The sequence below is a fragment of the Culex quinquefasciatus genome, chromosome 1 (genome assembly GCF_015732765.1).
Source record: "Culex quinquefasciatus strain JHB chromosome 1, VPISU_Cqui_1.0_pri_paternal, whole genome shotgun sequence".
NCBI lineage: Eukaryota > Metazoa > Arthropoda > Insecta > Diptera > Culicidae > Culex > Culex quinquefasciatus.
Window position 1 is genome coordinate 70,769,858 of NC_051861.1, and position 144,179 is coordinate 70,914,036.

Below are 144,179 nucleotides of genomic sequence, written 5' to 3' on the forward strand. Positions count from 1 at the left end.
AACACCATTTGGCTAGGACGTCAAATAAAGAAGTTATCAATTTATTCCACTTGATTTTGCCATTCTGAACATTGTGAATTTGTAGCACTTGCATTTTGGGCTATTTTGTGTTAAGGACGCCATTTTGCGCAGCTTGGGACTGCAAGATTTAACATCAATCATTTTATTCTACTTCTCGGAAAATCAAATTGTGTATTACCGCAATCAGTAAGACTTGGACAAACGAAAAGGTTGAGTGTTATAAATAATTCTTATCCTATAAAAACGAGCACTTCTTCCCATTCTCAAAAAAGATTGTACTACAATAACAGGAGCGTTTGGTACGGTATGTCCACGCATCCTTCCTCCCCTGTAGATTCTGTGAAATGTGCTCCGTTCACAGAATCTGTTTCTGCGGTTAATGCAACGCAGTAGGCCTGGCCGCTTTAATTCATGCAATACATCTTCGGGGTTACTCAAGTGTACTGCAATAATTAATATTGACAAGAAAGAGCTTGGGGCGTAATCTAACCCCAAGTTCTTCCAGGATGCTTTCTTCGGACTGGCTGCGCTTGTGTTCTATTAGATTAGATTAGATTAGATCAAAAAAGATTGCACAGCAAAAAATCCGATGGTAAAATTGCATGCAAAAGCATGCACATCACCTTTGTGAGAAAAAGCTTGTAATATTATATGAGAAAAAGTGTACACAAAAAGCATGTACCGAAGAAAAAAAAATCAAATCTAATCACCCCAAAAATAACATCAATCCGGTGAGAGTCATATTCAGATTATCAAGTCCGCGCCCCAACCCACTCGGCTATTTCGCCACTGTGAAAACAGATGAATCTTCACCGATAAAACTGTAGGTTCCCCATACATCGTATGCAGTTAACACAGTATACGACGTACGGAAAACCAACTGTTACATTGGCATTGATCCGATTATTTTCATAGCGGTGAGATAGCCGAGTGAGATGAGGCGCGGACTTGGTAATCAGAATATAACTCTCGCCGGATTGATGTTATTTTGGGGTGAGCAGACCTGATTTTTTTTCTTCGGTGCATGCTTTTTGTGTACACGTTTTCTCATACAATATTACATGCTTTTTCTCACAAAGGTGGTGTGCATGCTTTTGCATGCGATTTTACACTGAAATTTTTTGCTGTGTGGGCTACAATAAATCTCCGGCCACGCCTACGTACAACCGGTAGTTGGTAATAACTTATCCCATCACGCACGCTCGTGTCCCACACGTTTAAAACTCGTCAATGCAACCGACAATGATTGAACGGCAGCACGTTTCAGGAATGCCAATTTTCGCATTATTTTCGCACCAGCCAGCCGATGCATGATGGTCTGAATGAACTATTCCCTCCGTCTCCTCAATTCAATCGAAAATACCACGCACGCCGTCCCGGCTGTCTGAGAATACATAAATTAAATAGTACGGAAACGTTATAAAGCTTCCCGCGGTCCACGATTGGCCGGTACAACTGCTGGTGGACACCGGTCCGTATCGAATGGACCACATATGCTTTATAGGGTTATCACATTTTCATTTGGTAAAAGCTTCTTCGTTAAGAGAAAAATCTATTTCATTTTTAAAATGATTTAGCCTAAGAAAGAGCTTTTTGAGGAAGTTAATATTCCATTCATTGTAAATTTATATGCAATTTCACAACCCGGCCACCCTAAATGTAGACGCATCGTCTATGGTGGTGGCGCTACCAGAAAGCACCGGATAAAGTAGAGGTCTTTCATCTTCGGCCTTGACTACCGCTGCAGTTAACTTCATTGTGATTCTATGCGCGTTTAATTCGTGACAAATTGTTGGAACAGTACTCTGCCAACCTCAGTGGGAATATGATGGTTTTGCAAAAGATTAATTTTGCGAAAGTTTATGATGCCGATAACTATTACATCAAATAACAATGCGAATATTGCCCCCACCCTCCATATTGTCACAGTTTGCTAATTTACTTAAAATTGGGGTTTTTAATCTAATCAAAGGGGATTTGAAAACATTCCGCTACCGCTTCAAGGATAATTTTGATCAAATTAACAGCGTTAATGAGCTGCTCTTGTCTGGTGTGACAAATTGAAATCAGCAAACAGATAGGAATCTCCATCAGAAGCCAAAAATGAATAACAAGGAAATTGATGCATCATCTGCTACAAGCTGCGATAAGGCACAATCAGATGTCGATATCAATCATCAAGCAAATTAGATGCCATCGCAGCCTTGCTTCAGTCACAGCAAATGTGTCGCTGAGGCTGGCAAGATAATGGTCACAATGAATGTTAGCAGAACTGTATAACAGCATCATAATAACATTCGCTCACAAATTTATTAAAACAGTGATAAATACACAAACGTTGTTGGAAGATGCTTCGCACCAGATAAGTTTTCCATTATCATTCGCAATTCATCTCCGACAGCTTGTACTGGTCCACACTGTCGTGCTTCTCATACAGTAAATGATGTGGCTGTTTCAGGGTTTTTTGTTGTTGGTTTTACTGCATTAACATTTTTTGTTAAACAATAGTGTTATTGTTAATTTATGTCCTGAAAGATCTGCAAACTTCCTAGAATATTTTCGTATCTCCGTCTATTAAATTTCCTTTCAGCAAAAATAGCAAACAGGTATAAAAGACATATAAAAACTAGAACTGAAAGTGTACGAACATATTCTGGTGGGATTGCCTCTACTCAAATTTGATGTCTAATGTGGTAGGATTCAAGGGGCATAAGCTTAACTCTTCTTTTACTATGTTTAATAGATTTGAGGCCATTACAAACACACTTTTTCTACTAAACAAATTTAAATTTGGTGACATTTTCACGTAAACGTTAAAACCCGTTTTTGATGTTCCCAGAAAAACGCGTTTAAATGGACCTTGGATAAACAAAAAATGAAGCAAAACAATGTAAATGGGTTAATGTCGAAGGGTCAACAAAGAATCCATACTGCTCGTGCCTAAACAAAGCTTTAAGATTGTAATGATAAGAAGCGCCATTTGACGTAAATATTTTTTGCACATGCACATGTCAAATCGCATTACTGAAAACATTGGTACTTTGACTTTCAACATGCATTTTAAATGCCTTGCCCTGCTACAAACTGCCAAATCAAATTACAATCAAAATTTTAATTTTGACATAAATGTTGGTCCCGGCCTAACCTACAGATTAGGCAGTAAGGTCAGTCCAGGAGTAGAAGTCCTCTTCATGGAAAGTATAAACCATGCTTTGGAAGAGTTGATGGTCGGCAGTTAGACTAACAATCCAAAGGTAGTCAGTTCGAATCCCGGGGTGGATGAAAGCTTAGATGTAAAAAACAGCCTTCGGACACTTAGTTTCACTTAGAGTACGCCAAGGCACTGTACTAGTTTACAAAATAAATTTTAATCCAATCGATGCCACCGCAGTTTATGCAAACCCACGCTCTCTAGGATACATATCGGCAATTTGAGTTGACCCACCAGGCGCAATATCCCCCCTAATTATGGTTCTTAGTTTTACTTGAATAAAAGGGGAATTCAACCTATGATCAAAGTTGACTCCCAAAGAAATTTATTTTTCAAAAGTTTGACAAATTCTTTTAAAAACAGTAAAACCGCCAACCGTGAAGTTTCCTGTATTTATTAACAATTCCTTCCAATTCATTTTTTGGACTAAAATATTAGATTTTTGCAGCAGGTTTTAAAATGATGAATTTTCAGCACGAGTTGTACATTATAAGACCGATTCTTAGCGAAGCTACACCAAAATATCACATTTTTGAATTTTCAATGTGATTTTTAATATGATAAAAATCATTTTCATTATGATGCAATAATTGCAATGTGCTTTAAATGCGTTTTCTTACCTTAAAAGCCAAGAATATTGACCAAATGTGGTCTGCAAGCCATTGAACGGGAGAGGAGTTTTTTCATAAATCTGCTCCTTTCGTTGTCCCGTCACGAAAAGAAATGGCTGGCAAAAACTCAAATTTCAACCAATTCTTTCAGTTCAAGGAGCAAAAGATTCGTTTTTTAATTTGTGATAATGTGTAGAAGAGCAAAAGTTTTTAAAAATCAAACTGGCAAAACTGTAGCGATTTTTGTAGTGTGCCTTTTAAAAGTCCAGTTTTACGATGCTGTCCCGTCACGCTACATTTTTATTTCAAGGGAAGCACAGGTACTATATGGTTCATTCTGCATGATATTTCTTTGTAGGAAAATCAATTATCTTTCCAAATATGTAATAACATTGGCGGGTTTCTTCTTTTATTTTGGCACTACAGCCAAAACGCTGAAAAACATGGATTTTTTTTAAAAAGGAGCCGAAGAGTCGGTCATAAGGCTCTGTCGAGTTCGCATTTGCATGGAGATAGTGATCTAAGCGGGTTGCAGACTGGATTTTGTCATGTCATCAGTTGTGTGCTATCTTGTGACAACGACCATTTAGTACTTTTCGAGAAAATCGATTTTAAAGTTTGTTGGTAAATAATTTCAAAACTATGAATGATAGAGCCAAACTTTTTGAAGAAATCGGTTTGTATACTATCGCTTTCAACTAATTTGGTTACACCAGTTAAAAGATACAGTAAATAATGTAAACAAAAATCTGAAAAGCACGTGTCACAAGTTTGCTTCGAAAGTAAAATTGTACTACGTGTCACAAGTGTGCACAGAGTTCCCATACAAACTAAAATAAGCTCAAATCAATGGTTTAATCGACTTAATCAATATATTTTTATAAACAAAAGGTTGCATTGCCTTTAGAAAGTATGTGTGTACAAATTTTCCACATTTTCCAACAACATGTATGACGTGTCACAAGTGTGCACAATCATTTTGATGATAAATTGGTCTATGTCACAAGTGTGTATTGCGATATCCGGGAAACGGAAGCGAGTTTCCAAAATCGGGTTAAAGCATCTTGTAGTGTTTGTTAAGTATAGCAAAACTTCATCATTAACTCATTTTCGACCAAAATGGCCTATGTCACAAGATAGCACACATCTGACGATGTGAAGATGTAATGATCGTGAACCCATCATTCCACCAGGACAGGATAAGCAAAACCATCAAAGCCAGCCATTGCCGACCGCTCCCATCTCCATCATTCACCGGGGAAGAAAAAATTGATCAGGATCACGGGAAATGTTAACGCTGAACTTAGTTAGAAAATGGCATTCTATTGCCAAATTCGATTAAATTTATTGTTTGACTGGGCTGCGTAAGCATCCCGTGGATTAGATTGTTGTGAAAGGCTAATGCCGAGTTGGAAAAATACGACGAGTGCTGAAAAAATCGAGTTTAGCAACGAACACTTTTGCAAAGTATTACGATTGTTGATAAAAGCAAATTTCCAGAACTGTTATTTTTGGCAGTGATATCTATTTTGTCTTTACATGGTGGCAGGAAAATAAATTTTCGGAATTTGCTAAAAATGGTCGGCGATGTTTGTTATTACTTATGTGTATAGCACATTTTCAAAAGAAAAAAAAATGTCAGGATTGGCAAAAATGTTCGTATCTCGTGAGCATGACAAAGCTGAATTGTATAATCATGCCGTGCTATACTTTTGTACAGATAGGAGACCAGGTTTGCGAAGTCCAGTAACTATGCAGCAGTGCAAGCTTTCTTGCAAGTCTCGAATTAATTCTCAAATATCTTATTGGGATTTTAACTAATGATTGTGATAATTCTTTGCTCGGATTTTGCACTTGAATTGTCCATCTTATTTCTTTCAATTTAACTATCACTAAACGACTTTCCAATCCATCTCGATCATAAAACCGTTGAAATCCAGAACTTTCGTTAAATACCACTCACCAACAGGTGTATCACCGTGAAACAGGATGAACCCCGCGCGCGCTCAACTCGTAACCGTTTTGTTGAGCACGACCAGAACAAAACGACTGCCGCCCAAGATTTTAGATCTGGGATTCCGAGTTTTCCCTCTGTGTTTCACACTTGCTCATCTATCACATATCACACACGACACCGGAAGACACGGCAGCGCAGTACCTCTTAGAACGGAGCAAAGGGAGATGTTTTGTAATTCGCGCACCTCAGAACAGGTATCTTCATCCTCCGACTAACGACAAATGACTGAAATCTGTGATAGCAAAGCTCCAAACAGGTAAGTACTCTTTTTGCAAAGCTTTTGCTTCTCACGCGCGCGCATCTCCGCGCACACACTACTGTTTTGTGTTTCTGCGGCCTGTCTTTATCAATCGTGTAGAACCATTGGACGAAAAAAAAGACAAATGTGTATGAAAATATAATTATTCATCACTGCATGTCACATATTTTATTATGTCACTTACGTACGTTTGTATACTCTCCAGAGTGTGTGTACTTTATTCACGACGATCACCCACCGGTCATTATATCCATTACCCCTAGCATAGGTGTGGCCAGGGTGGGGTGAAACTGACACGGGGATGGAAGCTTCCGAGAGCTTTTCCCGCGCGATCACCACTGTGACAAGTTCTGAATCGTCGTCGTTGCAGCAGTGCGCACTTTTCGTGACTCGAATTTTCGCCAGAATTGCTCTGGAAACAATAGAACACCCAGCATCATCTCGTTGTGTGTATGGATTCATTGTCGACAGTACAGATCAACCCGCAGGCGAACGTAATTGCAAATATTATATGTGATCTTCTTTTATTGTGTGATACACGTTGTTTAAAATGTCGCCACGTGCTTCCGAGAGACAGAACGCGCGCGCAAACACAAAAAAAACGATGGGAAGTTGACAGATTTTTCCCCCGTTTTCCGGAACTCGTACTTCATTCACAGCTTCACTTTCAAATCGGTGATCGAGAAAATTTTATAGACTCAACGCATGCACCCAACCTGGATTAGCAAAATTCACAAAATTCACGAATCACAAAAAAAAACACTTTTTTGCTGTCTTATTTTGATTGCTGTTTAAAAATACTCTAAAGTGATTTAGAATTTTTAAATCCGAGATGGCGGCCAAAAAATCAAAAAAATCTTTTTACTTCGTATCTATGTGCATCGGAAATAGTTTAAATTTATTCAAAACATTATTTTGTGTACATTAATTTTTTGATATACCGTAGTCTGGGGCGAATCGGGACTACAGTCTGAATAGGGACAGCAGTTTTTAGAGCACTTAAAGCTTTTAAATTTGAAAATGGATGTACACATTTTGTTGGTCTGAGTCTGTTCTAACCGAAACCAACCAGAAAAATCAAAATATTGTGCTCCACCATGGTTAAAACTGCTGTCCCAATTCTCCCCATGTGTCCCTATTGACCCCAGTTTACGGTACCTACTTATCAACTACAAAACCCTTACGCATTTGATGTTAAAATAATCGTCCAACTATTTTTAAAACCAATTGTTTAAAAAGGTGCTTTTAGGGAGACTTGATCCCTGCATCCCTGTCACTGAAATGACCTATAAGTTTAAATTATTGGGTTAATTTTTTACGTACATGGTTTCCTTTAGCATAATTGAAGATTACTTACTGCAGTTTGAATCATTTGTTTTGTAAACCAAAATTACCAGCTTTTGCAAACATGCTCAATTTAGGTCCAAATTAGAATATTCCTAGTTTTAACGTATATTTTTTACACTATACTTACCGTAAACTGGGGTCAATCGGGACACATGGGGCGAATTGGGACAGCAGTTTTAACCATGTTGGAGCACAACATTTTGATTTTTCTGGTTGGTTTCGGTTAGAACAGACTCAGGCCAACAAAATGTGTACATCCATTTCTAAATTTTAATGCTTTAAGTGCTCTAAAAACTGCTGTCCCTATTCAGACTGTAGTCCCAAATTACCCCATATTACTGTACTGTTATGTACCCCACACCCCACATTACTGTACTGTTATGTAAAGTTGCTGTAACTTACAGAAAATCAATAGTCTGGACGAATAAGAAACATCTTGCCTAAGATTTCTATAAAGTGTTAAATGAGGATTAATTCACCCCTAATATTTTGAAAATGCCGGCTTCGAATATTTTTTTAACGCTTGGCATGATTCAACAATTGGACGAATTGGATTGGCCATGAATACGACGAAAACAAAGTACATGAAAGGGAGGGGCTCAAAGGACGTTGACCCCTCAAGACTCACCCCTCTAGCTGTGGATGGCGATGTGCTGGAGGAGGTGAGCGAATTCGTGTACTTGGGATCGCTGGTAACGGCCGACAACGACACCAGCTTAGAGATCCGGACTCGTATCCACTCCGCGAATCGCGCCTACTTTGGATTACGGAAAACCTTGACATCTGATCGAGTGCAACGCGCCACGAAGCTGACCCTGTACAAGACACTGATTAGCCCTTTCGAGCCTGATGGGTCATATATGACCCAAATATCAAAATTTCCAAAACTAGCCTATAATTTTCGTATGGTCATAAGAATCATTTTCCCATCATTGACTAAAAAAATATTTTTTTGAAAATTCAGGCCTGAAAGGGTTAGACCGGTTGCCCTCTATGGCCACGAGACCTGGACGCTGCGGCAAGAGGACGAACGAGCCCTTGGAGTTTTCGAACGGAAGGTGCTGCGAACGATCTACGGTGGAGTACGTACAGCTCAGAACGAGTGGCGAAGGCGCATGAACCACGAACTGTACGCGCTGCTGGAAGAACCGACCATCGTCACCCTGGCGAGAATCGGGAGGCTCAGGTGGGCCGGCCATGTCGCGAGGATGGACGAAGACCATCCTGTCAGGATGCTCTTTGACCGCGCGCGACCGGATGGCGGCACTGGCCGAAGAGCAGGAGCGCAGCGTGCACGATGGGGTAATCAGATCGAGACCTACCTAAGAAAGATCTGCAACCTAGGAGACTGGCGAGCTGCAGCCCAGAACCGAGCAACATGGAACAACCTTCTTTATACAGCACGGGCACCGCGTATGGTGTTCTAAGCTGTTTGGTATGGTATGGTATGTATGCATGATTCAACAAACTCATCTGATCAAATACCCATATCAGCCAACCAAAGTTGATTTTCAAGCTTTCAACTCATGCAAAAAATTCATAGTTTTGTAATAAATTGAAAGAGCTATGTGCGATCCAAAAAGGGGATCAGATCTCCCAACTCTCCCCTACATTTATACTACCAGATCGTATTCTTTATTCTCTCGGATGACGCTGCCCTACTGATGGTGTGAAAAATATTGTTTTACGTCAGTTGCTTGGTGACCGAGCCACGTAGCCCAGTGGTAACACTTCCACCTCGTAAGCGGTAGATCGGGGTTCAAATCCCGGCTCGGACCAACACAACTGGCGATCTTTTCCCTTCTGGATTCGATTGATTAGTAATGGGAAGGTAGTGTATCGTCACAAACTGGACCTTATCACGACACCTTAGGAAGACAACATACGGAATGTTTACATTAACCTTAACATGTTAACATTAAGTTGATTAACAAACTATCACTGAATCCGTTTGTAAATGCCGGCCCCGATACTCTTCACGGGTGTTCCCCTCAGGAACAGGGAATGATTCACTTCAGTTGCTTGGTAAAACTAATCAACTTTAAACCCGTTGTGCGTTTGGTGCAAAATTTACTGATTCTCTATTAAAAACGTTACTTAATCCACCTTTAGGTGGTTGATGCCTTCCTCGCATTCATAAAGTGAATACACTACACAGCCTCAAAAAAGTGTATAAATAACACTTATTTTTATCAATATCTGAGATCCGGCCTCGAAAAGGTGTATTAAGAACAATAAAGCACTTATGTATTAAAAACAATAAAGTACTCATAACTTTTGGTGGGGTTGTCAGATCTTCAATCCTTTGAACGCGTTGGAAAGGTCTTTCATATACCTTTCCAACAGTATATAGCATGACGGGTTTTCTTACGAAAACCACCATTTTTACAATCTTACAAAGTTTAGCTAAAATAGTTTTTTTAGCATAACTTTTGAAGTACTTTTCTAAACTTCATAATATTAACTAGGATCTTGTTGGACCCCAAGACGAATCGAATGAGACCAAAACGGTCCAAATCGGTCCAGCCGTCCGGAGATAATCGTGTACATATTTTTGGTGCACGGACTCACATCCAGACACACGCACAGACATTTGTTCAGAATTTGATTCTGAGTCGATAGGTACACGTGAAGGTGGGTCTACGAGGTCCAATCAAGAAGTTCATTTTTCGAGTGATTTTATAGCCTTTACTCATTGAGGTGAGGAAGGCAAAAACGTTTTCTAAATAAAGAGCCTTTGGAGAGACTTGAACCCTACATTTCTACAGTTTTTGGAACCAATGCGAATTTAAAAAAAAATACAGATGTCCAATCTGCATAAAAACCAATAAAATTTACAACTTCAACTCATCAAACTTACGTGGAATTTTCTGAGGATTCAAATATGTCCAAATTGAGCCCAAAAAGTGCCGTTGTTGGCCTACAGCGAAAAAACTAACGGTGTTAAAATTTTGTTAAAGAAAAAAAAACCTTTTCTCATAGTCTACAATTTGGCAAAAAGTTATTGCCACATTCTGCTGTGACGATACAACGGTTTGACGTTTCTTTTTCAGTTTTTTGCTGTAACTCGGAAATATCAAAGAAATAACCACATTTTTTACAGATTGTTCCGGAGTTCCCGAACGACCCCTAGCAGAACGACGCCGTCGCAATCGCAGTGGGTATTCCCACCTTTTCACCGCCGTGTGCAGGAGCACGCTGCCGCCATCATCATTCGAAACCGAGACGCCGCGACGAACGGACGCAGAAGAAAAAAGAGAAAAGGTACCGTTAGAATAAAGTTAGTTTCTAGTTAATTCGCGCGCGTGGTTTTTATTTGAGTTCCTCTTCCGAATCCGGAAATCTCGGTCCAAGTTCGGGAAGTTTACAGTCCGCTTTTTCACCGCAACATTTGGTCCTTCAGTGCCGAATAGTGATGGACATGCAAGCACTGAAAAGCCGTAGAAACGCCTTTATGGCGCAAGTGAGTGGGGAGCTGTCAGTCGCGGAGAGCCTCAAAACGCGGAAACCGTCCCAAAGTGAGGTTAAGGACCGCCTGACCCACCTCAACAAGCTTGCCGAGAGTTTTCGCGAGACGCAAACTGGAATCGAGGAGCTGCAAGAGGACGCAGCGGCCATTGCCTCTGTGTACAACGTCCGGGAAGAGTTCTTCCACAAATACTACAAGGCGAAGGACGCCTACGAGGAATTCCTGGATGTGGATTCCGACGGCGAGTCAACGGCCAGTCAGCGGACCGTGGCCGAAACGTCCGACTGGAAGCAAGCGATGCACCTGCTCATGGAAACGCAGCGACAGCTGCTGCTGAATCAATCGGCGCAACGAGCAGGACAGGCATCGAATTGTTCACTAAACGGCGGTCTGGTGCAGAGTGGGTTACCCCAACTGAACGTTCAACTACCAGCCATCAGTGTGCCCAAATTCACCGGAGATCGCAAGAAGTGGACGACGTTCAAGGACCTTTACGTGTCAACCATTCACAACCGCGATGACCTGACGGACACTCTAAAGATGCAGTATCTCTACTCGTATCTGGACGTCGAGCCCAAGCGTCAAGTTGCAAGGTTCTCTATCTCGGAGGCAAACTACAAGCTGGCGTGGGAGGCTTTGACCGATTACTATGACAAGAAACGATTCACTGTCTTCTCGCTGGTACGTGAATTCATGGATCAACCCTCAATCGCAAGTGCTACCCCTGAATCGTTGAACAAGCTTGTGACGAGCTCGGACGAGATCGTGCAGCAGCTGGATACCCTCGGGGAGGAATTCCAGACCCGCGATCCGTGGTTGATTCACCTGGTGCTCGAGAAGCTGGACAAGGATACTCGAGCTGGCTGGTCGCAGAAGGTCATCGAAAAGGAGAACCCGAAGTTCGACGAGTTGCTGTCTTTCCTGAAGAAGCGATGTGAGGTGCTGGAAACCTGTTCAGCATTCTCGAAGAAAGTGGTGCTCGACGGAAAGAAGGAAGCGACGAAACAAGTGATCAGTGACAAGAAGCTGAAAGCGTTGCACACAACTGCAACCAATCAGAAGTGCGCGAAATGTTCGAAAGAGCATAACATGTATCAGTGCGAAGAGTTCAGGAGGCTGAGCGTGCAAGAACGGCGTGAACTAGTGCAGAAGGCTCGCTTGTGCTTTAACTGTTTGCGACCTGCGCACTGCGCCAAATCGTGCACCTCGAAGTCGTCGTGTCACACCCCTGAGTGTAAACAACGACATCACACGCTGCTGTGCACAAGTGCGGCCAATTCTGAACGAGCAAGTGAGGAAAGTGGAAGCAGTGCTTCAGTGAAAGTGGTTCCTGAGAAGAAAGAAGAAGTGATCGCTTCGCTGATGGCGGAGCTACCGGAGAAGAAGCGGCAGGTTCTACCCCTGTTGCCGACAGCAGTAGTGAAAGTGTGAAAAGTGAGTGGCGGATACGTCCGCGCGAGAGTGCTGATCGATTCCGGATCGCAAGCATCTCTTGTGACGGAGGAGTGTGTCCGGAAGCTGGAGCTGCCGAGAAGGAACGGGAAACTGGCGGTGAGCGGCCTTGGACAGCAGGAAGTCGGAACAACCCGCGGCGTGGTCACGCTGCAAATTGCTTCCCGGTTCGACGAGGTCGTGGTTATCGCCACGGACGCCTACATTCTTGGAAAGCTGACTTCGACCATTCCGTCGCAGCGCTTCGACGTGGCCAACATGAAACTGTTGCAGAACATTCCGGAGCTGGCCGACCCGGACTACAACCGACCGGGTCCGATCGACATCATTCTTGGATCAGATGTCTTTCTTGCGCTCTTGGAGGGAGGGCAGGTCAAAGACGAAAGCGGCCAAACGGTGGCCCAACGCACGGTCCTAGGGTGGATCGTGGCGGGACGATACGACGACCAAGCCGTCGTACACAGCAACCACACCATCGTCAATCTGCACGCAGAGATGGACCTGAACCGCACCTTGCGGCAATTCTGGGAGCAGGAGGAGAACTTCAAGCCACCACCGCTTACTCCTTCTGAACAGCAGGTCACTGAACACTTCAGTTCGACCCTGCAACGCGACGGAAATGGACGCTTCATTGTCAGATTGCCTTTTGACGATTCGAAGCCAGCGCTCGGCGACTCGCTTGCCGCGGCCACAAAACGCCTGAAGTCGATGGAACGTCGATTCCAGCAACACCCGGAGTTCAAGCAGGACTACACAGCGTTCCTGCGCGAGTATTTGGAGCTCGGCCACATGGAGGAGGTACCAGCCGATCAAGTCGAGAAGGATAGCAGCAAGTGCTATTATCTACCGCACCACGCGGTGATCAAGGCGGACAGCAGCACGACCAAGTTGCGCGTTGTCTTCGACGCGTCCTGCGCCACTTCAACGGGAGTTTCGCTGAACGACCGATTGCGTGCCGGACCGAACAACAACGCGGACCTGTTCTCGGTGGCTTTGCGGTTCCGCTCACACAAGGTGGTGTTCTGTGCAGACGTTGCGAAGATGTACCGCCAGGTACTCGTGCACCCGGACGACCGAGACTACCAACGCATCGTCTTCCGGGAGGAACCAGATCAACCGATCAAGCACTACCGTCTCTGCACAGTGACGTACGGAACGAAGACCGCACCGTATCTGGCAATCGAGTCAATGCGGGCGGCGGCCAAGGCTTACGACGACGTCTACCCACAGGCGGTAGAACGAATCAAACGGGATTTCTACGTAGATGATTTCCTGTCCGGAGCCGACGACACGAACGAAGCGACGTGTCTGAAGCAGCAAGTGGTCGAGATCCTCTCGTCGGCGGGGTTTGAACTCCGCAAGTGGACCTCGAACAACCAAGAACTCCTCCAAGAGCAGCGCACCGACGAGTCCGCTCCAGTCCTGATGAAGTTCTCCGAGCAAGGAGAAGCAGTGAAGGCCCTTGGCATCCAGTGGTTCCCAACGGAGGACGTGTACGGATTCAAGGTCAACCTCCCCGACACTTCGTTCACCTTCACCAAACGCCAGATGATATCGGATTCATCTAAACTGTTCGACCCGTTTGGCTGGTTGGCACCTGTGCTGGTGAAGATCAAGATCCTGTACCAGCAACTCTGGTTGTTCGACGTCAACTGGGACGACTCACTGCCGCCGGCGGTGAAGGCGGAGTGGCAGGAAGTGCGGAGTACTCTGCACCTACTCGAGAACATGCGGATCCCACGATACCTCTCCCCCTTTCGTGGTCGAATCCAATTGCACGGATTTTCGGACGCTTCCGAGCAGGCGTACGCAGCCGTCGTTTACGCCAGGTCGGTGAACGCCAACGGCAACATCTCGGTGGTTCTAATTGCAGCCAAATCTCGAGTCGCACCAATCAAGCAAGTGTCGCTGCCAAGACTGGAACTTTGCGGTGCGTGGCTGCTTGCACTGCTGATGGAGCGCATAACGGAAGCTTTGTCGCACCTCGCAATCGAGCACTGGGCCTGGACGGATTCGACCATCGTGCTCAACTGGCTGTCCACTCACCCCCGGAAGTGGAAGACCTACGTGGCGAATCGCACAGCTGCCATCCTGGATTACCTGCCACGCAGCTGCTGGAACCACGTCCTGGGCAAGGAAAACCCTGCTGATCTCGCAACGCGCGGGCTCACACCGGCCGAGCTTCTCGGCAACCCACTGTGGCTCGGATCTGCTCCGTGGATGCAGGTGGATCAAGCACTCTGGAAGCTGCGCCCTGTTCCAGTTGTTGACGACGAAGACCTGTTGGAAACCAGAGTAGTTAAATCGCTGCACCTAGTGGCGATCCCAATCCGAGAAAACTACGATGAGGAGCTGGGGCTGCTGGCGAAGCGGTCCAGTTTCACGCTGATCATCCGGACACTGGCCTGTGTCAATCGTCTCGCAAGCAACTGCCGGACTACCAAGGCCAATCGTCAGACTGGGGAGCTGGCCCCAGCCGAGCTGAGCGCTGCGAGAGCGCAGCTCGTTCGAGCCGTTCAACACACGGCGTACGCACCCGAGTTGGAGCTGTTGCGGAAGGGTAAGTCGCTGCCAACCAAACACATCCTTTCCCCGCTCCACCCCTTCCTCGACGAACAAGGCACCATGCGCTTGGGGGGTCGACTGCAGAACTCGGACTTGCCGTACGACGTGAAGCACCCCATGATCCTGCCGCAGAACCATGTGGCAACCGAAATGCTGGTGCGTGAGTTACACCTGCGTAATCTCCACGCCGGACCGGCGCTGCTGACTGCTACCATCTATCAACAATACTGGATCGTCGGATGCCAGACGGTGGTACGCAAGGTGGTCCACGGATGCACGCGGTGCGTCCGTCTCAAGGGAAAAACTGCCAATCAGCTGATGGGCAATCTACCGCCGGCAAGGGTGCTGGCGACACGACCATTTTCACACGTCGGCGTTGACTACGCCGGACCTGTCAAACTCAAGGCCGCCTGCGTTCGTGGAGTCAAGGTAACCAAGGGGTACATCGCGGTGTTTGTGTGCCTCTCAACCAAGGCAGTACATCTGGAGGTAGCAAGCGATTTGTCCACGAACACCTTCATCAGTGTCCTTAAGCGATTCGTATCCCGGCGCGGATACCCCGTCGAAATCTGGTCGGATAACGGTACCAATTTCGTTGGCGCTGATCGAGTCCTGCAGGAGTTCGTCGAGCAGATCCAGTCCAACGGCAAGGAAGCAGCGCGATTCTTGTCCAACCTGGGCATCAAATGGACCTTCAACCCTCCCTCGGCACCGCACATGGGCGGTATTTGGGAGGCCGCGGTCAAAAGCACCAAGAAGCACCTGGTGGCCGAACTCGGAGACGAAGCCATCACGTTCGAAGACTTGTCAACAATTCTGTGCCAAGTCGAGGCTTGCCTTAACTCGCGGCCACTCTGCGCTCTCTCCAGCAACCCGGACAGTGTTGAGGCCTTGACTCCGGGGCACTTTCTGGTTGGGCAGCCGATGAACCTTGTTCCCGAGCCCAACGTGCAACACCTGCCTGTCGGACGACTGGATCACTGGCAAGCGCTCCAGAGACGCGCTGCTAATATCTGGAACAGATGGAGAGATGAGTATTTGACGAGCCTGCAACCGCGCAACAAGTGGCGCACACCCCAACCCAACATCGAGGTGGACCAGCTGGTCCTCGTGAAGAACGACAACGCTCCACCGACCCAGTGGGAGCTAGCACGAGTGAAGGAGGTCCATCCGGACGCAACAGGAGCGGTACGCACGGTGACCCTACGGCGCGGTTCAACTGTGTACCAACGCCCGATTCACAAGCTGTGCCTACTCCCGAAGAATTGAGGCAGTGGCCTCAAGGCGGGGAGGATGTTCCGGAGTTCCCGAACGACCCCTAGCAGAACGACGCCGTCGCAATCGCAGTGGGTATTCCCACCTTTTCACCGCCGTGTGCAGGAGCACGCTGCCGCCATCATCATTCGAAACCGAGACGCCGCGACGAACGGACGCAGAAGAAAAAAGAGAAAAGGTACCGTTAGAATAAAGTTAGTTTCTAGTTAATTCGCGCGCGTGGTTTTTATTTGAGTTCCTCTTCCGAATCCGGAAATCTCGGTCCAAGTTCGGGAAGTTTACAGTCCGCTTTTTCACCGCAACACAGATATTCTTTAAGTACGGTGAATTTGCCATAAGAATAACATTGGACTAAAGATTTAACGTTTTGGTTGCTGTTCCACAAGCGATTTCTCTGTTTTTTTTTTAAACTGGGGCAACTTTTGGTTTGGTTGAAAATTAGGGTGGGTCACGATAAGGGCGATTTTCAAAGTCTAACTTTTCAGGAATATTTTTTGGATTTTTTTGTCTTCTAGAAAGTTGTTGGGCTTGCAAATTCAAGCAACTTTGTCGAGGACACCAACATTTTATCTCGCAATCTACGCCCTCTACGGCCAAATTTAGAGAAAGCAACTGAGCGAACCTTCAAAAATATTTTTTTTAACGTAGCAATTCAGATTTAGCACAAACGCTGAACAAAATCTCAGAGGTATTTTTCTTTAAACTCGAGATATATGTATGGGACGAACATAACAAAATTCAAAGTTTTCACATTAAAGGTGAGTCTTACGCTTACCAGATAAAGATTAGAAAAAAATAAAGCATTCATATCGTTTTTTTTACCTCAGTATACTCTACTCAAACCACTGTTTTTATGGATTTCCAGCAAGTCTTAATTTTGAACAATTATTCAAATTTGAAGTAGAAGAAGGTAATTGGACAAAGCATTAACAATATTTTATTATTCGTAAATTTCAAATTTACTATTTTATACACAGCCCTATTAACCGTAATTTTTTTTTTAACTTAAAAGTTTGATCGTGTGAATCCAATCTATTTAATAATCTACGCTGGATCTAACGACTCAATTACTAATGCAATGCAAACAGAAGACTCCTTTTTCCCAGAAAAAATCACCGTAAACTGTCGTACGTGTGGGAGAGCGGAAAAACGGGCTTATATACGATTTCCCTAGCAAACCGCTACAACAGGAACGATCGTCACTCGTCACTTCTATGTCCATTCCTTATCGTGATTGCAACTGTTCTGAAAAGTGTCTTCAAAATTGGGAAAACACAACCGCCCGAACGCTGTCGTGACGCTGCCGAAAGCGGTTGAAAACGCTTCAAACTGGAAAAAACTCGTCAAAATCCATAGATAGAACAACATCTACGTCAATAATGAATAAAAATCCAATTCAGAAACACTGTCGGTGACTATCACGGTGGTGTTGGGCGATGACTCTTTTACCTTGAAATCCGTTCAACTTGCGATTCGGCTCTGTTTTATTTTGTGTTGCACACGCTCATCAGAGTCGACGTTTTACAACGGAACAATCACGCACGTGATTTGATTTCAATACACGCTTCCCAAACCATCATGCACCCTCGTTTGAACGGTACCTATTTCCAGCGACAGTGCCAAAGTGACGACAACTTTGCAAAGCGAGGAGTTCCGGTGGTTTTGCTTTGAGATGTAAATCAGATTCTCAGGACTTGTAATTTTTAACTATTATCTTTTTGGGTTTTTGCTTGAAAACAACTAAAACTGTGTGAAACATTAAAGATATGAAATAAATAAAATAAGAATTATTAGTAGAGATGAAGTCCATAAGGTTAGATACTAAGATCTTTTCTGAATTAAACATTATGCCTGGATGTCATGTTGTTAGATAGGTTAATTGAAAAACGTTACCGATTGGTCAAAAAGGTTGTAGCCGCTGCGATTCTATCGGTTGGAAACGGTGCAGCTTATGCGCCACTCCCGCGAGGGAGACTGCCCGCCATGTCAAATTTGCCCGGTTTGAAACTCTCGAAGAGGTGCTCGGTTGAACTTCTTCCCAGGGAAGAAGCAAGATCGAATCGGCCAGCGTACCAAAGTGACTCACAAGAACGGTACGGAATGCTCAGCCTCATCATGGGTAGTACCGACACCCGCCACGAGAAAACTTCACGAAGCATGGGAAATACGTAGAATGTTTGCATTGGGGAGGAAAGGACTGGGAACGGATCCTAAAGTGACGGAAGCAGCGCTCCGGATCGACCAGAAACACTAACACCTGAGATCATTTTAACTGCAGGGACTTTATTTAACTCCAGAATAATTACTCATAATTTAGTTGGAAGGGAATCAAGAAAGGTGCTCGTTTATTTGACTAGTCTAAGGTTAGTGTATTTCATTAATTGTTCTATTCTAGCGTCTATACATCTTCCTACTGTGTGCGTTTGCTCTCCCTACTGTCTACTCTTCGTTTTCTGTTACCCCGTGCTTTTGTACTGAAACCTCTACCAAATCTTCAGCTCGTCAGCAGGAACAGCAAGATCGCTGACGTCACCGGCAGTCAAGCGGACTGCGGCAGACAAAAGGCACTAGCAAGCTACGTAGTGGATGTGTGGGGCGCCCTAATAAAAGCCGACACACTCCGGGTGCATGGCAACACGCGCGTTCAATATGGACGCCGTCCAAACAAAATGGCGTCCGCTCTATACGGCCGCAGCCGGAACGGAAAAACGTTCGTGACGTCTTCTGTGGCCGTCACCATTCACCCGAGCAAATGGAGCAAGTAGAACGGACTCACCGGACTGCTTCTATTGCTCCTGTTAATTGTTGATGCTGCTGCTGATGTTCCTCACCGCGTGCTCGTGGACGGCGCGGACGACGCTGCCGGTTCGACCTGCGGTTGAGAGGTAGACTTCAATGACGATGCGCGGGCCAGAGATGGATTTTCCGGGCCAGCACGTGGGATGGAGGTCCGCGACACTCCTTCGGACGAGATGATGACGGCTCGTCCCTTCCGGCACAGTAGCGTGCGCCGGGATGAAAACTTGTCCCACTCTCGATGCGGGGCGGTGGTGGACGCGCTCGTACTCCTACTGGTGCTGCTTGGCTGGTAGGGTGAAAGAAGCGAAGCCAACGAACTTCGCAACGAATAGTCGGGAATAGTTTTACCTGATCTATAGAGAAATTAAAAGTGAGAGTGTGTGCAACATGGAGTTAAACTTTCTGTGAAGTTGGTGTGAAGATTACCATGGCACTTTAAAAAGTTTAACTCCATGTTGCACGCACACACTCTCACTTTTAATTTCTCGATAGCTAGGCCGCACATCTTCGCACACACACTATCCTAACCTTGTAGAGATCTTGGGGGGGGGGAGCTAGAATTTAAAGCCTAACCGGAAACACTACTACGCCACTTTCAAACCTCAGGACTGGACAGGGGAATCCGGGATAAAAGTCTGCGCACTCCACACTTCACAAGGATCTGGGACAAAGTGAACGAGTACTAGGTTCCTCAGAACGGGGAAAGTGGCCCCAGACGTACTTTTGGTACGACGTTTCCCGGATATTGCCTCGGGCTTCTTCGGATCTTTAAAGATCTGACTTCCCGTCCCACTCTAGCGATCGGCAATGGCTCTGACCGTCCCTTTACGTCTTCCCGAAGGATTCAACATATAAGCGACCTCAGCGAGATTCTCTCTCCAGGTCTTTAACCAGTAACGATAGTTACCAACGATCGTGAGGGCTAACATCACCTACATTGATTACCCCAACGGAGATCAAACTACATTTAAAGACGAACGGAAACCCCAAAATAAATAAATAAATAAATGCTAACAAGTGCAACCGTTACAAGGTATAGAACGTACCGTCATCTGGGGTGAATCGAGGCACATGGGGCGAATTTAGCCTTGTAACTGCACAATATTTGAATATTTTTCAGATAGAACAGACACATATTGTCAAGCTTTTAAATGCTCTAAAACTCGCTGCCTCTGAGCAGTTCTCCCACATTTCGGTCATTCGTTTTTTTGTATTTTTTAATCCGACTGAAACTTTTTTGGTACCTTCAGTATGTCCAAAGAAGCCATTTTGCATCATTAGTTTGTCCATATAATTTTCCATACGAATTTGGCAGCTGGCCATACAAAAATGATGTATGAAAATTCAAAAATCTGTATCTTTTGAAGGAATTTTTTGATCGATTTGGTGTCTTCGGCAAAGTTGTAGGTATGGATACGGACTACACTGGAAAAAAATGATACACGGTAAAAAAAAAATTATGATTTTTCATTTAACTTTTTGTCACTAAAACTTGTTTTGCAAAAAATAGTAGTTTATGCAACAAGTTGCAAAATGAGGATTTTTTCAGCACGAGTCGTACATTTATCCAACGAGGTTCACCGAGTTGGATGAATACGAAGAGTGCTGAAAAAATCAAGTTTTGCAACGAGTTCCATACAACATTTTTTGCAACTCCAAAAAACACACACTGAGTGAAATCATTTGAATCAAAAAAAAAATGTTGAAAAGTGATACTTTTCGAAACAAGTGCTGAAAAGATCAACTTTTCAGCACCCATTTGAGTGCTGAAAAGTAGAACTTTTCAGCATTTATTTTTTTGCTATTCGATTCTGTTATTTTTGGTACAGAAAAGTAGGCTATTTTGTCCTTCAAGAATGATAGGAAAAGTAAGTAGTTTCACGACGGAATCACAAAACATTATTTTTTTTATGTTTTGATATATTTTAGAGGACATTAAATGCCAACTTTTCAGAAATTTCCAGGTTGTGCAAAAAATCTTTGAGCGAGTTATGAATTTTTGAATCAATACTGATTTTTTCAAAAAATCGAAGATTGGTCGCAAAAATTTTTGAACTTCATTTTTCGATGTAAAATCAAATTTGCAATCAAAAAGCACTTAAGTGAAATTTTGATAAAGTGCACCGTTTTCAAGTTGAATCCATTTTTAGGTGATTTTTGAAAATAGTCGCAGTTTTTCGTTTTTTTTTAATTCGTGCACATGTTTGCCCACTTTTGAAAAATATATTTTTGAAAAGCTGAGAAAATTCTCTATATTTTGCTTTTTTGAACTTTGTTGATACGACCTACACAGAAAAAAAATATGCGAATTTAATCGACACGGAAAAAATGAATCGCATGTAATCTCAGTTGATGTAAACTTGAGATTCGACGTGAACGGTTGAATCACACATAAAATCATGTTTTTACGTATAATTTGTCGCAAATTTACATCAAATTGCATTTAAATTTAAATGTTTAATGACGTGCAAAAGTGTTACATCATAAATGATGTAACATTCGGAAATATTTTTTTGTGTGTATAGTTGCTGAGATATCGAGAAATTAAAAGTGAGCGTGTGTGCGTGCAACATGGAGTTAAACTTTTTAATGTGTCATGGTAACCTTCACAGCAACTTCATAGAAAGTTTAACTCCATGTTGCACACACTCTCACTTTTAATTTCTCGATTTCCATGCAAAGGTTAAAAAACAGGAAAATTGATGTTTTCTAAGTCTCACCCAAACAACACACCATTTTCTAATGTCGATATCTCAGCAACTAATTGTCCGATTTTCAATGTTAAAATATAAAACATTCGTGAAATTTGGAATCTTTTCGATCTTTTCGAATCGATCTTTTCGAAAAAAATATTTTCAAAATTTTTAAACCGAGACTAACATTTAAAAAGGGCGTAATATTGAATGTGACGATAACTTTTTGTTTGAGACTGAGAGGATCATAACTACATCCCAGTACCATGCGTACTGCGACACTACGACCTCTACCTGCTGGATTTTACAATGATCTGCAGTGGAATGGAGAAATTGGTGATAACGATCTACGATAGTGGATCGGGTCGAAACACACACTAGGACATGGGATGCTGGGCAAATATATTCACCACAGATCCCACTTTTGGGAGTCAGAACAGATCAGTAGGAAACTACAAAGTAAGTTGAAATTGGCCGTCGGCCAGGAAGGTCGCCACGAACGGCGCGGCACCGCCGCGAGATATTATTCTTTTATTAACTTTACTGTAATTAGTATTTAGTTACAAATATACGTAGTTTTTACAATCCGTGTTTAATTAACTACCCGTGTTTTACTGTGCTGGGTCGGCCAGCACTGGGTGAAAGGATCCCGAAGCTCTCGTGGAGGCTGGTCAAAGGATGACCGAGCCTGTGAAGATGTACTGCAGCAGGGTGCTGCGTACGTGGTAGCTGGCGGCAACGAAATCCGGTTCGATGCTGGAAGCCGCCCCGGATGTACCACTGAACCTGAGCTATCGAGGTGGTAACCGGGGGCCGGCCCCAACACTTTTTTTAAGCTATCCAGGTCATCTGCAGTGCCATTGAAAATTGAGATCAGATTAACTTCCAGACAAAAAATTTCCGGTCCACTTTAATAAAAAGAACGATTGATGAAGTGTGTATTTGAATGCTAAGAACCATTATTTTAATCCCCAAAATGCCACGCAGCAGGGGTGAAATTGGATCTGGAGGTGAGATTGGGTCATACAAATTTCACCATTTTTGTAGAATATCAGTTAAATTTGGAAAAAGTTTCCTGAAGACATCATATTTTTTGGAGCATAATATTTTGATTGTTCTGGATGGTTTCGGTTTGAACCAGGGGGATGCTAAAGGCCGCCATCTTGGTTGATTGAGATTAATGACGCGCGCAAACTGCGCACAGTGAAAACAAAAAATATTGTTTTATTAATAATTCAATTTTTGTTCGTCAGAATTACTGTAGTGAAAGTCAAATTACACAGTGGTTAAGTTAAACGTTTCATGTGATAAAAGTTTAACTTTAAATGAGGTCATCGACCAGATGTGTGCTTAACAATCCCAACTTTAGTAGTTTATTTTGCAAATAAATTCATAAAAACCACCTCAAAAACATACACTAACTTTTAAACGTACATTGCGGTCAAATTTTACATGGAAGCAATAATTACTTCATTTCCATTTTATGCCTGCAGTTTTTGTACTTTTTTTACAGTGCGTAGTTGCTTTGTTTTGGTTCCATAACGAACAGCTGTTCTTTTGCGCTGGCGCAGCCCCCTTTTGTTCTGGTGCCGAAGTTGACAGCTTGTGTTGGCTGCGGGCGAGCTGCCTGTAGTGAGATATAGATGTCGGTGTCAGACTACAGTCACCTAGAGATCCTAAATAGGGAGACTGGTCGAAGTGAATTTGACGTACCCAAACAGGCACGAGTTTGACGTATCCATACGAGCATTTGCCTTTACGCCCAGCAAAACTTATCAGTGTTGCCAAGCTCAAAACATACGTTGCCAGATCGATTTAGCTAGCTTAGACCAGTCTCCCTATTTAGGGTCTCTACTCTACAGTCACCGAACCATACCTCGAAAAAAAATCTCCGATCGGGCTCAAAACTTTTCTGGGAGTCACTTGGCCAAAATAATAACACTGACAAAGAAATTGCATGCAATAAGTGGGGGTAGCGAACAGCCCTAATTCTCCATACAAACTTTGGTGTTTATGGAGACCTCAAACTACATGTTTTCCCTCGAGTTGAACCTGTGCAAAAAAAATGTTGGTTGGTGTAATACCCGTATTTTTTGCCCACTGAGAATTTTGGCTCGAGATCGAGCCTGAATCGAGTCGAGGCTCGAGCCTAAATTCTCAGTGGGTGTTTGATTATTAGGGTGAACTACGCCGTGGTGGTCCCAAAAATGGTAATTTTCTTAAATTTTCGCTGGAACCATATTTTTTGAAAAGTCATAACTCCGAGCCGTTTCTACCGATTTGAGCTCTCTTGGACGCAAATGAAGAAGGCTTTTATAGAACTTTAATTAAATTTAAAAAATCGTATTAAAATTTAAAATAGCGATTGACCGTGCTTGAACCAAAGAGGCTACGTCTAAAAGTTTTTTTCTTAAAATGACAACTTTTTAGACCACCTTAGGTCGTTACAAACATTTTTTGAAGTTTATGTACCTCGCATCTGACCAAAGTCGAGGAGGGGGGCAACACAATAAAAAAAAGTTTAAAAATTGAATTAACGAGCCATGATTTCAACATTTGAATGAAAAAAGTGTTTTAAAATGCATTGCATATCTAAGTATTGACGATTTTTTTTTTTTTTTACAAAATAAAAAGTTTTTGTGGTGCTGTCCATTGGAATTTCATCAAAATTCAAACTATTTTCAATCCAGCCCAAACATGCTAAACATGATTATCAATGCAGAAAAATGCATTTTACGTTGTTTTCAGTTGATTTAACTTCTATTTTCATCAAAATTAAAAATTCTGATGTTTCTTGAAAAATAAAATTTTGCCCCCCTGCTTTTTCGGACAAATTTTGAAAAATATTTCCAACGCCCTCATGGCCAGACAAAAAAGGGATTAATTAGTTTGGCCAAGGAAGTCCAAGAAAAAATTTGAGCCCGATCGGTGGTCTTTTTTTTGGTTTATACTCTTTTCAAATGAAATTGCAGTGTAAATAAATTATACAGATTTTTTTTTTAAGAAAAAGTCATTCAAAAACATGTTCAAATCTACGTTACATTTCTGGGCTCATATTTTCAGCAAATTTAATTAAAGAACGTCATAGTTGCACACCTCGGCTTGGATTAGTTCGATAGCGGTTAGAACCGATTCTAACTGAGCCCGACGCGAGGTCATTTCGTCAGCAAAAATCCACGAGTGCTAGCTACTGTCGTATCACTGTTCAAATGGCCATTTCCAGCCATCTAGCTAGGATAATAAGTTGTAAAGTTATAAATATCTCTGATGTACAGGACAGTGCGAGGCACGATTGTGATTATTTGCACGAGGATTAGCCGCTCTTGAACGTCAGAAGAGTAACTTGACTAGTTTGTGTCACGTTGATGACGATCACATCGCGGTTCGTACGTCCGTTAAGGCTGGTGAATCCAGCAAGTGACAAGGTGAGTATAAGCTCATCCTAGAAATGCAAAATACTATAAATTAGGTTGACTATTTTCTGCATACCCTAATCTGTTTATTAACTCAATCATTGAGCATAAGTTTAACGAATCCCAGTAATAATTGGTTACTGGCAATTCTAGAATATATAAAAATTCGTGTCTCTTTCTATTTGATTAAATATTGCAACCAAATTCAAATTGTAGTGCATCGAAATCGATGTTCATCTTCAAAATTACCGGAACAATTACTTTTTTTACAATAAAATATATGATATAATGAATGATTTTAAAGCCAATTTAAGACCCCCCTCGTGGTGGAAAATTGTCCATACAAAAAAAAACTTTTTTGTATGGATCGTGGTCAATCGCCATACCCCCCCCACCCTTAAGTGTTCACATGCATGGTTTATTTATGGTCCCCCTAGCCATCGCACACAAATCAAACAAGTTTAGTTTGATTCGCGCCATAAACATATATGTATGTTTATATGGTAATAAAAAGTTGAATTCTAAAACTAACAGCGACAGTCCCAAATTTCAGTACAAAGAATGTTTTAAAAATAACCCTAATAATACCATTTCTGGAGCAACATTTGAAAAGGATTAAATTAAAAGCTAACCCCCCTTCCCCATCTTTAGAACAAAATAATACAACAATTCCCCACGAAAACAGCAAAATTTGATTTTACGTAACTTTTCCCATACAATCTGCAGATTTTCCGGAATCGGTTCCAGAGTGGCCAAAGTTGTCACTTTTTGGCATAAGAACCTTCCTTGAACTTATACGAATCAAACGTAACAAAGAGCACCTCAATCCTCGATCTGACGCTCCGTATTTAACTCATTCGCGTACGAACCAGGGTTGCCAGGTTGCCAGATAAATCTTTTTAATTAATCAATATATTCCTTCCCATTCACCACTCAAAACTGTGTGATTTTCGTCTGCCGGATTTTTCCAGATTTTTTACCGATACTTTGCCAGATTTTTTAAATTTTGACCTGTTAATCCTGGTTCGAACAAAACCTGGACCAACAAAACCATTTCTGGAGCAACATCAAATAGATTTTAATTAAAAGTTAATTAAAATGTGATGTGATGATTGTCTAAGCTCAAGTTCCCTAGGAATCGATAATTGGGAATAGAACCAATTTTACCTGAACCAGATCCTCACCACCATGGCAGCCGTCCATTGCCGGCCGCTCCCATCTCCACTGCGCACCAGGGACAAGGAAGGGGATTTGGAAGACGGGAAGTGTTGATGCTCCACTTGTTTAAGGGGTCAAGGGCAAGTCACCACGGAGTCTCCAAGTAAGTTTCGCTTGTCCAACTGACGGTTTTTGGGAAGGTGAATGGTCTGAGGAGTCACCCTAGGCGAGTGGTAACGACCGTTTTGCATTGTTGTTCGAATTCCTCGTGTGATCATTCTAATGGGAAAGCTTTCAATTCTTTTTCATCTCTTATTGGATGAATTCTATCAGTCGCCCAGGCTATTTTTAGCGAGGTATTTTCAGATTCAATTTCAACTGCGCATGCAATCTTGTTTTGAGAGTTCTGATGTTCAAACTTGCATTCAATTTTGATTCTTTGTCCGATTCTTGGATTCAACTATACCAGTCTAATTCCTCCTCAAGCTACCAATGGCTCCACGTTTAAGCGGTATACGCACTTCGGAAGGAACCGGTCAAGAAAAAAAATCAAATGGGTAGCAGCGGCAGCGCAAGCAAGTCAGAGAGGGTGACGAAAAGCCCCAAGAAATCGCTCCCTCTCCTTTGTTCTGCTGTTCGTAAAGCTGTTTCTTGACCCCTTTCCTTCCGATCTGCATACTAGCTTTAAGTGGAAAGCATTTTTGCTTGCCCACCCTAAGGACAGGGGAGCGAACCTCGCCGTGAGCTTTTGAAGTAATTCATTTATCTCAATTTTTTTAATGAGTCCAAGACTTTCTTGTTGGGAGCACATGAGTATCGAACCCAGAACCATTCGCTTATAAAGCGAACATCGCAACCATTCAGCCACGACCGCTCCGTTTGAGTGTAGAAGATAGATATAAAAAAACTTGTGAAGTTCTGTTTTCAATATTCCAAGATACGATTTTTGAAAATAAAAACTATAGGTTTTTTCCATAGTCCACCGCAAGTACACCGCGCAAAAATGGGAAAATGACGAAAACGGGAAAAAACGACTCGTATCTCGGAATATTAAGGAATATTAAACATCATCAAAATCAGTTCAGGCACTACAACCATAAAAATGGTGATATGGGTTGAACTGAAAAAATCGTATGAAAAGTGGAAAAGTGGGATATTGAACTCAGAAAGTCATGATTACTAGGGACCCTAAATAGCGAGACTGGTCGATGTGAATTCGACGTACCCAAACAGACGCAAGTTTGCCTTTACGCCCAGCAAAACTTGGCAGTGCTGGCAAGCACAAAACATACGTTGCCAGATCGATTTAGCAAAGTCTGGCCAGTCTCCCTATTTAGGATCTCTAATGATTACTGGTAAGGGTTAGAGATCCTAAATAGGGAGACTGGTCGAAGTGAATTTGACGTACCCAAACAGACACGAGTTTGGCGTATCCAAACGAGCATTTGCCTTTACGCCCAGCAAAACTTATCAGTGTTGCCAAGCTCAAAACATACGTTGCCAGATCGATTTAGCCAGCTTAGACCAGTCTCCCTATTTAGGGTCTCTAGTTAGGGTTAGGCATCAAAAATGTATTGCATGCACTCAAAAATAAAATTACCGGTTGAAAGGGTTAAAAGTATCCTTTTAAACGGTATTCGATGTTTACCCTTTGCAAAAGGGTACATTGTATCCTTTTAAAAGGGTGAAAACCATCCTTTTAATTCACCTCACTGGCTTTACCCTTTCAAAAGGGTATATTTCTTTGCTGCAAACGCTTCCAGCGCCGCCCTGCATTTAAAAATAAGAACTTCAAATGTCATGTTTGTTTTTGGCGTGTTTGGTTCGGCTTGAGGCATCGGTTCCACTTCCGTAAATTTTTGGTCTTATCGACTATGTTCCGGGTATTCCGGACTAGAGATCCTAAATAGAGAGACTGGTCGAAGTGAATTTGACGTACCCAAACAGGCACGAGTTTGACGTATCCATACGAGCATTTGCCTTTACGCCCAGCAAAACTTATCAGTGTTGCCAAGCTCAAAACATACGTTGCCAGATCGATTTAGCTAGCTTAGACCAGTCTCCCTATTTAGGGTCTCTATTCCGGACTACTTCCTTCCCTGACTGAAAAGTCCGTCGGACGTCCGTCGTTTGTCGTCCGTGCAAACGTACGACGTCGCACGACAATGTCGTGCGACTTTCGCACGAATGTCATACGTTTTTGCACCAAAATGTCGTATTTGTCGTGCGATCGATGATCGAAATTGTACGACATTGTCGTACGACATTCGACCGACGTCGCATGGTTTTGTTATTTAGAATGTCGTGCTATTGTCGTGTGCTGTCATTTCGGATTTTTAGGTTATGTTGCAGTTAAAGAAACGGTCGTTTTGTTTTTATTGTTTTTTTTATATTCAAACTGTCAAAATTTCAAAAAAAAAAAAATTACTTGTTTACATAATTTAACTTGCGGATCGCCGATTCTTCTCCAACTTGGCTTCCTTCGGGATTTGCCTTGACCGCAGCTTCCGGCTTGAATGTTGGTATTCTTCTGAGGCGGCCGTGGCATCATCTTTGCCGTGTTGGACTTTTGCTCCTCGACGAGCTGATCAAAACCCGGATGTGACACCTTTGCGACGATCTTGGACCTCCGACGGATTGATGTTTACCGGAGTACGAGACAACGTGGGTTTGTGGAGTACGAGTACGAGAAAACGTGGCTGCTTCCGTGGGTTCTACGGAAGCCACGCGGGACTACACGGGGACGCATGGTTTCCGGCAGGATCAGATCAGAATATGTTTGTTACCTGAAAAATATAACATCAATCAACAATTGGCAAGAATTTATGAATTGAATTCAGATTTCAATAATAATAATAATAATAAAATTTCAAGACAATAAAATTTCAAATATGTAATATTCAAATATTTTGTAACTATAAAAGAAAAACTAAATTTATTTATTCTCGCTTACTTTTACAAAATGTCCTATGCACATAGGAAACCCATGGCGCATTGTTTTTTTTAAGGAATCTAGAATAATCAAAATTTAAGCATTTTAAAAGAATTTTAAATGAAGATATCTAAAAAAAATAAATTTAAAAACGTATAAAACTCAAATTACTGCAAATAATAAAAAATCCGAAAATATTATTATTATTATTTAAAAATTGTACCGAATTTGAGAATTTAAAAAAAAATGGTCAAACGTCAATAATCAAATTCATAAACTCTAAAATTCTAGAATTCTAAAATTCTAAAATTCTAAAATTCTAAAATTCTAAAATTCTAAAATTCTAAAATTCTAAAATTCTAAAATTCTAAAATTCTAAAATTCTAAAATTCTAAAATTCTAAAATTCTAAAATTCTAAAATTCTAAAATTCTAAAATTCTAAAATTCTAAAATTCTAAAATTCTAAAATTCTAAAATTCTAAAATTCTAAATTTAAAATTCTAAAATTCTAAAATTTAAAATTCTAAAATTCTAAAATTCTAAAATTCTAAAATTCTAAAATTCTAAAATTCTAAAATTCTAAAATTCTAAAATTCTAAAATTCTAAAATTCTAAAATTCTAAAATTCTAAAATTTAAAATTTAAAATTCTAAAATTCTAAAATTCTAAAATTCTAAAATTTAAAATTCTAAAATTCTAAAATTCTAAAATTCTAAAATTCTAAAATTCTAAAATTCTAAAATTTAAAATTCTAAAATTCTAAAATTCTAAAATTCTAAAATTTAAAATTCTAAAATTTAAAATTCTAAAATTCTAAAATTCTAAAATTTAAAATTCTAAAATTTAAAATTTAAAATTTAAAATTCTAAAATTCTAAAATTCTAAAATTCTAAAATTCTAAAATTCTAAAATTCTAAAATTCTAAAATTCTAAAATTCTAAAATTTAAAATTTAAAATTCTAAAATTCTAAAATTCTAAAATTCTAAAATCTAAAATTCTAAAATTCTAAAATTCTAAAATTCTAAAATTCTAAAATTCTAAAATTCTAAAATTCTAAAATTCTAAAATTCTAAAATTTAAAATTTAAAATTTAAAATTCTAAAATTTAAAATTCTAAAATTCTAAAATTCTAAAATTCTAAAATTCTAAAATTTAAAATTTAAAATTCTAAAATTTAAAATTCTAAAATTCTAAAATTTAAAATTTAAAATTCTAAAATTCTAAAATTCTAAAATTTAAAATTTAAAATTCTAAAATTTAAAATTCTAAAATTTAAAATTTAAAATTCTAAAATTTAAAATTCTAAAATTCTAAAATTCTAAAATTTAAAATTCTAAAATTCTAAAATTCTAAAATTTAAAATTCTAAAATTTAAATTCTAAAATTCTAAAATTTAAAATTCTAAAATTCTAAAATTTAAAATTCTAAATTTAAAATTCTAAAATTTAAAATTCTAAAATTCTAAAATTCTAAAATTCTAAAATTTAAAATTCTAAAATTCTAAAATTCTAAAATTCTAAAATTCTAAAATTCTAAAATTCTAAAATCTAAAATTCTAAAATTTAAAATTCTAAAATTTAAAATTCTAAAATTCTAAAATTCTAAAATTTAAAATTCTAAAATTCTAAAATTCTAAAATTCTAAAATTCTAAAATTCTAAAATTCTAAAATTCTAAAATTCTAAAATTCTAAAATTTAAAATTTAAAATTCTAAAATTCTAAAATTCTAAAATTCTAAAATTCTAAAATTTAAAATTCTAAAATTCTAAAATTCTAAAATTCTAAAATTCTAAAATTCTAAAATTCTAAAATTCTAAAATTCTAAAATTCTAAAATTTAAAATTCTAAAATTTAAAATTCTAAAATTCTAAAATTTAAAATTTAAAATTCTAAAATTCTAAAATTCTAAAATTTAAAATTCTAAAATTCTAAAATTCTAAAATTCTAAAATTTAAAATTCTAAAATTCTAAAATTCTAAAATTTAAAATTCTAAAATTCTAAAATTTAAAATTCTAAAATTTAAAATTCTAAAATTCTAAAATTCTAAAATTCTAAAATTTAAAATTCTAAAATTTAAAATTCTAAAATTCTAAAATTTAAATTCTAAAATTCTAAAATTCTAAAATTCTAAAATTCTAAAATTCTAAAATTCTAAAATTCTAAAATTCTAAAATTCTAATTTAAAATTCTAAAATTCTAAAATTCTAAAATTCTAAAATTCTAAAATTCTAAAATTTAAAATTTAAAATTCTAAAATTCTAAAATTCTAAAATTCTAAAATTTAAAATTCTAAAATTCTAAAATTCTAAATTCTAAAATTCTAAAATTCTAAAATTCTAAAATTCTAAAATTCTAAAATTCTAAAATTCTAAAATTCTAAAATTCTAAAATTCTAAAATTCTAAAATTCTAAAATTCTAAAATTCTAAAATTCTAAAATTCTAAAATTCTAAAATTCTAAAATTTTAAAATTTTAAAATTCTAAGATCCTAATATTCTAAAACACTTATTTTCTGAATTTTTAAATTTGAGAGTACCTCAATACCAGAATCATTTAATTCAATTCGTGATATTTTTTTAACTCCTGTTTTTCATTAGACATTTTTTTTTAATTTTTACATTGTAATGTCCTTGAAAATTTTCAAAAGTTAATAGATCTTTTCCAATATATAATTTTAAAATTTAGGATTTTTTAGATTTTTTTTTAAAGAATTTTTAAAAGTTTAAAACATTTAAAAGAAATTAAAAACTTTAACATTTTGAAAACTAAAGAAAATTATTTTGTAAAATTTTGGAATTTTGATTAATTTTTGTATTTTGCATTTTTTTAATTTATAGAATTTTTAAAATTTTGTATTTTATTTAAAATTATCAAATATTTGAGATGTGCATTTTTTTTATTTTTAGAATTTTAAGAAACTTACAAATTTTTAAAATGCAAATAGAATTTTCGATTTTTATTTAAAATATAAATTATTTGAATTTTAGCATTTTAGAATTTACAATTTTGGAATTTTACAACTTATATTTTTTGGAATTTTTGAATTCAAAATTCCAACTCGCGCGACTTACGTTTTGGGAATTTACGAACGTTATAATGTTAGATTTTTAGTATTTATGAATTGAAGAATTTTAGTATTTAAGAATTAGGAAATTTTAGTAATTAAATTTTCGTCAATTTCAAAATTTTCACATTTAAGAATTTCAATTTTTTTTTTATGTTTGAAGACTGAGAATTTTAAATTAATAAATTCTAGAATTTAAGAATATTAACAATTTGCACAATATCAAGAAATTAAATAAATTTAGAATTTTCAATTTCATGCATTCTTAAGTTCTGGAATGCTACAATTTGAAATTAAGAATAAAAACTTTATAATTTAATTTTACAATTATCAAATCAAATCAGCGTTGAAGTTTTTTTTAAGCTTTAGTATTTTAGATTTTTTTCATTTTTCAGTTTGGAATTATTGGATTGAAAAGTTAAGAACTTGTGATGATCATCCTATTTTTAATTTCGATCGTCCAATCGCACTCCCAGCACACTTCCTCCATCGTTTCTAAAACATGACTCACCAGTTCCATTAGATATGCGAAGCAACCTCCCACGGAAAGTAAAACACCAAACACTAACCGCTTCCTCGATCGCAAACTGGTTCCTTCCCGTCCCGTCTTCCGGAATGGCCCATATTTCCCGTCCTCCTCCTCCTCCTCTTCCTCCTATACCGCCACGAAGACCGCAATCTGGAATACAAGACAATTTGATTCGGTCGCTCGCCTACTCCGGCCTGAACTTTCCGGCAGAAAAAGTAATTCAACCTAGAACACAACTTAAATACCTTTAAACTGTCCAAAATCCTCCCAAAGCCTAAAACCAACAACAACTGGTTCGACTCGGTTGCAATCAAGTCCGAACAAGATCAACTGAAGATAATTGTCAAACTGATAATCGACGTCGAATTGAAGGTAAATCGATGGAAAAAAAACAATGTCGCGCATGTCGAGTGTTTGTCGTCCTTTCGACCAATCGATATCGAAACGGTAAAATCAAAACCGTGCGACAACGCGTACGACGTGCGACATTTTTCAAACAGGGTTCCGATATAGGCCAACCTAGAGATCCTAAATAGGGAGACTGGTCGAAGTGAATTTGACGTACCCAAACAGACACGAGTTTGACGTATCCAAACGAGCATTTGCCTTTACGCCCAGCAAAACTTATCAGTGTTGCCAAGCACAAAACATACGTTGCCAGATCGATTTAGCCAGCTTAGACCAGTCTCCCTATTTAGGGTCTCTAGGCCAACCAGGACGTGGTGAATGGTAAGACCGGTTGGCAAACTTGTAAATAGATCACTGATAAAAAAGTTCCAATCTTTTCAGGCTCCGTCACCAAGGTCTGTTTCTTCCGCAGCTCGAGGTGGCAGCAATGTGTTTTACCCGGCGTATCACTCCGCCACGATGTCGTGTTCCCCGACGACGATTTTGAGTGTCGGATGACGAAGCTGGAGTGCATCATGAATGCAGGCTCCGGCCACTGTCGACGAGGAGAACACCCAGCTGATATTCGAGCTCCCGTCGAATTCAACTAGAATCAGCGCCGTGAATAGGGCACGATTACGGTGAAGCGTCACGGTGAAAACGGATCTGCGCTAAATTTCCGTCAAAATGGTCAACATTCATCCCTTGACGAGACTTTGTGATCGCGAGTGCATAGTTGAATCCCAAAGCATGTTTATGTTCGAGGATTTTTTTATGTTGAACAGTAAATATTAGTTTACAAAAATAAACAAACTTTTTATCCGAACAAAACCTAATTTTCAAAGAACTTATGAATATTACAATAGATGGCAGCACTGTTTCAATGAAACAACGCCGATCTGTTAACAGTATCCTTTTAAAGGGTACTGGGCAAGTACCCTTTTGAAGGGTTTTGCTCTCGTACCCTTTCAAAAGGGTGACGACGGGTAAAGTGTGTGAAAAAAGTGAAAAAAGGATAGAAAGTACCCTTTTAGAATAACCCTTAAAAGGGTACTTTCTATCCTGGTCTAAGCTAGCTAAATCGATCTGGCAACGTATGTTTTGAGCTTGGCAACACTGATAAGTTTTGCTGGGCGTAAAGGCAAATGCTCGTATGGATACGTCAAACTCGTGCCTGTTTGGGTACGTCAAATTCACTTCGACCAGTCTCCCTATTTAGGATCTCTAGTCCGGAATACCCGGAACATAGTCGATAAGACCAAAAATTTACGGAAGTGGAACAGATGCCTCAAGCCGAACCAAACACGCCAAAAACAAACATGGCATTTGAAGTTCTTATTTTTAAATGCAGGGCGGCGCTGGAATCGTTTGCAGCAAAGAAAGATACCCTTTTGAAAGGGTAAAGCCAGTGAGGTGAATTAAAAGGATGGTTTTCACCCTTTTAAAAGGATACAATGTACCCTTTTGCAAAGGGTAAACTTCCAATACCGTTTAAAAGGATACTTTTAACCCTTTCAACCGGTAATTTTATTTTTGAGTGTTGAGTTACTCATCATTGAATCACCCCTCGTCCGAAGTAAAATACCACCCAGCTCTATTCATTTCGCAAAACGTCATCTGTCAAACGTTCTAAATCCGTCATTCATTTGGTGCGTTCTCGAAAGCCGCAGACATTTAGATTTTTGGTGAGTAAAATCAATTTCTCTAGATTCAATACTTATTTCAAATAACTAAAATTGCTGTATTCCGTTCCAGCCTTTCCTCTAGTCGATCCGCGACAAAAGCATCCCAAAATGACTGCCTGGAGAGCTGCTGGATTGAAGTGAGTATTGAGCCTTTGCGACGTTGTTTTTCTTTCTCCTTACGTAACCCTCTCGTCGGTCGGTTACGTTCCGGCGGCCATTAATCGATTTTTTGTCCGCTTTGATTCCAGCTACATCAATTACTCCAACATTGCCGCTAATCTGCTGCGCCGGGCGCTTAAGTCCGAGCTCCGGGATCAGGCCGCCCGCCGTGATGTCACTTCCATCAAGTTTACCAAATGGGCCAACGGCAAGCCAGAAAGTAAGTTTAAGGACGAATGACGGGCCGGGTTTATATTTCTAGATTTTCAGAGTCGTTGCAAACTATTTAGTAACTTAATTTCATTTTCCTACAGATGAAAAGTAAATCTTTTCTTTAATGTGTTGTTGGAAGGTTTAGTTGGTTTGCAGTTTTACGGGGAATTGTAAGTTCCGGATGTGCTTCTCTGTTTGTGGGCACGCGCCCGATTTGACGCTGCTGTTTTCCGCAAACATATTTCGGCCATGTCCCTCGAATAATAAAATAACCATCAAAATTGTTACCAAAATGTGTGCAAAACACTAACATGAACAGTTTTTTCCAGTAGTAATTAAAACATGTACAAATATCCTGTTTGAACAGTGCATACTTAAACTTGTTTGAATTCGTTTCCTAATTTCGCTCTTTTCCCTATTTCTTTTTTTTTTTTTGCAGAGGTTGCCGCAAACTAAATCCGGATTCCTGAATTAAACTTCACTAAATAAAAGAGAGTTCAGTAATATGGAAAGGTAAACAACATTTATTTTTTAAGACAAATAATTCGAAAGAAAGCCATTGCTCCAACACCGAGAATTTTGGGAGAAAACAAAAGTAGTTTATTTGTGTATTAGGCTAATCGTTTTGGTCCTTCGCCAACCCTCGTGTTTATGATGTATTTCAACTGATTTTGTCCATTCGCACAAAACTGCTCATCCGCCGCTGGCAATTGCGAAACTTCAACTGGAATTCCCTTGATGTACTCTGGACTTCCCAACGCATCGTTGGGGAACACTTTGTTCACAGTGGCCAACACTTCCGGCACGTCTTTTCCAGCAGATAAAGGCACGCGTTGGGACCAGCGTCAAACGTGTACGCCACTCTGATGTCTTTCTTCAAATCGTTGAACCGGTGCACCAGAGTTACAATCGCGTGCGAAGTGTCGTTCATGTAAACGCACGGCGGGAACGTATCCAAGCAGACGGCGTGAAACTGGTTACTGTCCTGCATCGTGATTTTGCCAAATGTTTCAAAATCCTTCCCCTTGAGCGCCTCAACCAGCTGGGCTGTGTGCTCGGGAACGCACCTCTCCGCACGATGCTTCAGCAGTTTGGAGGTTTTCACACTGGTCGACATTCCACCCGTAGAGCTGGTCTTTTTGCGCATGTCGTTCACAACCAGAACGATGATGCGCATCTCGGGCCAAAAGTCGGCCGGCGTTAGCTGAACCGCAATCGAATCGCTCCCGTCCGGCAACTCTCCCTTGCGCCACTGCACAAAGCCCGAGTACAGACTGCGACAGGCCGAGCCGCTGCCCTGGCGCGCGATTGACGAAATCTCCTGGTCCTCGATGCCGTACAAGCAGGCCAGAGTGTACACTGGAATTGAACTATCGATTAATTCTGATCTGGAGTTCACTGTTTGACGAACTTACCGAAGCAAGCATACCCGGATGCGCTCGAGGCCAGCCCGGCGGCCGTCGGGAAGTTGTTCTCCGTGGTGACTTTGATGTTCCACTTTAGAATGTCCTTCCGGCACTTGTTGGCGGCGTCGGCCTTTTTGCGCACTGAAATCGAATGAAATAGAAAAGAGTGGCGCTGACGATAACAATTGATAAAAAATTCGTGAGAAGGTTCAAAACTGAGAAAGATCGAGTCAACAGCTGGTTAAGCAAAAAAAAGGGGCAAAGGTTAAGAAGGTAATCACTCCTGTGGAGACCCCAAGTACCTGATCTGAATCGTTAAAGGGGGGATCAGATAGGGGAAATATACCCATTTTAATCACACTAAGCCGTTCGACCAATTCTCATCACTTTTGCGGTTTTCCGCTATAAAATGAACATTTTTAGATGCATAAACAATGGAAAGTTGCTTGCTCACTTCTATTTGAGCTATTTATTACTTTGGAACAGACAAAAACACTTTATTTAAGCTGTAATTCATGATCAAAGTGCTGATAGGCCGATAATAGAAATAGGCTGAGAAATGGTATAGTTCCCCTAGCTAAAAAACGAACAACGCTTTCAAAATGGCTCGTGAGAAAAGCAACGGAGACGCAAGAGTTTATGACTCTTTCGGAGTCGGACAACGACTTTGCAGAAAATTTCAAAAAAAAAAAAGTTTGGTGAACGATTTTGATGTTTTCAACGGGTACATCTTCATTTTACGATCGGCTTTTAAACACAAAAAAAAAACTATTTCGCCTTCTCTATCATACTCTCATAATAATCAAGACAACTACCTATGCCAACCCAATTATATACGTAGTAAGGTGTTCCTTTAGTAATTTCCGGAGCAACATTTGAAAGGGGGTGGGGGGTTCGACATTACTCTTACGGCCTTTCGTCCCATCTAAACGCGTGTAATGAATGGCCCTAAGAGCAATGTCGTACCGCCCTTTTAAATGTTACTCCAGATTAATCCAAATTCATATAAATTCTAATTCTGTTTTATATGATGTAGCTTTGTTTGTGCAAATTAGGTCAGAAAAAAAATAAATTTAAACTCAGGGTTACTCTTTATTATTCCAAGAATTTAAAATTCACTTAAAATCGATTTTGGAAATTAGCTTCGTTTCCCAGATATCGCAATAAACATACAATAGTAACTTATAAAACAACAAAAATCACTTTTGACATAAACCAATTTTTCATCATCATGATCGTCCAATCTTTTGACACGTCACACAAATTCTTGGAAAACGAGGAAAATTTGTTGTCGATCCATCGTTTTGCTAACCGTTTGAAAGGTCTTTTAAAACCTACGACCTCGAGTTTCGAATCTTTGACCATTAGACTACGCGATCAAGCGTATGAGCCAAACTTCAACTCAAAATTTATCAGAAATCAATACCTAAAAACAACCGACCGTTTATGCCCAGGTTTCCCCGATTACCTTCTTCCAAGCACCGGATCAACCGTGGATTCTCGAACGATTCCTCCTTCCCGTTCAGCACAATCTTGTTCTCGGTCAGGCTATCACTGGTGGTGATGGTCGTTTTTGTGCACAACTAGAAAAGAATACATTTACATAAATTCATATTCCCTCAAATTTTCAAGCTTCTTTCAGAATTCTTCCTTACATGATCAGTTGAGAGCGTGGCACTGACGGAGTCGTTCAGTGGTAAAATCAGATCCTCATCACGTTTGCCCCCTTGGTTTCAAGCAAGAGAAAAGAGAAAGTTTTGTTAGCCCATCTTCAAAATGTATCAATTTCCCAACTATACTCACAGTACTTTATCACCGCAATGTTTACCGGTGCTATGCAGGTTACAGACAGCATCTCAATTCAGTCACTATCGTCGATTAGTAAGTATGTTACAGAAAATTACGTGGCAGGAGAAAACACCGTGGGTTCTCTTGTGCGTTGATTCCAAATTTGCTGCTGTTTTGCTGAACCACCCGTGGACGACTGACACATAAGACTGATGCTTATGCGTAATGTTTATCATTCGGAACACTCTCCTCCTTTAGCTCTCTTGTTTCTCTCGCAGCTCTTCTTCATTCATTCATCGTTGCTTTCTCTCCGATGTCATGTGCCGGTTGATTGGTGTTGGACTGTTGTAGTGTTATCAGTATGAGTCTGAGTATCAGTTTGGGGTAAAACTGGCTCAGGAAGCTCACAAAACCAATGTTATATATACCAAAAGCTGCGCAAAGATCTGTCCTACACACCATTGATGTTTGTTATAATCGCATTAGTGGCGAAAATGCCTCTAAAAGTTACATATGTGATAAAAAAAACTCGGACTCGGTGCCGACACAACCATCATTTGACGTTGTTGATGGGAGCGATTCAAATCCTCCCTTCTCGATGGTAGAGCTCTCCATAGCACCATTGACGGGCAACAACACTGCTCCTGGTCCGGACAAGATCAAGTTCAGCTTGCTGAAGAATCTTCCGGACGTCGCCAAGCAGCGTCTGTTGAATCTGTTCAACACGTTAGTGGAGCAGAACATAATTCCACACGAATGGCGACAGGTCCGGGTGGTTGCCATTCAAAGCCCGGTAAGCCGGCGTCCGACCACAACTCGTATCGTCCAATCAGCTTGCTGTCGTGTCTACGCAAGTTGCTGGAGAAGATGATCCTCGACCGCCTCGAACCATGGATGGAACGAGAGCACTTGCTGTCTGACACGCAGTATGGCTTCCGGAGAGGCAAGGGAACAAGCGACTGTCTAGCCTTGCTGGCCACAGGGATCGACATAGCCCGTGGTAAAAAACAGCAAATGGCTTTCGTCTTTCAAGACATCAAGGGTGCATTCGATTCAGTCTCCATCGATGTGTTGGGAGTAAAGCTGCGGCGGAGCGGTCTCAATCCGACGATGTGCAACTTCCTCATCAACCTGTTGTCAGAAAACACATGCACTTTGAGCAAGGTGATCTGGCAATCACCCGGATAAGTTACATGGGTTTGGCACAAGGCTCACGCCTTAGTCCATCCATGTATAACTTCTACGTCAGCGACATCGACGATTGCTTGACCGGAGACTGCACCCTTATACAGTACGCAGATAACGCAGTGGTTTCAATCGCTGCCAAGAAAGAAGTCGATCTGCTAGAACCCTTGCAAGATACCCTGAACAACTTGGCCCATAGAGCTTTATGACGTTTCGCGTACACACACTAGCGCACCATTTGATTTTGCTGGCCGGACAAAATTTAACCTCAATCTATTTCGTGTACGTACACGCAATACATGCGCACGTAGATAACTCTATTGGGCAGTTGGAAAGGGTATTGAATTCTCTCCGGAGAAGACGGAACTGGTCGTTTTTACGGGGAAGCATGAACCGCCGCAGTTCATGTACATGGGTACCATCTTCGATCAAAAGGGAACATGGGGGAAGCACATCAACTACCTGAAGCAAAAGTGCCTGCAAAGAACTAATTTTCTGCGCAGCGTCTCTGGCAACCGGTGGGGTGCTCATCCTTCGGACCTGCTTCGACTGTACAAGACAACGATACTCTCGTTGCTGGAATATGGCAATTTCTGCTTCCAAACAGCTGCGAAATCACGCTTGTTGGTTCTCCAGCGGATACAGTACCGAAGTCTTCGCATTGTCTTGGGATGCTTGCACTCAACTCACAACATGACGTCGAGGTCTCGGCGGGAGTATTGCCTCTGCGAACTCGTTACTACGAACTATCTTACCGGTTCCTGATCCGGTGTGATTACAGGAATAAACTGGTAATTGATAATTTTGAAACGTTGCTGAACTTTCACGTTGAGTCTCGGCGCATGCTTCTATATTATGACTTTATGTCATCGTGGGAGAGGAGCCCGAGCACAACGGTACATCTCACGCCTCCGTAAACATGGTGTCGATTTCTGGAAAAGTCAGGGAAAACCTGGAATTGTCAGGGAATTTTATTTGACCTGGAAAAGTCAGGGAAAGTCAGGGAATTTTTAGCTAGGTCAGGGAATTTCGATGATCTTAAAAATATTACTTCAAAATTTCATTTCTTTTTGAAAATTCGTCCTTGATGATGTATTTGAATGTCTTGCCAAACTTTGCAACATTAATAATATTTAATTTTTTATATTGGTCAGTCCGGAAGGAACGCAGAACTCCATATAAAAAATACTTAAGAAAAGGGTCACGATGAAAAGCGCGTAACTTGTTTGCAATATGTTTAGGTGTAAAAATCAAATAATTTGGATTTGATTTGGATTTCCGTTCAACTGAAAACTACAAATTACTAGCGCACACAGTTGCCCCACCATCCTCAGAGATTTGTTCTAAAATTAGTCGTTTGCTTAGTATATAGGGACCATAGAGAAAATGATACACTTTGTCAGAAAAATTGAATGATTTAAATAATCAAAAGTAAAAAAATTCGAACATTTGAAAATTTAAAAAAAAACTAAAATTTTAAAGCATTAAGATGCAAAATTTTTTAAATTTTGAAATTCTGATATTTTGGAATTGTTGATTTCTTAACTTTTTAAATTCTTATTCCAAAATTCTAAAAAAATGTAAGGCTAGAAAATTTTCCAAAATTTCACTTTAGTATTCGTTATCTAAATTTTTATTTTTCTCAAAATTTAAATGAACTAAGATTTGAAAATGATCCAAAGTAATCTAATTTTGTGTAATCTGAAATGTAAGCAAAATAGGGATGGTGAAATGGAATTAAAAATTAAAGAATTAAAGAAATAAAACAAAAAAATATGGAAAAACAGGGTTGTTACGGACTACACATAGCTCATTTTAAAACATTCTGACTCTGAATATTTAATTTCTTTAATGTTTTGAGTAATGTTTTTTTTTATCCTTATTTATTGTTCTTTTGTACTTTTTTTTTTTTTTTTTTTTTACTGTGAACAGACACGGACCACTGCGACACTTGCGTATCTATTGTAGTATGATCTGTTCTCAGGTTTTCTGTCTTGCTGCTATACACAGCCTGCCGAACGATCGTCTTCCGTAGCGCTATTGTTTGAGCGAGACAGTATTTGACGAATTATTCGAGCAGTTGCCCCCTCTCATTCCCCAGACCAATCCGCCAAATGCCATGCCACACGAGCACGAGAGACCGATCCGAGGACGTGGAGATGAGCGAGATTGAGGGGAAATCTCGTTTATTTTTAACCCATCTAGAGATCGTTACCGATCATATAGCCCAATCTTCAGCTCGAATTTTGCCTGAGAGCATGTGACCGAGTCGAAAATAGCATTTGAAGCTCTTCTTCTCTGCGTATTGTTACAGAGTTCTTCAACGCTCAGACTCAGTCGCCAACAGATCGTCCGAGAGATTGGATGGGATGGGTTTTGGGGAGGCTTGGGATTTGACAAAGACAATTCCCGCAGCAGCCGATATCCCCTCTCGACCGCCACCTACCCCTTTTGCCTCACCAGATGGGTTTCAAGCCATCGACCTTCCGCTTACAAAGCGAAACCCGTACCACTACACCACGGGAGCTCGGCTACTTGATACATTCAATTTTAATCTTGTGAATCTTAATCATATTTCAAACTTTTCCTGAAGATACAGACATTTGGATGTAACAAAAAATATCATTGAGCATGTTCCAGTGGGTGTACTGTGTTTCTATCCCAAATATGAGCTTGATTGGACGTAACAGAAGCTTCTCCGCCTGTGAATTTTAGATGGGATTCAACCAGTAAAAATGTTTTTTTTTTTTAAATTTGAACATTCTTGAAGAAAAATAAAAAAATCAAAACATTCAAAAATTACAGCTCCAACATTCAAAATTGTTTTATCCAGAAATTAAAAAAATAAATTAGGAAAAATAGTATTAAAAAACCCAAAAAAATAAATTCATATCAAAAAAGAAATTAAAAGATCCGAAATTTTCAAATCAAAAATTAATAAAATCTGAAAACAAAAATCAAAGATATCAATATTCAAAAATAAAATAAAAACAATCAAGAGAACAAAAAATATTATTTTTGAATTCTTAAATTCTTGAATTCTTAAATTCTTAAATTCTTAAATTCTTAAATTCTTAAATTCTTAAATTCTTAAATTCTTAAATTCTTAAATTCTTAAATTCTTAAATTCTTAAATTCTTAAATTCTTAAATTCTTAAATTCTTAAATTCTTAAATTCTTAAATTCTTAAATTCTTAAATTCTTAAATTCTTAAATTCTTAAATTCTTAAATTCTTAAATTCTTAAATTATTAAATTATTAAATTCTTAAATTCTTAAATTCTTAAATTCTTAAATTCTTAAATTCTTAAATTCTTAAATTCTTAAATTCTTAAATTATTAAATTATTGAATTCTTAAATTCTTAAATTCTTAAATTCAAAATTTCCTAGGTTCTTAAATTCTTTTTTGGTGTTTTTTCGGTTAGAGAAATTTTGAGAAGAAGATGTAGGAAAATTTGCTTAGATTTTTCTAAGTGACGCTTTGGTAAGATCATCGAGTATGAACTGTATTTTAAATTTAAATCCTCAAGATCGAGGTTTGTTTTTAAATATAATTATTTTTTTTTATTAAGATTTCATTGAATTTTTAGATCTAAATTTCTAAATGTTGAAATTTTTGATTTTTTTTGGCAACATGTTTCTTTTGGCTTTTTTCTCTAGTTTACCTGATCCTAGCAAAAATACATTTTCAGCGTTTCAAGATTCTGCGTTCTGAGATTACAAAATTGAATTTATTATGAAACTCTTTCGTATGTTTGTCGCAAAATTATTTTTTTTTAAATGACGCGGATTGGGTTTTGGGATGGCGCAGATTTTTTTTTTCGATTTCTCCGGAATTTGAGAATTCAAGAATTTATAAAATATGGTCTCTTCGGAAAATTTGTTTCCAGCATCCGAGATTTCATAGGGATTGTACAACTACATTTTACATATTTTCCCTAAACAACATTCAAGAGGTTACAAGGAGGAGTTCCCGTGGTCAGATCGAGCTTAAATTTGGAATCTATTCTAAAACACCCAAATATCTAAGTTTGATAAATAATGACTATTTGAAATGCTCGAGCAGGTTGTATTTTGTTTTTATTTTTATAAAATGAAAACATATGTGAATGATAGGAAGCGGCCATGGCTTAATGGTCATGGCGTTCGCTTTGTAAGCGAATGGTCCTGGGTTCAAATCCCATCTGCTCCCAACGAGAAAGTATAGGAAATATAAATCTTGAAACTCTGAACATGAACGAAAAATCAAAGTCGCTCGTGTCGGGGTTCGATCCCCCGTCCTTTGGATTGGTAAGCAAAAATGCTAACCACTAGGCCATCGCGACTTGGTGAGCTTTGACTCGAATAAGGAATACTGTTACTATCAACTATATACGCACTGGGTCCTTGTCCACTTGACAAGGGTTCGGAAGTTCTAAATAACGTTTGAATCCGATTGGTCCAAACGTTCTTCAGGGCGGGGCTTGTCGATAAAGCTGAAGTACCTCGCGCTCGGCTAGCCAGCGTAGAAATGGGTCACAGAAGCTCGGCAGAGCTAACACCTTCCAAATGCCTATGCGAGTTATTTGCATGTATAGAATGTAGATCTAAAACTACATGGAAACAACTCAATTTGTAAGAAGCGACCGCGTGGTCCCGTTTGGTTGGTTGCACACACACACACACACACACACATGAAAACATATGTGAATGATCGTCTGTAAGCTCTGGTCAAGGTAGAAACCATTTTTTTTTTTTCATTTTATATCAAACATATTTTTTTATAAAATTATTTAAGAAGATGTTTTCTTCAATATCCAGAAAACCGTTTACTTTAAATACAATCAATGTTGAAAAAGGCCTAGATCTTTTTTAAAACCGTAAACATGTACGTAAAAAGTTTACATTTAATTGTATATTTTTTTAATTTTTCAGTTTTGTTTTAATCTTTCTTAAGGTTCTACAAAATTACATATTTTGCAAGTTTTTGTCCCCAATACCTTTAGTTTTTTTTATAACAACACAATCAAAAATGGCATCGGCCTATTTCGCGTGAAAATTCCGCAAAAGGCAACAATTTTTAAATTAAACATAACTTCTTACTTTAATTCAAATTTTCAATTGTTTTTTTTTTTTTTGAAAACTTTTAACTTTAGATTTTCTTTAGGAAATGAAGTGAAACTAACTAATCGCAATTTTAAATTTGCAACAATTGTAATTATTAATGTTTCTAGAGTTTTTTTAAAGGTCTTGTAAGCTTTTGTGTTTCATATGTTTATAGGACCCATTCAAAAAAAAACTCTAGATTTTTTGATAAAGGGCAACATTTAAAATGGCATCACCAGATAAAAAAAAAAACATAGGACAATTTTATGGTTGCTCATTTTGGATGTTCGATTAGAAAAAAATGATTGACAAAATTAAAAAAAGTTTTTACGTTTTTGCAGAATCCATTAAAAAATAAAATAAAAAAGTCATTGATTTTTTTTCAATATGTTAAATTTGAAATATTCAAAAAGGAAAATGCATGAAACCATAAAAACGCTCCAAACAATATGTTAGTAAAAAATAGAAAATAAAAATAAACTGGTGGTCTGGAGAGGTCAGGGAAAAGTCAGGGAATTTTATTTTGGGATTTGGATCGACACCATGGTAAACCAGCAGCACCCTGATTGGCTTCGACACGTCCATGAAAGCCGATACTCGCGGTATCCCAAACCTTCTTCTGCGGGGAGTTGTACCGTCGATCTTCGCATCAAAGTACAACCATGTTCCTCCAAACAACAGATTCTTCACCGATGGCTCCAAGCTCGACGGCTGTGCGGGCTTCGGTGTTTATCATGAATCTTATCAGCTGTTCTTTAAGCTGAAGGACCCGAGTTCGGTTTACGTCGCAGAGTTAGCCGCAGTTTACTGCGCACTGCGAATCATCGAGACCATGCCACCTGACCACTACTTCATCTTCACCGATAGCTTTAGCTCTGTTGAGGCTATCCGGTCTCTGAAGCCGACCAGGGAGTCTGCGTTTTTCCTCACGGAAATACGCAAGACTTTAAACAACCTGGCGGCTCAGTCCTTCAGCATCACGGTGGTATGGGTCCGCGCTCATTGCTCGATTCCGGGTAATGAAAAAGCGGACTTGCTCGCCAAGAAGGGTGCTGAGAGTGGAGACATTTTTGAAAGGCAAATTAACCTACAAGAATGCTTCGGTTTTCCGAGGCAGCGTGCGCTTCTGGATTGGCAAAACCAATGGAACGAGGACACCAAGGGACGTTGGATGTATTCCATACGACCTAAGGTGCAAAGAAAAGCCTGGTTCAAGGGAATGGACTTGACGCGTGGATTCATCAGAACGATGTCCCGCCTTATGTCAAACCATTACTCTTCCAAGAGTCATCTTTACCGTATCAACATGAGAGATACGAACTTATGCGACTGTGGGCAGGGTTATCAGGACTTCGGAAGCAAAGCAAGACCGCCCCAGCAGCTGGACACCGCGTTGCGGCTGAGGACAAAAGCAAAGGCCAGCAGAGCCAACCAAGATCCCTACACAATCCCACACCTCTGTAATTACTCTTAGCTTTAAGAAAAATGTAATTACAAAAGCCGACTCGGTCCCAGTATCAAGAAGGGCACAATAAAAATAATTTATGAAAAAAAATTAATATTATGCAATCATAAAAAACAACCTAGCGTGACGTCACAGTCTCGCCACCCTCCCAACTCCCCTCCCCCCTAAAAGCGTAGGGTAGAATAGTCATCAATGAGACACGGGGAACAATGATAAAATGGCTCTCACAAGACGTAGTTTCAATCAATCAGGCTCATATTTGGGGGAAAGGTGTGTCTACTAGATACACGTCTGCTATAATTGTGGCTTTGGTTATGGATGCTCCCTTGTAAAGTTATTCATACATGTTTGATTCTGGGGTGTAAAAGTAAATTATGACTAAAAATTACATTTTCGCTCATAGGCTGCCATTAACACAAAAACTAATATTTCTCCAAATTTTTTTCGTCATTTTACAGGGCATGAGTTGGGCTACAATGTCCTTTTATTGGGTTTGACCAAAATTTAGAATATACCCAGAATCCAGGGCTGTCTCATTGTTCCCCACTCTTTTCTACCCATGGGTAACAATGAGACACTTTGGTTTTTCTTCATTAGACTTTTCAAAATCTGTGGAAATCTTTCAAAACATGAATTGGAAGTGATTTTTGGCATATTTATTGAGTTTGAACTTCATTTAACCAAAAATATAAAGTTATTTGATAAAATATATGGATTTTACAAAATTTAAATACTTTTTAGTATAACTTTTGTAAATTGAAATTTCATGTTGACAAAATTGCTTGAAAATATTCAAAGCATGCCACCTGCAATGGAACAATATAAAAGCATGATGTTTTACTAGAAAAGTATTGATTTTTGTAGAGTGTCTCATTGTTCCCCAGCTGTCTCATTGTTCCTGCCAAGTGCGTCTACAATGAGACAGTTGAATAACTCTGACTGTAGACGTCAGATCGATCTCATATTTTGGTCAATGTTAGAACACATTAAAAGAAAGATAATGCAACAAAAAGTTCTTTAAAATATGCTAATGAACAAAAAACAAAAATCGTTGAAGTTTAAAAACCAAAAGTGTCTCATTGATGACTACCCTACCCTACTTACTTTATGGATAACGCCTTACGGGTTAAATCCCATTTAAATTGTTCCTGGTACCGACAAGCCAGTTTTCAACCAAATTGGGTGAAATTTGGGCTGGAGGCTCTATTTTTAGTACTCTTTCTTTTCATTTCATTTATTTGGTGCTGAGATATGGACTACCTTTCAACAGCTGATTTGTTCTTAATGGGGAGAGAGTTTACTCTTACGAATTGGACAGAGAAGGAAAAAAATGCAAAAATAACCTTCGAAAAAGCAAATAGATGTGGGATAATTAGAGGAAAGGAGACGGTACTTATTCTAATATCAAAGCTCAAGGGGACAACCGCTGCAAATTCTGGCAATCTCCTAAACTTTTTGATCTTAGCATTTTTTTTATTTGGCCCGGGCTAATGCAGAGTTTTAGAGATCCTTACAAAAAAAAAAAACGTTATTTAATCCACCCTTAGGTGGTTGGCACCTTCCTCACATTTAAAGGGTGCTATCCAAAATGCAAAAAGTGCGTAAATAATACTTAAGTGCTTGTAACTTTTGATAGGATTGTCAGATCTTCAATGTTTTGGACGCGTTGGAAAGCTCTTTTGAATACCTATCCAACGATAGGTCGCATGAGAGATCCGGACAGCTTTTTCATCAACATATCTGAGATCCGGCCTCCAAAAGCGTATAAATAACACTTAAGCGCTTATAACTTTTGATAGATTTGTCAGATCTTCAATGTCTTGGACGCGTTGGAAAGGCCTTTTAAATACCTTTCTGAAAATGTATAGCATGACGGGTTTTCTTACAAAACCCACCCTTTTTACAATCTTCCGGACTTTTGTTAAAATCGTTTTTTTAGCATAACTTTTGAAGTACTTTACTAAACTGCATAATTTTTAATAGCGACTTATGGGACCCCAAGACAGACCGAATGACGCCAAAACGGACAAAATCGGTTCAGCCAATGTCAAGATAACCGAGTGACAATATTTTGATCAACATCCCACCACACACACAGACATTTGCTAAGAATTTGATTCTGAGTCGATAGGTATACATGAAGGTGGGTCTAGGACGTCAAATTAAGAAGTTTAATTTCCGAGTGATTTTATAGCCTTTCCTCAGTGAGGTGAGGAAGGCAAAACACATTCTAAAACAATCGCTACTATTACTAGCGAAAAAGGCGTCCAAGCCGAAGCCGCCAACATGGTAGAAGGACAAACAGACTCCGGCTGGAACCGCGTTCCTCCGCTACCTGGAGTGGTGCCGTCCGTCGAGCCGGAAGAAAAGCATCCTCGTCCCACAGGAAGAAGTCGAGAAAATAGTGGCGCCGGTGCAATCCCGAAGGAGCAACAAGGTGAACGGAAGCTGTACAGCGAGTCCGAGCTGTGGACCGTTTACCGAGAATATTGAGGCAGTGCAAGACACCCGAGGAACAGATTGATGTGAATGCACACTAGTTGACACATGGCGCGGGAAAATGATCATCTACTTCAGTAACGTTTTTTTTTCTTTTATTATTTTTGTACCATTGACCCTGGTCGCAGCACCTAAAAGGACATAATAAAAATAAGTTATGAAAAAAAAAATACTAGGGAAAGCGAAGGAGGATAGGAAAGCTTAAGTATATATATCTCATCATCTTGAACCTATGATAAACCTATGATTTGTTTTTTTTTTTTTTTTTTTCATTGAATCGTCGTTGGAATCAACCCTTGAATTTCTTTTTTTTCTAATCATATATTTTGTTAGTGTTCAGCTTGTTAGGCTGGTACAAATGTTATTGAAAGTTTTTGAAATCACATATAGCTAGAAGTAATTTTCAACAAACTTTTCATACGAAAGGGCTTTGTAGAAAATGTATTCCAGATAAGGTACAAACACACATCTTGAAACTATCTTACTATAACTTTTATTTCAGAATTAAATTTATATACTTATTTTCGCTTGAAACCAGTGCAAGAACTTGATTTGGTCCTTTTTGGTACAACAATATTTCAGTGGATTCATTTGGCCAGCAAATAATTGAAATATTAGTAAAAGCCATAACACCACGCCATATCCTTGCCAAAAAAAGGACCTGACATTCGGCCATTTTCCTGGCACTCACGAAACCACGTGCGATTTCCCCTTTTGAGATACCAACACGTGCGTTTGTTTACACTCAATCCACCAATCGGAGCGTTTGTTGTGACACCGAGCGCCAGCTGATTTTGACAGTTTGACCGGCCTTGCCAGTATTGATTTTTCCACTTCCATCGACGCAGCCCTAAACTTCACGTCGTTGTAGTTCTTCATCGTTGGAAAATTACTTAAGTGGTGTAAGTTTACGGGGTTTCGCGCTAAATGTGGAGTAAAAGTGAGCTTTAGCATGGAACTGCTCGATTCGGATAGATTTGGTGAAAGTTTCCACGATATATTCGTGCAAAACCTTGCAAACAGGTAAGCGAGCTAATGGAAGACGAAAGTCCTTTGTGATATTTCTCGAAGGAATAGTTGGAGTTAAACTAGATCAAGAATCTCGCAAATATTCTTAAATCTGTTTAATTTGTTCCAGGAAAGTGAAAGATGACAAAATAAAACGGAAAGACCATACTAATAAGGTAAATAACTTAAACACAAATTTGCGTAATATCATTGAAGTTTGCTGAAATGGCAGCCATTTTTCTTTTCGGGTAACTCGCGTCACTCACGGCACTCATTTTTGGTCACTCTTTTTAAAAAAAATAGGGGATGGAAAATAAGGGGTGGTTGAGTTCGTTGAACTGCTTCATCGATTGTTTACATTGCGTATTTTTAGCTCGACTGTTTACGATTTCTTTGCTCGATTGTTTACGTTTTCGTCTCTGATGCCGGCATTTTTTATTGATTTAGAGTAAAGCAGATATTACACGTTCTTTTCAGGATGGAGAGCTGCTATCTCCGTGGATCGAAATCACACCGAATGCATCCAAGTTCGCGGTTTACAATGCGATTCGCTCGATTGTGTTGGAGGTGGAGACGAAAAATTCAAAATTTGCTTCTACCGGAGGACCGTTGGGTAAACCAAACAAACCGTTCTGCTATCATCAAAATGGCTCCGGAAATGACAATGAACAAAACTGCTTATCGTGCAAGGAAAAGGCCAAAGATCTGAACTCGTTCAAGGAAGCGGATATTCCGGAATTTGATTTCGAAGAGAACTTTGATAACGATGAATCGGTCCCGTGCAATGTTCCCAAGGTAAAGAGAGTTGATCTTTAGTTATGAAAGTTGCTAACATTTGTATTCTTTCAGATTGTCGGCGCTGGTTTGGAGAGTTTGTTCGAAATCATATCAGAAACCCGGACTGAACATCCAAGGATTTGTACAAAGGCATTAAAATCACTGTATGATATTATTCAAGGTCAAGATCCCGAAAGTTTTCGTAATGAACCTGAAAAGCTATTCGGTTCGCTGTATGATATTTTGCTGGAGCTGGCCACTATGCATAACCAACCGCCTCCAAACATGGGTCTGCACCACAAGGACATCAATTGGTCATCAATTAGTTGCTCAACCCTTTTAGCTCTGTGCACCGTGCATGTAAGTAGTAAAGACCACGCAAAAATAATTGATTAACACTTGTTTATCGCTGCAGGGAGACACTGGCAAGATTCTGAAAGCAGTTACATCAATTTTGATGTCACCGAAGATACTTTCCGGGCAGATGATTCAGCTACCACAAAGCATAATTAAACTGCAACGTAGCGTCCAGTCTGTAGCGCTGGGAAAATTAAGCATTCCAGATTACTATACGTATGGAATCTCTCAGAATAGCTTGATAGATTATGTGAGTTGTTATGAATTTTAAGTGCTCGAAGCTAATGGAATTTTCTTTTCAGTTCAATATAAAGATTACATGTTTGTCGAGAAAGTTTTCTCACCAAACTGTATCACCTCTGATGGTAAATTTATCTACATACTGATATCAAAATCGCTGGTTAAAATAGGTTCCGGATTCAACGGAACCGTGCCCGGCTTCATATATGGAATTGCTAAAGATTTCGGTAAAGAACGTAACGAATGGATCGGGTATTGCAACAACAAACTGTTCTACAAGAAACTTTCGAAGCGTACCATGGACAGTCTACTCGTGGTAGATACCGAAACACTGCAGATAACAGGTTCAATGCAAACGCAAGCTTCTGTATCTATGAAAGATGGAAATAACTGTTTGCTGTTTTCGGACGGAGAATCCATCTGCAGTATTTGTACCACATCTGGCAGCGTAAGTCCTGTCTTATTCAGAGTTTCAATAGCTCAACACATTTGTTCTATTGCAGGATAATCTTCTTGTCAAGCAACTATATTCGAAGAACTCGTTCGCGTTCGATCTCAACTTAAAATTAGCCAAAAATGGTTTCTACACCTTAGGATATTCTTTGTTCGAAGAGGAGATTCTCAGTGAGAACCAGCTCAAGAAAATACAAAGCACAAGCAATGGATTTATTCCAACGCTTCCCAACGAGGTCAATCTCAACGGCATATCCTGCGGAAAAGAGTTTGGACTTGTCGTGGGAAGCAACGGCAAGGTGTATTACTACGGCAAAGGAAGCAGTCTTGGGTTGAAGGCCGTTGGGAAGAATCCCAGCTTGAAGCTTAACGAGATCGTCATTTCTAAAGCAACTAATTTTACCCAAGTTTTTGTCGGTCACGATGGCATTCATGCACTGCTGCTGAACGAAGATGGAACGGTTTTCTTCGCCGGAACGGCTCGCAGGGGAGAAGATGGCGAGCAGTCCAAGAATCGTCGCCAGCTGAAAGCGGTTAAGCCGAAAAAGATAAGTAAAATCGACGGATACTTTATCATGAACATCTCGTGCAACAATGGAACGTCGGCATTCGTTACCAAGGACGGAAAGCTGATCATGTTTGGGAAGGACACCAACTACTGTGACTCGTCCGGTATTGTAACCGGACTAAGCGATGCTCAGATCGTAAAGGTTGCACTCGGTAAGGCGCATTGTGTCGCTTTGGACGCCAAAGGACAGCTGTACACGTTTGGGTTGAACAACAAGGGTCAATGCGGACGGAAATTCATCAAGGATCGTAGCGAGGATACTTTTGATCCCAAACCTGCAACAAAGGCGTCATTCAAACCGATGTGCTCAATCGACGAGCACAACATTGTTGATGGCAAGTGTAGGGTGAGTTTGAAGAGTTATTCTAGATGTCGTTGATTTTAAATCACATTGAAACCATTTTAGATCTGCAACGTTTGCCGTGAATGCACCGGCTACAACACGGCATGTGTTTCCACCAAGAAAACATTCGTCAACGAGCGAGTTCCGGGAATGCCATGCTCTTGCGGTCACGGCAGTGCTGGATGCTCAAAATGTGGAAGTTGCAGCGCTTGCGTTGCTTCGCAGGAGAATGGCTCTCTTTCGATTGGTTGGTTTAATTAAGCATCACCTTTGAAGCATTTATTGTCATTATTGTGTTTCTAGAAAACAACTCTGAAGCTCAAACAATCCTTGAAAAGGCCAAAGAGGCGCTTCACAAAAAGTACGACAACTTGCGGCACGCGGATGAGGCGAACCAGTTTTCCGATCCGGACACGCCCCGTGTGGTGCCGGTTCCTCCGCAGCGGGTAGAACTACCCACAAAGAGTCCCATCGTGCAGATCAGCTGTGGGCTTCACCATACCGTCGTGCTAACGCTCTCCGGTGAGGTGTTCACCTTCGGCAGTAATCAGTACGGTCAGCTTGGAACCGGCGACCTGCAGCCAATTTCCGGAGCACATTTGGTAAAGATCCCGCACATGGTCAGCCAGGTCGCTGCCGGAAGCAATCACACCGTAATTTTGACGACTAAGGGCATCGTTTACACTTTTGGAAACTATCAAAAAGGTCAGTTGGGCAGACTTCCGGGTGAAACTAACCTTGTGGCGGGACAGGAACCGTATGGTATATCGTCCAACAATATGGCAAATCGGATGGATCAATCGAATGATAAGGGAAACGTCGCAGATATCCTGATGCAGCGGCAAAAATTCCTGTGGAATTGTTCTCCTGGAGCCGTGACGTAAGTCGACCAAGACGCTGTGGTTTGAATTGATCCTTATACTTTTTTTTATTTCTGTTTCCAGCGGTATCGGCCCCTCCACGGGCAAGAAGGCATCGTGGATCGGGGCCAGCGGCGACCAGACGTTCGTTAAGGTCGACGAATCGCTCGTGAACGCGTCGATGCTGTCCAAGTTCAGCGTGGTGGCAGATAAAAACACCATCCTTTTGATCCCGAATAGCAACTATCAGCTCAACTGCATCGCCATCAATCGGCGCAATGGAAACTGCAAAGCTCACAACGAGAACCAGTTTGACTTCAAAACCATCGTCAACAGGGTCGACGAGGGGGGTTTGAACGCCGCCCGAAAACGTCCGAAAGTACAGCAGCCGGCGCAGCTTCCTGGTGCGGAAGCGTTGCTGGAGAACCAGCCAGAGGCGTTGGCTTTGTCGGAGATGGATATTGGTTATGAATCCAAGTATGGCGCGGCGGATACTAGTAAGCATCCCACCGTTAGCTTGGCGTTTGCCGTTGATCCGTGCTTCAATATTTTGTGGGGTTTTGATAGCGTGTCCAAAACAATGATGTTCTTCAATGTGATTGCGTCGGAAATTTCACCAAGCGCAGAGGTATTGTATTGATTTCAAACTTGACAGAACTTTTCAAGACATGTTTTATTCTTCCAGCACGCAAAGGATTTGGTCGCCCTGCTGACGCCGGAAATTGCATTACCGATTCATGAAGACGCTGAAGTCACCCGGTACCAAGCATCGCTGAACATTTTAGCAACGCTGGATATTTTGACGACCAACCAGAAAATGCTGTAAGTTTTTGCCACTACAATAGGTATGTCGTCTGAGACAATACTAATTTTACGTTTAACGTTTCAGCAAAACCTGCTTCCTGCCCTCGGACGTGAATCTCAAAGTGAACCTGGACGGCAAGGACAACTGCGAGTACAACACCGTGTGTCGTTTCGAGAACTTTGGTGGAGGATGGGGCTACTCGAGCTACAGCGTTGAGGCCGTACGCTTCATGTGCGATGCTGACGTTATCATTGGTGAGATTCGGATTTAATTAGCGATGCTCGGAGGCTCAGCCTTTGTCGGTAAATTTTTAACAGTATCGAATGGAATTGCATTAGAATTACCAAATCAACTGAGTTGGTGATAGAGCACCATTTGACGAGTGATTGTTTACGTTTGCGTGCTATCCAGATTTTTAAGCGAATGCTATGGCACACTTTTTTGTAATGTTGGTACCAATGCGTGATTTTGACATTTCGGGCGTGCACCAATCGTAACGCCATCTTCGCTTACAAATCTGGATTTAATTCAAATGTATAACGAACATTCGAAACTCGAGCAAAACTCAGAAAACTGAAACCGGTCTGTATTGTTCTCCACAAGCAGCACACTCAGTTAACGTCAAACCAGTACAAATTTGATGTCGGATTTTTTCAGAAAGAGATGGACATTATGGGTTGTTGTTTTAGTTCAGTTTCCCTAAGTCACAGAAAAAAATATTTCTGTAAATTTACATTATTTATAATGTACCAAAAAGTATCATGATAAATGATGTATATTTACATTAGGTTCATTGGAAATTTACATTAGATTCATTGGAAATTTACATTAGTTTTGAAAATTTACATTCGTTTTGGAATTTACATTTGTTTTGAAATTTACATTAGTTCAAATCAACTAATTCTGATTGGCCAATGGGAATGAGAAGCTCGACTTGGACTGCAGTAGAAAAAGGGTGTGGCCTATGTTCTATTTTAAAATGAGTGAAGCGGGCAGCAAAAGGAAATTATGATTTTAAAAAGTTGTTTCACAGGTAGAGGACGCTTTCTCGTCGACGGCCAAGTGGAATAACGCTGGACTGGAATCGAACGGACGACGGGTAGGATGTTCGGTGTTACTGCTGCTACCCGCTGCCGACTGAGCCATCTTCGCATTTTATAAACGAGTGGCTAAAGCATCAACTTGTTCAGGTCGAGGCTCAGGCAGTGGGCCAACGAAGTATGAGAGCGATAGAAAGCGAACCAAATATTACTATTTTTAGTTCGGGTAGTTTTGAAGTCAACGTTTGGCAGAAATACATTGGATATATGATTTACATTAAATAGGAATTTACAGGAAGCCGAACACGGGTAGAAATTCATCAGATTTGAGTTTCCATGCTTAACGTTTCCATTAGATTCATGATTTACATTAGATTTAGATTTACATTGGAGTAATTTCCATGACTTTTTACTCTTTACATTATATTTCAACATTACATTGAGTGAGTTTACATAAGAAACAGTCATTACGTGCTGTGTAAATTTACATATTTTTTTCTGTGATAGTCTAACCTTAACAGGGAAACTGGACAGAAATGGTTGGAAACAATGTCGGAGTCAGCATCGAAAAATCTTGACTAGACTTAGTCAGATTCTTTCAATGGTTACATATTTAGCACCAACTGTTTTTTTTTCAGCCGGTTTCGGTATGTACGGAGGTCGTGGAGAGTACACGTGCAAGCTAAAGCTGTTTGATCTGGGTTATGATGGTGGAACCAACGAAAAGGATGGCGTTCTGATATCCGAAGTCGAAGAAGTGCCCTTTGAGTGTCCTTCAAAGTGTAAATTCAACATCACTCTACCAAGTCCGGTGACAATCAGCGCAGAACGGTGGTACCTGGTTCTGGCCAAGATCTCCGGCCCATCGTCCGACTGTGGCTCGTCGGGGCAGTCTTCGGTCACGACGTCCGACAATGTCACGTTCCACTTCAAGACGTCGAAGAAGGCGAACAACGGCACGAACGTCAGCTCGGGACAGATTCCGTCCATTTTGTACCGGGTCATATCGCAAAACAGCAAGGCCGTGTTTCCGACGGTTTCGAGCGAGCCCGTTTGCAAGCTGACGAAAAAGTTTGCCAACACGCTCACGAAAGATTGCTTCGAGAGCTTGGTCATGCTGCTGAACTGGTCGTGGAGTTCGTTCAAAATATCGACCACCGATCTGCTGGAGACTGTAAGTTTCCATGCTCAAGACGCTTGAGTTTAATATAACCATTTTATTTTATTTTAGCGCAAGGCGAACCAGAATGCGATTTCGCTCAACAGACTCGTTTACATTTGTAAGGCAAGTTTGCGTCTACTGAGGAAGTATATAAACGAGATTTATCCGTACAAGGGATTCAACAATAGCGAAAAACCAAACAGCAAAGTTAAAACACTTGGTCCACGGCAAGACTCTAAGCAGGACAAGTCACCGAAAAGTAAAGTCTACGAAGTGAACGGACTCATCTCGTCGGTGGAGAGCAAAACCGACCTGCTCAAGGTGAACGATATCAACATTATGGAGATCAACACGCCAATGTCCAACAAGAAGATTGCATCCGAGAGCATCCAGCTGGCGGAATGTATCGGCGATGTTCGAGCGCTACTGACGCAGATACTTTGTGATGAACTGCCATATCAGTCCGGAAACGATATCTGTACAATGATTCTGGACGTGCTGGATGAATGTCACAAAACGTTTGTTAGCTGCTTCAACGCGTTCTATCCTACGTCATTCCTCAAGTGGAACTGTATTTGCAACCTGTTGGCACAAATAGACAAGGGGATTCTACACTCCCGCTTGCTCAGCGGTGTGCTGGCAGGACTATGTGATCCAAACATCAATCTGCGGTCGACGTTCTCGATGCTGTCGCCCAACGTGGAGTACAAATCGCTCACGAGTCCCAGCGATAACTTGGGCTTTCCGATGCTGGTGAGTTCGGAAAACTACCAGTACCCGATCCTGGTTGAGCAGATGCTCTACCGTACGCAGAAGGAGAAAACAATCACCTGCAACTCGTGGACTTTTAAGGACGTGCTGAGCCGCTTGCTTGACATCATCTCCAAACCGATTCGGTTGAAGATTGAGAACATTTACAACAATCAAAGTACGGACATTTATAATGGTGATGGGATGAAGCAACGCTTGAACAACAATTTGATAACCAACTCGTGTCGGTTGCTGTCGAAAATGTTGGCTGAAATTATCTACCAAAATTGTACCATTGATGTAAGTTGTTCGCTCCATACAAGTTGTAACATTTTGTCTAATATTCTACCATTCTTCAGAACGAAACGGCGATCGTCCCTTCGAATATTCTCCATTCCAGCGGAAATCGTTTTGCAAAGGTCGATGTAAGCAAAACCTGGAACACGGGTAATTTCGGGCCGGACGCGATTGCGTTCACCGTTGATCGTCCGGGAATTTCCATTGCGGGAGCTTGTGTAAGACGGACCTGGCATTTCGTTTTTGAGAGTTGTATTGATTATTGTTTCAAATTTTAGGTTTATTCCGGATCCGGTAGCTACGAATACCAACTGGAACTGCTGTACGATGTATGAGTCACTTCAAGTTAGGATTTGTAATTTTGTTATTAATTTTACTTGATTTCAGAGTATGGAGTCGAAAAGCCAGCTTCAGCACAAATGGGAAGTGATCGAGTCCGTCGTGGGTGCTTACGAGCAAAGCATGGTGAAAAACTTTATGACGGAGATCAAGTTCGATCGTGCCGTCAACATCAAGGAGAACGTACGATACGCGCTGCGACTGTGCTCTCAGGGAGCTCGAACGTGTTCTGGCGATGGAGGCTTTGCGGCCATTCGTGGACCGTGCGGAGCAACGTTCAAGTTTTATCCGTGCGATCTCAGCTTCAACGGGACGACTCCGGCTCGCGGACAGATTCCTAGCATCCTGTACTACAGTATTCCGTCCATTAACGATAGCTATTCGGGAAAGTGCAGCAAGGAATCCCACGCACGGGATATCGCTTTGCACATCTCTACTGATGTAACCTCCCGGTGCAAGGATCTGTTGATACACGCAAGAAACGCAATTGCATTTTCGTCGACTTCAAGCGATAAGAGCTCCAATTCTTCGCACAACACACATACCATCGACTCGGAGCATAACATAACGCCCATCGAGGAGCATTTAGACATTGCTTGGATCAACAACTCGGACATTGCGAACGTCAACAACGTGACAAGCGCCAATTTTGATCATAACAATACATCAACCGCTAAGGACATTACGAAACGCATAGAAAACTTTTCAAAAGGTATCATCGAAACGCTAAAGTTTGACAAAAAGTCACGCAATTCGATTGACTTTGATATCGAGATTGAAATTGGTGCCGAGGAGATCACGCCGAATGATTACATAGACGATCGAAACAACAAGTTGGACTCGATCTCGAACGGGAATTCTTCCGGAGTCGGAATGCATAGCAAAGCTGAAAACTTTTCAATATTGAACGACGCTGGAAGTGACGTGGAAGAGTTCAACCATCAGCTCAATCAAGAACGCATCATCCAACTCTTCTCCGCTGACGATTCGTGCCTATTTACAATGCTGCTACCCCTGACGTTAGCTCACATCGGTCCGCTGGTCTGCAGCAATCTCAAAAGTTCCGTCGAAGTTCTGAGTCTCATTCGCGCCATCCTGCCGCATGTGTCCGCGCTAAATCAGATCAACAATTTCAAGTTGTACGATAAACCGGAACTAGAGACCTCACGCAAGACTGCGCCCGCAGACCAGAACGATCTGTGCACGACCAGCCACTACTACTGCATCGTCGAGAGTGAACATCCGTACAAGTCCAGCACGGTGGCAAACTACCGCGTAGAGTTCCCCGCGAGTGTTCGCTGGATAACCATCGAGTTCGATCCGCAGTGTGGTACGGTCCAGCCGGAGGATTACGTCCACGTAAAGATACCGCAGTATTCCGAGCGAAGCTCGGAGCAGGCTTTCGTCAACGACAACCACGCTGCGTCGTTGGCATCGGCTACTTGCCCACGAAAGAGCAAGGAGGTCAAGTTTGAAAGCAACTCGAAACCGTCCAATTGCAGCCAGAAGGATGAGCAAAGCGAGATAGATTGGACGATTATTAAGAAGTTTAACACGTAAGTTGACCTAACGGGCAAAAGAAATTTGTGATTTTAATGGTTATTATTTGTGAAGATCCTCAAACTGGAATAGCAACGCCATCGTGCTGCCTGGCAACAAGCTGGAGATTTCGCTGGAAACGGCCTCCACGTACGTTCGCGAGCACAAAGGCAACAAGTACGGCTTCAAGTGTCTGATCATCGGGTACGACAACAAAAACCAGATGAAGTATCCGAGTACGTCGTTGATACACCTCGAGTACGAACTGTCCTACCTTGGGGGCTTGTGCAGTGCAAATCTGCTGAAGAAGGATCTCATATTTTCTGGTGAGTTTTGTGAGCGAATTTTATTTATTCTTCTTTTCATAGGGGTTTTGTGTTGAGACGTAATGACACGATGATCTATCTAATAAAGATAAAGCTAATAATCTATCTACGTTAATTTTATAGATGACATAACGGAGAACATTGCTAACGTCGAGGAAACGCTGAACAAGCATACGGCTTTGCTGTCCAAAGGATTGATGGTGTCGGACACGGTGCTGACTATCGGTAATGCACTGGAGTCTAATCTACCAATTACGTAAGTACACTTTGACTAGAAAGGATTTTTTCTGCTGCGTTTTAGTTGTAAGAAACATGAGTTTCTTACATTCAATTTCTACTTGGGAACGATAACATACTTCGATGTACTAGCTATAACTTTTAGGCATCTTAAATCACCCTGTTGATCGTCACGTGTTGACCAAAGGATAAATTAATGGTATTGTGTTGGGCACTAAACTAGCTTTTGCCAGATTTAGGCTTGAGTACGCTAGTTAAGCAAAACTAACACACCTTTTCTGTAACTCAAATCATAAATCCGTTTTTAACAGACCATGGTTCTCAATCTGCATCACGATCTGAGTCTCGCGATAGGTCCGTGGTTCCGGCATTACGACCTCCAACGCGCGTAGCTTCTTTCTCCTCTGCGCTAAGCAATACCACGAAACGATTGAGCAAATTAAAACTAGAACAATAGCACCCACTGTCACACCGATTATTAAATACAGCCAAAAATTATTCTCCAAACATTGCACCCGGCGAATGTCGTTGAACGATTTGAACTCGTTTCCAGCTCCGGAAGTGCTGAAGAAGATGTCGTTTGGATGGCTTTTGAACAGACTGGATTGTTCCAACGAGACCACGTCGTTGCAGGATATGCCGTGAGCAATGTGCACTCCTTCTAGCTGCAGGTTAAAGTCGTCCGAAAAACGCAACGCGTTTGATTGATCTAACTGGCCTATTCGGTTGTTGGAAAATTGCAGCGCAGGTTTCTGTGAGTTTCTACTGAAATAGGAACTGTCCAGGGAAATCGCTACGAAAAGAGGGAAATTACGAAAGAGAAACATTATGTTTTATCGTTGTTTTACCTATAAATGCTGCATCGTTAATTTTGTTGAAATAATTTCCAGTTATTCGAACACTTTTTCTAATTTGCAAATTTAGAGATTCTCCATCAATTTTTTCAAACTCACTATTCTGGATTTGTAGGTGCGTCACGTCTGCAAAAAAAAAAACAACCTTATTATCTATCTGTGCCTCAACCCACCGTAACTTTTCTAACTTTTCATGGTGAACGCACTCGGCATCAGTTGATAAAACGAGCAATTTCTTATATCGAACCGTTCCTGCACATCGACCTCGTAGAAACTTTGCGATGAAATTGGCGCGACAAATTTACTGCCCTCAAGCAAAATGTTGTTCACGTTGAAGCGCTTGAACGCGTGGCGCTCTATTCGGTTGATGAACGTCTCCCCCATCCGGAGAGTTTCCAACCGGTCTCCGATGTTTGCCACGCTGAACGGCCGAAACACTCCGATTCGACATCGGACTAAGGCGATTTCGTGGATTGGTCCGCTGATTAGGTTCGACGGTAGTTCCTCGATGAGGTTCTTTAGAAGGTTAGAAGCAGTTATAGTCAGTTTGGTAGTTAAACTCCCCAAATTTACTCACATTAATGAAACTGATTTTTAGCCGGGCTGCGGGATCATTTCGTGCAAAATTTAGCGCACCAGGTTCCAGGATTAGGTTTTCTACGTTGATGATACTGAGTCGGGAAAGTCCGAATAGGCCCAAGAAAGTGTCGGACTTGATTAGCAACGATTTGCAGTTAACCAGCTCGATTTCGGTTGTACTGCCGTCAAACCTGGGCACTATAAAGTCCTAAAACAACATATTGAATTATGGACATTTGGTTGTATCGAATATACAAAAAGTCAAATGATACTTGTCGTGTCTAAAAAATGTAAATGCAAATGGCAAAGCGAGTTGTGGCAAATAGTGTCCAGGACATTCGTGGAAATACAATGTACCATCCCAAAGTACCAAAACTTTTTAGCTTGGTGCTCCCAACGAAAAAAACTAAAAACCAAAAACGCAGAGCGTATGCAGTCCCCACGTTTCTTCCTCCCCTGTAGATTCAGAATTGTGTTGTTGTTTAAACACTTCGTGCGCAAACCCACTAAAACGAATCTCTGTGGTAAACTTTACGCAGTAGGCCTGGCCGCTTACACGTATGTGATGTTTCAATGCATTCCAGTGCAATGGCGCACTACAAATGTTAATAAATGACAAGAACAAGGCTAGGCGTAATCTAACCTATATCTTTCTCCAGGATCCCTTCAAAAGATTGGCCGCCTTAGAGTTTGATAAGTTTAGATAAGTTTAGATAACAAATGTAAATGCAAATTGCGATTGACATTATTGACAAAACTTAAATGTTATCGCTATTTTCGTGTGGAAAATTCTGGCAGCAATGCTGGAAAGGAGAACGGTCACTGACAGAAATTGCCGATATTTGAAAGAGTCGAATCGGTCGAAAGATTTCAATCGCGTTTTTCTTAGTTGCACTTTTTCGAACATGAGACAATTATGCGTAGAACAAATACAGATTTATCTGTTTTTTACAGATTTTTTAGGTGACTAGGTCATACAGAATCTGTATATACAGAAATACAGATTTTAAGGAAAACATACAGATATACAGATTTTAACGAATGTTTAATTAAAATTAAATAATTTTCCATTTTGTTTAAATTGCTGAATGAGCCCAAACATTAAATTTTTGATTGTATGGCATTTTTACGCATTAAAAAACGATAAGGAATGTTTATTTTTCAAAAAAATTATTGAAAATGTCAATACAGATTCCAAATACAGATTTTCGTCCCTCTTATACTGCCGCTCGAATCTAGTCCGTCCCATATGTAAAAAGTGAGTGCTGCGATAACGCCATGAGAAGCTCGAAAAATGTTTCACCTTTTTTTACATTTTTAATCAACAGTTTTTAAATATTTTTTTCAACAATTATTTCAATATTGGTTTAAATAATACCCCTACTCCAATTTTGACTTGAAAAAGTTAAAATTTATAGGTTAATTTGGTAAATTTTCGTGCTGGGACTGACCTGACTTTATTAGTCCATCAATAAAGGCAAGTCTGTCAGGTTATCAAGGTAGGCTTAAACATTTACAACAGAAATTTACCTGTTAAATGTTGGTTTGTTTTGGTAGTTTTTGAAGCACTTTTTATTAAATTTATAAAAGTATGTTTGTTTCATTCTAATCTAAGTTTTAGTATTATTCCTGAGTATGAAACTTTAACCGGCGACGAGACAGTCAATTTCTTTTGCTGCAGAGAAAGGAGATATTTGAATACACGTCTCAGCATATGGACCCTTGAATTGACCGCAATCTGCGTTGGAAATGGAACATCATCCAGACCCAGGACCATGGGTTTTCATTCAATAAGGAACATAACTGTCTTTTTAAAAATAATAGTTACAATGGTATGTAGTTTCTTTTTTGACAGTGGTTGTCCCTTGCATGAGGAAAAAAGGCAGAATACGTATCGAGTATAACGCTTCCACATATATAAAAATTAATTAAAAATCAACAACTTAAGTATTTTTTAAAGTTCAACAGGGTCTATGAGACATTAGGGTGTAATATGGTTGCATGGAAAAAAATAAAGTTGTCCAAATTTAGCGAGCACAACCATTTTTCAATTCCTTTTGGGGTCCTAAACAACTCCCCAAAGTTTGGGAACGATTGGTTTAGTCCTCACTTTGCGCAAAGCGATTCAATTTTCCATATAAATTTGTATGGGAAAAACCATTTTTTTGGATTTTGATATTTATAAAAACCACGTTTCACGCTGTACTAAAACCGGATACATATTCGGATGCTCTGAAATGTGCTCTACAACTTTCCCGAAGAGAGTATGGTGCTAACTTGCTCCTATAAAAAGATACAGCGAATTCAAAACTCGTCTAAAACGTGTTTTTTGATCGAAAATCACGTTTTAGACGAGTTTTGAGGACGCTGTATCTTCTTTCAGCGACAAGCTAGCACCATACTCTCTTCGGGAAAGTTGTAGAGCACCTTCCGGAGCATCCGAATATGAATCCGGTTTTAGTACAGCGTGAAACGTGGATTTTATAAGTATCAAAATCCAAAAAAATGATTTTTCCCATACAAATTTATATGGAAAATTGAATCGCTTTGCGCAAAGTGAGGACTAAACCAATCGTTCCCAAACTTTGGGGAGTTGTTTAGGACCCCAAAAGGAACTAAAATAATGCTGTGCTGGAAAATCGATTTTCATATTACACCCTAATGAGACATAGTCTGTGGGTTATTTAAAAAAATACACATTTATTTGATCGATTTGTGAGCCTTTTCTAACCAAGAACTGACTTGCCTTTATTTTGCATATGGGACAGCACACAAGTCATTTTTATTTTGGAATTTCTAGAACAAACATGACTTTTTTATTAAATATTCTTGAAGTAGATGTTAAAACAAGACTTTTGTCGGGTTTATCTCAAAATCGACAAATATACATATGGGACGGACTTGCTTCGAGCGGCAGTATACAGATATACAGATTGGTGACCCTCAAAAAATACAGATTTAAATGTGGCAACCCTGGTCATGATTGTTTTTTGGTAAACTTCAATGAGATCAATTTTGTTTATTTTGAGTGTGACGATTCTCGAGATTTTCAATTTCCCGGGAATCGAGAGTTGAATGTGGCCATTTCCCGGGAAAATAATTTAAAAAAAAGTTAAAAATAAGTTTTTTTTTAAAATGAACTTACTTACAATTGATTTTTACTTTTTCTATGAAACGTTAATTAAAGTATCCTCATTATTTAGAGGAACTATATCTACCTTACTTTTTTTCTAAATCTTTAATTACAAGATTGTTTCTTGAGCTTTTTGGGACTCTGGGACTGACTGGGAATTATAGATTAAATGTTTACGAATAATATATAATTTCCCAGTATAGGGATTTTTGAAATATGATAAATAACAACTCAAACAACAATTTAAACTTGTTTTTTCCCTTTTTACGGCCAACTGAAAATACTAATTGAAGAAATATCTACAGTTATTAGGAAAAATCAAATGTTCACAATTGGCGGACAATAAATTTACAAAGGTTGCCAGAGTTTTTTTTTTCCAAAATATAATTAAAAAAATACCTTGATACAGCGAAATTAACTTAAGGATTTACAAAAATAAAAAAATATGAGTATTGCAATACTCGAGAGAGGATATGGAAATTGAACTTATTTTAAAAAAGCTTTACCCGCTTAGAAATAATAAATAAAAATCATATTTAATAAACATAAAATTTAATTTCAGGGGTGTAACTGCTAAGTATGCTTTAAGGTAAATTTTGGGTTCCAATTTTGTTTGGCTTCTCTTAATTATAATTATTGGAATTTATAATTTACACTTTCTGAATAGGAAGATTAGAGAAGAATTGGTTTATTCGAACTTGAACATCGAGCATTGAACATTCAATGTTCAAAACAATTTAGAATTTTCCAAATAATTTTCTGATTAGTTTATGTAATTTTGCTTCGATATTTATAAGTTCTAAATTTCCCGGGAGTCTCGACCAAATTTACCGGGAATCGAGAGGTCCAAAAATAGTCGTTTTCTCGGGATTTTTTTCATGGGAATTCCCGCTCGTCACCCTCTACAGTATGGCCATAAAAAATGCGACATTGTTATTTGGTGAAAATCGGCCCTGTTTTGACTATTTACGATGTATGTAGCATGTGTACATGTTAAATGGGATCCAAACAAACGAATAATGCATTGATAAACTTTTCTTTAGCTTTAAAAAATGTCACAATACATTTAAACTTAAAATTCTCCAATTTGCTCCCAGCCCAGGCCATATAAAGGAAAAATGACTTTTCTATGTTGGTCGTTCTGAAGAAATACCTCTGATTTTTTGTACGGATCAAAAAGTAAACAGCTTCCAAGATTACTATTTTTGAGACGTGTCAGTGACAATTAGTTTCATCATTCTATTTACCAGTTATACTAAAACAGTGACCTTTTCAAAAATATCCCGATTCTGAAAATGCTTCAATTTTTACGAGTTTTTGGAGCCTGCAATGATTCAAGGGGAAAGAATGATTCAACAAATGATGGTAATTGACTCTAACAGATGCCCTGATATGACTTTTCAGCAATTCCCCACGAAAACAGCATGATTCGAAAAAAAAGTTCTCTGATCGAGCTCAATTTTTTTCTGGGGGATCCTTGGCCGAAATAATTAGACCCGTATTTTTTTTTGTTTGGCTATTAGGGTGACCTACGCCGTGTTAGGGTGGTTCGAAAAATGGCAATTTTCGTCGATTTTCGCAAAAACCACTTTTTTCAAAAATCATATCTCCGCGCCATTTCATCCGATTTTAGCTGTCCTAGACGCAAAAAAAAGGTGATTAGTTTGGCTATTTCGGAAAAATGGAAAGAAGTTTCAAAAATCTAGCTTAACATTTGAAAAGGTTGAATGAAAACATAAAATGCTGTTTTGAAGGTCTCGGGACCAAAGAGCCTATGTCTGAAATTTTTTTTATCGGATTCCTCGGAAAATTTCACATAACATATCAAAAAATTGTGAAGTTATGTTTTTGATACTCTGAGATACGATTTTTTGAAAATAAAAACTGGAATTTTCGACGCGCCACGCGCAAAAATGGGAAAATGACGAAAACGGGAAAAATCGACTTTTTTCACTAAAACTGTGATAACTATAAAATTTCAGCGATGACCTATACTGCCCATGATCGCATAAATGTCCCATATGCATTTTCATCGTTTTTGAGTTAATGATGCAGTTTGGTTCTAAATCGTGTGCTCTTTCAGATAAGCCAGAAATCAGGAGGAAATCCTGTTTTTTCACGAAAACTTAACACGTAGCCTTATGTGTGGGACAAACTTCAAATGCGTTTTTCTCAGCTTGCTCTTTTTGCATATGAACAATTCTCTACCAAAACCGGAAATGGATTTTATTTGTATTTTTTTCTTTGGCTCAAAATTTGCGGGGGCCTTTCCTATGACCAAATAAGCTATTTTGTGTCATTGGTTCACCCATACAAGTCTCCATACAATTTTGGCTGCTGTCCATACAAAAATGGTATGTAAATATTCAAACAGCTGTAACTTTTGAGTGAATTTTGTGATAAATTTGATTTCTTCGGCAAAGTTGTAGGTATTGTTGAGGACTTTTGAGAAAAAAAAATAGGTACACGGAAAAAAAATTGCTTTTTTTTATCAGTGATTTTTTTATCAGCTTTTTTTTCACTAAAACTCAATTTCCCAAAATACGTATTTTTTGATTTTCGAGATTTTTTGGTATGTTTTAGGGGACAAAAATCCGCAACTTTTGAGCCATAGAGAAACATGGTCAAAAAATCTGCCGCCGAGTTATGATTTTTGGATAACCTATCCATTATTGTAGCACACCAATACCCAATTTTGGCGAACTGCAAAAAACTGTCATGAAAATATCTTCAAAACATACCAAACTAACACCATGATACATAACAAAATCAGTTTGTCAAATACATTTTAGAATGGAACAATTTTTCGGTGAAAAAATGCACATGTGGCATTTTTTTATGGGCCATACTGTTATTGCAAGTTATTCAAAAAATGCTGAGATTGGAGTTTGATTCATCATTTGGGGTTCATCATCTTGACAATTTCAGATCTTTCGAAACAACTACTGTTCGTTTCAATATTAGGTTTGATTAGAAGTAAGGTAGACACAGCTTTTAACTACGTGAGTCATATCTGTATGGTATGTGAAAATTAAGCGTTACTTTTTTACGGAAAATAGTCATACGAACAGGGATGGAATAATCACAAAAATAACATTTTCGCTTGCGAACTTTATTCACCCGCGAAAGAGAGAAGAGGCAAATCACGCAAAAGAAAATCGCTCCCGAAATTCTCCAAGAAAATCAATCTGCTGATGATGTTTTGTGAACTTCCTTGTCAGCACCACTTAGAATTACTTATTTCGTTTTGTTTACACACATTGGCTATCTACAAAATGTGGCAGATCATTTTTCGACGTGTGACATATCACTTGCAAGTGTAGTAGTGAAAAGATATTCCGCTAAATAATCAAGATTCGGATTTTTTCTCTTGATAAACGTTATGATGATGATTATTCCATCGCTGCTTACGAATCATGTTTTCCTAAACTCTTCACCATTCACGTACTTCGTTCCGGTAGCCACAATCGCAGATTCTCTTCCCGAACCGTGGTGCCACATCGTGGACACAATCCACCGCTCCGTGGGCATCCAAATTTCCGAAATCTTCTGCCGCGACATTACGTCCACTCAACGCGAGATATGCCACAATTGTTCGAAGGAGCAAGAATCGCACGTGGACCACTTTGAATTTCATCATTTTATCATTCTATGCTGGTTTTAAGCAATTTTAAACTGATCAAACATATTTGTCACAAGTTTAAACCGTTGCACAATTACTCAAGCAAAGAAAAGTCGAAACAGTCTGGCCAAATGTGGAGCTGATTACGGTTGATAGCGAACTGACTTACCTTCTCTCTAACGGGCACCCAATGAGTGTGTCACGACGGCGATAAATAGCGGCCAAAGATAACACATTGCCGATAACGCAGAAAATAAATATAAACAGACTTTTTGTTCAGTTCTGCTTCTGCTCTTCCCACTCGATATTGTGAATGAGCTTGTTATCGCAATGAGAGCCCTTTTGATGCTTAGCTCTGTAATAGTATACTTTCTTTGTTGCCTTTGTTTTTACTATTATCGATGCCCGCTGAACGCTACTAAAATGGTAAGAGTTCAGAAAGTTTGGATGTGTGCCTTGCTTGCTGCAATTATCGTTTAAGTAATCATAACTAATTATTGATTGCAGTTCCTCAATACATTTATTTTAACCTGAGTATTTCTCTAGAATTTCACAAGTGTTTTCGACCTTTACAATGTTGTACATATGTCTAATAGCGTGGTTCACGGATATATGAATAACACAAAGGTGTTTAATTTCGAACGCCGGAATTTTATAGTACTATGACCTCAGAGTCTAGCCTTAAAATTTCAACTCATTTGGTTAAGGTTTAGTAGCTCCAGTTTTGATGTGAAGAAAGCATGGAACTTAAATTAATTTATTAAGAAGAACTGTAACTTTTAAATTAATTTACTAAGAAGAACTGTAACTTTTAACATCTTTTTAGAGAAAGTTTCCCAAAACCCTATCAAATTGTCGTATTCTTAAGTTTCTTATAGGTTTTAATCCGGAAAACAACTTTGTAGAACATAACAAAGCGCTGGGAATTGATCCCGAAAAGGTACAGGATATTTTTTGGAGTTTACTTTTTTCGGCAAAATTACAAAACATGCTCAAAAAATTACCCTGTATCTTTTCGGGATCAATTGCTAGCACTTTGCGATATTCTACAAAGTTGTTCCCCGGATCAAAACCTATAGAAAATCTCTAAGAAAAGGAAATATTACCGAGTTGAGGAAAACTTTCTAGAAGAAGAGTTAAAAAGTGATAAATAAATCAAATTGATTGAAATTCCATTCAAACTTCAGATCAAAACTGGAGTAACTAAACAATGAGCTCAAATTTGCAGGCTAGCTTCTGGGACTATAGTGCTTGAACATTCCGGTTGATGCGTGCAAAATTAAACATTTTTGTCTTTTTCATTTATCCGTGAACCGCAATACTGTCTGTGTCGGAAGAAGCCATTTTGTACCATTGGTTTTTTTTTTTCCATAGATGTGGTCACGCTGGTCATGATCGGTTTTTGGTAAACTTCAAAGAGATTTTCTTTGTTTTTATATTTGTATAAAACAATTAACATTTATTGACAATATTATTTTTATACACTTTATTTTAAATTAACCGCAATTGTTTTGTTATGAAAATCATTGATCCTCAAACCTGTAAATTTGAACAAAATGACAAAAAAGTACCGGGACCCGTGGTTGCCTCTAACCCAGTCGGCCTGGGTTCGATCCCAAAAGGTTCCGGTGGAGATTTGTCTTATCACGCCTTCCGGCGGACGGGGAAGTAAATGTTGTAAATGTTGAGTAAAAGCTCAGTTAGGTCGTTAGTTCAGTCCAGGTGTAGGAGTCGTCTCCCTGGGTCATGTCTCCGTGGGGTCGCTGGTAGGCAGTTGAATTAAAAATCCAAAGGTCGTCAGATCGAATCCGGGGGTGGATGGAAGCTAAGGTGAAAAAGGAGGTTTGCAATTGCCTCAACAATCAAGCCTTCGAACACCTAGTTTCGAGTAGGAATCTCGCAATCGAGAACGCCAAGGCATTGCTGAAGAGGGAAAAGTTTGACTTGACAGAAAAGTCAGTGCAGTTTTTTGTTAAAAAATAACAGCGAGTAAAGGATTGAAAGCACACTTTCTTTTTTTCACACACACACACACACACACACACACACACACACACACACACACACACACAGATAGGAAGGACAGTAATACCATTTCGAATGGGAAAAAATAACTCAGTTTTTCTTTTAAGGAAGTCTTTTATTTAGTTACTTTTCACGCCACTTGTTCCATTATCTACAGGGCTTCACTATATAACTTGCTAACATTTAAAGTTATTTCTCTCTGTGATTTCGTTCAACTTGGTTTCATTACATAAAAAATACATTTATAAATTAAATTAATATCACTTTTTTATAAAAAATTTTTCATTACCATACAGTAGTGTTGTTTTGGACGTTTTTTTTTTTGCTCTTACACTAGACTAACATTCCCTCCATATCCAAAAACCCGATCCCAGGTCGGCTACGCATCAGCGTACTCAACAATGTCGTCTATTTTAACCGTAATATCACTGCCACCCGAGTGTTCCGAATGGCTCGTGCCAGAACTGTCCGAATCTTCGGACGGTTCGCGACGTGGCGCCGGTTTCGGTGGCACTTTCTTGGCTGGCAGCGTGTACTCGGGAATCTCCCGACTGCTGGTCGGCGATCGGTCCATGTACCTAAGCGGTTCCGGCAGAGGAGGAGGAGGGCCACCGGCCACTATCATGGCATTTGCTGTTGTATTACTATTGCTACTACTACTGTTGGTGGTGCTGCTGTTGCCACTGTTGAGAATGTCGGGCAAATTCCGCGAAGTGCCGGGTTGTGGGTGCTGGACCGCGCCCGAAATGTTGTTTCCTATGGCGTATGGAGTGATAAGCGTACGAGTGTTATCTGAAATGAGGCAAGAACAAGAATAAGCCTTTGTTCAAATTGTGATTGTGTGGAGTGTGCGTTACCTTTGTGCATGATTTGCACGGGTTCCGAGTAATGTGAGTCACTCAAGTCCATCGGGGCGGCGTATTCGTTTATCAGCAGTGGTTGAGCCGCACTCGTTAGTTCCGCGTAGATGTGGTCAGGTGTACCGCCCGGGACTCCACCAATCACGGTCATGCCCTCGGCCGGAGCGGACGGTTCGGCGTAGATGGTCTCAAGTGGAGTCGCACTGGTGCTGGGCGCCAGATGACGGTACAGAATGTCGGTAAATGCCACAAAGTCATCTCCGCTGTTTTCGCATTCGTTGAGACGTCGCACGATCTCTCCGATTGTTAGGACTTTCTCCGTTTCGGTTGAGTTGCCGTCGAGCAATTTCTTGGTGTGAATGAAGATGTCCTCGTAGGTGTCAGGCGACTGCTTTTCCTTAATTTTCTGTAACGTCTGATGAATAATCGACTTATCTTCCTTTGTGAAAGCCTTGCTCGGTTTATGAGTCATCGTGAACGAGGCGTTCGAAACTACATCTCCTGAGGCGGCAGATTGTCTCCCTGAACAGATTGTGCGGAACAGAATACACAAAACTACAATCACTATGGCCACTATCGCTGACGCTCCCATCACGATGTACTGATAGTAGTCCTGATACTGGACGTCTTCAATCTCGGTTGGACTGACAAAATTTGGTTCAACTTTTTTCTCCTTTTGACTGCTGGAACAATCGATTGAACGAGTCGATTCATTGCACACCTGTTGCGTGTACTTTTTAACATTAAACGTTGAAGCGTTGTAGCAATGCTTCAAAGTCTCATCTATCCGGCAGTAGCTTTCCTTCAGCAGCTTATCATAATCCTGGAAGAACAACTCCTTCATCCATCGCTCATCACAAGTGCACTGTCGATTGAACGAAATTTCACGCAAAGTGCACGCCTGATGGTGGAAAAAACTGAAACTCCGGATTGCCGGTAGGGTCACCGAATTGCCATGGAATTGGCACAGCGAAGGCTGTTCAGTTTCCTCCAGTGTAAAGTAGTTGAACTCGCCGAACGAATTGTTCACGATGGCCACACTGGTCCAGCCACCGTTCTGGAAGAACCAGTTGATTCCAGTTTTGATGATTTTATTCTGGATGATTTTACTGGTTACTCCGGTAAACCGGATGGCTTCTGGGGCAATCTCGCTGATTCTGTAAATACAAATTGAAGTAAACTTTCATAATTGTGCTAGATATAACAAAGATTCAATACGCAATACGCTTTAAAATATTAAACTAAAGTCAAAAATACATCCAAAACATTTTTTTTCATCTCTAGAGTAAGACAGGTAACAGCATGCACGTAATCTTTCTGAAGAGCCGTGGTAAACTTCACAGCAACTGGGCAGAAAGTTTAACTCCATGTTTTACTTGTAACATTTTGATAGTTCAAAAAAGAACAAAACAGATATGAAATGATGTTTTCAACAATTCAAAGTTGCTCAAAACTACTTTTTAAACAAGGTAAAAATGATCTAAAATCAAATCCTAAAAAGCTTACGTGACTTACGTATTGTTCTGCAACATGAAGTTCACTAACCCGCTTTCCGAAATAAACTCTCTTTCGATTGTCCCAATCTTGCAACCTGTCACGGTGAAATGCTTACATAAAAGCTGGGGAAAAACAAAGAAAAGAAACTTGTTAGTTAATGTGCAACTTCATCTATATATGGCAAATATACCTTTTCTGTAACCGCTTGCGATTTGAGTACACCAATGTTGCAATTCTCAAACACCAACGAGTCTATTTTATTCACATCAAATGCCTTAGTTAAGACTTCTTTGATGTTTGTATTGATGAACCTGATTTCCTTAAAGGACGCCCGCAACTCGCACAAACTCCCGATGCCACAGTTTACAATGTCGAGCTGTTGGGTAAGAAGAAACCATAAGGTGAAGTGTTTTATGAAATTGAATTTGTACCCACCTTGGTTGACACGGATCCCCGAAATGCATCGTCCTGAATTCTGATATCCTTAACGCCATTGAGTAGGATTTCGCTTTCTGGCACGGAAAATGCACTTTGCATTATAACAACCTCGGCGGCACGTGTCACGTTGAGGTTGAATTCCTCTGGAAAGTAATAACAACAAAATCGTTCGTATACCTAATTACCCAAAAAATACAAACAAGTCCAACTCACGGCAAAAAGTTTGGCTGTGGAACACGACGGTGTGAACGTTCACCACCTCCAGCTGAGGGTAGGTTCCGTTGTTTAGACAGAAGGCCTTCGCCAGGAACTCAACGTGGTCAACTTGACTGGAGCCACCGTTGTTGTAGTTTCCCTTGATCAGGACTCGGTTCAGCAAGCTGTTCTCGAACAGTTTGGAGCTGATGTGAAGTCGCGTTGCTCGCACGTTGAGTTGGATGTTGAGGCTTTTTGCTTCCCGCGGAATGTTGTATCGACCGTCCAGTGTGAGCTAGAAAAAGGAAAATAATAATTGCTATCAAAGTTCTTAACGTTTTAAAAGATATTTTAATGAGACATTCAAATTTTCTAAAAGTTTATTGAAAAATCCTTTAACAGATGTTAGTTAAGTTAAATTTTCATTCAAAATTGTAAAAAAAAGCAAATAATTCGCTCTACAGCATTGCCTTGGCGTTCTCGCTTGCGAGATTTCTACTCGAACCAGGTGGCCGAAGGCTTGATTGTTGAGGCAATAGCAAATCTCTTTTCACACCTTAGCTTCCATCCACCCCGGGATTCGAACTGACGACCTTTGGATTGTGACTCTAACTGCCTACCAGCGACTCCGCCGAGACAGGACCCAGGGAGACGACTCCTACACCTGGACTGAGCTATCGACCTAACCTTTTTAGGTTAGACCGGGGCCAACATTTACTTCCCCGTCCGACAGAAGGCGTGGTCAGACAAATCTCGTCTCGAAAAATTTCACCGGGACCGTCTGGGATCGAACCCAATCCGACTGGGTGGTGCATTCAAAATTGTGCAGCTTCTAAATTTACAAACAAAATGAGCAAAATGAGATTTCCCCTAACCGATTTTTTTTGCATTTTTAAACAGGTTGAATAAATTTGTATCGTTTCCATATTATTTTCGATACAAATTTGGCAGCAGACCATGCTTATGCTTAAGATTTTTTTTGATTTGGTGTCTTCGGCATAATTAAAGGTATAAATGAGGACTAAGTCGAAAAAAACTGATGCACGATAAAAATCAGTTTTTTTTCCAATTGGTTAAATGCCATCTTATCATAAAATTTCAGAAAGGGCCTATAATCTCTACCCAAGTATTTTTTTAAAAATAGAGTTAAAAAAATAAGAGGCAAGATGATGGAACAATCGCAAAAAATCATTTTCGCTTGCGAACTTTCTTCGTCCGCAAAAAAGAGAGAATCGCTCCCGAACTTTTCGGAGAAAATCAATCTATTGAGGATTATTTGTGTGAATTTCCTTGTCGGCATCACTTAACGTTGTTTATATCGCTTTGTTTACACACATTGCACATCTAAAAAAGGTGACAGGTGCTTTTTCGACGTGTGACGTTACACTTGCAAGTTTAGTAGTGAAAAAGATGTTCCACCTAATAATCAAGATGATGATTTTTGGAGATTCCTTATACTTATTTTTCGTGCGCGAGAGAGGAGAGCCATGATCCCTACGGATTTTTTCTCTCGATGAACATCAAAAGATTTTTTTATGTTGATTCTGTCATAGCGGATCAGAAGAAAGAATAAAAACATTTATTTTTTGAAATTGTATTATCAAGGATAACTTTTTGAAAAGGTTTAATATACTGAATTCTGACATTTTAAAATGATGGGCTGCATTTAATATTTTAAAATCTTTTTTTTTTATTGAAAAGATCGCAAATTTCACAAAAAAAATATCATTGAAAATCGTACCAATGGTTTTCGATCAAAAAACGCGGGCTTCTTGGGCATGGCCATATCTCAGCAACCAAAGACCGTTCCAACAAAGTTCAGATTAACAAAGTGTAGGGAATTCTCAGCCCTTGAAAAAAATATTTTTTAAATGCAAACATGGGCATTTTGTTAAAGAAAATGAAAACTGCGACCTTTTTCAAACAATTTTCCTATATACTTTATCAAAATTTCTCTAAAATACTGTTTGATTGCAAATTAAGTAAATTGCATTAAAAATAAAAGTCAACTTTTGTCAGTTTTTTCTTTAAATCATTGTTCTGAAATACACACAAATTCGGAACACTTAGTGGGTAATTTTCAAATTGGGTGCAAAATCAAACTTTTTTGTTTCTACTATTTTAGGGACCTAGTTTAGGCCATTCTTTCACTTTTTTACTGGTAAAACTCGTTCTTTTTCAACAAAATATTGCATTTCAACTACTTGAACAAGAGCTGCAAAACACTTCCTCCAAATTTAACTGATAATTTTCCAAAACAATATCATACAATTCATAAAAAACATAACAAAACAAAAGTTGTTCACATCTTTAAGATGTAAATGTTAAAGTGAAATAAAAGTTACAAATTCGCTGTCGGTCAATACATCATTCTAAAGGTCACGAGAAAATCTGTCAATGAAGGTGAAAGAGAACATTATGTTCAATTATCGAATCCACATGATTTTTGAAACATTTATAGGTCTGTAAACTAATTGTAAACTGTTCAGAATATGAGGGATGACTGTATTTAAAAAGTAATCATATTTTGGTCAAGGATTGTATGCTCTTCCAGGAATTTCCTTGAAAAGATGGCTACAAAAAAAATGTTAAAAAAAAATATTGTGGTGACACAAAGTGATTTTGTAAAGAATTACTCACTGTGAATGAATTCCTCAATGTTACTTAACCTTTTTTGGTTGTACTGCATATAATTTAACTGAAATCAGATACAACAAAGAAATACAAACCAATTATAGGGATTTGCATAAATTTAAGGTATTATGCTTTTCCTCAAATTACGGAAACGCTTCAACTGCATTGTTATCAACCTGTGACCACCAAGACGACGTTCGTTGGTGGTATACTCAATGTTTGTTGGGACTTCATTACGGCCGCCCCACAAATACAACAAAGTGCATAATGATGTGCGACAATGGCGGTGACGACGACGATCAATCTCATGTTTATATCGCTGATGGCTTTCCGTGTCGTGTTATGTTTCTTATGCGGGCGGAAACGAGAAAGTGTGTGTGCGTGTGGCTTATGCAATGTTCACAAGTCCCAGCTGAGGCCCAGGGAGTCCGAAACGTTTACGCGTATTTTATTAAGCATCATTGGAAGAACGTGTTGCGGGGACGAACGAACTTACGAACCGAACGCAGTTGATTGGATAATGGTATTCTCGGCGAAATATCCGGTTTGTCCGGCTCTACTTTACTCTTTGTTGGCACTTCAATAAGTTATGCCGTTTTTAAACTTTTAAAGCAAAATTTATTAAGTGTAGCAAAAAATTACCATACTTTTTTTTTTGCACAAAAAAGAGGCGTTGCCAAGATCATTTCTAAAAATGTGCAGAAAGTTTTTTTTTAATCATCCTAAGGTGTTACGTCGATTCCGTTTCAAAAAAACATTATTTTTTTTCAAAGCATTTCTCGGAACGGCTGAACCAATTTTAGAACGCCACCTTCTAAAAGAAAGTTTATCAGTTGGGCTTATAGGATAAAATTTGTTGAGGTCTGAAAAAAAAACTAGCTGAATATTTGCAAAGGTCACATGAAAATTGTTTTTGCTGATTTGAAGGTCCGGGACCAAAGAGCTCATATCTGCAAATGAAATTTTCCCTGATACATGATTTTTGGATGATATGATTTTTGGAACTTAAAAACTAGGTAAAAAAAACTGAGTTTTTTTCGACGTGCCACGCGCAAAAACAGGCCTGTCGAAAAAATGCGATTTTTCGAACCACCCTAGCACGTTGTAGGTCACCCTAATGGCCAAACAAAAAAATACGGTTCTAATTATTTTGGCCAAGGAACCCTAAGAAAAAAATTTGAGCCCGATCGGAGAACTTTGTTTTTTGGTTTAGGTTCTTCTCAAATGAAATTGCTGTTAAATTGTTTTTATTAACAGGAATTACGAGAGTTGTATCGTTTTTTGGCCCATAGTCACCCGCACTGACGGTACTCAAAAACTGGAAGTGTTCATAAACAGGATTCCGAGATTTGATTAAATTGAAAATAAAAAAACTAGGATCATCGGCGCATCGATAAATTCAAAATTTCAACGATGACCTATACCAAATTTTGATACCAAATATGTAAAGATCATCGCTTCTATTTTCGCAGTTTTAGTAAAAAAGGTAGATTTTCCCCGTTTCGCCTTTTTACGTTTTTGCACGCGGTTCGCCGAAAACTCCTGTTTTTATTTTCGAAAAATCATATCCTGGAATTTTTGAAAAATGTGGTATTTTGGCCAAGGAACCACCGGAAAATTTTAGAGCCCGATCGGAGAACTTTTTTTTGTTTATGCTCTTTTCAATTGGAATTTCTGTATATGTATAAGTATATGGACATGTCAATTGTTTTATTCAAAAACCCCGAAATTTGGTTATAGACCTCAGAATTTCATGTAAACTTACCAACTAAACTGTCGTTTATGGTAAAATTACGTATGCGCAATATTCCTCGAATTTGATCCTGTAATATAATGAATAGTAAGGAAAACTACTACGTCATTTGTTTGCCAAGCGAACCAAATGTTGAATTTCATGTGATTTTAAGAGCGAGTTTTTCACCGATGTGAAACAGGTCGTATCGAGGTGCTCCGATTTGGATGAAACTTTCAGGGTTTGTTTGTCTATACATGAGATGAACTCATGCCAAATATGAGCCCTCTACGACAAAGGGAAGTGGGGTAAAACGGACTTTGAAGTTTGAGGTCCAAAAACATGAAAAATCTTAAAATTGCTCGCATTTCCGTAAAACTTCATCAATTCCAACTCTCTTAGATGCATTCGAATGGTCTTTTGAAGCCCTTCAAAACGTGCTATAGGCATCCAGGATTGGTTTGACTTTTTCTCATAGCTTTTGCAAATTACTTTTAAAAATGGATTTTTTTTAAAACCTTAATAACTTTTCCAAACAGCCTCCAACACCCATACTCCCATAGGTCAAAAGTTAGGGAATTTCATGGACTATACGCCTCATAGTTTGACGATTTTTCTAGAACAAAAATTTTACAACGTTAGTTTTTGCCCTGTAGGCCTCCATAGCGGCACTTTTTGCCCTGTAGGCCTCCATAGCGGATTTTTCATATTTTTTGGACCTCAAACTTCAATGCCCGTTTTACCCCACTTCCCTTTGTCGTAGAGGGCTCATATTTGGCATGAGTTCATCATGTATAGACAAACAAACCCTGAAAGTTTCATCCAAATCGGAGCACCTCGATACAACCTCTAGAACAAACCGAGCAGAATCTACAAATACTGCCCTCTTAACTCCTAATTTTATGAAACACAAAATTTTAAATAATATTTGTGCTGTAAAAAATCATGCGGCTTAACTACCTACAATAAAAATCATCAGTTGCTAAGCCGGGAATTCAACTCCAGAACTCTCTTGGAAGTGGTAAATCTCTATTGCTCTTCAAACGGATCATTTGACCTTCAAATTACATTCATACTTCGCCCCAGTTCAGTAATTTATTTTCCCTCTCTATTTATTGTATGTTTTAAATTTTTTCCTTGGAAACGTCCGAAAAATTTGTTGAGTGATGCGTTGAAGAATTTGAGTACAAAAACAGAACCCCCGGCAGCACAAAATAAACCGTTTGCTCGAGATGCAGTTTCGATTTATTTTTTTCTGTCACTTGCGAAGTGATCTTTAAGGATCTATTTTTAACGTGTCAAAATATCGCGTTTTTTTGCGTATTTATCAAATTGTTCTGAGCAAGACTAGGTTGAGCGAGTAGAATTATAACTGGTGCCCATAAAAACTTGTATAAACAACACATACCTGGCCGAACACTTCACAGTCGATGGTGAGAATTGGCTGGTTCGAACAGCTGCACCCTTGCATGTTGCATAAATTCTGAGATCCAGTTTGTCCAGTGCTGCTGCTGCTGCTGCTACCGCTGCCAACCGACCGTCGGTGTCGTTGGGCAGGGTGGCCCACGGCGTGACTTGTCTCGAACTCTGGCTGTTTGTTTAGAAGAGCTACACTATGGCAATCAGACACTGATATTTGGACGAACCCATGCTGATTCACTTTAGTAAACACACTCGAAATCAAAATCTCACCACAAGAATCAGTGAAAGACAGTCGCCCGGCGACCTTCACTCGTTCGTACCGTTAATTAAGATTTTCGGGGGTTAATTCTCTTCTCGATCAACTCGACACACAACTTTACGGGTTGGCCCCGACGCCTCTCAAGCTCATATTTGCTTAATGTTTTTTTCCGACGCTTTCTCATCTTCGGCTACTCGGCACTGGGATGTTTTCAGCTATTTTCATGCACATTCAAAATCATCTTGCAGTACTGATTCTACTATTTTGATGCACACGACTATATGTTCCGCTATTACTGTCTGCTGCATGCACGACACCACTAACAACGCTTTCGTTTTGTTCAGCAGCTGGCTTAAGCTGAAGTTCAATTGATAAGGGAACACGCCACTAGAACGTCCGCCCGCTCAAGTATCTGATTCAAGTGGGTTGTCGAAGTTTGTACCGTAATGTTGATGATTGGTGCACTGACTGGAGGCAATCTGGGCGGGAATCTGTAAAGATAAATTATATCGTTTTAAAACAGAACTTCATAAATAAAATGATTTTTCAAGTAAAATTTCTAGCATTCAGGCCTTGGCGGTCTCTAGTGTATGTTTCCTACTCGAAACTATGTCTTCGGGAGGCTTAAACGGTGAGGTAATCCACCTAGTTTACATCCACCCCGGGATTCGAATTGACAATCTTTGGTTTGTGACCAAACGAATTTGAGTAATTTGGGGCTACCGAGCTCGAATATGACCTCTAGAATCTTCCAGCCCAGAGAATAGCATGTATGATTTCAAACGCTGCATTCAGGCAAATCGATATAACGTGATTTATGCACTCCACGATTCGAATTTTTGTCAGCAATTTAGAATAAAACTCGCAACACTGGCACTAAACATCGGATGTTTTCACCAAATAATTTATTATACCATTCATTAAACATTACTAAGCTTGAGTTTCATTGGTTTCAGTGTGTGTGAAGTCATTATTTTGTAAAAAAAAAAAATCTGTACTCCTGGAGAGAACCAAAGTTTGTTTACATTCGTAAGAAAAATGTGTTCCGAATTAGTGGGTTTCAAAAGTCAATGTTTTTCATGAAAAACTTGATATTAAACGTAAATATTTGGAGCCGGTCTATACATCAACATGAAGGTAAAAGAGCAATTCCAGCCCAAAACAGGAATATTTTAGGTACTTTTTTTCTCGACCCTCTCCGATTTCAATGAAATTTTGTAGACATGTTATCCTAGGCCTATAAAAGCCATTTTTGTGTATATGGGGCCAGTTACACTCGATAATGACATTTGAGAAGGGCGTAACTGTTTTAAATATTTTTGTATTTCGTAATTTAAATATTGCTGTATCTCGAAGCCGTTGCATCGTATCAAAAAGTGGTCAAAGACAAACTTGTAGGAAATTTAATGGGCTTTCGGAAAAAAAATACACTGAAAGATAAAAGCACTCCACTTTTATGAGATTTATTGATTTTTAAGTTTAAAAGTCAAATTTGAAGGTGAGCCCACGATTTTTTTTCTTTCAAAATTGTTGTGAAAATAGCCTAAGATGTTACAAAAAGACTCACGAAAAATGCAGGATGGAGCAACTCACCTAAAAAAATACAAAAATCATTTACTGAAACTGTTTTTTTCAAAAGTGCTCTAAACGTCAAAATTTTCAAAAACCAAACACGAGAGCCGATTCTCCAAACAATTTTACATAAAAGTCTCCATATTGACAATTGTCCTAAGTCGAATCCTTGTAAAGTTACAACGGTTTTAAAAATAAAAATGTTGAAAAATTGGGTTTTTGATGGTTTTTGGCAATTTCTATATGACAGACTTGATTTTTCAGTCTCGAAAATATTTTTACCGGAAAGCTCGTCCAATTTCCTATAAGTTTGTCTTTGACCACATTTCAATTGGATGTATGGTCTTACAGATATAAGCTAGTTTACTATCCAGGTTACTACACTACACTGAAAAAATATTATGTGTTCAGTTATGAGCAATGTAATTGTATTATTTGTATTAGTTTATATCGTTTAATTTGTGCCAAGAATCTATAAATACCACATATTGTTTAGTAGCAGTTCTTTTTTTTTAAATTTTAAACTTATTTTATTTAATTTGTGTTTAATTTGTGTGTGTGTGTGTGTTATTTAATATCTTTTAGTAGCAGTTCTTCTTATTTTTCAACTAATTTCGTAAATATGTGTCTGGAATCTTAAAATTAATGCATAAAAATAAAAAGTTTAAAAATTTAAATTACAGGCCACGGTTTGAACATTTAAATGAAAAAAGTGTTTTAAATTGCTGTCCAGTTGCTTTGCAATCACTAATTTCCAAGATTTCTAGGTATTGACAAAACATATTTTTGCGAGAAATTTTTTTTTTGCGGTGCCTGTGCATTGTAATTTCATAAAAGTTCAACATATTTTTAAACGAGCCCAAACATGCTAAATATGATTAACAATGCAGAAACAGAAAAAGGTATTTTAGATTGTTCTCACTTCTATTTCCATAGATTTTTGATAAGCTTTTGAAAAAAATTTGCCCCCTTATTTTTCGGACCAATTATGAAGGAAGAAGGGGGGGGGGGGCATAAACTATGAAAAATATTTGCAACGGCCTTTTTGTTCATCTGAAGAAGAAAACAAAAGCCTGAAGCGACTGTGCTTTCCCCCAGGGTCAAACTTGCTGCAACAGGATTGATCGTGTGTATAATTCTGTTAAACGAGGGCATTTTATTGGATATCAAGTGCTACTTGAAACCCACACTAACCGCTGGCTGGCGTTGTATCTCTTCCACTCGTAAATGACGTGTATACAAGACGGTAATGCACCACACGTAGTTTGTTGAATCAAACTAATGCTACCACTTGTAGTTGAGTTACAAATCTTTTTTACAGTTAAGAATCTGCTTCCTTGCGTACAATATTTTGAGAGTAAAATTTCAGTTGTTTTTTTCAGATTCTCTTGAAAAGAAATTGCATAAATTTAATGCATTTTTTTTTAATTATAAAACTAATAAATATTGTTGCATTGTGCAACAATTGCCAAAGAACCCCAACAGAAATTGTAACGCAATACAAATCTGAAACTTATCTCGGCTAAGCCACTACTAAATTATCCAATTTGTTTAGAGTACTATTTCTCAACTGCGTGCACTGGTACAAATTGTCACTCACAAGTGCGATAGGGCGCGCTAAATCACCAATCGCGCGCCATCTGTTCTGGATCTTCGTGCTCACAAAAGGCACACTACTTGTAACATGTTATCAGCGCATAAACAAATAAAAAATAAACATCTCATCGTAAGATAAACAAAACTACTAGGGGTAATTTCAATACAATCACGTCCATTTGTGCCGGAGTTGGTGCTCTTTTGAAGCAAACACTCACGAAAGATCGACAAAACGGCCTTCGTGTACGATGTAAAATGTGTGCCACCCAGCGCCGGTTGCCAGCAGTCAAAAGTCGAGAAGGAAAGAACAATATTTTGCTTTGCAGACAGCCAGTAGCAGATAAATACCGGCTAATGATGGGCCAGAGAAGGGTGGGTGCTCTTGCCTTCTCCTGCACGTATAAATAACCGTTTGGCTGTATAGTTTTCGTTACAGGGGAAAAACGATTATCAATCAGCACATGTACTATTTACAAACACAAGTGTCTGTGAGGGTTTTTGCCCACGATCAATTTGTAAACTTTTAACTTATGACAAATTTACGATCTATAGGTATTTGGATTAATTATTTTTTGTAAACAAAAGTTTGTTAAGCCTGTCCACAGCCTGTACATATCTTGGTTTCGGTGGTCTCTATTGCAAGATTCCTTAAACATGTTTCAAATGATTTCAAACGCAGGGAAGTTAGTTTTAAATTGTTTTAAACTGATTGCACTAAAATTTCGCTAAACGTTTGAAGAATTTGAAAAAAAAGTTTGTCCCCTGATTTTTCAGCCCGATTTTAAGGGGGGGGGGGACAAAAACATAGAAAAATATTTGCAACACTTTAATCAGTAAATTACGTTTATTAAATTTTCGAAGATTTGACAATAGAGTGTAACAAATTAATTTTTGGTTGGCATTCATGGGATTGTTTCAGCACTGAGCCAAAATCGCAAACATGAGCATGATTGGACGTTACAGGAGTTGGCGCTTTGGATGCTTCATCTGCTTCTTTGAACAGGTTAAGGAAAGCATTAAAATTTAAATAGATATTCGAGAGTGACTCACCTTCAGTAAGAATTTTTAGGCTGTCCTTTCGAAGAGTTTATTAAATTCAGATCTTGTTTAACCATGTTTAAAATAGTAAACTTTTCCGTTCCACCCTATTTAGCAGATAAAATACAAATTGCCCGTAGTACTAGCACTAGAAATTTAATAATTCCAAGACACAGCACAACACATTACGGAAATAGTTTCATAGTAAGGGGTGCTACTATCTGGAACCAACTATTTAACGCGATTAGAAACATTCAAACCACTGCAGGTTTCCGCAAAGAATGCATCACTTGGTTTAGAGGATAAATTAACTAAAACGACATTAGTTTACACTGATCAGGAGTTTAGAATTTAATTAATATTTTAGAAAAATGCTGTTCTGGTTCTCAACAAAGTGTAATAATTTAAAAGGATATTTTCTTACTCTACATGAATAAGAAATAAATGAAGTGCAGTGAAAGGATATAGATTTAAATGAGGTTTAACCCGTGAAACAGATTTTTTTAATTTACAATTTTCGAAGCACTTTGGCTTTTACTTTAAATATCACAGGCGTGTAGGCCAGATCCTTGCAAGTTTTGGTATATATAACCGATATATAACATTGTAGGTTTGAGCTGAGCGAGTTGTAAGAGAGCTATAATCACGGCAAATGGTGTCCAGGACATTAATGAAAATACAATGTTCGAACCAAAAGGGTTTCGGAGCACCAAAACTTTTAAGCATGGAGCTTCCAACGAATAATTACCTAAAACCAAAACTCGGAGCGTATGGTGGTTTGTCCCCACGCTTCTTTCTCCTCTGTAGATTCAGCATTGTGTTGTTGTTTGAACACTCTGTGCTCAAGCTCAACACACTTCAACGAATAATCTCTGCGGTTAACTTTACGCAGTTGGCCTGGCCGCTTTAACGTTTGTGATGTTTCGATGCATTCTAATGCAGTGGCGCACTACAAATGTTAATAAATGACAAGAAGAGAGCCAGACGTAATCTAACCTTAAGCTTTCTCCAGGACCTCTTCAAAAGATTGGCTACGTTAGGGTTTGATTAGATTAGACTAGATTTTTAACAACCTGAAGCTCGGTACAGGCTTTCAAAATTTGGCATTTTTGTTATGGCTCGATGGGTCGACTGGGATAAACAGTTAGTTACATATTGTAAGTTATTTACTTCCAATTTTAATATAGTATTTTGAAGTGGTTACTTACAGTCATCCCACATATTCGAAACACCCACAAATTCGGAACACTTTTGGAATGGCATGCAAAATGCAGCTTTTCTGTCGACTTTACTATTTTCAGGACCTTCATTTGGACATTCTCTTGCTATTTCACTAGTAAAAGTATTCTCATTTCTAGACTATTTTATCCAGAGTACGAAAACACTGCCTCCAAGTTGCCTGTTCCATAATTGTGGGATGTTATTGTGCCTCCCACAATTGTGGAAAACCTGAATTTAACTGATATTTTCACAATAAAGTTATCAAACCATGTATAAAACATCACTAAGCTTGAGATTCATTGATTTCAGGGTGTGAAGTCATTATTTTGTTAAAAATATGTACTCCTGGAGAGAACCAATGTTTGTTTACATTCGTAAGAAAAACGTGATACAAAACGTAAAAAGTTACAATCGGTCGATACATAAATCGAAAGATCACAAAAAAATCTTTCACATGAAGGTAAAAGCAAATCATTATGTTCAAATATCGATTTTCTATGATCTATTTAACATTGGCCGATCTGTAAACCGTTCTGAATATGTGGGATGACTGAAGTAACAATTCGTTAATTTTACTTTTCCAATAGACTTTTAATATTTCTTTTATGTTTAATCATTTAATCAAATCATCAAATTTTGGCTCTATTGTAAAATCCTACAGTTCCTTCTTTGACTTGACGAAAAGTACACACTACAACTTATCGTATCCAATAAAGCAACAAATTATTTCTCACAAACGTTATCAATGAAAACAACAGTTGTTTAGAATTGAAGCTCAACTTATCTTTTGATTCAGACGCCAAAGTTATTTTTATTCATTAATTAAAAAATGTTGATCATTTTAGCTATTGGCTTTGCTCAGTATTTCAAAGAAGCTTCGTGCTATTCTAACTTTCTTTCAACCATTCTTTAGCATGCGGTCCGCAGACGACAGCCAGCGATTTCCGGTGACAAATTTATAAATTTCAATTATGCGCCTTTCCTAGTCTTGTTTATTTTTTTCATTCATTTCTTTCGTCGTTTTCCATCAGCCACGGCCGCCAAGTATAAACGTACTAATTTTGAGCTTCGTATCGTCTTGTTCTTCCTCACCTAAACGGCGGGGACGGACAGACGGACGATCGGACGAGTGCGGCGGCCTGGCCTTATGAATTTCTGATCTTTTCGACTCGTTTAACCTCGAAGTGAGAGTTTCGCGCGACATCACCATCATCCGTAAGCCCAGTGCAGTGCAGTACACAGTTGTAGGTCGGTCTTTCACACTGGATGATCATCCGTTCGTGCCTCGGACTGGTTTGGACCATGGTCGGTTTCGGTACATGCATTCATTGTAACTCAATTGCAGTTTAAATCGATACCAATAACGGGAACACAACTGCTTAAATGGAAACTTGATTGAAGCCACTCCTTGAAATGGGGATTCAATTTTTTGCAGTCTTACAAACTTGTTACAACTGTGAAACATGCCTGCTATGTTGGATATCGTTAGGTTATTATCTTACTTACAATTATAACTGCGTTATACAACTTGTCCGTTGATTAATCCAAAGAGAGTCCGCTCATCCGCCCACTTTTGATCTTCTAAATTTAACACACTATCCCCAGACTTGGCCACCATAGCCACACACTGATACACACAGATCTATTGCACTTTAATTTCTATGCACGACTCGAAACCCATCCCATTCGATCTTGGAATATTATTATTTTTTTGTTTCTTTATCTTCACTCAACCCCAAAACGATCATTCCCACGACACGACCGAACCCGGACCCGGAGAGTCAACTGAGCAAAGAGGATCGAAAACGGCGCCCGCGACGACACGGTCTGTGTGCTCGTACGCCTATCCCACAAAGCAGACTGAGTTGAAGCTGGTTGACCTGCGCGCAAGGCAAGAACCGACTACATCACACACTACACAAACCAGATATCATGGTAGTAGGCCGACGGGCTCTCACCATTACCATCTTCTGGGTTGGGCCTTAACCAGTTTGTTCTTGTGTGTAGGTGCGATGGTGGGGTGGTTCAAGCCCGCGCGTGGTGTGCTCGTGTGACGTTTTAGAGTTGAGTCTTTATTTTCTGTTATACAAAAAAACTTTTGAAACATCGGATTTTCAAACTGAAAATCGGGCACGCCTGCAACTTTTTTTATAATTTGATTTGAAATTGGAATCCTGATATGTCATTTTTTCAGTTCCGCAGGTCAGAATTTTGTAAAAAAAAGTTAGATAATAATGGTAAAAATATGTTTAAACGCCATTCCTAAATTATAAGCTAGTTTACAAAAATTGGTGGCGGTTTTTGACATGAATATATAGAATTTATGATTTTATTTTCACTACCCCAATGAAACTGTTATAAATCCAGAGACATCCGGATTCCGGTTGCAACCCACCGATTAGGGCGCCCAATTTTCCGGGGTTTTGAATTTCTCAGAAAACGGGAAAAATATTTTTGAATCCCGGGAATTCCCGGGAACCCTACATTTTTTTTTGAAACAGTCATGGAATCTATATTTTCGTTAAATTTGTTATGCTTTTCAATAATAATTAATAATTAGCTCATCTACATCTAATCTAAACAAAGACAGCTGTTTTTAATACTTTAAAATACTTTAAAAATTGTCGTTAAGTCACAACCGCCAACTTGGGAAAATCGGGAGTGCAGTTTGATTAGGTACAGGAGATTTTAGAGCAATAAATTTGGAAACCGGTGTACTAATTGTTTTTGTCCTGTTCTTGTTTTAAACGAAATCAATAAAAAAAATCAAAACAATATGCAACAAAACAGCTGTAATTTTGTCCCGCGAATTCCCGGGATGGACGCACTACCACCGATCATTCAAATCGTCAAAAAGTATTGTACAGGTTTTGTAACAAAAGCAAGAATTTTGTTATGGATTAGAATATTGAGTTTTATGTTAAATTTTGAAATTTATTACATTCCAATCTCGATTATTCGAAGGCCTTCGCAAAATTTTACTTCGGATAATCGAATCACGAAAACCAGTTTTTTTCGTTGGCTTATTTTTGATTGTTGACCTCAAGTATGATGCTTAAGAGCGAGTTTTTCACCAGTGTGTAACGTTCCGTTCTGTTCCTCAAGTAAAACGGCTTAAGCGCCACCTCTCCAAGTGAAAGGACCTTTAACTCCGTTTAAATTTACCCGTTTTGAGACAACCCTTCTCAGGGCAGGCCAACAGATTATCAGAATCAGAAACACCAATTCGACCAACCAAGTGTACCGAGATGACCAGACTGTACGGAATCTAACTGTAAAGGCAAAGAAGCAGCAAAACTAGGAATAGGGATTGAGACTTTGGTTAACTGAACTTTAGTCCAAGAGCGGAAATTCTAACTTCCGACTAAATACGACCCCAAAGACTAATTTAGGATGACAACTTTTCTCGAAGTCGATAAATATAGTAAAAGTCAAAATTCGTACGCGAACAACAAATTAAATTTATTGAATTTGTCAAAGAGTATTTTATTCGGCGAAATTTCAATTCAGAAGAGTTCGCAATTCAGATTTGGACACAGGCAATTCCCTTTATTGCAATCTGGCCTAGATTTTGTGACGTCACACCTGACTCTGCGGGGTCTGACTGTTTGGCGCGACGCGCAAAGAATCGACTTAAGCTAGCAAGCTACTCTAGGGATTAATCTTAGTGTTTTCAGGGGAACAGGGGCGTTTATATAATGCAAAAGATAGATCTGACCTTAGTAGTTGTTCGTCGGTCCTACCGGATGTCCCACGGCGATCCCACGTAGCTGCGCACGTTCGTTGTCTCGTTCGGTTGGCTCGATCGGTTTCACGCACCTCTTGACGCACGTGTCTCATGCGTCGGGCTGCTTACATCCACGTGCAGACTTCTCGGAGGGCGGCCTAGGGTTTGTGCTCAAGGTTTGTAACGGGTTTTTGGATGGCCAGAATCCTGGCAGTGGTCAATGGGCCCTCGTGCGTGGACAGATCATCGGGGTAAAGGCGTCCCCGGGCGTCGGTGGAGTTTTCCGAGCGGTGTAACGGGCTCGGTGTCGCACGTCTTGGCTTAAACGAGGTTTGCGTCCCGACTTCGTCGGTGCGGTACGGCTTTGTGTTGACGTAAAGCGGTGCCGCTGACAACCCACTGGAAGTGACGTGTGCGCCACTAGCGTACCGAAGTACTAGATCACAATGGCTGCGTCCGCAACCGGTAAATAGCACAACCCTGGCTTGCTGCTGGCTTTAACCCTCAGCGAAACAGGATGATCTCAAACGAATCCTGACGCTAGCGACGATTCCGAACGATTCCGGACGAGTTTCGTCACTGACCGAGCACGCGGTGTGCCTAACCTCTAATTTCGATGGGCTTCATAATGGCTTCCAGCCCAGACAACTTGCCCACGTTAACTAGGGCACATAATCAACGCAGTAACCGCAATTAGCTTTCACTATACCACAAAATGCTCATAAAAAGTCTTACCTGATACCAAGTTTCCAAAATATTCTTAATTCCAGCAGCAAATTTCACTTGTCATTTGACAAAATCAACTAAATAAATCAAAAGCAAAATTAATGCATAACTTTTATTACAAAACGATCGCGCTTACTTCAAAAAAAGTTGAGAAAGAGCGCACTCTCAACAAAGTTCTCGTTTTTTTTTTTTAATTTGCACTCCACTTTATAAAAATGACTTGTTCACAGGTCAAAGTACTCCACCAGAAAGAAAGAGCTTCCCTTTTTGGACCAACATGTAAGTTAACCTCGTCTTTGTATGAACGCAATTTTATACGATCATGTGCGACTTGCGTAGAACGGGACTTCTGATTGGTTAAGCTACTGAGAGAGTAAAATGAGAACATTTACTCAAGAGAGCAAGTCATACAAAAAAGTCTAGCAAGCTTAACATTTGTGGATATTAGGGACTGAGGGATATCTTTCTTTTGGCCTTTACAGTCAAGAGCCAAATACGCCTGCGGGTAGTCAACCATCTGACATCTAAACCGGTACACAATAGTCGAGCAGTTAGGGTGTTTCATAAAAATCTTACAAGTGTGTAACAGGTCGTATCGAGGTGCTCCGATTTGGATGAAACTTTCAGCGTTTGTTTATCTATACATGAGTTGAACTCATGCCAAATATGAGCCCTCTACGACATAGGAGCGTAACGGCGTAACAGGAGCTGGACGTAACAGGAGCTGACGCTCCGCCCTTCAATTTTAAATGGGATTTAACTCGTAAAAAAGATTTTTTCAAAAATGTCACTTTTTGAGGCATTTTGCCCACCAATGCGTTTACCAACGCCCTAGACGCCATTTGATTTTGCCGGTACCGATTTTTCTAAAAAATGTAAAACTTTGAAGGCCTGTACCGAGCTCCAGGGTGCTCCAAATGTCAATGTTATATATACCAAAAGATGCGCAAGGATCTGGCCTACACGCCAGTGATGTTTTTGGCAAACGCATTGGTGGCCAAAATGCCTCAAAAAGTGTCATTTTTGAAAAAATCTTTTTTATGGGTTAAATCCCATTTAAAATTGAAGGGCGGAACGCCAGCTCCTGTTACGTCCAATCAAGCCCATATTTTGGATTTGGGCTTAGTATGCCCACCGGAACAAACCCTTGAATGCCCGCCAAAAAGTCATTTTTGTTACACTCTAATGAATATTCATAAAATTGCTCCCTTTCACGTTAAACTAGATCAATTCCAACTCTCGTGGATGCATTTTAAAGGTATTTTGAAGCCCTTCAAAATGTGCTATATGCATTTTGGATAGATTTTACTTTTTCTCATAGCTTTTGCAAGTTACTGTTAAAAATGGATTTTTTAAAAACCTTAATATCTTTTTGCAACAGCCTCCAACACCCATACTCTCATAGGTCAAAAGATATGTAAATTCGTCGACGTCGTGCTAACTTGTCGTACGTGCATTTTGGGCCAAATTGAGTTAAGAACGCCATTTTGTGCAGCTCACAATGTCTCATCTTTTGACCTTCACAGATCCCCAAAATTCGATTTCAATCCTGAGATATTCAATGAAAACCAAAAGAGATCCGAAAATTTGTGTAACTTTTCATATGAAAGAAGTTTCAATCTTGTCGTGCTATCTTGTCACTCCCTGAAAATTGATGTAAGTGCGACAAAGGGCAAAGCGATTTCAGGTCAGAACGCGTTTGCCGCACGTGCAAGTTAGACTACCGTAAACATTTGTAATTATAACTCGGGACTCCAGCAACCAACTTTAACCAAACTTCGGGACAATGCACAGATTGGTCAGCCATACGAAACGTGTTTGTTATTGTTTACATTGCGTGGTTTCGTTTTTGTTTATTCAAGGTCAAACATTAAAACGCGTTTTTCTCGGAACGTCGAAATGGCGGGTGCGACAACATAGCATGACGACGTCGATTTCATGGACTATACTGCCCATGTTCGCATAAATGTCCAATATGCAAAACAGCCTACGGAATAATTTTTATGGACAATCCCATAGATTTACATTTTTTCTATAACAATTTTTTTACAACGTTAACTTTTGCCCTATAGTCCAAAAAGACGGCACTTTTTGGGCTCAATTTTTACATATTCGTAATCCTCGGGAAATTCCACGCAAGTTTGAAGTATTCGAGTCGTAAATTTGATTTTAAAAAATAATTAAATAAAACATTTTTGAAAAAAAAATTGATTTGGTTAACTTTGTGATCAATACGGCAAATGCTGTATCAAGTAGACGAATATCTGTTTTACCCTTAATCCGACAAAATGTTAAACATTATTTTGATTCATTCTAAATGGCATTTTTTTAATCAAATTAACAACTTTTTAACTTCAAACATACGTGCAATTTCCCGAGGATTCCGAATATGTAAAAATTGAGCCCAAAAGAGCTGTCTTCTTGGACTACAGGGCAGCAGCTAACGTTGTAGAAAGTTTGTTATAGAAAAATCGTAAATCTATGAGAAAAACTGCGATTGGTCAAAAAGTTAATTCCGTACACCCAAAGGAAAAATATATCTCAAAATCTGCAACAGTGGATTTGCTGCAGAACATGTCACATTTTATAACAATTTTTGCAGCAGAACAGTTCTGTCAGATTTCAGTCCTTCGATTTTTTTTGTATTTTTTAATCCGACTGAAACTTTTTTGGTGACTTCGGTATACCCAAAGAAGCCATTTTGCATCATAAGTTTGTCCATATAATTTTCCATACAAATTTGGCAGATGGCCATACAAAAATGATGCATGAAAATTCAAAAATCTGTATTTTTTGAAGAAAGTTTTTGATCGATTTGGTGTTTTCGGCAAAGTTGTAGGTATGGATATGGACTACACTGAAAAAAATGATACACGGTAAAAAATGGTGATTTTTTATTTAACTTTTTGTCACTAAAACTTGATTTGCAAAAAAACACTATTTTTATTTTTTATTTTAGGACATCAAATGCCAACTTTTCAGAAATTTCCAGGTCATGTAAAAATCTTTGAGCGAGTTATGAATTTTTGAATCAATTCTGATTTTTCCAAAAAATCGAAAAATTGGTCGCAAAAATTTTTCAACTTCATTTTTCGATGTAAAATTAAATTTGCAATCAAAAAGTACAATATTCAACATTCAACATTACGCCCTTCTAAAATGTTAGTCTTGGTTTAAAAATTTTGAATGTTTTTTTTCAGACATGATCGGAAAATTTCACATTGAAAATCGGACCATTAGTTGCTGAGATATCGACATTAGAAAATGATGTGTTGTTTGGGTGGGACTTGGAAAACATCAATTTTCCTGTTTTAAACCTTTGCATGGCAATATCTCAGCAACTACGAGTCGTACACAGCTAAAAAAGTAGTAATCCAGCTGCGTGTAAAACGCCTGGGTGTAAAATAAATATTGCATTATTTTATGCAATTTCATGTAATTTTACACCCTGAAATATGTAGCCCATCAGTATGGGAAACCTACTTGACCGAATTGTCAAGCTCACATATACGTTTATCCTTTCCATTTTTCATCGGTCTGATGACCGAGCGGGCTAAGGCGCCAGTTCTTACTGTTGGTGCTGGGTTTGAATCCCGTCGGTTGCAACTTTTTTTTGTGTTTGCAAAAATTGTACATGCAGTGTGTAATATTAAGTGTTTATTTTGACGAAGGCATGCTTTTGCATGCGATTTTACCATCGGATTTTTTGCTGTGTATCAACAAAGTTCAAAAGTGCAAAATAGGGAGAATTTCAGCTCTTCAAAAATATTTTTTTCAAAAAGTGGGCAAACATGTGCACTAATTTAAAAAATGAAAAACTGCGACTATTTTCAAAAAAGTTACCTAAAAATGGATTTAACTTGAAAACGGTGCACTTTATCAAAATTTCACTTAAGTAATTTTTGATTGCAAATTTGAGATAAAATTTTGGTGTCTTCGACAAAGTTGCTTGAATTGGCCAGCCCAACAACTTTTTAGCAGACATAAAAATTCCCAAAAATATTCCTGAAAAGTTAGATTTTCAAAATCACCCTAATTGTGAACCACCCTGATTTTAAACTAAACCAAAAGTTGCCCCTTTCCATTTGCAACAACTCTTCTGAAGACACCAAAGCTCCAAAACGTCACCATTTTTCGGAAAATCCATTTTCCACATAATTTTGCGATCTGGACCACTGTGCACTGTGCTCCAAGGCTACGCACATGCAGTCCCGTTGGGATTTGGGAGGGGACGGTTTTTACGATTTTGTGATTCGATTATCCGAAGTCATAAAACCTTCTGATAATCGAGTCTGTACTGCATTTTAATTTATGTTCGACATGCAACTGTGCAGATATGATGATGGATTCAGATATGATGCAAAAAAGTTAATGAAAAACGCTGATCAATACTCCCCATCTACCTACAAAACGATCTGGCCTCATAAAAATAGATCCCTTCTTTCTCAGAGAACAGAATTCTTTCCAATAGGAACGAACATGTTTTGATATGTGATCTTTACGTTCAACATGATCGTTTTCGTAGTGTGTGTGTATCATTTATACATGTGTTTCGGTTTATCTGTTGCATATGTTAAATGTTAACCCTCTCACGCCCATGGTTACTCCAGAGCACCAAAACTTTGAACTCAAATATCTCGGAACTGACACAACTTTTCATGATGCTTTAAGTTGCAGGTGTTCATGTAGAATGTATACTAACATCTCCCCAAATTTCATCAAATTTGGTTAAGCACAAGCAAAGTTACAGTGTGAAATGTAAACAAAAATGGGCCAATTTTAGGGAAATAAATAAGACCTGTTTTCGAAAGCCCGTAAAAATACCAAACACAAAATTTTATGAAACAAAAATGTTTTGCTATCATTTGAACCTTGGACAAGAACCCTGTGAATAACATTGTGAGTTTGGACCGGTTTTAAGTGTTTTTCAACTTTTTCATTTGGTGCACCAGAGCACCACCTAGGCATATGAGCAACTAAATATTCAGGAACACTTTTTTCTAAATTACAGAAAAAGCTTATTTTTATCAAAACAAAAGTTTATAAACGTTTTGACTATTCATAAACAAGACAAAACATTGTTATTAGACCGATAATTTTATTATTTTCCTCATTTTTCATGAAAATGGTTGTTTGTGGGTTTTGAATGAGCCAATCAAAGAAACCTGAAAATGCAGAGATTTTAGAATTTGTAGTTAATACTTCAGAAATATGGTCTTACAGCAAAGAATAAGTAGTTTTTAACATATTTCGAAGCGTTTTCAAACAAATGAACCAATAGATTTGAAGAAAACGAGATTTTGTGGTTTAAAAAAGTTGCTCATCTTCCTGATGGTGCTCTGGTGCACCACTTCAAATTCTACTTTTTTGCCTCAATTCGATGTTTGTGGGTCAAAGTAAAGTATTTCCTGCATTATTGTACCAAAATTAAGCCATTTACTATTTTTACGATAAGCAAACAGCTCTGGGCGTTAGAGGGTTAAAAGGGTACCAACATGTTTCATTGACCTGTCTGGGTTGATAATATTTGTTTAAAATTGTTTGTCTTTTGGAACTGGATGTTTTTTTTTATTTCAACGCGTTTTTTGCTTCATTTTATCATTGGGACTATTGTGCAAATTTTAAACAATCGATCATATCTGACCTTCCCCTACCCATGCATGTATGTACAACTGCAATTTAAATTCCGTTGTGGTCGTACCAGAAGTCGTCGGCTTGTTGAATCAAAGTTAAACCATTTAATCTGCTTATTATGCGCCAAGCCAGTCCGACCCTTTCCGTCTGTTCTCCCTCTCTTTTCCGCTTTGCTTTTGTCGTTTTGTTCCGTCCGACAACCGCAAGAAGTCAGTTAGCTGGAAGTCGGGCAGACAAGTTGTGGGCACTCTCTTTTTCCATCGTTGGATGAATCACCCCGCACATCTCCTGTTGTGGCAGAACCAAAACCTCTGTTGCATACACTCTCCTAGCGTCGTCGGTGCTAGTAAAGTCAGTCAGTACCTTGAGCCTGCAACCAGTTATGACGATGACTGTTTCTTTTTTCCTGAATTCGATTAGTGACTGAGAATGAATCGGAATAATCCAACAGGACAATCCTTGAGGGCGAAAAACAGTGATAGTTCGTATCGAGAACTATTGAATATTTTTGGATGATTTGAGTTTTGAACTTGTTCAGAATATCTCGAAAAACTTAGGTTATGAAAAAGATGATTTCTAGATTAAATTTTCAAAACAACTTATCCCTCATGGGTTTCCTATGCAGATGGGACCTTTTGAAAATTTAATCTAGATTTAAAAGGTGCCCCACTGTACCGTCGGACAAAGTTCTCACGAAAAGACATCAACGCAATCAATTTATACGCGTGTGCGTATAATCCCCACGCAATCAACAAGCAGACAAACAAGTTTTGAATTAAAACTAAAAAAAGTTGAATGGATTTCACTTTACACCGAACACACACACACTTCCTCTCTGTGCATATATGCACTTGTGCTGCTGGCTCTAGAGATATTTTTTAATTCACTCTCTCTCTCTCTCTCTTTCTCTCGCTTTATTCTTTGAAAAGTGCGTTGATTATGGTCGCGGCATTGTGTACTGATCACAAACATAACGTCACTGGGGCATACACTCACTTTTGTGCATGCTAGTAGGTACTGGTAGTGAGAACTTGTTTTTCTACCCGTGGGATAGGGGAAATGGTATTATGGTTCAAAATTTACATAAATATTGTTCTACCGCCAGCAGTGGCCATGCAATGTGCGTAACACGACGACTGCCACCACGCAGCCCAGTGTGATCTGCTCTGCCGCCTATGAAATTATTACCTAAATTTAAATAAAATTTATTGTTTCAGTTTTGTCAGAATTTTCTTAATTTAGAATCAAAAGTTCGATCCGAATACAATTATGAAATTGAATTCTAGTTTGAAAACATGGCAGCGATTATTACATTCGATCGTAACTTATCGAACAATACATTTTCATTATACCGTCATTGGGTCTGGGAGTGAGATTGGGACTTACAAAAATGCTGCTATAATGTGTTTCATGTTGTTGGTCATTTCTTTAAGGTGACTTTTACAAAAATGGGTTCAATCGTCACCGGGTTTGTTTTATGAGTAAATCATAATAACTTCTAATCAATTAAAACAAATTAAAACAAAATATCTAAAATAATAATTATATTATCTGGAGTTTTTTTTAAAGGTCCAATAAATCAAATATCCAGTTTTTTTGCTTTTTGGGTGTTTTTGAAACCACCTTGAGTCAGGGGTATTAAAAAAATACCCAAAAAGCAAATACTGAAAATTTAGTTTATTGGACCTTTTAAAAATACTCCAGATATGTTCAAGGAAGGAGGAATTTATTAGATATTTAAATTATAAAAAAATGTGTTCAAAACTTCTCGCATCTTTTTATGTTTACAGGAATTCAAGGGTATACACTAGAAAGTCAAAAAATTACATGCAGTTTGAGGTCTATAAAAGTTATTCGGTGTAGAAATAGTTTTTCGACACAATAAAATTCAACTTTTGATCAAATTTTAAAACAATAAATAAATTAACAGCTCAATCTCCCGATACTCAGGGGTCCAAGAGATCAATTCGAGTCAGTGAACTCTACACAGAAAAAAATAATGTAAATTTGGAAGCTGTAATTTTCGAAGGTTGAATATTACCTCTTTTATGATGTAATTTTACCTCAATTTAGACTGAAAAAGTGACATTACCCCAGAAAAGTGGTAAAATTACACATTTCCAGAGGTAAAATTACACCTTTTTTCTGACATAAAAGATGTACCCCTTCCCAGATGTAATATTACCATGATTTTTCTCTGTGTAGTTTTTAAGGTTTCAGCAATATGCAGCCAGCATGCTTCGAATAATCATTTGCATCTGTGCCGATACTCAATTTGAATGAGAGAACTTAAAAGTTATCATAACAAATTAGTGATTTCTCGAGTTAAGAGCTCTCGATTTCACCAAATAATCCACAAAATCTCGGTTCTTACCCTTTAGTAACAATATTCTCTTTCTCTATCTTAATCTAATTTCGCCGCAGTGAGCAAAGCTACGAGAAGCAGTTCCTCAAGGATTTTATTTACGTCGCGGCGGGTTCCCCCGGGGCTCGGCTGGCTGCCTGGCTTCAACCCGAATCTCGGCTGGACCCGAACAAGTGCGAGATCAAAATGTCGCAAGAACCGCTGCGTTGCGGTTGGCCTTCGCATTTCATAATCGAAACACGCGACCAGTACGGCGACGAGATCTTCGTCCCGGGAATTAAGGTAAGTGGCGTTGGACCGTTGAATGTGGGGGTGTCTCAGTTTGGTCAATCTCGGCTTTTTTTTTTGTTCTCCAGATCGAAGTGAAAGCCTCCTCGGCAGCAACCTTATCTCGGAGGGCAATCGGAAGATGCACATGAAGTCCCGCAACGACTCGCTGTATCTGGGCGGGGCCGCACTGCCTCCGAAAATCGGCTACGAGTGCACCTTTAAGGAGAAGGAAAAGAGCTGCCTAAAGGCAATTACCGCAATGAAACCGTATCAGCCGTACTCGTTCGAAGAGTTGCGTTACTGTAACACGATCCAAAGCAAAACCACCGAGATCCTGACCGCAAACGATCTGGGCAACAACACGTACGGGGTGTTCTGGACGCCGAGCATTCCGGGAACTACAGTCTGACCATCACGATCGATGGGGTTTGCGTGGAGAAATCTATCGCGTCGACGTGATTGATGCCGGACTGCCGCCGTTGTCGCAGGAAACCACACTGAAGAAGGTGCAGCCGCCGACCAAGCTGAGGAAGTTTATCGCGAAAAATTCGGCCGGATTGCGCGTCCGGTTGCACCCCACGCTGCAGTCGGACCAGATTGGGATAGTGAAGCTGAACGGTATCGTCTCCTACATCGACGAGGTGGTTTTTCTTGATTATACCTGTTTTGTGATGTTTTGCTTCATCTAATGTGTTGAGGGTATTTTGCAAATGAGATGAGAACATCCTAGTGATTGCTTCATTTTTTTTTAATTTGACAGTATTTAAAACTTACCGTCAAACTTAAGTCATTTTGAACTGCTAGTGTATTCATAACCTCTTTTTTATTTTATATATTTTTGGTTCGAGCGGAAATTTGCAATAGAGACCACAAAAAACCTGAGGGTCTTTAATGTGGATGATCTGTTTGTTGTTTCATGATATATTACTTTTTGATAAACATCCATATGAGAAAACTCATCAATTGTCCAAAAATATCAACATTAAGAACTTTAATCTCAGCGAAACAATGCAATTTAATTAGTTTATTTCTCATAAATTTAAACACCTTCCATTATTACGTTTAATTTCTACATTCTAGAACTGAAGCAAAAATAGATTTACGTATAATTGTTCCATGCCATTTTTTGCCGATTTTGGCTGTTGGTCACCATATAGTCTAGTTCGGTGAATATTTTCAGAAATTTTTCTAGAAAAGTATACAATGTTCTGAAAACTGTAAAAATAACACCAAGTTTGTCCCATCATTAAAGTACTACGCATAATTATCCAAGCCAGTTTTTCTTCAACCCTTGCAGGTCTGAATTTAAAAAAATATATTTTAGTTAATGATGGGAAAATGATCCTTATGACCACACGAAAACTATAGTCTTGTTTTGAAAATTTTGACATTTAGGTCATTTATTAACCATCTGGCCTGGAGGGTTAACATACATACATCATATCAAAAAATGGTTAAACAAACATTTAAAAAATTTGACGGGCTTTCTGGGGAAAAATACACTGAAAGAAAAATATACGCTGCTTCCATGAGATTTTATGATTTTTATGTTTCAAAGTCAATTTTTTTTTCGTTCAAAATTTTTGTGGAAATAGCCTAAGATGCAGCAAAAAGTCTCATGTTTTTAAGTGGTCAGAGCTTAAAAATTTTGGAAAATCGAACACGGGAATCTTGAATCTTGAAAATAAAACAGGGATTATTGCCAATTTTTGGCGATTTCTTTATGTAAGACATGATTTTACAGACACTTCAATATGTTTTTACCGGAAAGCTCGTCCAATTTCCTATAAGTTTGCATTTGGCAGCAGAATATCTCATGAAAGTGGCGTGCTTTTTTCTCTCAGTGTATTTTTTTTCAGAAGGCCCGTAAAATTTCTTCCAAGTTTGTCCTTTAAAAATATAGCAACTGGGTTTTTTTTCTTAACTTATTTTTATTAGGTCCTTTTAGGTGCTGTGACCAGGTTGGGACCGAGGATCAGTAAAACAATATATAATAACAAAAAAAAAACAAAAACAACTCCTTAAATTCCATACTTGGAGATCATGTAACTGACGAGCGTCACTTGGTCCAAGCGGGTCTTGCAGGTCTTGAACCTGCCGATGTACTCGAAGAAAATCCCCCACAGCTCAGTCGAACTGTAGATTACATTCCCAGCTTCCTTCTTCGTGGCTCCACCGTCTCGGGAGCCACCTTGCTTGGCTACTTCCTGCGGGTCGAGGGCGATCCTTCGATTTTCCGTCCGGAACTACGCCCGGCAGCGGAGGGGTCCGTAGCTTCGTGGGCTCCAGAGCAGTTGGCACACCGCTTTGGCTGGGCTTCCTGGACTTTGCACTCGTTCGTCTTGCGGTTGTTGCACCTCCCCTTGAGGTGACAGTTTCTGGTTCCATGACCCAGCTGCAAGCAGTTCCTGCACTGGGTCACGTTCGGTCGCTTGTTCCGGTAGGCCTCCCACCGGATGTGAAATCTCCTCAAGCGCTCGATCCCACTCAGCTGCTTCAGGTTGGTGTACCCCTTGGGGAACGTAACAATATACGGAGTTTCCTCTGAGGAGGCGAACTCTCCCTTTCTCTTGATGGCGTGCACCTCCACAGCATCCAGGTTTTGTGATTCCTTGAGGTTCTTCTTGACGAATTCAGATGAAGCCAGTGGAAGTCCTCTGACGACGACGTGGAGTTGCCGCCCGCTTCGTTTCTTGTGGGTGTAGAACTCCACTTTGTTCGCAATCAATTGGGCCCGCGCGGTCTCAAAACGCTCCTTGGAGGAACACAGCAATTTGATCCCAAACGTAGTTAGCTTGTAACTTGGCTTGGTTGTGCACAGCGACATTACACTCCTCAGCTTGGCGTAGCTCGAATTCTTTACCACCAGAGGTGGTGGTTTCTTGGCCACACGTTTTGGGCAGCTTCGATTCTTGGTTGAATGGTCGCCACCACAATTGAAGCATTTGGCTTCGATGTTCTCGTTGATTGTTTCGCAATCGCCATTTTTGCAAAAATGGCTTATATCTCGAAAGTATTGAAAACTTTCATGATTTGTTTTCTTCTACAACTTTGCCGAATGCACAAAAGCTCAAAAAATGTCACTCAATATAGTTAGATTTCGGTTAATCGTCTCCCTGTTTTTCAATAACATCAAAAGATAATAAGAGCTATCTACAATAACTCTTCCGAAGACACAACTTTGCTAGGATGTCAAATAATGGCGTAAACAATTTATTTCACCTGATTTTGCCATCCCGAACACTGTGCGTAATGCGACAGGTATACGTAGAATGACAGAAAAGGGTGGAACAATTTCAATCCCGGGTTTTCTCAGTTACATGTTTCGACTGAGACAATTTTGAGTAGAATGGCAGTTCAGCACTCAGCACTGATTTTGGCATAATGTAACAGGTTTTTAATATTAGTATGCAAAATAATTTGCAAATTATTTTTTGCGATGTGCAAGTTTTTGTTGGTGAGATCATCGATGATATTCTCTAACACAGTTTTTGATTATAATTACTTAGGCAAACATGTTGGCTTGGCTCCTAATCCATGCGTACAAATTTTAAATCCATCTTGATAATTAATTTGCAAATTTACTCAGCAAACCCAGAAGACGAAACAAACACAGATTCTTCATTAGCAAGGTTTGCTCAACCTGGTCCAACCAACATTTTACAGATGGAAAACGACGATGGTTTGTGGGTGCGGCTATCGACGGAATCAATCCGTGAGCATTGCACCTCCAGCTGGTTCCCAACGGAAGCGTGGTGTCTGCAGTACAACCAGCACCTGGGCAAGACACTCCTACATCCGATCCTGGAGTCCAGCTCAACCAAAGCTTTGATGGAACAGGTAGATCAAAGCAGTCCCACAACTTCTGATGCAAATGAAGAAAATGAGAATACCATTGATTATTTTGATTTTATGAAGACGGATCGTCCCACCGACGAGGCGTCATCCGCAAACGATGGCGAGGAACTGGTCGCCGCCGCTAAGCTACTCCAGATCACAGAGCAACCTCCAACAACAGATGAAAGTCCAGCCAATGCGGCGGCGGCTGCGGCCGCGGCGGCAAACATTAACATTGCCAACTTGAACCAAAGCAATATTGGAGCCGCAATCGCGGGCGTTGTTGGCGGCGGGGCCAAAAAGATGCAAGCCCTCCAGAAGTGGCTCAAGGGGGACAGCTTCGAAGAGAATGAATCTCCCCGGAAGCGCAAAAGTGAGGGCCACGATCCGAGAAGTCTGGGAAATCGATCCTTTGACCGCAGCCGAAGCGTTAGCCCGGAGATCTTTTCACGTAACATATATTTAATACAAATCGCTGAAATATTTGCTAACATTCTTCAATATTTTAGTGAGGAGGTGTGACTCGTCCAGTAGTAACAAATCCGATACCTCAAAGAATTTGCAGTACAAAAGTGTATCGAAATCGGATGGCAGTATGGATGTAAATATTGTAACATTAGTAAACACACAATTTTTCTTAATTTACGTCATTTCCTCCCCAGGACCGCAAATCTCCAGAAAATCTCGCCGCTCCTGATGGAAACTTCTCCGCCAGCATTCCGCCGTTCAACAGCAAATCGCTGAAAATCGAGTCCAAAGAACTGCCCAAACGTGCCCTTTCGCCATCGATCGCCGAAACTCTACGCGCCGTATTTTCCGCCTTTCTCTGGCACGAGGGACTCGTCCACGACGCCATGGCTTGCGCGTCCTTCCTCAAGTTTCATCCCAGCATTTCGAAAAAGGAGAGCGAGAATATGCCCGTTGGAAATCCACACGAGCATCTCCTGACTAGGGAGCAGAAGGTGTTACAGCGTCACTCAGTTGAGATTTCGAATGCCGGGACTTATTTGAACATTCGTCCTTCGACGCTGGAAACGCTGGCCAAGATTGGAAACTGTTGCGTGCACAACAGAAAGTTGCGCAATCGAAATGCGGACATTTTCTCTTCTAAAGATGGCGAATATCCACAACCAAGTGCGCTGCCTCCCGCGTTACGGTGCCTCGTGTACGTCTGGGATCAGCTTTGCTGCAATTTCATACACTTGGTGGAGACCAACTCCAATGATAAGGAAAATGATTTGTAAGTATAGGATTCGCGTTATCTCACCCTCTAAGATCCACTAGTAATTTTACTTCGATTCGTCCTTTGCAGTAGCTCGCTCAAGTCGAACAAATCGACTGAGGAAAAGTCGGCCAACAACCCGAAAGCCGCAAACCAGAAAAAGGTCGAGGACGGCTGTTGGTGCGAGTTGTGTGACGTTTTCCTGCCAATTCCGGTTACGTATCACATGCGGATCGTTCATCCAGGCTGTGGCAAGTACGCCAAAGGAAAGGGTTACAACTCGATTGGCGTGTACTGCGAGGGATGGGCCGGTAACTGTGGCGATGGTGGCCAGGGCGTGTCCAGCTGGTATCTCATGTGTGAAAAATGTAGACAAAAGTTCGTTTGCTAGGGTTAATCTGCGAGACACGATTTGTAACGCATTGCCTCTATTTTAGATATGTCAACACAGCTAAAGTGTCGAACAATGTCAACTTTAACGGTGCGAATCAAACAGGTGGAAAGGGGGAAGGTGGTTCCAACATTTTGCTAGGGTTTGGAGCGGAATCCACAATTCCATCAGAGCTGTTTACCATAATGAAGGAGAATTCTTTTTTCCTGCTCGAACTGAACTCTTACAACGGAGGTAGGTGGAACTTGATCACAACTGTGTTACAGAAAACCCCATTACCATTATGTTGTAGGGCTTATCAACAAATCCGCAAACGGCACTTCAGATGCAGCTGCAGTTCATGAACAATCAACCAGCAGCAGATATAAGAACGTTGATTTGAATGATTCGTACGATTCGAGCTATTACTTTGATGATAAAAACATTCACTGGAGTGGTGGTGGTAAGTTATCAGAATTGCTTGAAATTTTGTCCGGAACGAATGCTATTACAGGCACACATTTGAAAACTAACCAAAGGTGGATGCATCCGGGTATGGACATAATCAGCGCATAAATCCTGTTTCAGGTAACAACTTTGCCGAAGAGTGCGAAGAAGTTCGTCCATTCTGATGAATTTTGGTTTTGGTTTGGAATTAAGCCGTTTCTGAGGTAGTACTGCCAGAATAACTTGAAAAGAAATCTCATTTTCTAGGGACGACGTAATAAATAATAACAACTCCTCACCCTCTTCGGTAAAGTTTTTCCCTGAAACACGATTTGTGCACTCAATAATGGCAAAAACAAAAACGCACCAATTTTACAGAATGAATAGTTTAAACCCCTCTATAGCAGCGATTCTCAACGGGGGTACCGAGCCTACTTGATTTACATGGTAGGGGGTACCAGCCTAGAAGAAGGTTGAGAATCGCTGCTCTATAGTCTGTAGTCTTAGTGTAGAATATTTTATATTTCTATCGAGGATTATTTTTTGACATTCATCCAATGAGTGCCTGTAATTTGTAAGAATAGAGTCTAGACAAAGCTTTTAAAAGCAGATAATGTCGGTTAAGTCTTTGCATCGATTGATAAACCGAAGGTGGCTCCGTGAACCAGGACACCTTTTCCGCATGAAGTGGTGTGTTTAGGGATGATGAGGCAGCGGGTTCGCCGGGTTCGCTGCTGTTGACCGCGTTGCAGATGTTGTTGGATGTATAGTATGGTAGGTTGTCATAATAGGCTTGTCTCATGAAACATTAGATCCTTAGTCGAAGGTTCGATGGGAAGTCAATAGACTTTTATACTGCCGTTCTACGCATAATTATCCCATGTTCAAAAAAAGGCAACTGAGAAAAACGCGATTAAAATTTTTCGATCGATTTCTTTGTTTCTACGCATAATTGTCCCGTAGGTTCCTATTCGCCCTATGTGTTCCTAATCACCCCGGTTAACATTTGATCACCCTTATTTGCACCTTCTTGCAGGTTACCAGGTAAACAAGATAAAATGCTTTGTAAAACTCATGATTTCATGATAGAAAATACTTGGTGGGACAATAGAGTTATTTACGTGCGCATGTATTGCGTGTACGTACACGAAAAAAAGTGAGGTTAAATTTTGTCCAGCCAGCAAAATCAAATGGTGCGCTAGTGTGCGTACGCGAAACGTCATAAAGCTCTATTATGCGTAGAAGTTCAACGATGGGACAAACAGACTTGGTGTTGTTTTCAATGATTTTCTTAACAAATTACTAGATTTTATGTGTTTTTCTGAAAGTATACGTAAAACTAAACTTAAAAATGATAAAAGGTCAGAATCGTCCAAAAATGACGTGGGACAATTATGCGTAGAACGGCAGTATAGCCCTATGTAAATTTTTATGTACAACGGTTAAACACAAAATTAAAAACCATCTCTGATCACTTTTTTTTTCATTTAAATGCAAAAATAATGAATTGAAAAGACAACATATTTTCGATGGATCAACTATGGCCCCCTTGGGACGATCTGTCAAGTAGGACATTATCTGTCAAGATGGACCGCGAAGGTAGTTTTTCAATATTGTTTTAAAAATCCATTTTAAATCCTTTGGGTCATTGTACTCAGAAAAATAAGCTTTAGCGTAATATCACAAATTTAAGCTTCATTTTAGGACCCAATTCCAAGGATAAAGTTGCGGACAGCAGCGGTGGTAACTCGTCGGCGATGGTTGTGTACAAATCGTACGGCGGATTTGAAGCAGTCTGTTTATCTAACTATTTTAAGTTGTCTTGATCCTTGTTCTGAGTGCCTGTCACAACCCAGTGAGAAATGTAGGGCCGATGCAAGTGTGAAGACGATTAGATATATGCATTAGTACAGGTGGGCCTAGGAGGTTTTATTGGATTTTTTTTTTACATTTTTCGAGTCAAAGCTTTTCCACAGCGACTAATGCAAAAAGGATTTTCTGGAAAAAATGCAATAACTTAAGCCCACTTAAGACAAACCATTTGTGTTACCAAACGAGCTGATACTTGTCATAAGTGTCTTAATAAGCATCTCCTGCACAACATCCGTTTTAATCTGAGTTCTTTTACGCTACTACGCCTTTACCGTCATCTTGGGCAAATCGGGACAAATAGGGCGTTGGAAGAAATTTAGATAAACTTAATTAGTGCATCGATTTCCTAATTTATAGCGTTTGAATGCTTTAAAAGCTACTGTCCCTATTCAGAATGTTGTCCTGATTTGCCCCAGTTGACAATATCTATATACTAACAACTAAACTAACTCTAACACCTTTGGTATAACTAATTTTCCAGAACTAATGTGGCCACCACCAGAACTGCTCGCTAGCATGGAAACCCTCGGGGCAAAAACTAACAACGATCTAACCTGCGACTTGCTTGGGATGAATCTTGGTGATATGCATGCTTACGATTTTAAGGTTAATGTTCTTTGCTGCTAGGAAAGTTGAATTGCTTTCTAACACAATTTTCTAACGAACTTTTCAGGTAATCGAAGACCTCTCGATGGAGGCGGCTGATTCGTACATGAAAAACATCCAAACGTCGCCGGCAATTCCTTCCACGAGTAAGTTTCATCGGAGCTTCTCAATGGGCCAGGGTTGGAACACACCACAGAATAAGCTCGCCACAGAGTACAATCCGGTGGGAAAGGGCGAAATTGGTGGCAAGGGCGATGGTCCCTGCAATGTGGTTATGAGGCGTAAAAAGCAGTGCACGTGTACGAGTGGGGACTCGAATCTTCTAAACTATCCTTCGGTTAATTTGCAAAAACTTGTTCCGGAGCACTTGTTGAATAACAGTTTGGTTAAAGAAAACATTCCCAACAGTAGAAGTAAAAACAAAGTGAACAACAAGATCAATGATAAGAACAATCTTCAGACAAATCCCCGCGCGACACTGCTTGCGAGTGGAAAGAGACCGGAGGAAATAAATTTCTCGGAGTTCCTCGAGATGTACCACAGCAACGCTCGAGAGAGCAGCGAGAAGCTGAAGAACGTTGATGAAAAGTCGGACGGTTCTGGATCGGGTAGTTCGGGCAACTCAGCTTATAAGCTTGATGTTCAGGCGGGAGCTCTGTCACTGCTCAATCGTCCGTCGATGATTTTTATGCTGGAGAAGCATGACCTGAAAAAGCTTCGCCATTTGATGACCCGGAATCTGCGGAAAACAATTTGCAACATTTACAGCTTGCAAGCCCTAAATTGGCTGCTTCGATCCGTGACGCAACCGATCGGACTGCACGACATCATGTGGTGGTTCATTTCATCGCTTTCGTACTCGACACACGACTGCGAGGATGAACCCAAGCTGGACGAGGGAGTGCTTGGTCTGGAACATCCGGGCTCGAACCAGTTCAACGGACCACTCTCGCAAACGCTCTCCCAAAGTTTGCACTCGCTGCTGCACACCATTGCGGATCTAACGCTGCTCCTGCCGTCGGGATCGTCCTTGCAGAAGACTGCCGTCCAGTGTTTCGGGTTGAAGTTCAAACAATCCGACCACCAGTTCTTGCACCGGTCGCACGTTTTCGGGAACATTTCGAAAATTTTGTCGAAATCTGAGGAGCAGAACGATGAAAATCTGCTTCCGTCAGTGGCCATGTTCAATTCCTACTCGAATGCCGTCGATGTGTTTACGGAGGAATGCATCCGGATCAGCATGCTCAGCGATATTACGGAGATTTTCGATGTGAGTTTGATTAACATTGATCGCTAAAGGAAGACATACTAACTTCTTAATTTCCAGCTTGTAGTTTCATCGCGACCTGCGTTGGCAAATTCGTTGATAGACAACTCGACGGAGACATTCTGGGAAAGTGACGAGGAGGATCGGAACAAACCTAAGATCATCGAACTGACTATGAATCGAACCAATTACCACTGCAAGGTTATCTGTATTCACATCGACAACAGTCGGGATATTGGGGTGCGTATTATCTACTATACCTACTCTTGAAAATGTTGTAATTCAACAAATCTTCTCACAGAACAAAGTGTCCAGCATCCTTCTGTACGGAGGCAGCTCGTTTGGCGAAACATCACTCCTGAAGACCATTGACGTCGATCCACTTGTGTGCAGCTGGATTTCGGCAACAATCTCCGACGACGAGTGCACCCATTACCGTATGGAATTCCGTGGCCCGGAAGCGACCCTCCGCGTTCGTCAGATCAAACTGCTTGGCTACACGGCCGAAGACAAAGCTTCCCAGTTCAAGCATAACCTTAAACACACTAGCGCCAATTACATCCAGCAGAAAAACTGCGAAGCAGAAACGCTGCGTGTTTTCCGTCTACTAACGGGACAGGTGTTCGGGAAGCTAATTCTCGAGAGTGGTAAAAATTTCGGTGCAAACACCCCGACTTCGTCCAAGATCACCGAATCAACCGTCATTTCTTCCTCAACGGAGTCGCTCGATTTACGCGAGCACATGGTCGGCATTTTGTTTAGCCGTAGCAAGCTGAGTCACCTCCAGAAGCAGATCATCGTCCACATTGTGCACGCCATCCAGAAGGAAGCGCTGCGCTCGCGGGAAGAGTGGGAGCACAACGTCATGTTCAGCGCAGACAATGAAACCGACTTTGAGGAGAATCTCAAGCTGAACGACACGTACTGCTTTGAAATGCTCAGCATGGTGCTGGCGCTGTCCGGAAGTGCCGTTGGTCGATCGTATTTGTCACACCAGCACGGTCTGCTGAAGGATTTGTTCTCGCTGTTGCACACAGGGAGTGATCGCGTCCAGAGGCAGGTCACGGCGCTGATCCGGCGCATTTTACCGGAAATTTCACCAGAGACGCTGTGCGAGCTGCTTGGAGTGGAGAAGGTTCCGGAGATTGACTTTAATCTGCTCAGTCAGAACAATGAGATGTTTAATATGAACAAGTAAGTTAAAACCCAAATTTATTCATATTTGTTTTAGTTCGTCTCACATGACTTCAAATTAGTCTTTCTCTCACTTCTGAAAGTTTCATCAAGGTTGACCCCGAAATTCGATTTCAATCCAGAGATATTCAAAGAAAACCGAAAAAACTCTGTGCATTGTTGTCACTCTTCATATGAAAGAAGTTTCAAATATGTCGTGCTTTCTTGACACACCCTGAAAATTGCAGTAATTGAGGAAAAGAGATTTCAGGTCAGAACGTGTTTGACACAAGTACAAACCCGACTACCGTAAACATTTGTGATCATAACTCGAGACTCCGGCAACCAAATTCAACCAAACTCCGGGACAATGCACAGAATAGTCTACCAAACGAAACGTGATTTTTATTGTTTACATTACGTGCTGTATTGTTTGTTTATTCAAGGTCAAACATTAACATGCGTTTTTTCTCAGAACGTCAAAAAGCAACGTGCGACAAGATAGTACGACAACGTCGATATGGCAAAAGTAAGAAAATTTGCCATATGCCAAACGTTCAAACTTGTACCGCGCTTTTCTGGAAACACTCACTACATTTACGGAGGTGTGTGCACTTCTGATCCAATCTCCCGGATATTATGGGAAAGTATAGTCTGTATCAAACTTGGTGTTTATGCTGATACAGCTTATCTCATTATTCCTGGTTTTAGGTGGTGTTAGCCCTCCTAATAAACCTATTTCAGAATGACAGAGATTCTCGCGATTCAATAGAGTAATCTACGTGCGTATGTATTGCGTGTATGTACACGAAAATAAAGTGAGGTTAAATTTTGTCAGGCAGCAAAATGAAATGGTGCGCTAGTGTGTGTACGAGAAACGTCATAAAGCTCTATTCCGAGGTCGTTGGTCGTAGATATGTGAACGTCATGCGTTCCCGACCATCATTTCGAAGGTACGAGGTTTTTTAATTCGAATACGTTCGAATTAGTGAGCATTCGAGTTAGCGCACATTCGAATAAACGAATCCGCTTAAAAAACTATCTGCATTTGAGACAAACTACAACCATTAAGCCACGGAGCCGGTAGCACTCAATTCATGTACGGGTTTCAGGATATCTCGGGACTGGATAAACCAAATCGGTTAAAATGTTCAATACGGTCACTTCAATTCCAAATTTAAGGATCTAGATGGTGTCTTCAGAGCCCAAATAAGATTTTCCTCAAATGCCATGAAAATTATTTGGCGTGATTATAGCTTTAAAGACCTCATAATTTGTATTAAATATAAAAATAATGACTCTAACGCGCTTTACCTTACAGATGTGGTATTTTGGACATTTTCCTAGCCGTAATTGCGAAAGCCCTTCAGGTGCAGATCAAGGTGAAGAACAACTCGAACAAAAATCCACCAACCATGAAGCTGTGGCGATACATGAACATTTGCAAAATTGACGACTATGAAAAGTCCACACTAAACAAGCTTTCGATGACTAATTCCCAATTCAGCAACGCTGAATCGGACCGCCCGGGTGGTGCTACTGGCCAAAGGGACAACAGCCCGGCGGCGGAGCAGTACGACTTTGAGGGCTCGTCGTCGGAATTCCTAGATGACAAAACCAACGACGACAATTCGGTTGACTTTGACGGCGTTGGTGCGGTGTGCTCTTCAAAGCCGGGCATTCGGATCGAGACGGTCGGGGTGAAGCCGCGGTGGTTTTTGAACGGAACAATTTCGTCCAAACAGGCGGATAATATTATGACTTTGATTCGCGACATGGCGCATGGTAAACTGTCGGAAAAGTGGTCACTCATCACGAAGGCTGCAATCGCGGAGTGTATTCTGAACATAACGAGGCTTTCGGACGTTTATCGGGTGCCGGAGACGTGCATGACGACTCCGACACTGTGGCTTGCGCTGGCCAGTTTGTGCGTCCTGGATCGTGACCACGTGGAAAAGTTAGTAACTTGTGGTGAGATGATTTGTAGCTTGGCTAATGTTTTTTCGTTATTCGCAGATTATCGTCCAGCCAGTGGTCAAAACAGTCCGAGTCTCGGCCGCTTTGCTCAAATCACGACGATGATGTTACGTACGCCATGATCATCTGCAGCTTGTGCGGTTCGCTGTGCTCCGATTGTGACCGGTTTCTGCACTTGAACCGAAAGACCCGAAATCATTATCGCACGGTAAGATCTTCTCCCGGTTGCATCTTCTCTTTTCCCTTCTCTATTCCACGACTCTACTTTTAGGTTTGCAAAGAGGAAGAGGAGGCCATTCGGGTCGAGCTGCACGAAAGCTGTGGCCGGGCCAAGCTGTTTTGGCTGTTGGCGCTTGTCGACTCGAAAACGCTCAAGGGAATGCTCGAATTTCGCAATGGAAACAACACGCTGGTTTGTGATCCGCCAAACGCCGCGATTGGCGTGTGCCGGTTTTGCGGAGTGACTGGCAGCACCGGTCTGTTGGCAGTGGGAAATGTTTGCGTGGACCAGCAGTGCCAGGAGTACGCGGCAAGTGCTTGTGCGAAAATCCATCCGTGTGGCCATCTGTGCGGTGGAATCGTCAACGAGGAAAAGTGTCTGCCATGTTTGCAGCAAAAGTGTCTCACGTCCGAGGGTAAAGCCAGCAGTGGCAGCGGAGCGGAGCAACCGAAGTTAACGCAGGACGCGGACGACATGTGTATGATTTGCTTCACTGAGGCCCTCTCGTCGGCTCCGTCCGTTCAGCTGGACTGTGGCCACGTGTTTCACTTCCACTGCAGTAAGGCGGTTCTGACCAGGCGGTGGAACGGGCCGCGCATTAGCTTCGGGTTTTCGCAGTGTCCCATCTGCAAGATGGACATTCAGCATTCGGCGCTGGCGGAAATATTGGATCCGATCGTTGCGTTGAAAGCGGATGTCAAGCGAAAGGCGTTGATGAGGTAACTGCAACTGTATTCGAATGATCAAACTAATATTCGCTAATTGGAACGACAGATTCGCGATCAAAAGCTCAAAAATTCCGACAGATGGCGCAAAGCATCGAAGAATGACGATTCAAATTTTCGCTGTTCGGTTACATAGGAATGCAAACTTAAAATTGAATTTACAGCTCATAGAACAACTTTTGAGAAAAATCAAGTAGTACGATTGTTAACTCTTTGCCCTCTATAAATTAACGCAATAAAAAAATTGAAAAAATAATTTTGAAAAATAATATTGTTTAAAATGATAGAGCATCAAAAGTTAACAAAGTATCAGCTCGAATTTTTGCTCAAAAGTTTTTTCAAAATTTAACAAACAGAATTCGCATACATAACCTCAAAGGGCGGAAATTTCAATCGTTTTGCAGTGTTCGCATTCGAAGTAGCTCTTGAATCTCTGTTCAATTTAATCATTTTATAACTGTAAAAATTTCTAAAATTGTAAAATTGTGCTATGGGTTCGATTCCCGCCTTATTCTCCTGGCCTTTTGTCGGATGGGGAAGTAAAACGTCGGTCCATTTGCGTATAACAGGTTTTGGGTGACTCTCCACACATTATCTTCGGACGACTAGCAGAAACTTGCAACAGAGACCACAAAAGACCCGGGGGTCGTTAATGTGGATTGCTTTGCTTTTTGGGTAAAATATTAGGTCATTAAAACATTAAACATTTCGATTATCAATATTTAATTTTTTTCAATAAATATTTTGTCACCGCTATTTTGGTCGCCATCTTGGATTTAAAAACTTTCAATCACTTTAGCGTAGTTTAAAGGTTATATTTAAGCTCGACAATGAAAAATTAGGCAGCGAAAAACATGTTTTTCGTGATTCGGATAATCGAGTCTGGACTGTACTTTAGATCAATGTTTCGAGATATATATATATTTGCATTCAAAATTATTTAAAGCAAAGAATGGACAAAGTTTCTTTAGAAAAAAAAGACACAGAAAAAAAATATATTAACGATTTTTTTTAATTCAGGCTCGAGTACGAAGGCCTGGCCAAGAATCTCGATAGCAAGGATCTGTCCACTTACGCTATGGAACGCTACGCTTATTACGTTTGCAGCCAATGTGAAAAGGTAAGATTCTTTCTTTGCTTCGTGATTGGTATTTTTTTTAACATGTAACAACTCTTTCCTCCCTTTCTAGGCTTATTACGGTGGCGAGGCTCGGTGCGACGCCGAGCTGGGCGAGAACTACAACCCCCAGGAGCTGGTATGTGGCGGATGCAGCGATGTGGTCAAGGCCAAGATGTGTCCCAAGCACGGGACCGACTTTCTCGAGTACAAGTGCCGCTACTGCTGCTCAGTGGCGGTCTTTTTCTGCTTCGGCACGACACATTTTTGTGACACGTGCCACGACGATTTCCAGCGGCTGACTAACATTCCGAAGAACAAACTGCCCAAGTGCCCGGCGGGTCCCAAGGCAAAGCAGCTGATTGGGGAGGAGTGTCCGCTGCACGTTATTCACCCGTCCACCGGGGAGGAGTTTGCCCTGGGCTGCGGGATTTGTCGCAATGCTCACACATTTTAGGGTTTTGTATCGCAAGTGCATTAAGTAAATCATGAAGGAAGGAAGATTTAGCTTTAGTTAGTAATTCAAAACGGCAAGACTTTCTCTATATGATTGTACTTATGATCTCATGTTAACCGTGTATTGTTGTTTGATATTTATTTAGCAAATTACTAACTTATATGTACACATTTTGATAACATTATATTTATCATAAAAATACAACTATCCAAAACAAAGAATAATCACCAATCAATCTCTATCGTCTCTAGCACGTGAATAAATTCTCGAAAATTTTTAAACACGTGCTTTGGGTTGATGTCTTTTTGTAGAGAAACTCCCTGTTCATCGACGTTGACTAGAACGCTCGACCAGCCGGCCTGTTTGGCACCCAAATAGTCCAACTTTGGAGTATTTCCTATGTGCAACGCCTCGCCGGACAAAACATTCGCCCGGCACATGCTCAACGCGAGGTCAAATATCTGTCTGCTTGGCTTCTGGACACCGGCTTCGTAGCTCGTAACGATAAAGTCCACCGTGGGCAGCGCCATGCTCTCGATTATCACCGATAGTCGCGGGTCAAAGTTGGATATGATCCCGACCTCTTTCGAATGGGCACGAAACAGCCGAATAATGTCGTCGGCCTGATCAATCTTCGCCCAGCAATCGCTCGTTTGGTAGTCTTCGACCAACTGTTCCGCGATCGCTTGCAGTTTCGTACGATCAAGGTGCGAGTGAGATTCATGAAATATGTCCACCACCAGCGTTTGCCACCACCACCGCCAGTCACGATTTCCTGACGAGGAGCACTTACCAAAGTTGGGGTGGTCACGTGCCATCCGCTGAAAGTTGGACCGGAAACAGCGAGCCAGAGCGCGCTCGTCTACGTCGGCGCATCCATGCCGGCGAGCCACCAACGCGTACTGAACCTCCGGTGGTCGCGAGAATTTTAACAGGGTATCAGTTACATCGAACGTGACCACCTTGAAGCGGGCCAGATTTTTGGCCACCAGTCGGGAGTTCATCTTATGCTGGAATAAAGCACTTGTTATCCAAATTGTTTGCACCCTATCGAACATTCTTACGCAAACTGTCGTAGAATATCAGTATCCAAGGATTTCAATCCACTTTCATCTTTACAGCCTAATTTCTACCTGAATAAACAGTTAAAATTGATATCCCTTTTCACAAAGAATCTCTTAACTCGCTTTGTTTTCGTAATCAGTTGTACCGCTCGCTCTGTCTCCGTCCTTTATCACAGTTCGTTGAGTTATTCATTATGTTTATTTTCGCGGGTTCGAGACAAAACAAGTGAAATAAAAACATCAACAACCATGTCTACGCGATTCACCCCTCGAACACGGACATCACAAGTTGTGAGCATCACCAGTACTAGCCTATCTTTCGTTCAAGTGGGCAGTTAAACGAGAATTGTTACTCTAGAAAATATGCTTGCGAAGGTAACACACGCCGTTAAAATGCATCAGATTGCAGTCATCATATCGGACTTCAGCTAAGAGTTACGGCACCCGATCGCAATCAGTGCGTCTGTTATCTGGTTGGTTCGTAAGGATACCGCGGCGGTTTTTAACACAAAAGTATCAAATGATTTTGATAAGGAAAACCATAAAACACAACAAACTACACCGGAGTGTTAATTGTATTCATGTTAGTTAGAAAAAATCCGGATTGGTAGCCCACATTATCCTCTAGATCAGCGATTCTCAACCTTGTTCGAGGCTGGTACCCCCTACCATGTAAATCAAGTAGGCCCGGTACCCCCGTTGAGAATCGCTGCTCTAGATTGAAAAAGAGGCAAATATTAAAAAAGAGCACATTTTCGTAAGGATACACACTTGAATAGTATACTTATAGGCGAATCGCATTCAGAATAACGTCATTATTCGAATTCCCGGACGCCTCATCTTGTTTTATCAATAATTTGGATCTTATATCCATTATGAATGTCAAAACTGTGTTATTTGATGAATTCTAACATCAACTTTCATTTCAAGTTTGTTTGAACGCTGTAGTTAATGTCAAACCAATTAAATAAAATAAAATTATAAGATTACCAAAAATGCGAAACATTTCACGTGAAATATTTCATAGGCGTCCGAAGCACCGGGAAGGCAAAGCAGAAATTTATGGTTTTGATTTCCTTAAATTCTAGCAAATTTTTATATAAAACATTGATTGTTTTGATGTTAACAGCTTATTTGAGACCTAAAGAATGCCATTCACTAACATTTCAGTCCAAATTTGTGCGATTCATTAGCAAAAACGAGTGTCCGGATTTCGAATCAGCTTTTATCAGTGTTCGGGATTCGAAGCATAACAAGTCATTTTAATTTTCAAATTATGATGAAAAATTGCTAGAAAAGACATATTTTGCATGCATTCTTTTAATACTTACATTCTGATGATATTTCTTCATTTCCATTTTTGTAATTTTTTGTCAGCTCTAACGATTTGATATGCTACTAAGTGTCCGGATTTCGAATCATGACGTTAGTAGCGATCATCAATTTCGTTGGTCCGCGCCGGCTAAATACGAAACAAACCAGATAGGAATGAAAGTGAAGCCCGCAATAGAAATCATAAAATTGAACTCCTTTGTATTGTGAATCGAAAGAAGCTGTCAAAAGTGACTCGTTTTCGACCAAAAAGGGTCTAGTCATCTCAGATGTGTTATGACAAGAATTTGAAAAACCTCTCATACTGATAATCGGATAGGTTTACATGGTACTTAATCATGTTAATCTTTTTTAATGTTAGTTTTTGATTTAATAAAAAAATGTATCGAGGTTTTTAAGCGAAGATGGCGTTCGAATGGTGAACGAAGTAGCACCAACATTAGAAAAAAATGTGGCTGTCATGCCATGGTACACTTTTTTCGTAATGTTGGTGTCAATGCGTGATTTTGACATTTCGGGCGTTCACCTTTCGAACGCCATTTTCGCTTAAAAACCTGGATAAGAAAACAACTTCAGCGGAAACTCATGTGTCTCGCAGCATTCTAGCAGAGTGTTTCACCGTGGAATATTTGATGACTAGGCAATGCTTATCGTAAAACATGTTCAAACACCACTGCAAAAAGCTATTCAATATAAATTTCAAACAATCAAATTTAAATGATATTCTAGTTTTTGATAAGGTCTTTCAAATTGTTTTATTTGAAATACATGTGAACATAATTTTTTTCTTCATGTTTGGTCGCTTTGGATTTAACCACGTAAAAAAAAAATTAGCAGAGTGTTTTACTAGAGATCACATCAGTATCAGATTGAGATTGTCTAAGACTGCGGGATCGAAAATAAAAGTTACTGGTTGAATCTTCCATATTATCATATTTCCACCCTAGTACAATAACTAGCTTCAAGGAAACGCGCTTTTCTAAAAAAAATTAACTTTCAATTTGACGTGATCGCGCTATTTTGTCGCACGTCGCTTTTAGACGTTTCGAGTAAAACGCGTTAAATAGTTAATAATAGAAAACTATTTTGTTTGGTTGATCCAAGCTTCCCTGCACCGTGCGGTACACGCGGTTCGCTTGTACCTCGGGTTTGCTTTGCGCCTGCTTTGTTCGGTTTACACCCGTACCCGACTCACACAAACCGAGGGTATTTTGGTTCATCGTACCAGCGCACCACGACACTCTCGGTTCGCCGCGTCGGTTTTGTGTCTGGCACTCACCCATGGCATGAACCCGGTATATGAGCCAAGGTGCTTCACTCGTTACGAGCCGAGGCACGTGCCGTGGTACGCGCTGGCGGTACAAAACGGGTTCAATACCACGACACGTACCACGGCACGCTGGGTTCATGCCATGGGTGAGTGCCAGACACAAAAACGATGGGGCGAGCCGAGAGTGTCGTGGTGCGCTGGTACGATGTACCAAGATACCAATACACAAATGGGTTCAGGCACGTACCGAAGCTAGAAAACCAAACCCGCGGTGTGCGTTGGCACTGGCGCATGGGAAGCTTGGGTTGATCATTCTGTGCATTGTCGGGTTGTTTGGCTACCAGTGCACAGTGGTCCAGATCGCAAAATTAAGTGGAAAATGGATTTTTCGAAAAATGGTGACGTTTTGGAGCTCTGGTGTCTTCAGAAGAGTTGTTGCAAATGGAAAGGGGCAACTTTTGGTTTGGTTGAAAAATAGAGTTGTTCACGATTAGGGTGATTTTGAAAATCTCTTTGGAATCATTTTTGTCTTCTAGAAAGTAGTTGGGCTTGCTTATTCAAGCAATTTTGTCCAAGACACTAAAATTTTATCTCGTAATCTACGCCTTCTATGACCAAATTTATAGAAAGCAGCTGAGCAAACCTTCAAAAATCAGTTTTTTGAACGTGGCATTTCCGGGTTAAGCTTTAGAGCAGGCCTGCCCAACGTCCGGCCCGCGGGCCGGATCCGGCCCGTGAAGCCATTTCGTCCGGCCCGCGTCGGCTTTCTAAAATATTTCTATGACCGGCCCTTAAGGCTGTTAATGAAGTATTAAATAAATTAAATCATTGCGTGAATAAAAAAAATAAGCTTGAAATCAAATTTTAACATAATGCAAGAACATTCTTCATGTTTGAAATTGAGTGTCTTGCGAACCTTCGTGGTGAACGGACACTAGAGCTGCGGTATTTTTTACTACCTAAGCTCAGAGTTATTTCAAAACAAAATTCACAGTCTTTTTAAAGACTACCTGAGTTATTTTACAAAATTCTAAACAGTCTTTTCAAGACTAACACCACCTGAAATTTTGTTGTATTTTACAAACGAAGCCATCTTTTTAAGAGAACTTTGCTTGCAAAATGCGTCAAAACAAAGGTAAACGCAAATCTTCTGAAGATTTGGTCGTTACGTCGGTGAAGCGTTTGAACGCTAAACCGGCTAACGGAAACAGAAAAAGAAAACAGCCTCTTCTGAGGTCTGATTCTGATTCTGAATGTGAGGTCAATCCTCCAATTCCATTGACAAACAGTTTCGGTGTTTTATCCGAAACTGAAGACAAGGAACCTTCTCCTTGTACTGAGCCTTCTGCCGTCGAGAAACGAGTAAAGGCTCCGCCAATTGTTGTGACTTCCGTCTCCGATTTGGCCAGCTTTCGAACGCAACTGAAGAATTGCAAGGAAACTTGCAATTTGAAGGTTTCGTTCCAGCTTGGTCGAAGAGGAGAATGTCGCTTGTTGACGGAATCTGTACAAGATCACCAAACTTTTGTTGGTTATTTGAAAAACCACAAACACAATTTCTACACGTATGAGACCAAGAATGCTCGGCCATTCAAGGCGGTCTTGAAAGGTCTCTCCAACGACTTGTCGGTGGATGAGATCAAAAATGAACTTAAGGTGTTGCTTGGCTTTGCCCCATCCCAAGTAATACCAATGAAGAAAAAATCAAACGGGAATATTTCTCGCTTTGGTTTGACTTCACAATTTTATCTGATTCATTTCAACAGAAATGAAATCAACAATTTGAAACTTTTGGACAAAGTACAGTTTTTGTTCCATGTACACAGAGAAAAAAGAGTTCCCAAAATCGTGAACAACCGTTCATGAAAATGGGAACCACGAACAAAGTGTTCAAATTTCATGGTACGTTTTTCAAAATCGTACCATGGGATTTGAACACTTTGTTCGAGGTTCCCATTTTCATGAACGCTTGTTCACGATTTTTGGAACTCTTTTTTCTTCGTGTACGGGTAAAGTGGGAGCATTTTAAGAAACATGGCGGTAATGGCCAGAATCTGACCCAGTGCCGGCGTTGCCAGGCATTCGGTCACGGTACTGATCATTGCGCCATGGTTCCAAAATGCATGGTTTGCGGGGATTCTTCTCACGACAAAGACAATTGTCCCGTGAAAGAAGTCACCCAATTTAAATGTGCAAATTGTGGTGGAAATCACAAATCAAATTTCTGGGATTGTCCCATCAGAAAAAAGGGTTTGGATTCTCGTGCTAAGCATCAGCCGAAATCCAAACCGAAATTTTCTCAAAGTCAGGTTGTACCTGCATCTTTAAATCAAACGTTCGTGCTGTCTCACACGAACAATGCTAGAAATACCCCTACCGTGGAAAAGTTAGGTAACAACAATGGCATTTCTTATGCTAACGTCGTTTCGGGTTCGGGTTCATCCACGAATTTTAAATCCTCTACCAATTTTCAAATTGGGCAGGTACCTCAAATTTCACTTGAAAATTTTTCTGCTTGCAACGCTTTGGGATCTTCTGATCTCGGCGATGTAACGTTTGAAAAAATGACTTTTTTGCAAAACTCACTGTTTGGTTTGATTCAAACAATGAGTAATGCTACATCCATGATGGAAGCAATCCAGATTGGATTAAAATTTGCGAATGATGTTGTTCTTACCCTGAAGTTTAATCATGGATCTAAGTAATTCCATCAATATTATGAATTTTAATGCTCGCTCTTTAAAAGCGAAAGAAAATGAATTTTTCAACTTTTTTACGAGTTCATAACGTGCATGTTGCTGTTATAACCGAAACATTTTTGAAAACTGGCACTTATTTGAAAAGTGATCCAGATTATAAAGTTATAACTAATAACCGAATGAATCGAAATGGCGGTGGAGTTGCAATAGTTATCCACCGTAGTATGACTTATAGCACGTTACGTGACTTTAAGTTAAAAGTTATTGAAAGTTTGGGCATTGAACTTGAAACTTCTTTTGGGAAAATTATGATTGCAGCTGCATATTTGCCTTTCCAATGCACTGGGGAAAATATAAATTATCTTAAAGGGGATTTGAATAAACTTACTCGGCATAGATCTCGATTTTTGATCATCGGTGATTTTAATGCCAAACACCAATCTTGGAATAATTCTAAAGTAAATTCCAACGGTAAAATTCTGTTCAGAGATTGCACTTCTGGTCTCTATTCGGTTTTATACCCGAATGGGCCAACTTGCTTTTCTTCTGTTAGAAATCCATCAACAATTGATTTGGTTTTGACAAATCAAAGTCAGTATTGTGGTCCTTTAGTGACTCATGCTGATTTTGATTCTGATCACTAGGCTTAGTGATTTTTCACGCTCGAAAATAGAAAATTTCACGGGGACCTCAATTTCAAAACACCAAATTTCACGCAAATTTCACGGAACGTGAAAAATGTTAAAGTGACTTTGAAAAGCTTATGTTTAAATCACAAAAAGTACTTTTTAGCTTCATTAAATATTATTCTTCAATAAACTTAAAAAATCCTCGCTAAATTTTAACTTGGCACAAAAAAATGTCCTTATTTTCAAAAAAGTTTCCATCTGGTTCATGGATGGGCTCTCTTTACATTTTGAAACAAAATGTAAGCATGCGTATTATCATTTGTTGAACTGCTTTTTTTAATATTCGACTTATAAAGCTAAAAAGTTTTCGCTGATTTATCAGTTTACATTTTATTGAATTTTATATCAATCACATCAGATTCAACAATCTTGTCCAGCCAAAATGAGTAAAATAGTTTCAATTTTCCACGACAATTAGTCAATTCAAAATATTTTTTCAGGTTTTCATCTCCTTTTTCAAAAGCTTAATTTAAAATCAATAGGCAAAAATTAATTACATAATTGTTAACGAAAATGAAATTTTTATTCAAAATTAGAACAGAAAACAAAAAAGGTGCTATTTTTAACTTTCAAGAGAATCAACCACTCTAATAAATAATAAAATATCGTTTAAAAATTTTTAAACAGGACCCAGACATTTTTTTTTTAAGGTTCAAAGATAAAAAATACTCTTTATTTCATTTAGAATATAACAAAGCTGAATTATTTTAATATCTTTTGAAATTATACCTTTCAAGTAAAAGAGTAGTATTTTAATAAATTTAGTTAATTTCTAAAATACTGAAAAACCTGAACTATTCTTCAAATGGTTCGAATCAAGCTTTTCAATTGAAAACAAATAAAATTTACTGAAATAGTCTTTTTTGTTGAAATATTTATTATGATGCTATTTGAAAAAAATGATAAATTTCAAGAGTTTTATACCGTCGGCGAACATATATTGTCAAAATTTAATAACCCTATATTAGTAATTGAACGAGGTTATTCACTCGCTTGATTCTACAGTAGTTCTTACGATTATTTTTATTCCTATTTGAGTTTGATACAATATTTTGAGAAAAATCGTTACATTTTCACGCAAACATAAAATTTCACGGGATTTCGCGGAAAAAGACAAATTTCGCGGATTTCACGCTGTCCGCGAAATCGTGAAATTTCACTAACCCTACTGATCACCTTCCAGTAACTTTTTCACTTTCTCATGAAGCAGTTACCAGACCCAATAGTTCTGTGTTTAATTACCACAAAGCTAATTGGGACAGGTATCAGCATCATATTGAGAATAATTTGAATTATGATTTTGTTTTAGAAACCAAAGCTGATATTGATTCAGCCTTGGAATCTTTAACTAATGCAATTTTGGATGCTAGGAATATTGCTATTCCAAAAGTCCAAGTCAAATTTGATTCTCCCATTATTGATGACGATCTTCAGCTTCTGATTCGTCTAAAAAATGTTCGCCGAAGACAGTATCAACGTTCTCGTGATCCTGCACTGAAGCGTATTCAAAAAGATTTGCAAAAGGTTATTGACCACAGATTCACTCTCCTGCGAAATGAAAAGTTCGCAAGAGATGTCGAACAAATTAAACCTTATTCCAAACCTTTTTGGAAACTTTCAAAGGTTCTTAAGAAACCTCAAAAACCAATCCCTTCATTAAAAGATGGTGATAATGTAACCACATCATTGGGAGTCCCTGTATGTATGTTTGCTAAGATATGTTGGGTCAGCTAAGACACGCACCAAATTAGGGAAATTTGATCGTCGCCACCTATGGGAGGATAGCAGAAACCCAATTTTGCACCGTTTTGTTAGATGAAAATGATTTTTAGGCAAATTGTGTTCGGTTTAAAATTAAAACCATTTGGGAAGCATCTCCTGTGTAAATTTTTTGAAGCTCAATTTGTCCTTGAAAATTAACAAGAAAGAGAGCAAAATGAAAAAGTCTTTTGTAGTAAAATTTGGGAAAAAACTAAGATTGTCGGTTCGTACAAGCGATGAAGACTGACTCTCGTTCACTTTGGCAGAACTCGTGACACAGTCCGGATCGTTTAAAAAGTTTAATTACGACCGTGATATTTCGCGTCCTCTGATCGTCGTCAATTGCGATCAGGTGAAATCGTGGCAGTGATTTTTTTTAAAGTTAACCGCATTGAGTGCGTCTTGAAAAGGTAGTTTTGGTGATATTTTTTTTGTAATTTGTATTTGATTTGGTGAAATTAAATTTTGCAGTCGAGGTGTGAAGAATTTTGGAGGCAGATCTGTGATCGAGCCTAGTTAGCAGGAGAAATTTGCAGGTGTGAGGCCGCCGCAATCAGAACGAGCGAGAAAGGTAAGATTTAGTTTGGACGATTTAAATTTGGAGTTCGCTCATTGGTTTGTGCACGTTGATTTAGGAACCCATCAACGCGGGTGGCTTATCTGGAGCTGGAAAGCTCAAACGTGGTCGTCTGGGAGCGCAATCCTGGATCGGAAGCCGTTTTTTGGAACCGGAAGTGAAGTGTTTGTTAATCTTGAACTTTGAGAATCTTTTGGTGTGTCGGAATTTGGGGACAGCCTGTTGCTTTTCGCTGTTGGCACAGCTCTATTGCCACCCTCAGCGGCAACCGGAAAACGTCACACCGGTAACGCCTTAGTCGGTCTAGGACGCCATCTCGTAGCACTTTAGCGAGAGCACGTTGGGATCGAACGCTAGAGGTCAGTGTGGGATCGGATAACGCTACACGTCCGTAACCCTCTGCCACGTGTTTGCTTTCGGGGTGGGTTAGCTTCGGCTCAATACTCCCACGACTTCCGGAAACGCACGCCTGAGTTGGTAGCAGGTCCTTGTTGGATCAATGACGCCCTCAGCATACACTGACCCACCAACACATGTGCATTTGACCGATTTAAGCCCCGACAACTAGCACCATCTATCGGCAGGACGCCAAAGCCGCAACAACAACACGCGCCGGTGCTCAACCGTACGCCTAAGCCGGTAACGCCTCGCCTCGCCTCACACGCTTCAAGAATCGGCCCGCCTTCGCCGATCGGTCCAGCCGACATCGGACCGGAATTGTCGACACATCGTGGGAGCACCGCACAAATCGCAAGTAACGAACCCCGCAGGGACGTTTAGGAACCGGATAGGGAAATAGGGACGTTTAGCGGTCAGAAGGAGTAGGGAAAAAGGATTAGGATCACACCTGGACTGAGTTGAACTGTCCACGCAAAAGATGGAGGTTTTTTAGCTTTGCTTTTCCTCCCAATAAAAAAGTATAATCAAAACTACAAAAGTTTCTGGCCTCAGTTTTTTTCTTTTAATCTGAGAGATAAAATATAATCTTTATTCTTTTCTTTTAATACAAATAATACAAATTTAGTCGGTCCTTAATGAACTTGGGTCGAAGTCAGTTCGTAAACGAAGTCACATATCGCAATAGTTTCAGCTAAATCAATAAATACACACAAATATCGGCTCAAATCTTGGTTTTCTTTCACAATTTTCAATAGTACAAAATCTTAGTTTTCGGTCTTTAGTTTTGGGTTAGTTTAATGAACATTTTGGTTGGTGCCACTCCGTTTTAGCCTGCCCGAAGAGAGAGTTTCTAGCCGGACCTCCAACTGCGACAACAGCCTTCCGTTTGGAAGTGGCGCTTAAGCTGTTGAACGTTTCGTGTGCAACGCAAAATCGTTACATTTGGCGCCCAACGTGGGGCCGTGAAAACGGATTTTCGTGAGAATTTTTCACTTTCAGTGATAGTTTTCATCGTTTGGTTTAAAGTTATTTTGCAAATTAGTTTCAGTAGTGTTAATCACTAAACTGGTTGAGATTTTGGATTGTTGGGTTAGCATATTTAGTAGGTATTTTTAGTTAAGTTTTGGGACTTTGGTTTTTGGACTTTTTGGGTTAGTTTGGGTAAGATTCGGAGATTGCGAGTCTAAACTGGTTTAGTGAACTTCCATCCACAACATCACATTTATTTTTTTTTCTTTTTATATTCATTTGCCAACTGTTTGGGTTAGTTAAATTGGTCGAATTAGTTGTTTTCTTTACTACATTCCAATCTTTTTGTTTATTATTACACTTAAACTTTCATTGCTTGAAGTTACCGATTATTTTCTTTTGATTACTGACTTATTACGCAATTCAAAATGGAACAATGGTACCATGCCAACGCGAACGATCTGTACGAAGAGGAAATCACGTACGAGCTCGCGATTCGTCAACTGCCGGTGGAAGGTTCTTTGAGCACTCGTATGAGGAATCTACGCCAAGCTTTGCGCGAACCGGAAACGGCGAAAGTGCAAATGGTGATCGGTTATTCCTTCGCAGATGATTATCCAACAATTACGTACAGCCTCAAGGAACTCGTGCATCGCCTGGAGAACAATCAGCAAAGAGGATGCTGGTCCAGATTGGTGCACTACCACAAACGTGTCCGACGGTATGTCTGTGCCGATCGAACCCAATTGCAGAAGCAGGAGGAGCTGCTAAATCTCATCAACGACCTTTCGCTCAAGTACTACCATCAGGACATGAACCAGATGATTCCCCATACTCCGCTGTTCCTCGTCGTGAAATCGCCGACCGGAAAGTTACTGATTCGAACGCAAACAGAAACTCCTGCCGTTACGTCATCGAGCGCTAGCGTTACTACGTCAGCCAATCCGGAACAGGAAATTCGAAGCACGTCTACCGTCGCCGGTCAGGTGATTAGTAGCTTGGAAGATGGTGCTTATGGAGGCGCATCAGTTGTTTCGTCAGCTGGATTGGTTACGTCCGCCGGAGAGTTGTCTTCGCAGATGTCGTCCCTACGCGTTTCCAATGTCAGTACAACCGCCTACCCGATGGTCACGGCAACTGTTACTTCCGTTCAGACTGGTGCCATCCCGAAGCGTCCCGTTTTGGCCGATGCCTACGAACAGCTGAGAGTCTTTTTGCAAAAGCCTTTGTCGACATCGCCAGTGTTGGATTCCGGTGATCTGTCGGCGATGCTGCGCACGCCCGAGTTCCATCGTGCATTCCGCAGAGCGATTCAGTCGGAGATGTCCGCCGCGGAGAGTTGCTTCCGATTCCCGGCGCCGACAACGATGATTACCGCCATGAACACGTCAACCCCAACCGTTTCGTCTACGACCACGCGTCCGACTCCGATCTTGCAGGTAACTCCGCCCACATCCGCTGAGAATCCAGTTGGAAATAAAGGACCTAGGAGAGAATTGGACATGAGTCAGTACGTTCATATCAAGGATATCGAAGGATACATTAAAGCATGTGTTAATTCGATCGTGCATCAAGGACCACGATGCCCAGACCCTCATGAACAAACGATTCACAACTTGGTGGACCAGATTACCAATGTGGGTGTCCACGACTCAGAGGTAACGAACATATCTCGTGGAGTTGGAAGTATACCGCATCCCGTGGCCGGTCAGTTCGATTCGAATCCGACGTTGCAACATACGGTTCCGACTACTGTTGTCCCTCAAGGCCTTATGGGGAGCGTAGAGAGCTTGTTTGGAGGTTTAACCACTGCAGTTTCACAAGCGCCGTTGTTTGGGATTCCTGATACCCCTGAGTTCAACCCTGGTGTCAGTGGTTTTGATCGTGGAGGTCAGCAACCACAACCGCAACCCGATCAATTCTTTGACGACGTTCCAAATTCGTCAAACCCACAGTTAGGTCAAAACCAGTTCGCTCGATCAACCGGTTTGCCGCCGCAGTCTTCTGCTGGTCAACATCCGTATGTCCGCCCGCGTCTGCCGCATCAGACCTGTAACATCATCGAGAAATGGCCGAAGTTTTCCGGCGACACGAGTCCGATGCCTGTTGATGACTTTTTGCGACAAATCGCACAACATAGTCGATCGTATCAGATCTCCGCCACTGAACTACGAGTTCACGCTCATCTCTTGTTCAAAGATGATGCTTACGTTTGGTTCTGTGCGTACGATGAGCAGTTGGACACGTGGGAGAAGTTGGTGATCTACCTCAGGATGCGTTACGACAACCCGAACCGTGATCGTTTCATCAAAGACCAGATGAAAGCCCGGAAGCAGCGACCTAACGAGAAGTTCAGCGCGTACTTAACCGACATCGAAGCGCTGTCGCAACGTTTGGTGAATAAGATGACCGTTCAGGAGAAGTTCAGTCTAATTGTTGAGAACATGAAGATGTCCTACCAGCGTCGTTTGGCTTTACACATGGGATCAATCACCTCAATTGGCCATCTCGCTCTTCTTTGCTACAAGTTTGACTCGCTGGAAACCAATTTGTACAATACGAAGGCAGCTGGAATAAACCAGATTGAGCTGGAGGATGAGTTTGGTGAAGAAGCTGAGGAATCGGACGAATCCCAAGTTTTTGCTGTCCAGGTTAGGAAAACAACAGCCGCCGCACGTCCGCCGAATGAAGCTGTTGCAGTATCGAGACCTCGAGCGGAGGAACTGTGTTGGAACTGCCGTCAGCTCGGACACATGTGGAGAGATTGTGTGCAGCGGAAGAGACTGTTCTGTCACATCTGCGGTCACGAGAACACGATCGCGTCCGTGTGCCCGAACCAACACAACCTTCGCGCGCCAAAAAACGATTAGAGATGGAGATCGAAGGGAACAGATCTTCTGCTGAACCCATCTCTAACGTTCCCACTATCAACTTCCGTTATTTCAATCAGAACTACAACATCAACACCACTTTCCGACGATGCCCTCATTTGACAGTTAACATTCTTGGCGAAACAGTTGAAGGATTAGCAGATACCGGTGCAGGCGTATCTATCATTAGTTCGCTGGAACTGATTGGAAAGATTGGCCTCAAGATCCAGAAGTGTAACATCAAAATCAAGACTGCGGACAGTACCGAATACACATGTGCCGGTTACGTAAACATTCCGTATACGTACGAATCGAAAACATGTGTAATTCCGACCATAGTCGTCCCGGAAGTTACGAAAGATCTAATCCTTGGAGTAGACTTTCTGGAAGCTTTCAATTTCCGGCTAATGGTCGCGCCAGAGCTGTTGGAGCCCAGGAATGAGACTGAAGTTGAGGAAGATTCTGCTGCTGTACGATCTGTCGATTTGGTGTTCGCCGAGGACTTCTTCGCGGAAGAAGACTGCACGGTTTGTTTCCAGATCATCCCGATGGAAGGAGATTCGCTGATCGATCCGCCGGAAGAAGATGAGAGCCTCGAGATGCCGACGATTGAGATTCCGGAAAGCCATCTACAACAACCGTCCGATATCGAAACCGAACATTCGCTCTCGTTTCCGCAACGTCAACAGTTATTCGAAGCAGTCCGCCAACTTCCGGCTACAGCCGAAGGAAAATTAGGTCGAACGAGTGTTCTGCAGCATGCTATCGATCTGCTACCTGGAACGCTGCCTCGCCGGTTGCCCAGTTACCGTTGGTCTCCCGTAGTCGAGAGAGTGATCGATGAAGAAGTAGACCGGATGTTGCGTTTAGGAGTGATCGAGGAAAGTGCTGGTCCTGTCGAGTTTTTGAACCCGTTGTTGCCCATCAAGAAGCCGAATGGGAAATGGAGAATCTGCTTGGATTCGCGTCGTTTGAACTCGTGCACGAAACGAGATGACTTCCCGTTCCCAAACATGCTCGGAATTCTGCAGAGAATCCAGAGATCGCGTTACTTTTCGGTTATAGATCTGTCGGAGTCCTATTATCAGGTCAGCTTGGAGGAGTCTGCGAAGGATAAGACCGCTTTCCGGACTAATAAAGGGTTGTTTCGGTTTGTGGTGATGCCTTTCGGACTTACAAACGCGCCAGCGACAATGGCCCGGCTCATGAGTAAGGTTTTGGGACACGATCTCGAGCCGTTTGTTTACGTGTACCTGAATGACATCATCATCACGTCCGAATCGTTTGAGCATCATTGTGAGCTGATCAGCACCGTTGCGTCTCGTCTCAGCACCGCTGGACTCACGATCAACGTCCAGAAGTCGAAGTTTTGTCAGCGTCAGATTCGTTATTTGGGGTACGTTCTGTGGCATCGGCGCACCCCTTGACGGCCTCACCAACACAACCGCACGGATGCGCGAGCTGTCAGGACAAGAAGTGTCGCAGCGACGAACCGTTACACACGTCGCGATAATCGCTCTCGGATTAACAATAAAATTAGTTTAACTAAAACCGCTTAAGTAATCGTTTATTCCGTCCGACCGATAAAGATCTCCACAGTGGTGACCCCGAGCGCGAATTTCGTGGAGAATCGCGTATTTTTTGGTGTTTTTCCAAACATTTGTTCGACACCAAAACCGCTTCGCGGCGCCATATTGTTTGTACGCTCTGGAAACGAACAAGATGGCCACCAACCCGGATGCAGATGCTTTTTTTCGATGCGGAAGAGAACCACGCGGCAGTGGCATCCGTTTCGGTCAAGCTACCGGAATTTTGGCGAAGCGATCCAGCAATGTGGTTTGCTCAAGCCGAGGCCCAGTTCGCTCTGGCTAGGGTGACCACGGACGGCACCAAGTACAACCACATTATTGCCAAAGTGGATCAAACCGTCTTGCGCCATGTCTCGGACATCGTGGCGGACCCTCCGGTAAACGGCAAATACGACGCCATCAAGGCCAGACTCTTGAGCCGCTTCGAAATGTCCGCGCAAGAGAAGCTGGAAAAGCTGTTGAACGCGTGCGATTTGGGCGACATGAAACCAACGCACCTGCTTGCCAAGATGCAAGACCTGGCATCGGGGCTCAAGGTGGACGAAAACCTCATGAAGATGCTGTTCCTGAACCGGCTGCCGCCGAACATTCGACCTATCCTGTCCATCCACGACGGTACACTCGCCAAGCTAGCCGAGATGGGGGACAAAATGGTTGACTCCAGCCACTCCCACGTTGCGGCCACGCAGGCTGCTGCTCCCAACAGCGACAACATCAGCGAGCAGCTGGCGTACCTAACAGCCGAGATCCGGAAGCTCAAGACGTCCAGCGGCAGCCGGAGCCGATCGACCTCGCGCGCCCGTTCCACCAGCGAGGAACGAACCCGCGACCTGTGCTGGTACCACTTTAAGTACGGCGACCGAGCCCGACAATGCCGCGAACCGTGCAAGTTTTCCGGTCCAAAAAACTAAGTGGCCGCCCGTCTCTTGCGGGAGAGGTGGGCGCAGCACAGGGAAGCCGCCGACTCACAATACTGGACCGAACGAACCAAATACGCTTCTTGATCGACACAGGCTCGGACGTATCGATCATTCCCGCCACCGCCAAGGAAAAGACCCAGCAACCGATCCCGTTTCTGCTCCACGCTGCAAACAACACCAACATTCGAACGTTTGCCACGAAATTTTTGCATACCAATTTGGGCTTGCGTCGGAATTTTTCGTGGAACTTTCTAGTTGCCGACGTTGGTGTGGCAATCATCGGAGCGGACTTCCTCTCGTTCTTCGGGCTGGTGGTTGATCTTAAAAATCGGCGCCTCATCGATTCGACAACGAACCTCAAGGCTTTGGGGGGCATTGAATGCTCGCCTTTGTGCGGAGTGACAACAATCAACTCGGACCACACGTTCAAAGAGCTTCTTGCCGAGTTTCAGGCGATCACCCGACCATCGACACTGCGAGCGGACATCCGGCATGATGTCCAACACCACATCGTGACCAAAGGCCCGCCAGTTGCAAGCAAGGCAAGAAGGTTAGCTCCGGACAAGCTCGAAGCGGCGAAGCGGGAGTTTCAACTGATGATGGAGCTTGGGATTTGCCGTCGATCGAGCAGCTGCTGGGCGAGTCCGTTGCACTGCGTTCCCAAAAGAACGGACAACTCCGATTCGTAGGGGACTATCGCCGCCTGAACCACGTCACCGTCCCCGACAAGTATCCTGTTCCACACATCCACGACCTCCTAAACTCGTTCCATGGTAAGTGCATCTTCACTACTATCGATTTAGAAAGAGCTTACCATCAGATCCCGGTGCACGAAGAGGACGTCGCCAAGACGGCCGTGATCACCCCGTTTGGCTTATTTGAGTTTACGAGGATGCAATTTGGGCTGTGCAACGCTGGACAAACCTTCCAGAGATTCATGCACAAACTATTCGGAGACCTCGAATTTGTGGTGATTTTTATGGACATTTGTATCGCTTCGTCGTCCCCCGAGGAGCACCGTAGCCACGTTCGAACTGTGTTTGAACGGCTCCAAGCAAATGGGCTGGTCATCAACCTACCGAAATGTAAGTTCGCCCAGCGTGAGGTCGAGTTTCTCGGCTACGTCATTGGAAAAGACGGCGTGCGGCCGCTCCCCAGTCGCGTCGAAGCAGTTCTCAACTACCAGCGCCCAAACACTATTCGGGAGCTGCGAAGGTTCTTGGCACTTGTGAACGGGTACAAACGTTTCGTACGGCAAGCCACGGATATGCAAGCAGCGCTACGGGAACTGATCAGTGGGAACAAGAAGAACGACACAACGCCCGTTGCCTGGAACGAGCAGTCGGAACGGGCATTCGAAGATTGCAAAACGGCCTTAGCTGAAGCAGCACTCCTCTACTATCCAGACTCTTCCAAGCCGTTGGGACTGATGGTGGACGCCTCGAACACGGCCGCCGGAGCAGTGTTACAGCAATTCTCAGAGGGTCCTGGCAGCCGCTAGGATTCTTCTCGGAGAAGTTCAACCACGCTCAACGGAACTACTCAACCTTCGGCCGTGAGTTGCTGGCGATGAAAATGGCGGTCAAGTACTTTAGGCATTTGCTGGAAGGGCGAACGTTCGTAATTTACACGGATCACAACCCACTAACACACGCTTTCACATCAAACCCTCCAAGTCGCCTTGCCCACGAAGACCGTGCCTTACAGTACATCTCGCAGTTCACGACCGACGTTCGTCACATAAGCGGCAGCAAGAACGTGGTGGCGGACGCGCTTTCGAGAGTAGATGCTATAAACCTGCCAACCCCAATCAACTACGAAGTCGTTGCTGCCGATCAGGAGAGCGACGAAGAACTACAGATGCTGCTCAAATCGAAATCCACTTCATTGCGACTGGAAAAGAAGTTGGTTGGGAAGAGCTCCCGCGCGCTGTATTGCGACACGTCCCTGATGAACTCAGTGCGGCCGTACATACCCAAAACACACCGCCGTGCTATCCTGGAGCAACTGCACGGAATTTCGCACCTGGGGGTACGGGCTACACAGAAGTTGATTGCTTCCCGATTTGTGTGGCCGAGCATGAAGAAAGAAATCGCCAAGTTCGTCAAAAGCTGCGTCTCGTGCCAGAGTTCGAAAATCCATCGTCACACGGTGGCACCTCTGGGCTCGTTCGATCTACCGAAGTGCCGTTTCAGTCACATACACATTGACTTGGTCGGACCGCTTCCACCCTCTAACGGCTGCACCTATCTTCTCACAGTTGTAGATCGTTTCACGCGCTGGCCAGAGGCGATACCCCTAGAGGACATGACAGCCAAGACCGTCGCCACCGCACTCTGCTCCCAATGGATTTCACGCTTTGGTTGCCCGGAAACGATCTCGTCGGACCAAGGCCGCCAATTCGAGTCGGAGCTGTTCGGCGAGCTGGCCGCCATCCTCGGATCTTCGCACACCCGAACTACCGCTTACCACCCACAAGCCAATGGCTTAGTCGAGCGCTTCCACCGGAAACTTAAGGAAGCCCTGAAGTGCGGTGATCCAGCAACCTGGTGGTTCAGGCTGCCACTGATACTGCTAGGTCTGCGGACGGCGATCAAGGAGGACATGCAGTGTTCACCGGCCGACCTGGTGTACGGCCAAGCGTTGCGAGTTCCGGGAGAATTTTTCGACGCAGCCCAGAACGACGTGAATCGTACAGATTTTGCCAAGGACCTGCACAAATTTTTCGACGACATACGACCAACGAAGACGCAGCATCACGCCAAGGAAAAAGTTTTCGTCAGCAAGCGCCTCAAGGACTGCACGCACGTGTTCGTACGATTCGACGCCGTCAAGAAACCTCTTCAGAGACCGTATGATGGCCCTTACGCCGTGCTGCAGAAACACGACAAGTTTATGGACGTCGACGTCAAGGGTAAGAGTCAACGCATCTCAATCGACCGTCTGAAACCCGCGTACGTCGCAGACAACACGGACGAAGAATACCAGCAGACACCAAAAACTCTAGTTACACCATCCGGTCATCGTGTGCGATTCCTGGTGTAACTGGGGGGGCACCTGTGGCATCGGCGCACCCCTTGACGGCCTCACCAACACAACCGCACGGATGCGCGAGCTGTCAGGACAAGAAGTGTCGCAGCGACGAACCGTTACACACGTCGCGATAATCGCTCTCGGATTAACAATAAAATTAGTTTAACTAAAACCGCTTAAGTAATCGTTTATTCCGTCCGACCGATAAAGATCTCCACAGTTCTTTCGGAAAATGGTTTGTCCATGGATGTGACGAAAATCCAGCCAATTCTTGACTACGCTCCGCCTCAGTCCGTCAAGGACATTCGCCGTTTATTGGGATTGGCAGGGTTCTACCAAAAATTCATACAAAACTATTCCGAAATAACAACACCGATAACAAATCTCCTCAAGAAAGACCGGAAGAAGTTCAGTTGGACCCCGGAAGCTGACGAGGCGTTTAGGAAGTTGAAGAATGCGTTGGTGTCCGCACCTGTTCTAGCGAATCCCAACTTTGCGTTGCCTTTCGTGATCGAGACAGACAGCTCGGATTTAGCGATTGGTGCTGTGTTGGTCCAGATTCAGGATGGAATACGTCGGACGATTGCCTACTTTTCGAAGAAACTTTCCAGCACCCAGCGGAAGTACAGCGCCACGGAGAGAGAATGTTTGGCCGTCCTGCTGGCAATCGAGAACTTCAAGCACTTCGTCGAAGGTAGTCAGTTCGTCGTCCAGACAGATGCGATGAGTCTGACCTTCTTGCGAACAATGAGCATCGAGTCCAAGTCCCCGCGGATCGCTCGTTGGGCCTTGAAGCTATCCAAGTACGACATCACGCTCCAGTACAAGAAGGGAACCGAAAATGTACCTGCTGATGCCCTGTCGCGAAGTCTCACCGCCGTTGATGTCTGTTTGCCGGATCCGTACGTAGATGGGTTGAAGACGCAGATCGAGAAGTGTCCGGATAAGTACAAGGACTTCAAAGTCGTTGATGGTCAAGTCTTCAAGTTCATCTCTGGTTCGTCGCTTGCCGAAGATAGTGCGTTTCGGTGGAAACAGGTCGTTCCGATGTGTGAACGTCAGCCGTTGATTCGTCAGATCCACGAAGAAGCTCATCTCGGGTACTGGAAGACGTTGTGTAAGGTTCGAGAGCGCTTCTATTGGCCGCGACTCGCCACCGATGTCAAGAGATTCTGCTTCGCGTGTCAGATCTGCAAGGAGTCAAAAATACCGAATATTAACGTCAGACCGACCTGCGGAAAGCCTAAATTATGTTCGCGCCCTTGGGAGATGATTTCGTTGGACTTTCTCGGACCATATCCGCGGTCAAAGAAGGGAAACGTGTGGATTTTGGTGGTGAGCGACTTCCATTCTAAGTTCGTCATGTGCCAGTGCATGAGGAATGCCACTGCTCCCGCAGTTTGCCAGTTCTTGGAAACACTGATTTTTACGCTTTTTGGTGCGCCGTCCGTTTGTATTTCAGATAATGCGAAGGTGTTCAAGTCGGATTTGTTCCGGAAGCTGTTGGAGAAGTACGGTGTGCAACACTGGAACTTGGCCGTGTATCACCCAAGTCCGAATCCCTCGGAACGCGTCAATCGAGTCATCGTGACGGCCATCCGGTGTGCCCTGAACGACAAGAAGAACCATCGTGACTGGGACGAGTCCGTTCACACGATTGCCATGGCGATACGAACGAGCGTTCACGACAGCATAGGATTTTCACCGTATTTTGTCAATTTCGGACGAAATATGATCAGCAACGGAAGGGAGTATGATCACCTGCGTCACCTGAGCAGCGAGGAGGAAGAAGACCCGCTGAAGCGAAGCGCAGAGATGGAGAAGCTGTTCGAAGTGGTTAGGCAGAACTTGGCGAAAGCGTATCAACGCTACTCGCAGCCGTACAACTTGCGCGCGAACAAGCGTCATCAGTTCGAGGTGGGACAGGATGTGTACAAGAAGAATGTCCACCTGTCGGACAAGTCAAAGGACTTTGTTGGCAAGTTCGCAAATAAGTTCACGAAGGCTCGAGTGAAGGAGAAATTAGGTTCGAACACATACGTGTTGGAAGACATGAATGGTCGGAGGATTCCGGGAACATTCCACGGTTCCTTCCTTAAGAATGCGTAAGTCAGTTGGAAAAAAATCGGATTAGAAAACAAAAAGCTATGACTGCACTTTTTACCGGAAGTGCACACACAAAGATTAAGCCTAATAAAACACATCATTGGTGATACGGTTCAGCACGATTTGAGATGTCCACGAGTTTCCTCAGTCGTTTAGGCTAAGTTACGCAACACGAGTTAGTTGCTAGGATTAAGCAAGCTATGACTATGCTGACGTGGGTCGCATAAACACAATTGAAGATATTATGAAATCTTCAGCCAGAAAAATACTCTTTTGAGGTGTTCCCACACACAAATCAGGCACAATTTCGTTGCCTTTAGAAAGTAAAGCTATGAATGAGTCTCGATGAGCTCAAACTAGAACGTAAACAAATCAAAACACTCTTTTCTGAGGAACTTTCTTGCGTGAAATGGGCCGTGGTCGAGATGCAATCAAATTTCACTTTAGCTTACCATTTCCTACGCCCAAAGTAACCAATTTGTTTTAATTTGTAGTAAAGTTAGTTGTCGTTGTACCTAGAATGATAGAAAATGTTATGAATGAGATGTAAGTTTGGTTGGGTTTAGTTAGCAGGGAATGTTTCGCTTTGTAAACAAACATTCACCTTCAAATTTTGGCCTTTTTGCAACGTTTTTCACTTTAGTTTGATACTTACTCAGTAAATCTGCACTTAAGTTTCAGTTTTTAGTTAAATTTAGAGTCAATAGCCCGGTTTAAATTGTAAAATTTCAGTAAACTTTTGGAATTCGCTTCAGAAAGTAAATTTTGGGAAGCACATTTTGTTTTGGTTTGACAGTTTGACATTTCTCTGCTGCTTTGAGTGTTTGCGTTGAATGTCAGTTGGATTGGCGTTATGATTTTATGTTTTGGTAACGCTATGTTGCACAGTGGGAGTGCAGATAAGTTTAGTGGTCAAAATGTTGGAATGGTAAAGAAAAGTTGGAAAATTAGATAAGCTTAGTTGGATATCAGGTCTGTCTGAGTAGTTTGGGTTGGATTGGAATGTTTTGTATTTTCTAAATCTTTTGCATTAGTGTAAGTTGGAGTACTTGTCCAGACATTTCTGGAAGTTTTCGGAATTAGTTTAAGTTGAAAATATTTTCCAAACATTTTTGGAGTAATTTGGTAAAATTGGTTTAGTTATAAGAAATATTGGTTTTCCAAATATTTTTGGAGTAAAATTGGCAACTTTGGTTGAAATTTAGTGTAAGGTTAGTTAGTTGGCAAATGATTTAGGAAAATAATAAACATAAGTTGAGATGGTTCGGAATGTGAGAAGGGGAAGTAGAAGATGTTGGATGGAATGAGTTCAAGTAAGAGGATGGCAACATAGTTTGTCTATTTGGGAAAAATAAGTTTGTTGGACTATTAATCAATTGGAATTTTTAGTTAAGAAGTATGTTTTAAGTTAATGTTGGATTTTTGAGTTTGAACTTTAGTTTGAACTTAAAAATTTTGTAAGTTTTCAACTTACAAAATTTTTAATATTAATGTGGGCGAATGTAACCACATCATTGGGAGTCCCTGTATGTATGTTTGCTAAGATATGTTGGGTCAGCTAAGACACGCACCAAATTAGGGAAATTTGATCGTCGCCACCTATGGGAGGATAGCAGAAACCCAATTTTGCACCGTTTTGTTAGATGAAAATGATTTTTAGGCAAATTGTGTTCGGTTTAAAATTAAAACCATTTGGGAAGCATCTCCTGTGTAAATTTTTTGAAGCTCAATTTGTCCTTGAAAATTAACAAGAAAGAGAGCAAAATGAAAAAGTCTTATGTAGTAAAATTTGGGAGAAAACTAAGATTGTCGGTTCGTACAAGCGATGAAGACTGACTCTCGTTCACTTTGGCAGAACTCGTGACACAGTCCGGATCGTTTAAAAAGTTTAATTACGACCGTGATATTTCGCGTCCTCTGATCGTCGTCAATTGCGATCAGGTGAAATCGTGGCAGTGATTTTTTTAAAGTTAACCGCATTGAGTGCGTCTTGAAAAGGTAGTTTTGGTGATATTTTTTTTGTAATTTGTATTTGATTTGGTGAAATTAAATTTTGCAGTCGAGGTGTGAAGAATTTTGGAGGCAGATCTGTGATCGAGCCTAGTTAGCAGGAGAAATTTGCAGGTGTGAGGCCGCCGCAATCAGAACGAGCGAGAAAGGTAAGATTTAGTTTGGACGATTTAAATTTGGAGTTCGCTCATTGGTTTGTGCACGTTGATTTAGGAACCCATCAACGTGGGTGGCTTATCTGGAGCTGGAAAGCTCAAACGTGGTCGTCTGGGAGCGCAATCCTGGATCGGAAGCCGTTTTTTGGAACCGGAAGTGAAGTGTTTGTTAATCTTGAACTTTGAGAATCTTTTGGTGTGTCGGAATTTGGGGACAGCCCGTTGCTTTTCGCTGTTGGCACAGCTCTATTGCCACCCTCAGCGGCAACCGGAAAAACGTCACACCGGTAACGCCTTAGTCGGTCTAGGACGCCATCTCGTAGCACTTTAGCGAGAGCACGTTGGGATCGAACGCTAGAGGTCAGTGTGGGATCGGATAACGCTACACGTCCGTAACCCCTCTGCCACGTGTTTGCTTTCGGGGTGGGTTAGCTTCGGCTCAATACTCCCACGACTTCCGGAAACGCACGCCTGAGTTGGTAGCAGGTCCTTGTTGGATCAATGACGCCCCTCAGCATACACTGACCCACCAACACATGTGCATTTGACCGATTTAAGCCCCGACAACTAGCACCATCTATCGGCAGGACGCCAAAGCCGCAACAACAACACGCGCCGGTGCTCAACCGTACGCCTAAGCCGGTAACGCCTCGCCTCGCCTCACACGCTTCAAGAATCGGCCCGCCTTCGCCGATCGGTCCAGCCGACATCGGACCGGAATTGTCGACACATCGTGGGAGCACCGCACAAATCGCAAGTAACGAACCCCGCAGGGACGTTTAGGAACCGGATAGGGAAATAGGGACGTTTAGCGGTCAGAAGGAGTAGGGAAAAAAGGATTAGGATCACACCTGGACTGAGTTGAACTGTCCACGCAAAAGATGGAGGTTTTTTAGCTTTGCTTTTCCTCCCAATAAAAAAAGTATAATCAAAACTACAAAAGTTTCTGGCCTCAGTTTTTTTCTTTTAATCTGAGAGATAAAATATAATCTTTATTCTTTTCTTTTAATACAAATAATACAAATTTAGTCGGTCCTTAATGAACTTGGGTCGAAGTCAGTTCGTAAACGAAGTCACATATCGCAATAGTTTCAGCTAAATCAATAAATACACACAAATATCGGCTCAAATCTTGGTTTTCTTTCACAATTTTCAATAGTACAAAATCTTAGTTTTCGGTCTTTAGTTTTGGGTTAGTTTAATGAACATTTTGGTTGGTGCCACTCCGTTTTAGCCTGCCCGAAGAGAGAGTTTCTAGCCGGACCTCCAACTGCGACAACAGCCTTCCGTTTGGAAGTGGCGCTTAAGCTGTTGAACGTTTCGTGTGCAACGCAAAATCGTTACAATAATATTCTATTAACTAATGGGGAAAAAGCTCAAAAACTTGCTCAGCAGTTTGAGAGTGCTCATAATTTCAACTTGAATGTTTTGAGTCCTATTGAAAATCAAATTTCAATAGAATTTCAGAATATTGTTGAACAAGAATTTTCATCAGATGAAGTTTTTAATACGGATCTGAATGAAATAAAATCTATTATCAAAAATTTAAAAATATGAAAGCCCCTGGTGAGGATGGCATTTTTACATTTTAATTAAAAATTACCAGAAGCAACTTTAAGTAGCTTGGTCAAAATTTTCAACAAATGTTTTGATTTGGCATATTTTCCCAGTAGTTGGAAAAATGCCAAAGTAATTCCGATTTTGAAACCGGATAAAAATCCTGCTGAAGCCTCAAGCTATCGGCCCATTAGTTTGCTTTCATCTATTAGTAAATTATTCGAAAGAATAATTCTTAATAGAATGATGACGCACATTAATGAAAATTCAATTTTCGCTGATGAGCAGTTTGGATTTCGCCTTGGGCATTCAACTACTCATCAGTTGTTGAGAGTTTCAAATTTAATTCGAAGCAACAAATCTGAGGGCTATTCTACTGGCGCTGCTCTTCTAGACATAGAAAAAGCATTTGACAGTGTTTGGCATAAAGGTTTGATTGCGAAATTGAAAAGGTTTAATTTTCCGATTTATATCGTGAAAATTATTCAAAATTATTTGACGGATCGTACTCTGCAGGTATGTTATCAGAATAGTAAATCTGATCAACTACCTGTACGTGCTGGCGTCCCTCAAGGAAGCATTTTGGGTCCAATTTTATACAATATTTTTACTTCTGACTTGTCTGATTTGCCCCCAGGATGTCAGAAATCACTTTTTGCTGATGATACAAGCATCTCCGCCAAAGGTAGAAGCCTTCGTGTCATCACAAGAAGATTACAAAAAAGCTTGGATATTTTCAATTCTTATTTGAAAGAATGGAAAATTACTCCAAATGCTACAAAAACTCAACTTATTATTTTCCCTCACAAACCAAGGGCTGATTTTCTTAAACCAAAAAGTCATCACATTATAAAGATGAATGAGGTAAATTTAAAGTGGGAGGATCAAGTGAAATATCTTGGACTTGCTTATGACAAAAACCTTACTTACAAGGATCACATTGAAAGTATCCAGGTTAAATGTAACAAATATATTAAATGTTTGTATCCACTTATAAACAGGAATTCTAGACTTTGTCTCAAGAATAAACTGTTAATTTATAAACAAATTTTCAGACCTGCCATGCTTTATGCTGTGCCGATCTGGACAAGCTGTTGCTTAACCAGGAAGAAAAAACTTCAGAGGATTCAGAACAAAATTCTGAAAATGATTCTGAAACTTCCTCCCTGGTTCAGCACCAGTGAACTTCATCAATTAGCCGAAGTTGACACTTTGGATGTTATGTCCAATAAGATAATTGATGCATTTCGACAAAAATCATTGCAGTCTTCAGCTGCATTGATCCGCTCTTTATATAGTTTATAAGTTAGTTTTAAGGTATCCCTTTTCCTTTTGTACATGTAGGACCTCCTACATTTGAAATCACTGAATAGCGAAAGCTACAATATTTCATGAATAAATGAAAGTTGCTAGTATTTAAAATTGAGGTGAAAAGTCATCGTTTGTGATTGGACACTCAATAATATTTTAACTGAATGAATGTACATGGAAAAGAAATTTAAATAAATATAAAAAAAAATGTTTGAAATTAATTCTTATAATTTTTATATTGATATTATTAAACTGAAATTGTGAGTTGTGCAGGAAAACAAAAATATTCATTTCATAAAATTGTTAAATTTATGAAAAAACTTCGATATTTATCTTAAAATTTACAAAAAAAAGACTAAATGTTATTTCTTTCAGTTTTGACTGTTTATACTTCAATTAGAAGTTTTTTTTCTATTTTCTTTTTTTTTTAATAAATAAGTAAGCAAAACGAATGTATTTTTCCAAAACAACTTTTTAATGATAAAGTTTTTTTTAAAAAAGCTTAAAAATCAATTTATTCATACTGAAAATAGATCGCTGGAAATATTTTTGAAATATTGAAAAATGTATCAAAAACTTCAAAAACTCGCAATGATCATTGAAATTTTATTTTTTTTTATTAAAAAAAATATATGAAGGTTTTTAATTGCAATCGTCTAAAACAATATCTCTACAATTTTAAACCAGCAAAAATTAAAATAAGTCAAATAAACAATTTGATGAATCATATTTGCAACACTAGTTCTTTTATGTATTTGCTTAAAAAAAACTCAATCATGAGAAAATCGAAAAAAAATGTGTTTACTTTTTCAACTTTTATCAAATATTAATTCCGGCCCGCCACTGCTTCTGAAAAATCAGATCTGGCCCGCAGGGCCTAAAAGTTGGGCATCCCTGCTTTAGAGAAGTGATATTTTTACAATGAAACCCAAAATATAACCAAAAATCAACTTTTCGATACAATGGATCAATTCTGAGGACAGATTCAGATTCAGCGGGCAAAATTACATGGAAAATCATATATTTGGACAATTTTCGAATTTCGTTAGGGCGGTCCCATATGGTTTTCCCCAAGTTTCCTTTGAAAATTAGACTTTTTCAAATGAAGATATCTCGAGTTTAAAGAAAAACACCCCTGAGATTTTTTCAGTGTTTGTAGTGCTAGATCTCCTCTTTCAAATGCAACCTAGCGCTTAAAATTTTGCTTGCGCCTTTTCGAGGTATTTAAGTTTTAAATTTTCATATTTTTTACCTTAAAATGGCTGAACTTAAGTCCAAACTGACATGCGAGAACATAAAAATGTTCGTTTTTTTGAGTTCTAAAAGTGCTCTCAATATTTGGTCATAATTTGGTCATAGAAGGCGTAGATTACGAGATAAAATTTGGGTGTCTTGGACAAATTTGCTTGAATTGGCAAGCCCAACAACTTTGTAGAAGACGAAAAAATTCCCAAAAATATTCCTGTAAAGTTAGATTTTCAAAATCACCCTAATCGTGAACTACCCTAAGCTTCAACCAAACCAAAAGTTGCCCCTTTCTATTTGCAACAACTCTTCTGAAAACACCAGAGCTCCAAAACATCACCATTTTTCGGAAAATCCATTTTCCACTTAATTTTGCGATCTGGACCACTGTGCAGTGTCCTGAGCAATAATCGAAAATATATAATGTAGTCCGGGACCGTGGTGTAGGGGTAAGCGTGGTTCCCTCTCACCCAGTCGGCCTGGGTTTGATCTCAGAAGGTCCCGGTGGCAAATTTTGAGACGAGATTTGTTTGATCACGCCTTCCGTCGGATGGGGAAGTATGGTGTAAAAAGAGGTTTGCAATTGCCTCAACAATCAAGCCTTCGAACACCTAGTTTCGAGTAGGAATCTCGCAATCGAGAACACCAAGGCAATGCTGTAGAGCGAATAATTTGATTTTTTGATTTGATAATGTAGTCGGACATGTGTGGCAAAACATTCCCTGATTAAATTTCCTTTGGACAGTTGCCGCAACTGCAGGGTGTGTCAAGATAGCACGATCAGATTTCAACTACTTTCATATGTACATATCTCAGGATTGAAATAAAATTTTGGGGATCTGTGAATATCAAAAGTTGAGGTAAATGGCGGTAAAGCTGTACAAAATGGCGATCTTAACTTATTTTGGCCTAAAGATGATGGAGTTATAAGGTATATCTGAGTCAACTTAGGTGTCCGATGAAAGAATTTTTCGTTATTCTCAAAATCATGAATGCTTTCTCCCAAATGAAATTTTTTTCGTATCCGTAAAGATCAGTACACAAACAACTTTCCAGTGTTCTAATTAATATTTCCTGTGGTTTATCATCAGACCACTTCGGAACAGAAAAATAATTACTCGCTCCATGCCGAAGTGGTTGAAAACCACTGATGGCTCGTTGTTTGCATACCTCTTTGCCCGAATTCGTTAATTCGGTGGGGGAGCTTTTTAAACTTTCCTCTCACGTGTCCATTCTGAAGGTGCTGACTCAAGAGCAAACACACACCCATTCTTTCTGATCGTAGCCACGCTTCTTCTCTCTATCTCTCCCAAGCAGGTCTACCCACACAATCAAGATCGAATTTCGGCTTATCCCAGTTTCCACGGCGCCGCGTGCTACTCATCGCGGTGCATCCAAATTTGAGCAGCTGCACAGAGCTTCGGGGGGAGAGCGAATTGGATGACTCTTGGTTTTGGCTCCCTCCTACTTCGTGTGGGGCTCAAAAATGCGAGCGAAATTGTGGGTCAAATCGTTGCTGGAAGTTGGATACGCTGCGCCGCCGTTTCTTTCTTCGGCGTCGTGCTCAAGACTTCGGGTTTGAAGCCGGAGAAAAGTCCACGCGGACAAGAGCGAGCGTTGTTGTTTTAGTTTTTGAAAAGTTTTGTGATAACGTTTGTGTTATTTGGGTTTGTTCAAATTTTACGTCCAGAGATTTTCGAGATTTCAGACCCCGCCCCCTCTCCCCCAGTCACTCACTCCCCCCCCCCTCATTCTGATGAGTAATTTTATGGTGCTTAAAACGCCCTTCGTAAACCCCACGCACCCCAACTGCGTTACGTAATAAAAAAACGCTCCCTTAAGTGCTAAAAAACAATTGTCCCTATTCAGACTGCAGTCCCGATTCTCCCCAGTTGACGGTAATTGAACCATCCTTCCACACTACTAGGTGTACTGCCCAACTTCCCTTGCGCCACACCGTTTTACGATCCGTGAAGCCGGAGAAGCAGCGTCTCATAATCGTCGTCGTCGCCGGAGACCGACTGGTTGGCGGAGCGCAATCTCTTAATGCTAACACGCATCAGGCTGGCTCTCCGCGTGAGTCGTCGCGATCAGTCGTTGTCGGTAGCTTAGACGGTTCGGAAGTTTTTACGAGCTGCCGTCTTTTGGTTTTCAGAAGGTTCGTCGCTTCAGCTTTTTTGAGTCTCCAAGACTCTCGCTCTCTGGCTCTGGCTTGATGCACTCACACGTCGCGAATGATGCAGTCGTCGTAATTTTTGCTGGTGCATGTGGAAAACAAGTTGTTGGACAATAGTGTAGTGTCACTAAACTGTGTGTACGAAAAATAAATATTACATAATGTTAATATTGGCATCTTGTGCGGTTATTGAAATGCGTCGATCGTGGTGCACTTGAGGGTCTCTCGCGTAGTGTGTGGCTGTGACAATTTATTGTCCTCGAAAAACCAAAGTGCACTTCCCGTTTGAGGCGTTAAATAACACCGTCCAAAATATACCGTATAATTTGTTCAACTTGAAGAGTGCCAAGCCCCTAAAAGCCGTTAGTAGATTTTTCGGGTTGATTACGAGGAGCAGTTCGGTTAAAAAAAAAAACAACAACAAAGAGAGTAAAGTACCGAAAAGAGTGTTTTGTGCAGCCGATGTAATAATATTTCAAGTGAAAGCAACCATGTGAAAGCAGATATTCGCCCCGTGTCTTTGCCCGTTTTTTTCCTGCCTCGCCGTGAGCCGTTCAAAAGAGAAAAAACCAGTTGTTTACATTTATGCGCTAGCTTTTATTTACTCACTAAAGCTGCCGGAGTTGGTCTCGGAACGGACACTCTTTTATTTTCCTCCTGCCTTGGCTCGCGATTGCCCAATGAACGATCGCACTTCTGCAGCGCCTAGGTCTATTCACGCGCCGCGCCACAAAGAGTAAAAAGTCAAAGTTAAGGTAGAGTCGTGTCGTGTACTATCACCTGGTAAAAATTTTACCCCTTCTCCACCGATTTTTGCCTTTTTGCGCGCGCGCTCGGTTCAATTGCAGTAGGCTCTGGCTGTGTAAGGGATGAAAGTACTGGCACGCAGACTGGCTTGCTTGCTGTGCACCTAAATGAGCGTCTCGACGCGCAGCAGCCACGTTGTTGTCGTCGTCCGCGTCAAACTTGTCGATCCAAGTGACCAGTGGGAGTAATCGTGTGTAATCGTAGCAGTAGCTGAAGAGAAACGATTTCATTACCCACCGAAGACAGCATCCCACCACGGCTTGCTACGACCACCTGCCCGTAAATGATGCTATTGGTAAAAGCTCTGCTGGTCTGCAGTTTTACGATTTTCGCCGAACTCAGACTGATTGAAGGTAAGCAAAGACGAAAGCAGTGCAAAAATAATGCGCGCGCACACACAAACACCTGCGAATGTCCGGCATATTAAGATTATCACGATTTTGCTCGGCGCTTTCTACGGATGCTGGCATTTCCGTAAATAGACCGGCTTGTTTCTTAATTATCTAACTTAAATCCAATCCTAAGGTAGTGTTAAGTAATGTTGGAATCGTGGTAAAAGAAACATTATCTAGGATTTGTTTGCAATATGTCTGCTTTCGTGACATTCTGCATTTTTTTTTAATTTGGCAATAACTTATTTAGCGAATTTCAAATATTTTAAGTCAATAGCTACTAATTTTAGTGGAGATATACTCAATAGATCAAAAATCAAACCATCCACATTAACGACCCCCGGGTCTTTTGTGGTCTCTATTGCAAGTTTCTGCTCGAACCTAGGAGTCCGAAGGCTTGAATGGGGAGAGCACCCAAACCTCTTTCTACTCCAAGGAACCTTCCACCCCAGTGTTTGAACTGGCGACCTTCGGATTGCGAGTCCAACCGCCGCCAGCGATTCCACCGGAGTAGGCTTGGTATGGTGTGTTGTTTGTACTTATGGCATGGAGACAACTCCTACACCTGGAATGACTTAACGGCCTAACAACCAAGGCCGGGACCGACATTTTACTTCCTCATCCGATGGAAGGTTGCAGCAGATGGGAATCGAACCCAGAATCATTTGCTTACAAAGCGGACAGCGGACTCAATAGATGGTAACATCTAATTTAATCCACATTCAGTAATATAATACCGATTTCAGTAAAAAAAAGTTCACATGATGA

At 40.6% G+C, this 144,179-nt stretch overlaps 9 protein-coding genes and 3 long non-coding RNA genes across 15 annotated transcripts in view; 6 read left to right on the forward strand and 6 right to left on the reverse strand.

Annotated features, from left to right (window-relative positions):
* LOC6034408 (UNC93-like protein) overlaps positions 1–6,171 on the reverse strand; it is a 20,679-nt gene extending 14,508 nt beyond the window's left edge. The window contains exon 1 of the mRNA XM_001844674.2: positions 5,807–6,171. The gene's annotated coding sequence lies outside the window, so the exon portion shown is untranslated. The remainder of the gene's footprint in view (positions 1–5,806) is intronic.
* A 4,710-nt stretch (positions 6,172–10,881) lies between these two features.
* LOC119770320 lies at positions 10,882–16,221 on the forward strand. Its single transcript, XM_038264984.1, has 2 exons — positions 10,882–12,323; positions 12,396–16,221. The coding sequence occupies exons 1-2, from the start codon at positions 10,882–10,884 to the stop codon at positions 16,219–16,221; spliced, it is 5,268 nt and encodes a 1,755-aa protein (XP_038120912.1).
* Positions 16,222–34,777: 18,556 nt separating this feature from the next.
* On the forward strand, positions 34,778–35,783 carry LOC6034409 (protein stunted). 2 transcript variants are annotated; one of them, XR_005276538.1, is made up of 5 exons: positions 34,778–34,890; positions 34,961–35,027; positions 35,139–35,269; positions 35,364–35,432; positions 35,702–35,783. XR_005276538.1 is itself a non-coding variant. In XM_001844675.2 (4 exons), the coding sequence occupies exons 2-4, from the start codon at positions 34,999–35,001 to the stop codon at positions 35,716–35,718; spliced, it is 177 nt and encodes a 58-aa protein (XP_001844727.1). In that variant the 5' UTR covers positions 34,778–34,890; positions 34,961–34,998; the 3' UTR covers positions 35,719–35,783. The 2 variants fall into 2 exon arrangements, 1 of the variants encoding a protein (XP_001844727.1); XM_001844675.2 differs by lacking the exon at positions 35,364–35,432.
* Positions 35,764–38,859, reverse strand: LOC6034410 (diphosphomevalonate decarboxylase). Its single transcript, XM_001844676.2, is given in 6 exon segments — positions 35,764–36,076; positions 36,079–36,621; positions 36,678–36,809; positions 38,137–38,251; positions 38,324–38,394; positions 38,472–38,859. Coding segments are annotated over 6 exon segments (1,116 nt in total). The 5' UTR covers positions 38,524–38,859; the 3' UTR covers positions 35,764–35,873.
* A 10,653-nt stretch (positions 38,860–49,512) lies between these two features.
* On the forward strand, positions 49,513–112,767 carry LOC6034412 (E3 ubiquitin-protein ligase highwire). Its single transcript, XM_038258412.1, is given in 37 exon segments — positions 49,513–49,713; positions 49,829–49,874; positions 50,176–50,493; positions 50,548–50,835; positions 50,891–51,520; positions 51,576–52,439; positions 52,500–52,683; positions 52,740–53,316; positions 53,381–53,924; positions 53,982–54,118; positions 54,186–54,355; positions 55,780–56,315; positions 56,373–57,353; positions 57,413–57,568; positions 57,629–57,679; positions 57,738–59,245; positions 59,304–59,554; positions 59,678–59,810; positions 96,980–97,267; positions 97,302–97,576; positions 97,579–97,623; positions 97,626–97,831; positions 100,857–101,478; positions 101,537–101,628; positions 101,690–102,267; positions 102,340–102,627; positions 102,687–102,874; positions 102,933–103,082; positions 105,420–105,544; positions 105,612–106,814; positions 106,872–107,051; positions 107,113–108,005; positions 109,306–109,941; positions 110,001–110,169; positions 110,233–110,900; positions 111,927–112,026; positions 112,097–112,767. Coding segments are annotated over 37 exon segments (14,535 nt in total). The 5' UTR covers positions 49,513–49,642; the 3' UTR covers positions 112,481–112,767.
* On the reverse strand, positions 59,805–68,135 carry LOC6034413. The gene is made up of 5 exons (XM_001844679.2): positions 67,806–68,135; positions 61,223–61,432; positions 60,834–61,161; positions 60,640–60,771; positions 59,805–60,584 (listed from the first exon to the last, which is right to left on the reverse strand). The coding sequence occupies exons 1-5, from the start codon at positions 67,995–67,997 to the stop codon at positions 60,082–60,084; spliced, it is 1,365 nt and encodes a 454-aa protein (XP_001844731.1). The 5' UTR covers positions 67,998–68,135; the 3' UTR covers positions 59,805–60,081.
* Positions 70,099–78,934, reverse strand: LOC6034414. The gene is made up of 7 exons (XM_001844680.2): positions 78,769–78,934; positions 73,013–73,289; positions 72,797–72,942; positions 72,552–72,737; positions 72,380–72,483; positions 70,862–72,021; positions 70,099–70,796 (listed from the first exon to the last, which is right to left on the reverse strand). The coding sequence occupies exons 1-7, from the start codon at positions 78,829–78,831 to the stop codon at positions 70,384–70,386; spliced, it is 2,349 nt and encodes a 782-aa protein (XP_001844732.2). The 5' UTR covers positions 78,832–78,934; the 3' UTR covers positions 70,099–70,383.
* Positions 112,594–113,792, reverse strand: LOC6034416 (rhythmically expressed gene 2 protein). Of its 2 annotated transcripts, none has more exons than XM_001844682.2 (2): positions 113,545–113,792; positions 112,594–113,487 (listed from the first exon to the last, which is right to left on the reverse strand). In XM_001844682.2, the coding sequence occupies exon 2, from the start codon at positions 113,482–113,484 to the stop codon at positions 112,705–112,707; it is 780 nt and encodes a 259-aa protein (XP_001844734.2). In that variant the 5' UTR covers positions 113,485–113,487; positions 113,545–113,792; the 3' UTR covers positions 112,594–112,704. The 2 variants fall into 2 exon arrangements, with proteins under 2 accessions (XP_001844734.2, XP_038114328.1); XM_038258400.1 differs by having other exon boundaries at positions 112,594–113,490; positions 113,545–113,791.
* Positions 113,793–121,514: 7,722 nt separating this feature from the next.
* Positions 121,515–122,092, forward strand: LOC119765411. Its single transcript, XR_005276703.1, has 3 exons — positions 121,515–121,705; positions 121,767–121,866; positions 121,931–122,092. It is a non-coding gene; the product is annotated as an uncharacterized LOC119765411 (long non-coding RNA).
* Positions 122,093–132,273: 10,181 nt separating this feature from the next.
* Positions 132,274–134,534, reverse strand: LOC119765294. Its single transcript, XR_005276626.1, has 3 exons — positions 134,414–134,534; positions 134,211–134,273; positions 132,274–132,842 (listed from the first exon to the last, which is right to left on the reverse strand). It is a non-coding gene; the product is annotated as an uncharacterized LOC119765294 (long non-coding RNA).
* A 1,023-nt stretch (positions 134,535–135,557) lies between these two features.
* LOC119765149 lies at positions 135,558–136,596 on the forward strand. The gene is made up of 3 exons (XR_005276523.1): positions 135,558–135,756; positions 135,818–135,917; positions 135,982–136,596. It is a non-coding gene; the product is annotated as an uncharacterized LOC119765149 (long non-coding RNA).
* A 5,522-nt stretch (positions 136,597–142,118) lies between these two features.
* Positions 142,119–144,179, forward strand: part of LOC6034417 — a 62,290-nt gene continuing 60,229 nt past the window's right edge. For both annotated transcript variants that reach the window (XM_038266838.1, XM_038266839.1), the window contains exon 1: positions 142,119–143,372. In XM_038266838.1, the coding sequence (XP_038122766.1) occupies positions 143,303–143,372 (70 nt within the window). In that variant the 5' untranslated portion in view covers positions 142,119–143,302. The remainder of the gene's footprint in view (positions 143,373–144,179) is intronic.

Coding starts and splice junctions, on each gene's coding strand:
- LOC119770320 (XM_038264984.1), top strand. CDS start 10,882: ATGGACATGCAAGCACTGAAAAGCCGTAGAAACGCCTTTATGGCGCAA. Junction 12,324..12,395: donor GAGCTACCGGAGAAGAAGCG/GCAGGTTCTACC, acceptor CGTCCGCGCGAG/AGTGCTGATCGATTCCGGAT.
- LOC6034409 (XM_001844675.2), top strand. CDS start 34,999: ATGACTGCCTGGAGAGCTGCTGGATTGAA. Junction 35,028..35,138: donor TGGAGAGCTGCTGGATTGAA/GTGAGTATTGAG, acceptor CTTTGATTCCAG/CTACATCAATTACTCCAACA.
- LOC6034413 (XM_001844679.2), bottom strand. CDS start 67,997: ATGATGAAATTCAAAGTGGTCCACGTGCGATTCTTGCTCCTTCGAACA. Junction 61,433..67,805: donor ATTGTGGCTACCGGAACGAA/GTACGTGAATGG, acceptor ATGTTGTTTTAG/GACTTTATAGTGCCCAGGTT. Junction 60,585..60,639: donor TAACGATGCAGCATTTATAG/GTAAAACAACGA, acceptor CTCTTTTCGTAG/CGATTTCCCTGGACAGTTCC.
- LOC6034414 (XM_001844680.2), bottom strand. CDS start 78,831: ATGCAAGGGTGCAGCTGTTCGAACCAGCCAATTCTCACCATCGACTGT. Junction 72,738..72,796: donor GGGGATCCGTGTCAACCAAG/GTGGGTACAAAT, acceptor CTTACCCAACAG/CTCGACATTGTAAACTGTGG. Junction 72,484..72,551: donor CGCAAGCGGTTACAGAAAAG/GTATATTTGCCA, acceptor GTTTTTCCCCAG/CTTTTATGTAAGCATTTCAC.
- LOC6034416 (XM_001844682.2), bottom strand. CDS start 113,484: ATGAACTCCCGACTGGTGGCCAAAAATCTGGCCCGCTTCAAGGTGGTC.